At 43.4% G+C, this 144,179-nt stretch overlaps 1 protein-coding gene and 1 non-coding gene across 3 annotated transcripts; both read right to left on the reverse strand.

The window, feature by feature from the left end:
- Nucleotides 1-719: 719 nt before the first annotated feature.
- Znf608 (zinc finger protein 608) lies at nt 720-111,672 on the reverse strand. Of its 2 annotated transcripts, XM_038332001.1 has the most exons (10): nt 111,406-111,672; nt 106,860-107,955; nt 63,282-63,537; nt 12,176-12,263; nt 9,234-11,688; nt 7,305-7,722; nt 6,556-6,728; nt 4,037-4,190; nt 2,054-2,135; nt 720-1,341 (listed from the first exon to the last, which is right to left on the reverse strand). In XM_038332001.1, exons 2-10 carry the CDS (start codon nt 107,772-107,774, stop codon nt 1,335-1,337), a joined length of 4,548 nt encoding a protein of 1,515 aa, XP_038187929.1. In that variant the 5' UTR covers nt 107,775-107,955; nt 111,406-111,672; the 3' UTR covers nt 720-1,334. The 2 variants fall into 2 exon arrangements, with proteins under 2 accessions (XP_038187929.1, XP_038187930.1); XM_038332002.1 differs by lacking the exon at nt 720-1,341 and having other exon boundaries at nt 2,050-2,135.
- LOC119815918 lies at nt 93,506-93,611 on the reverse strand. The gene has a single exon (XR_005285595.1). It is a non-coding gene; the product is annotated as a U6 spliceosomal RNA (small nuclear RNA).
- Nucleotides 111,673-144,179: the final 32,507 nt, after the last annotated feature.

Here is a 144,179-nt window from a genome sequence, read left to right on the forward strand (position 1 = left end):
TGCTAGACCAAATGCCCTGTAATTATGCACATATTCACAGAATTAAACATGGTGTTCAGCTGTTATACCTGTGTATCATGTATGAAGAGTTGGTATCTGTGTATTGTTGTCTGGGTATCATGTATGAAGAGGTGGTGTCTGTGCACAGTTGCCTTATATATTCACAGTATGAAGAGCTGGTCTCTGTATGTTGTTGCCATGTATTAGGTATGAAGAGTTGGTATCTGTATATTGTTGTTTTACATATTCATAGTATGAAGAGCTTCTTCTCTGAAAGTTAAACTCCCTTCCAGCCAATGAGAAGTAACATCAGACACACAAGAAACCATTATTTTAAAAAAACAAAACAAAACCTTTTTTAATTCTGATTGCCAAATTATTTAAGGCAGGTATAAAAAAGGAAAGCATCCAATATACATTTTACATAAAATAAACTAGATTACAGCATAAAACAAGTAACCAGGCAATGGCGTTAAAGTCCTTCTTTTCTAAAACTGGATAATTGTAAACATTAAAGAAAAGGAAAACAAAAAGAGAGCAGGGCTATTCAAGTACTAGAGCGATCACAGATGTTTCTGGTATGTGTGCAGGCTACTGGGTTATCTGCCATTCAAGATTATCAAAAAATGATGCCTTGTTATTCACAGATGCTCATTATTTCCCCATCTTAATTTTTACATTATATATACAACACAGTTTTTGTGGCTCTGGCAACCCCATGCCTTCCAAAAGTATTTATTTCCACAATGAACAAGTACAAACAGTGACTACGGGAACACTTCACACTGATGCGTCCTTAACAGGAGCCACCAATTAGACATCTAAATTGTACCAAGTGTCACCATCACAGTTGGCCTTTCTGAGGGGCTTTATGGGAGAGAGATGAAGGATATGCAAGGTTCAGGCACACTGATACAGAACATTATTTATTTACAGTTTCAAAGGGAAAGAATGTAAGCAGCCTGTTGTGGCTAACACTTTCAACATGACAAATACATTTTTTAAAATTTCCTTTACTGAGTGGTTTGCAACTTGGCAGCAGACCCTGTGTGTGCGAGCCTGGTTACTGTTACAAAAAAGTAAAGAATATATATATATGTATATATATATATATATGTATATATACAGATATGTATACGTATATATATATATAAAACAGAAGTTTAATTACAGCAACATTTGTTACTCTGTGATAAAATCTGTAATTTACAAAATGAAATGACTGGTTTTTGCCTGCCATTAAGGCATTTCAAATTAACACCATGGAACTGATGTCTATATAAAGCGCTTCCCCATGTGATCCAGTCACATGACACCGGACACGGCCGATCCTGTTATTCTCTGTAAAAGAAAAGCACACCTTAGCATCGAGTTCTGGAAAAATATTGACAGGAAAAGCCTAAAGACAGCAAGACTAGAAGGCTTTCTTCACAGTTAGTTCTATTTCTTTTGCGGAATTCCCAGGGAAATAAAACACAAAGTAATGCACTACATCTTGGGAGAGTGTTAATTTTATTCTGGCAATCTTCTTTTGGATTTATTTTTCCTCCTTAGGACAGCTTGTAGGGTAACTTAAAACACCAGGGAATAAATATAACCCTCAGCATTATAGTAGCTCATTTCTCCACTTGCAAGTTTATTTTTAACTATAATAAAATGAAGGGATTTGTGTCCTGGCATTTTATCATATAACACTGAGGCTAGAGCCTAGGACCTTGGGCATGCCAGTCAACTGCTAAACCACTGAGCTACACCAGCCCCGTGAATACTGTTAATAAGTTGTAGGGATAACCTTTCCTTAACCTAAGGATGTTACTTTCATGTTAATATTAAAGAAAATTATCAATCATTTCCTTACTGATGTACATCACATTTATAGAATGGAGCCCATGGAATCTAAGTCCCATGGGAAGCATACTGCCATAACGTGTTCATTCATTACAATAATATCAAACACAAAGCATCAAGTTTTTCATCCTCAAAGCCTCTCTTTCCTTCCCTGCAACCATTAGTTTCTGCTGGAACACTAATTTCAGGTGTTGGGAATATTTACCTTCTCTGTGCAGGAAACATTCCCGATGCAGACGCCTGGGCGGCCACCTGCTGAGAGGCAACTAGGGCGGCAGAGGTCAAGCCTAGCGAGGGGGAAGGAAAGGCGGAAAGGTAAGAGGGACACAGGCCCAGTGGTGATGGGCACAAAACCAGTAGCAGTCATTTGTCCATGTGAAATGGTTCACGTGGCTAGGGCAGACTACACACCACTCAGGGCAGCCAATATCTATGCCTTTCCTGAACACGTGGTGGTTTTCTGAATAGCTATTCAGAGGATACAGCCCTTCCACCTCACCAGCTCTGTGGCTCTGCCTGGCGCTGAGTGGTTCACACAGGTACCAGCTAATGACAAGGAACAGAAGCCAGTGCAGTATAGAAACAGCACGCCATTGTGTTTAGAAAACTTTCATAATGGCTTCTATCTATCACTGGAACATTTGCCCCAGTGACTTCAACAGGATGGGTCCCAGAAAGTACGTGGGATAAATCAATTCAGAAAAGACCTGCACTTTTCTGAGTCTAAATCAACTTAAGAAAAACAGTCCTAATCTCCAAGACAAAGGAAGCAGAGACCTGAATGGCTGCACATAAAGAAGTATCTAAATCCCATAGAAAATGGTCCCACTGAAATAGGCATGGGGGTTGTGCATGCTACTAATTCCCAAGGCAGAGGTCAAGGTAGCCTCAGACCTTCCTGAACTAATGCTATACAAAAAAGAACAAGGGAAATGCTATACAAGGAAAAAAAAACATTCTGAGGAAAACACAGTAAACAAAGCAAACAGGAAAATTTTTTTTCTCTGCTTCCATGGTTTTTATCTGGATAAGTTTTCTTTATCCAGGGATAATCTGAGACATTACAGCAACATACAGAAACGACGAGATACTTATTCTGCTCACATATACCCACCTACGTCTGTGATTTCATTTTCCTTCCATGTTCTCCTTGCACTTGGTGATTTGGGAGATCTATCTACCTGTCTGTCCGTCTACCATATCATCTATCTATGTGCGTTCTTTCAACAGAAAGTAACACACGAACACAGAAACCCAATTCCTTTACACTCCCTGAATTTGGACTCGTTTTTCCAACATCGTCTTGCTAAGTATTTGCCCTGTGCTATCACTGAATTGCCCCCTATCACTGAAATGCCCCCTACCCTGCAAAGATCCCATGTTGAGGCCCAGATTCCCATTTTCATTGCATTTGGACTCAAGAGCTTATGCAGAAGTAATTAAAATGAGGTCCTAGGGGCTGCATACTGATCTGATGGGCTTAAATGGACCGGGTTCTAGAAGCCTTGCTTCCCTGCTATGCCCTGCGAAGAAGGAGTAGGAAGCCCCTCCCCCACACTACTAAGAAATGGTGGAGCACAACCAGCAATAGGCTCTCCAGCTACTACTTCCAGTATTGTGACAAAAATAGAGACAGCTACCGATGCCTTATGCGGTGACAGATGGGACAGGTAAGATGTGATCACCTCATGTGTCGTAAATGTGCTCTCTGTCTCTCTCATGTTTAGTGGAAGTGTCCCGTCAGTCAAGGGATGCCTTCAACCAGGTAAGAAGTATTGGTACTGGCCATGCTGGTTACTTGCATGGGAAAAAGATCTGGAGATATCAGAATAAATGACTTCACCAAAGTCACCTACCATGACTCTCTTCTCTCTACAATTTCCCCAAAGAAATTTTTTTTGATTTTTTTTTTTTTAATTTGGGACCCCAGATACTGGCTGGCTGCCACCCTCAGTTGGCAAGATAACACCTCCCAGTAACACTTATTAAGTGGTAGCCACTTCAAGCCTCAATAGAATACAAAACGACTTTAGGTGCGTCTCTCAGGAATACTAGGAAATAAGCGTTAGGAATAATCCCCACAGCTAGTGTTAGTCAAAAGTTCAGTATTGTCATTTTAAGTTAGTGACAAGAAGTCACAGCAACTGCTTGCCCAATCAGAAGGGCACCAATGTGATGAGCTGCTCACCTTGAAAAGGGTCATATTGACCAGGGATGAGAGGGTAGCCCATGCCAACATGGGTGTGGTGGTGGGTGTGCAGGTGCCGCTGGCCAAAGGGGGAGTGGCGATCCCGGTCCCGCTCTGTCTCCCGTTCCCGCTCGGTGGAAGCTTTCTCCACAGGCTGGAAAGAGAAATAGAGCCTCCTTTAATTCACTGACATACAAACATTAGCAGTACCAAAGCGCCTTTCCTACAGTCATGATACTTCATGTACGTCACTGAATAAATACAGACTCAAAACCCTATACCAATGGAAGACAGCTTCAAAGGACATGAACTTGTCTTAATAGAACTAGGCTCACAACAGAGAACCTACCAAAGCAAGCTAAACAGCACCAATGTTTTCTGCAAATATTTCCTAAAGATGATCTCAAGAGTCACTACTCAAAATTGCTGTTTAGACACTTGGTGTCTTTCAGAAACAATTTTTATTTATGAATTTTTTAAAAGGAGTTTTTGAGACTACTCTTAAAGGTTTTCTAATTACCCTTTTATTTATGCTTTGTGGAGGGAAATTATCAGTAAATTTTTCAAAAAAAAAGATAATTTTTTAAAAAAATTATAGGTACACTTTAGTTCCACAGCTCTGAAGGCAGAGGCAGGAGGAGCCCTGTGAGTTTGAGGGCAGCCTGATCTACAAAGTGGGTTCCAGGACAGCCAGGGCTACACAGAGAAATCCTGTCTCAAAACAAACAAACAAACAAACAAACAAAAGCATCCATTGTGTTCCTACAGAAATACACACCCAAAGTCAAATTCACACAACAATACACAGCACACATATTTTAATCCCTTCATATTTCTCCTTCCTGGCTGTACTCATGGGCTACGCGGCTCTGATGCAGCTAGCCTGCGTGAATGTTGTGAAGGAAGTTGGCATACTAAAAGTGTTAAGACTTGTTCTGTTGTCATTACTTCCTCAACAGTGCGTGTAAGAACTCTTACACAGCGTTCCTCGTAGTAGATACTTGGAGCTAATCGGGAAATAACTGAAAACACAGGGATGAATGTAGGCTTATAGTCAAAGACTATGTTTTATAAAGGGGGATGGGGTAGCCCAAGAGGTCCAGGAACTACTCCCCTGCACTTTCAGGGTGGGTGGACTCGACAGGAAACCACAGTCCTGCCCACATTCCAGATTCTTCATTTCTGAGAAATCACCCGAAATGGCAGCTCTTCCTCATTGGAGAAGATTAAGGATTGTGTCTCACACAGACTTCTCCCTTTAGACCCTCACTCCCCTTCCCTGCTCTAGGCTCCCTCTCTGGAACAAAGCCTGTGTGTACTGAGCGGAGGAATCACAAAACAAGGACCATGCATGGATCCCCCGTTTTAGCTTCTCTGTAGTGGCTGTATTCAAAATGTAAGCACGATTTTAATTTTAATTGGTCTCTTTATACACAGCATTTAGGACCGGCAGTTGTCATTTTGCTGTCTCTTTCACAAAGACATTTTTTGGATTGCTTCTGAAGAATGAGAGGAACAGGGCTATGCATCAAGGCCACCAGGCGGGCAGCAGAAGCAGCCTTATTCCCCAGCCAAGTGCTTGCATGTGAGTCCCCCGACTCAAATGAACATCTGGATAAAATCAGCTGCCATGGTGTGTCATGGACCCTCAGCACTGCTCCCGATGGGCAGAGTTCTGACTATGAATATGGACCATGGGAATACCCAGGTCAACAGAAGGATCTGAAACCTCAGGTTGACTGACCAGCACAGGGGACGGGGTGACGTCTGTCTGGTTACCTTTATCTATGTACATACTTAGACACATGAGGAGCTAGGCAGACTGTCTAGGTTGGGTTTCTTTCCCCATCAGCCACTGTCACATAATCATGGGCTACATTTGCTGCTGTCTTAACAGGAAGCAAGTCTTTTAATTTGAACAAGAAAACTTTGATTTTTGAAAGGTGCTTCTGAGGAAAACTGTTTGTTTGTTTGTTTTTAATTTGTATCTTTGCTGTTTGTTTTTCAGGCTAGAAATGTCACCCGGGGAACATGATAGGTAAGTCCTCTACCTATCCTGAACTACAACCCCCATCCTTAAGAAAACATTTTGCAAAAGCTCAATTTGTCTAATAGGCCAACATTTGGTGGCCTTTGAGCCACTTCGTCACAAGGACACTATAAAACAGTCCTCCGGCATTTCCTTTCCTAATGTTTTAACCACAAACATTTTACACGAGAAGTCACTATAAGTTTAAATTTCTGCCTTACACACCTCCTCCTGGGTAAGCAGAGAACACCACACTTTTGCAACAGAAAAGCTCCCCGCTCCCACAAAGGCTGCAATGACATTTTCCCCTCCTGTGTGACCACAACTTATATTTCAACATCCCATTCTTTATGTATCGGAATAGAACAGCATCCTGAAATCCCAGCTGGGCTCCTAAACCATTTCTCTTTCAAGACTGTTCTGTTGCTTGTACCCCCTCCCCCGTTCCCCCTAAACATGGCCTTTTAACTACCAACAAAAGAAGGCTTACAGCAGGGGACTTGCTGCGGTATTGGTTGGCGTGATGTTGGAGCAGGTCTAGGGCTTTGGCTTCACTGGCTGTTTTTGTGTTGATGCTGGGGCTGGTATTGACTTTCTCTGCCTCCTCTCTCCCAGACATCTTCCCATAAACAGGATAATGAAATCCTGGAGAGAGATAGGCCCCTGTAGAGAAACAGCAAATGACACATCATGTTACAGGCTACATCTTAAAAACAAAACAAAACAAAAAATCAGTTGGATTACGTGAATTTTGGGTCCGAATCAGACATCTTAAAATAAAGGGTCACGTTAAGAACATCATTGTTTATCTGTGTCTAGGTCCCCCGGTTTTCTTCTCTGGTTAATTCATCCTGATGAACGGAGGATATAAACAGAATTGAGCTTACAGCTACTTCATCCATTTATGTGTCCGCTTAAGTGAAAGAAACAGTAGCTATAATGGTTATGACAGTAAGTGCTTAGAATATTTCCACAGGCAATAAAGTATCTGTCAGTCTAAACGTCTCCAGTAAGCCGTCAGAAACCAGGGAAGCTAGAGCCCGAGGACTCCTGACATTTCATTACAAAATATAAAAATCTCACATTAAATCAGTTTCATCTTGGGGACTTTAAGTAGCATTAAAAAACAAGCAAAACAAATGTCATTCCCGAAAGCCTCTAATTTATCTTCAGTTGTTAATAGCTATCATCTGAACACAGCCTCTTCCCTCCAATGTAGTTAGAACCCACAACACGTACCAGGGTAACTGTGCATTAAGACAGGAGAAACAGCCCGGTATGCAGGGTGGCTGGGGTCGTACATCTGCGGGTAAGGATAAGCATGCAAGTACTGTATGTACGACTGATGCTGACTCATGGGTGAGGACACAGCCACTCTTGTCCCCCGAGAGTCCTTCCAGTTCACCGGAGTCTTTCGATCATCAGTCTTCAGCTTGCTTTCCTCCACTGACTGAGAGTCAGGGCGCTTGGCCTCCTTGGGCTCCTCTTTGATGTTCGTTAAAGACACAGGAAGACCTGGGACACCACTCTCTTTGTTAGGCGTCTTCCTTGGACTGTCCTCTTTCAATTTCTTTTCTCTGTCAAGTTCTTCTGGCTTTTGTTGATCTAGATACTTGGGCTGGTACACATAATGATGCCATGTCCTTGAATCTGGATCCTGGTTTTAAAATAAAGACCTGTCTTAAGATCTCATTGATTACAAAGCAAACCCATTCATTGACACGACAGCGCTACTTACTATTATTTCACACTGGGTTAACATGTGCTGTTCCTCCTATTCTGATTAAAGTAATCGTGCCTGAGGTAGGCTTCATCATCAAATCCTTTACCACAGGCTAACCCAAATGCTTTGAAAGTTCAGCCAGCATCAAGGGGGCACACGGCAGCTGGGCTGAAAAGCTGGAACCTTAAATAATATCCTCAGACATATTTACTTCAATCTTTGCTTTCCTTTTGCTATCTCACGCAGGTAAAGGGGATTTCAAAAACTCTACTTCAAGCTAAAAGTCGGAAACTGAAGCAATTGCTACAGCTGTTAACACCAATTAGAAGGAAAAGCAAAAAAAAAAACACTTGGTATCCTAACACATTTTCTTCACTGACTACAGCTGAGGCTTGTTACGCTGCCTTGATTCTCACTAATATGCTAATATTTTAAAACCAAAAATGTCAAGTTAATGGCACATATTATGACTTATTTATTAGAAGACAAACCCAACGACAAGGCCTCCCAGATTGTCTGCTCTACTGCAACCCTGGGAAACAAGAGCCTGGTATCGAGCTCTGAAGGGCATGGAACAACTGAAGATCCATATGGCCTTGCTGACTCTGCACATTCATGGCGTTAAACCCCCTTGAGGTTCAAGTCTTGAATGAGAATTTCAAGTTGGTCCTCCGTCCCAGCTTTGGCCGGAAAAGTACACAGCACTTAAGTACTCTTGTTCTGACTCACTAGGGGGTAAGCACAGGGAGGTAAGTTGGGGTGCTGGTCCCGGGGAATACCAGAAGTGTAAGTCGGGGAGACTGAGCTGCATATGTATGGTTTCATGGTGACTGCACTTCATGTGTTCTCGGGGTGGCTGGAGGAACGGCTGAGACCCATCACCTGCAGCTCTTGACCCCTTGCACACCCGCAGCACAAGAGTGTTCTACTTTGGGTTCTAAACAGAACACAAAACAGAAATCCTGGCATCTGAGACCCTTTGCCAGAGACATCTGGTGCCCGAGGTTCACTAAACGGTGAAGCAGGAGCTCAGTGCCCCAGGTTTAGAAATCTTAGAAGGCACGGACAGAAATATGGTAAATAAAAAGAACGAGTGCTTTAGTGGAGGGATATAAAATTTCAGAGTTCGAGAGACGTCAGAGGTCCTTTAGTGAAATGCCTTCACCTTAAGCTCATGAAGAAATTACCTCACCAGAGTTACAGACTTAGGAAACCCACACAGGGCACATGCCCAGAGTTCCTTTCCACACTAAGACAGGTAAGCAGCGGGTCCTGTACATTTTAGAATTGTACAGGAACTCCCAGGGGTATTTTTTTCAAGAGAGGAGGAACAAACTCTGATGATCGCTTCCTCCCAATGAAAAATGCCTCGCCAGATCAAGCCCAACATATGTGCACAACTCAGACTGCTCCCTGTCTGTTGGGGCCACACTCCACAATCTTACTTGTTTAAATCTCGAGGTTGGGTCTACACCTGTCTGCTTCATAGAGTCCATGACAGACTTCATTTCTACAGCCTCCTTAATAAGCTGGTGGTTTTCCATCTGCTTAGCTTTGAAGCTGTCGGCCTGAAGCTGCTGCTGGTGACTGGAGAGAAGCTGTGATTTACCTGTCTCCTCAGTTTTATTAGGCACTGATGGCCCTAGTTTAGAATGGTTTTTGTTAGGCTCCGGAGTAGAGGGAGCTTTTGAGATTGTGGCCGATGGCATGTTTTTCTGTTTACTGTCTTCCTTGCCCAGTTCTTTCAAGGGGAGCTCAGCCTTTCTTTCACAGTCTCCTCTCCCACTCTGGGCCATTTTCTGCTCGGCCAGCCTCTGGTCCTCATAGTACTTCTCATACTGCTGTCTGTAGGCAGGGCTGGTGGCCATCAGCGATTTCTGGTCCATATAGAGCCCATAGGCATACTGGCCATAATAAAGTGACTGAGCCAGGGCAGGGTGTCTTTGTGTGATGACTGACTGGTGCTGAGGCTGTAGGGATGTAGAATTATGGTCCACTTTCTTGGAATCTAACTGCTCTGCCTTGTCTTTCTTCTCGGCATCTTCCTCCGACTCCTTCTTGATCTTCATGCCCTGCGTGTTCCCACCATTCCCAGCTGTGGGGGCACCAACTTGTCCAGGGTGCATGTAACTTGGAGAATAATAAGACTCGTAGCCGTGGTAATAGGGAGAGTGGGACTCTTTCAGCTGAGACGATTGCGCTGAAGTTGAAGGATGCCCTTTCACGACACCGTCTTTATTAGAAATGATATCTGATGGGGAACTGGCCTTTGACCTCATACCCTCTGACCTGCTGTCAGAACCACCATCATCAGCAGCATCCGATATATCCGAATAGGCTGGGCTGCTGGTCTTGGCCGCTGAACTCTCAGCCCCGTTCTGTGTCAACACGTGCAGGGGGACCATGGGTGCCTGCCCGTTCACCAGGGTGCTGCATTCCATCCGGGAGGCACTCCCGATGGAAGGGCTGGGAGCGTTGTCCGTGAACGTGTAAACTTTATCGGCCTCAGCTTTGATGCTGGCCATGCGGCTCTCCTGAGACTCAGACAATCCATTCGCCAGCCCTTCACTCTTACTGAGATGGTCCTTTAAAAAATGCCCCGTCAAATCCTTGCCAGCCACCTTGGCATCCTCCAGCTTCCCCAGCTTAGCATCCATTTTGGGACCCCCAGTCTCCTTTCCTTCTTTGTCCTTTAGCTTCCGCTTCTCCTTTTTCTTTTTGTCTTTGAGTGACACCAGAGCTGGGTTCACGGTGATGGGCTCCCCCATAATTGTGGGCTTTGGTTGAATAGGCTTCAGTGGAGGGCTCTTTGGTGTAGCCTGGACCACAGTGGTCGTGAGGGAGGGCAGTCCAGGTATGGTCCCCGTGGTGGTGGATGTGAAGGCAGCGGTGGGGATAGCAATCAGCTGTGGGGGCGTAGGAGCTGGGGCAGGGGCGATGGGTCGGGCACTTTTCAGTTTAGAGAGGTTTTTGTCCACTTTGCAATTGTTTGCTTTTTTCCCCTTTTCTTTGTCCCCCAAACCTTTTTTGTCAATCAGTCCTTCAGCTTCCAGTTTGGGCATTTCAGCAGCTAAGCCGCTGTCTGCTGCTGCACAGCCATCCAAGGCGGCTGCCATGTTGGAGATGACTGGAAGGTTGCTCAGTTCACTGTTAAGGCCCTTCTTCTTGCCAGAATTCTTCCCAGTTTTCGAACCTATGACAGAACCGGGGCCATTGCTCATGAGTTCTCTCTTTCCCTTGGGGGTCCCAGGGGCGTTCCCAGTCCCGGGTGATGCAGGGGCCTTCACCTGGTCATATGATGACACACCTGTGCTTGGCTCACTGCACTCGAGGGCCACGTTACTCAAGGCTTCCTCACAGTCCGAGATCTTGTCCTCGCTGTCAGGCTCGAACTCCAGCTTGTTCTCTGGGTCCAAGTGCGCATGTGCCTGGTGGTACCTAAGGCCATTTATGTGCTTGTACTTTTTGTTGCAGTTTGGGTGGGGGCAATCGATTAACACTGGAGAGGAGCAGCCTTGGTCCAAAAATGTCGTCTCTGGTTTCCCTTGAGGGGTGGTAGGGGTGCTTCTGGAATTGGTGCGGACCCGTTTCCCGGGTTTACTGTCCTCGGAGCTGGAGTTCAGATCCAGCTCCATTGGGGGCTTGTTCTTTCTTTTGTTGGTGGAGGAAGGGCTGGCTTTGATGTCCTCTGCAGCACAGTTTGGGGGGGTCCTTCGTCCACTGGCGTTGAGGCTGCCACGCCTCCCTTTCCCATTGGCCCCCCCTCTGTTCTTGCTCTGCAGCCCTCTGGACTCCGTGAAGCTGACCTCGGAGCCGGGGGCAGCCGCGGCAGACCTTGCTCTCTTCCCTCTGCCCCGGCCCCCTCGCATCTCCAGGTCACTCGTCGGCGATTCACAAAACCTAGGGAAGCAAGGAATGGGTGTCATAATGAGCATCTCCAAAAGAGCCACGTGAGATCACAGGGACACAAGCTAACACAGAGCATCCTTCATCTCGCCATTTCGAGGGCGGGGTGCAGCCAAGGGAAGGACATTCTGTTTTTGCACAGGTCCATCGGCTCAAGACCAGGCTACCAAATGCATTATATCACCCACGGAGAAACAAAGGGGAGCAGCTCAAAGAGCTGGCTTTCAATCAGTTCCAATTCCCATCTTGAAAAAAGAGAAGAAAACAAAGGAGAGAAGTGAGGGGGAGGACTGACAAGAAACCCAATGGAAAAGAAAGCTAGCATCTGCACTTTACAGCTCAGGCCTAAAGGGCTCAGTTCTCCTTTGCCTGGTTTCAATTACAGGAAGAGTTTTATATATTATTCATTTCTTTCTATAGCTTCTTTGCAGAAACGGGAAGAGGGAAGCGGAGGAAGGAGCAAGAAAGAAAAGGCACCCACCTAGGAGGGGCCCAGTCGTGCTTGGTGCAGTCTAGTAGGGTCCCCACATACGTCTTGTTCCTCCATGTGACATTGACCACTAGGACACCTGTAGGGGAGAGGGGGTGGTTAAAGGGGGAGCACATTTAACACCTATTACTTTATTTCCACTTCATTTATTGTTATTATTTTTACCAGCAAAGTTCTATTCTCGCATGGCTTTCAGAAGCTGCGGTTTGCATCCTTCCCCTTTCTGGTTTCAGTGACCTCAAGTAAAAACCCACAGGAAATGTGTGTGTGTGTGTGTGTGTGTGTGTGTGTGTTAGTGCATGCGTGCGTGCACACGCTCACGAATGTGGTGCAAAGGGGTGAGAGTGTGTGAGGGTGTGATCAAGATATTGCTGACAGAAGGAAATGGTTTTTGCCATGTCCTGCTGTAAAGCGGTGACATTCACCTCTTAATTTTTCTATTATTACACATAATTGCTTTCGTTTGGCAGGCAGCCAACGTAAACCAAGCCGGAGTTACCAGTGCTTAAGCCAGAGGGTGACTGAGAGGAATCTGGTTTCCAATTCAACATTATAAAACAATGGCAACTTTTTTTTTTATTAAGAAAAGAAAAATCCCACTTGCAGATATGTAAAAATAGGCACGGCGGAAAAGGCAGGGCCTTGGGGCAGCTGTGACTTCTTCTTGACCCTCCCCTCGTTGACTCTGTGAAGCAGCGAGCAGCCCAAAGGGCTCCGAGGCTCTTAAAATAGCTCTCGTAAGAAAATAAGTGTGCACAACACATTCGCTCTTGGGGTTATCGGCAGTCAACTTTGGTAAGCATTTGCCACAGAGGATTAGGAGAGAACGCTCGAAACCGACACACGTGTTTCCTTCCAGTCACCCGGCTTTCCCTCCGCAGCACTGCAGACTTCACCTTGGCACTGTGTCTGGGGGGTCACTAAACCTGAGGGCGCGGGCGCAGTGTACCGGACAGCACTGAGGGACAGCGCATAACACCCTGCTTGTTCCTGCGGAGGACAAGTGCCACTTTAAGGAAACACACACACACACACACACACACACACACACACAAACATGTCCTTAAAGCGTATCTGTAGAGGCTGGATTCTGAGACAATTACAAGAGTGAGGTGAATAAATGAAACACCTAAGGGAGCCATTGTTTCTTTCAGTGCCTACCCCTTCCACCCCCAGACCCTTTCTCCAAGTCTTTACTAGGCGACTTACTCACCTATACTATCTACCATCTTGGGAACCTCACAAAGCAAGACTATTTTTTTTTTAAACTGGAGAACCCTTAAATAGAAGGTAAAATATCTGAATGGTTGGGTCTCGAGTACTGGGGAAGGGAGATTTTTCTCTCAAAAGTCTCAAAAAGAGATCTTAAAATTGTTTTCCATATGGTCGGGGCTGCTGCGAGTTACGTGGCAGCTGACTTTACTCACTAGAAATTCCACCGGCAGTAGTCTAGCCGGGGAAGAAAAGCTAAAAAGAATGGCAAGCATTGCCTCAAATCGTGCTTGATTCCTTTTTATTCCCCCATGGAGGGAGGGTGGGGGAGTTTTTAACCGTTGAGTATGAAAAATCCCATTGTGATGAGAATCAATAGCAATTAGGCATTCGGTCAAAAATTGCACAAGATGGAACAATCGGAAAGGGTTCTTTATGAGCACATCCCTTCAGGAAAGAGGGGTGGGGCGTGGAGGAGAGGGACAAACTGAGCTGGCTTTCTCATCATCTGCTCTCTGGGGCCCCGTGTGTGGTGTCAGAGACCTCTGCAGCTGCTTAAAATTCTTTAGCGTGTCAGCTATATTTAAGTGCGGGAATGTGTCTGTATTGCCAGAAGGTTACTGCATTTTAGCTTCAGAGGCAATAGGCTGAAATCACTGCGTTCCAGAGTCCCTGATGTAGCACAAATGTATAATTAAAATTGCTTGAAAGGAAACATGAAAGAAACAACAAACCTTCCATTCTTGCAGTAATAAAATTAAAAACAGGAAAAGTCTGCACAGACACTTAACATTTGTCTGCAGTGAAAGGCTTTTGTTACTGCTTCTCCCCTAAGGGTTTCGTGTTTCCAGCAAACGCGGGCCGCCCATTGGCCAGGGCCTGCTGTGAACGCTCACGTCTGATTGGCTGGCCCGATGCAGCTGGCCCGAGCACAGGATGACAAGGCAAGGAGACAGGGCAGGAGGAAGGATGCTCCCAGCCGAGGGAGAGCTGAAGCATCCATGGCCAGAAGCCCCAATAAAGCTCTGGAAGTTGGAAGCAGCCCCATCCCCCACCCCGCGATCCCCGCCACAGGGCTGCACACAGCCAACAGGCCAGCCCGCACGGTACCCTGACAGCCAAATCTGCGGCCTCCAGCCAGGCGAGGGTAACCGGGCCAAAAAGAAGGACGGGACCCAACACAAGCCATCAATCAGTGGTTATCCCGGGCCACAGGTTGAAACGGTCAGGGAGACAGAAGTGCAGTTGCAACTTCCACGCGAAAAAAACAGTTCACATCTGCTACTGCTTAGGAGCCACGTGGGCCACGTTGTTGTCTGTACTGGAAGGGGTAAAATTCTGTAAAGCAAAGTCCACTTTCAACTTCAGGGAACCTAAATAAGTCACCCTAATTTTTCAAGAAGCACTCTGAATTTAAAATGCTCAAAAGAAATGCTCTTCTCCCAGGGAGGTTTTTTTGTTTTGTTTTTCGTTTTAGTTCATTTTTAACAGCCCCCTCAAGCAGTGCTAATTAGATTCGTGGGCCTGTGGTGGTCCATCTTGTGCAAGCCTCTCCACGGAGTCATAGCAGTTGAATCTGCTTGGAGGGAGTACAGACACTCAGCTGAGGCTCCAGGTTGGGGAAGAGGTTTGGGACTCTTCCTCCATGAACTGCAATTCACTGTTTTTTTTTTTGTAGGTGGTCCACGGCCACTGTGAAGGTCCAAGTAGGCGGCTTAGCTCTGAAACATGGAAATTGCTGGGAGTGGTGGCACTGGCCTTTATTTCCAGCAGAGGCTGGGGATTCTCTGTGAGCTGGAGGCCAGACTGGTCAACACAGCGAGTTCCAGGCCAACTAATGGCTATACAATGAGACCCTGCCTCAATCAAGAAATGAAATCTATAATTTTTATGATTTTGATGAAATTATAAATTTTAAATGTTTTATAACACAAGGCGATATGAAGCATAAGTTACAAAAGGCAGAATGAGGGATGTAAATCAGATGAAAGTTAGTGCCCAGAAAGTACAGACTTGAACTTCATAATCCCAGGTTTAAAGGTACGTTTCTCTCTAAATAAATTAGACAATACACATACTTAGTTCCCTGAAGGTTTGTCTTTTCAAGCACACTTATTCTCCTGAATCCCTTGCCTGTTGAGTTAGGAGCCGGGTTTCTCTCTTCAAGCCCTTTTTATGTTTATAAGAATAAGAATCTCATTGTTTTTTTTTTTTTTTTTTTTTTTTTTTTTTGCCTGTCCCTTTCCACCTATTTGAAAAATTCCTGAGGCATATTACTGTTAATCCTAAGCAAATGTGTGTGTGTGTGTGGGGGGGGGCTACAAGGATGGAATGGGAAGCTCAATAGAATGACTTTCTTCTTCATATTGTTGACACTTCATCCCACATACTGGAATACACACACACACACACACACACACACACACTCAAACTTTGAGGCTTCATAAAGATTCATGCTCTATTTCCTACTCAGATCCATCAAGCATTGGCTGTGTCCATTGGGTCTTTATTAAGTACTTATTTGTTGCTATTGTATCACACTTTGTGGAAAATCTGTTCAGCTTCTGTACTTACAGGGTCTACAGTCTTACAGTAGGAATAGACATGCATCACAGTCTAGAAGTCGAAGCATGGCTTTGCATATTACCTGTACTTAAAAAGAGTGTGCTCTTTACTAGACCAGAACAATCTCACACTAGATGAGAACCTGGGTGTGATGCTCTTGGTTCCTGCTCTGCCCTCATGCCCTGCTCAGAAGGATGTCTTAGACCAGCAAGCTCTCATACCAGTAATCCTAAATCTAACCTCCTATCACCAGATCAGTGATTGGAGCCTGATACAGAGGCAATCAGTCACATTCATGCCAGGAATCTCGGTTAGCAATGTAGAAACTTAGAAATGATGATACAAAGAGAAGTCTAAAGATCTCTGTGTTAACTAAGAGGACCAGGATGGGCAAGGCATGAGCACACGCACACAAGAATCCTCTTTTCCTCTCGTCTTATCACCAGCAGAAGACTATCAGCACCCACTCAAGGGCTACCTGGCTGCTATCTGACCATCTTGTTTAAAAATTATTCCCAGTTTTACACCAAAAATGCATCCATGAGTTCCTGGTTCATGTTTCTGCCGTCAGAAAGCCCAAAGGATCATTCCACTCATCCCACACCCGAAGGCTTTGTTCTGGCAGAGCAATACCAAACTGTCATTGTTTCTCCTCTGGCTCACACCCTCCTTTGTCACTTCAGCCCTAAACAAAAGTTTCTTCAACTGTTCTTCATGTCACACTTTAAAACAAACACTTATTACATTTTCCTTGTTTGCGTGTGTGCATATGTGTGTGTTCATGCATGTATATCCGTGTGCTTACATACCATGTGTGTATATCTGTGTGCTTACATACCATGACACACATTTGAGAGTCAGGGAAAAACTTTGTTTGTTTGTTTGTTTTTCGAGACAGGGTTTCTCTGTGTAACCTTGCTGCCTGTTTTGAAACTAGCTCTTGTAGACCAGGCCGGCCTCAAACTCACTGAGATCCTCCTGCCTCTGCTGAGATTAAAGGCATGTGCCACCACCACCTGGCTTCAGGGAAAAGCTTTTGAGAATCAGTTCTCTCTTCTATCACATGGGTCTGAGAGATGAAGCTCAAGAGGTCAGGTTTGGCTGCAGGCTCCTTTTCCTACTCTGCCATCTTGCTGGTCCCACCCCACTTTTAACTTCCCTGACGAAGGCCTGAGTGCCGATGTAGAAATCCCCCAGGAGGGCTGAAATTCTGAATAAATCAGGACAAACTCCTGAGACAGCAGCTGTTCATCTATAGATACACATCCCTCCAAATCTGTTCTCTCTTGGGTCACTGTCTGGACTCAAAGCAGTTTCCCCCATGATGGTGCTCACCGGCACCCATGATAGTCCCTCTTTTCTTGGATTATAGCTGGATTCTCTCCTCTTCCTTATCTATCACTGTGATTACATTCTACTGAAGGAGAACATGTAAGGGCACAGCCTGTATGAACCGCTAGGACACATTCTTCTAGTCTGTTCTCCTTTCCGTTGGCTGGAATATAAAAGAGTGAAGTGACCTTAAAGGCTACAGGCTCAAGGTGGCAAGGTCTCCCTCCTGTGGGAACTTGAGTCACCAGAAGCTTTCTGCTCACTAGGAATGCTTCCGTGAGAAACTCATACCATGTTTGAACATAAAACTTGTTATGTCCTGGTAGGATGTTCCTTTAACATTTCCCTCCATTCCTGGGCACCTTGAGCGGGTCTCTTCTAGCACTCCTTTGTATTTGGTATGGTGTCTGCACACACATCCCTGAGAAGCACTGACCCTAAAGCACAAGATCACTCAACATTTCCGAACCTCCAGGACTCTCATCAGAATCCGCACCTTTTCTCGAGGTCTCACTGCTTCTGTATTTTTTCCATAAGAGTAATCTCCCACTAGCTTACAGGGTGGCAGACTTTCTCTGTGGAGAGATTCTGGCTTCTAAGTTACTGTTTCTTGTATCTGTGAAGCTGCTGCCCCAAAAACTGGGCAAATGCTGAATGCCCAGGGGTTCTGCATCACTCTGCTTATATTACAGTTTAAAGACTGTCTGCGTCTTAAAAAAGCCTCATCCTTGGGAATGAGAGCATTACCAAGAGACATCTGGATGGACTTGGTGTGCACTCGGGCAGAAAACACAAACCTCATTCTAATAACACCAAACTGTAACCCGTTTCTGCTGTAATCCAAGCCCCGCCCCCTCGCGGGCCACACTTTCTTTTATTTTACTTTTCTAGAGAAACACCAAGGTCCTGGGTCCCAGTGAGACTACTGCACAGGGCGGGGCTTATCAGCAGTCCTTTGTGTGGAATTCCTCTCCAAACATTCCCTGGTTTTGTTCTGTTGGATGCTGTTCTGGTGCTGTTCTCAAAGCTGAAACTGCTCTAGTATCCTCATTCATGGGTCTGGCTCCAGACCGCTTTCCCTTCAACTAGATTCCCTTTCAGAACACAAAGTTTATAATTATTTGAGAAGTTTTTAAATTTGTCCATAAAATACCTACCAGCAAAAAGAGTAAAGTGGCTTTTCTGTTGACTACACCAAGGATGTATGGTGCACCAGCACAAGAAAAGTCAGTGTTGTCACATGCCATGAAACAGGTTTTTTTTTTTTTTTTTTTTTTTGGGAGCCCTACTGCTGGGCTGAATGTTTGAAGAGCCACTTTAACCACATCCTGTAATCAAACCATCTGGAACACAGTTCTGCGATTAGTCACCCTGAACATTGGGCTTTATCTGAACAAATAATGTATGGCAATGGAGCTTGTGAGATAGGGCAGGGCTGACAAAAGGAAGTATAATGAAATACTTTATGCCCTAGTATGCCGTCACCCCAGTCATAAACCCTAGAGACACACTGTTCTGGCGTTAATGCTCTACCTTGTGAAAGCAGAGAGAGCTTAATGATTCAAGGACAGAAGGGCCAGCATTTGCTGGTCTCTGGATTTCTGCTGGTGGCTGGAATATGCTGGCATCACTGTACCTTTGTTAATTATAACCTCTATATGACAGTTCGGCAATCCATTTTGGTACTATTTCCAGGGCATTAGATCTAAGCAGGGTTCATTGGTGGCAGAGTAGTTAGGGCTGTTTGCCAGCGGTTAAGGTAGATATCTAGATATTTGTTTGAGTTCTTCTAAATGCCACCATATAGAAGAGGAGGAGGAAGAGGAGGTGGAGAAGGAGGAGGAGGAGGAGGAGGAGGAGGAGGAGGAAGTGAAGAAGGAGGAGGAGGAGGAAGAGGGGAGGAGAGGAGGAGGAGGAGGAGAAGAGAAGAAAGAAGAAGAAAGAAGAAGAAGAAGAAGACGAAGAAGAAGAAGAAGAAGAGAAGAAGAAGAAGAAGAAGAAGAAAGAAGAAGAGAAGAAGACCCAATCAATACTGAAAAGCAATAACTAGATCTACTCTATCTACCTTTTGAAAAAACAAAGTGGTCCCCCCCACTTTTCTAATATTGAACATTTATATACAATCTGTGTAGTTCTTTTTTGTTTAATCTGGAAGGACTTCCCTACTACAAATACACCTAATAAGTCTTAAGAACACACGCACACACACACATGCACACACACATGCCACACACACACGCGCCACACACTCACACGTACACAGAGAAACCTTGTTTCCCCATGGGCCTTATGGTTTAATATACCTAGTTAAGTCATTTAAGTAAACACACACGCACCACACATCCATGCACACACACACACACGTACACAGAGAAAACCTTGTTTCCCGTGGGCCTTACGGTTTTAATACACACAAAGAACACAGGAGCCGCTTCCATCAACTGTCACCTCCAGCAGCCTTTGTTTCTGGGGCCTGATGAGCTGTATTGATTTGGGAAGGAAAATCATTGAGCTTCTTGGAAACTCGACTCTCACTTATTCACTTGCCATCTATTTCTTTCTCATGAAGACAGGTGGTCAATATCCAGCTGGCTGGTCAGCTAAAGGAAGCTCTGGCTGGTTTTCTTTTCCTGGGCTTCCCTAGTAACGACATCCTCTCTCGTGTCTATGAATTACAGCGGCCTGTTAAGAAGTCTACTGGTGGAGAACAGGGAGCAGAAAAGAGGCTTTCCCCAGCCATCACCAGAAACACTAAAAGGCTGCCCTACGCTGTTTGCTGCACTGGCTGCCTGTGAAGATGGGGACCAGGAATGTCCTCTGGCCAAAAATCACCCATGCAGAAGTATGCGTGAACATCACGACGGTCTTAAGATCACACCGTCTAGGAAACAGCAGGCCAAGACTGGGTGTGGTGGTACACAGCTGTGACCCCAGTACTCAGGAGAGACTAGCCCAAAATTACATCATGTGTGCAAGGCCAGCCTGCGACACAAGAGAGTGTCTGAGAACAAAATCATTTCATAACTGGTCGTTACAGATAAATTCCTGTTGATCGCAGAAAGAGATGTTTCTTTTCAGCAGCCAGGATCTATGTTGTTGTGCAAGCAAGTTTTCCTACTTACAGAATGCCATAGGTTTTATAAATAGCCTCAAATGTAATGAAAACCACCCTGAAAGAAAATGCCACGTGGAGATCTTTGGGGGAAAAAAAAAACATTTAAAGCATGATCAGAAACAAAAGCATTTGCTTTCAGGGTAAGCAGGCAGATATCCCGAAGCAGTACGAACGCTTTACAGTACATTCTTTTCTCTACACAGCAACATGCACAGCACCACAATTACCCTTATTGCTAGCAGGTTCCTCTAACAGCTTCTGCCACACTGTCCAGAGTCCCAACTGGGGACAAGCTGGAAAGCAAGTCTGAGGTGATAGTGCCAGAACAGGGAAGAGGACATCTCTTGAGGTAGTTTCTACAGGACGGCGAGCCAGAGACACTTCACTGGGCACCATGCCAATCCCCGCAGGCCACTTCCCACCAAGAGTGGTAAGGAAAGGACAAAGACACGCGGGGGGGACATGAGGGTTGAGGGAGTCTTCCGAGGAAATATTTGGAGTCATCTAAATGCAGGAACAGAACGAGCAAATGCCACGCTATTTGTACAGTGTCTCTCTCTATTTGTGTAAGAGGCTTCATTTCTGGCTTTTGAGTGAGCTTTCCAGCAAGTAAGTGCTGCCCCAAAGGCTTCAAATAATGGAGCCCAGTGGCACTCTGACTTCTGATGCCTGACTCTGCACTTGGACCTTCCCCCAGGCAACCCTTTGGTTTATGTGAAACCTGAGTTTCCGCGATAACTTCCAGGTAGCCTTGCCTTTAGAGGCTCATTAGGGAAGGAGAATGGCTTCTCGCCTTCTCATCCCTCCCCCACAGGAAGGCAGAACCCCCACCCCCACCCAGACCTTGATTAGTTCATTAAGGAGATACGTTTCTCCCTTTAAATAAAGGCCTTCAAGAGCATGGGAAGGTATTTTATAAATGTTTGTCGAATCAGGCAAACTGTACTACTACCTCCTAAGAGCCACTCCATTTGTAAAGAATGTTATTTCAGGACACGGCTAGTACAAGCAACCCTGGGTATACAGCACATGGCCCTGGTCTCCCCGATGGACAGGAGCCCCCCCTCCGTCACTGTCAGAGCCACTACAGATGGGCAACTGGAAGGAGGTAAGCCTGTCAATCACCACTCCCATAGTTATGGCAATTCATTTGGCCCTTTGGGCAGCAACAGCTACTCCTTACCCAAGCTCTCCACATCAAGGCTTCTGCTGGGAACAGGCAGAGCGAAGACTAGCCAATGATGATGGAGACAGGTACTCAAGGCCCCTCCAGGTCAGTCCCCATTAAAGGAGAGTCCTCAAGGCTCAAAAACAGGAGAGTGCCACAGTACTGTGAATATGGGGTCCCCGTGACAGGCAGCTTTCCCATGGGGGGGAGATCAGGTACTGTGGGAGGGAGAGGCTGCAAAAAAAGAACAAAGTGATTCTAAAGAATGAACCAGAGGAAGCAAGAGGTTAGAAGGAAAACGTCATCCTCATGGCCTTAGGGAGGACAGGAAGGGGGATGGGGGGAGACAAGGAAAGGGAAGAAGGAAGAGGTCCTCTAGGCACCATTCTCTCGCCTTAATCAGGACCAGATTAGGTCCTGGTAATCTGCAGACTTCCAGGTTTAAACACTATTAAATTGCTTGTCAAAATATGTGTATCACCATTCTACATTATGGGACCGGGTTTTAAAGAGAATTTTACCAGCCACGTCTGAGTTATAAGGAAACAGTGGGAACCAATTGACAATTATGCTCCACATCAAAAGGCTGCTACTGATCCGTATATCTCGCTGGGACTGAAGAGCTGGGCTTCCTATAAATTAGGATGCTTTATTTAAAGTCAGAGCGGTTATTGCTTTTGTGCCAGCTCTGGGCCCTTTTCAATCTGCAGCTCGCCAGGCCCAGGAGAGCACAGATTCCTGCAGCCTTGCTGCCCACCAGCTGTGTCCTCTGTAAATCATAAAGCCTCCGAAGGAGCCGTGCTTTACAAAGGCCAACAACATTTGCTGGAGATGATCACTCAGCTATTATTCCACTCGCCGAAATTTAAATAGCAATTTACAACAGCAGCTCAGACTGGGAACTGCTGCTCTGAACTGCAGGGTGTGTGTGTGTGTGTGGTGTGTGTGTGTGTGTGTGGGTGTGAGAGAGAGAGAGGAGAGAGAGAGAGAGACGAGAGAGAGGAGAGAGAGAGAGAGAAGAACACAAGCACAAGGCATACAAAGAGGGTAACTGTTACACAACAGAAAAATGCCACCATCTTGGCAATCTAGAATGGAATGCAAAGGACCGGATAACAGAATATGGACCTCAGCACCCCCTTGAAGGAATGCAGATTGGTGGAGGGTTTTGCCCATCCTGTTTCCAGTTGCGGAGCCATATCCCACAGGCAGCATGAGAGTGCATCTGATCACTCTGGTAATGGGGGCACACACTGTGGCTCAGATTCAGAAAGTAGTGTGGGAAGCTGAAGGTGTTGTGTTCCAAGGTGGTGGGCAGTGAATTCTGCAGACTATGTAGTGGGACAGCACACTGACCAGGAGTACCTTGCCCAACCCCCAACAAATGCAGCAGTGCAGACAGCCCCCTCCCCCTGCCTTCTCTGGTCCTTCTGGAGCTCACCTACACTTTTCCTGAGTCCCAGTTCCATACTCTATACTGTCGTGTGACCCCCGCATCTTTTAAATTCTCCCTTAACCTCAGCCGCACAGCTGAGGAATGGGAGACCATGTTAAAATAGGAAGAGTTCCCTGCTGAGAAGGCAGGTCTTCCTGCATTCCTTCCAGGTGAGCAACTCTGGAGCTAGACCTCTGTACCCATTGGCCTATGTACAGAGCAGGCCACGGCTGTGACTTATCTAGGTTTCAGAATCTTAAGGGCTGCAAATTCCAACCCTGAGAACCTTTTATTGCTTCTCTACACACACTGCTAATCTCAACCGCTAGGAACGTAGCTCTCCTCACAAACACAGTCCTTGTTTAAGCAAACGCTTCCTCGTCTGACTCTCCAACTTGAAATCCCAGAAGCCACTCCTCTGAATTTTTTTTTTTTTTAAGGTAAAGGAAGCTTCATTTCAAGGGCTCAGGAGCAGCTCCACGTTTTCGAGGTTCACAAAAAGGGCCAAATTCCCAGTTCAGTGAGGACAACTCAGGGGCCACAGGGCCTGGCTCTGAGGGCATAGTTCCTGGTTCTGAGCCAGCAGCACCTCAAAGGCCAGCTCATCCCTTCCAATTCCCGTCCCAACAAACCAGTTTTCTTGTCAGTGGTCCGAGGTCCCTGGCACCTCCCCCACCTCACATTCCAAAGTTCTTATCTTTCAGGGAGGGGAAGCTTTTTTTTTTTTTTTTTTTAAGGCCCTATGGAGTTACAAGGATTTCAATAGGCTGCTTAGAGACCAGCTCTGTTCTGTAAACAAACCTAATGAAGTGTGACTAACAGTGCTCTCCTAGCGCTGGGTGAAGGTAAAGGGGCCTTTGTTGGCACTTACTGGAGCAAACTGTCATTTTGCGGGAGAAGAACAGAGCTTAGCTGGTTATTGATTGACCAGCCCTGCTCTGTGTCATTGCCTTACTGTCAATTTCTGGGGGCTGTATGAATACGCTTTTGTGTGGACATCATGATGCATCATGCGCATGCGTGACCATGCACAACCATTGAGGCTAACTCTAGGTTCTGCCTCTCTGCAAACCAGACAAAATCGTTTCTGATTCAAGGCTCCGTCCCTGTCCTTGGTATCGCCTGACGTTTCTCAGTGTTGCCACTCCCTTGGGCCTTTAGAAGCTGTACCCAGGGTCACTCAGAGCTGTTTCAAAGTCACTCTAATTATAACTGCCATGGTCATTACATTTTAGAGGGAAGTCTGGTCTATAATATCTGAAATTGCTGACTCTTCCTCTACCCAATCCACTGATGGATTCCGAAACTCACCAAACTCATTGCCAGCTGCTAACTAAATCCTCCACAATGACTTTTAAAGGTCTCCTTTTTAATTCCCATTTGTCTACAGTGTTATCAAACACACCCAACGATGCTTTCTGTTGGCAGGAAGACTTGAAGCCCTTTCACACTTCTTCAGACGGAGAAAGGGATTCAAGTCAAAACCTGCTTTCCTTGCGAATCTGAGCACAAATTTCTGTATAAATTATTGACTGCACTTTGGCCTCATCAGAAACATTAGCCCCACAGGCTGATAAGTTCTGACCCCAGGTGGCACATCAAGCCCTCTCGGAAGAGGCAGAAACATTAGTCCTTTGCACGGAGGACTAGGACATGTGAGCCAATCAATCAAGCTCTCTGACAGGTTTTACAGCCTCTGAGCATTAGGCTTAAGTCAACCCCCAAGACTCCTAGGCTCGCATTATTCTCCTCTTCTCTGGTCTGATGACGTTAGGGTTAAGTCCAAGGCTTCAGCAAGAGAGAAAGGCTATTGTTAGTAACTCAGTCTTTATTGACTCTGACCTGCAGGGCAGCCAACTTGAAGTCTTTTCTAGAAAGTAATGCACTGTTAATTGGTGCTGATCACTGGGATGTTTTATACACCTCTTCACACAGAAAGACCTGACTAAACATTTCAAATGTCTTCCCGGCTTGTCTTTCCCTTCTGTCAAGAGTGAAAACACCCACACCCACACAGACATCCTATAGATACACAGACATGTATACACACAGAGGCATTTGCATACATACACCCAGAGAGAAAGAGAACGAGAGGAGACAAAAATCTGATTTCTATCCCAGATTGCAAACAGAGGCTGTCTGTCTAGGCAGCGCTCACACTGGACGCTGGCACAGGAAGCAATAGATGAGGTTTTTTGTTGTTTTGTTTTCATAATAGCTGTGGGGTTAGTACACAGGACAGGAAAAGGCCTGGTGGAGGGATGAGGTGCAGACCTATTATTTCCTTCTGATGTCTTTTGCTTACAATAACTAAAGATGTTTTCAGTAGAAACTGGGAGCTGTATTTATGAGCAGCTAGCAGCAGAGAGATGGCCTCAGGGGTGAGGAGAACAAGATGCCACTCCTCGGCTTTGTTTGAAGAATCCAAGCTCTCTAAGGCTGTAGCAGAATTATTGGTCCAAAAGCTTCCTGGCTTTCTTTGAAAGAAAAGGCAAGCAAGCTATTATCTCTTCTGTTCTGGGAGAGGATGGGAAAGCAAGTGGCTGATGGAAGGTAATCACCACAGGGCCCTGCCAGGCCTACTTCCTCCTGCCTGGCCCAACAGGCCTGTTAACCACTATTCTTAGGCCCTGCCAGGCCTTTTACCGCCCTACCAAACACCTTTTGTTGTTGAAAGTGGTAAATGATAGGACAGAATTTGAGGAAAGAAATCATATGCTGGCATTTTGGAAATCAATATTTTGAATGGGGGGGGTGGCTAACACTAAATGGCTAAATCAAGTTTGTTGTTGTTTTGGTTTTTTTATTTTGTTTTGTTTTGGCCACAAAGCTGTTGACATTTAGCTAAAGGATTACTCTGTTTCCGGTAGTGTATTCCAGGGTATGGATTGGTACACATGAATTCACATATATTTTTTTCAAGCAAGAAAAGATTTTCCCAGAAAGCTGCTGTTCCACTGCCATGCTAACGTCTGTTCTGGGTGCGTGCTGGTAACTCACGGACCTGCAGATTCCTAAGTTGAGCTTTAGGTAAAAAGCCTGGACAAGAACGGGTGCTGCTTTCTGGCCAGCTTTTCTGTGGGACCACTGGAGCACCACTCAGCTTGAACACCAGAGGAAATGAGGTCAGGGAAAACTCAAATTTGCAACAAATCCTAGCTCTTTAAATGGTCGTCTTGCATCCGTAGCTTCGATGTGTTTGTATAAATCCTTGTGTATACCTACTGTCATAACAGATTAAACTCACAGATGCAATGGCTCCCCAGAGGCCAAAATATATTTCGTGAAGAGCTCAAAATGAAAACGACTGTGTAGCCTGTTTTCACGTAGGAAGCTTTTCCAAAAAGTCCTTTTCCTGTTTGTTTTGTTTTTTTGTAGGCCAAAAGTAGGTTAGCAAGAGAACCAGAGAGACACCAAGTAGTTGCCTGAATAAAGTCAGAGTAGACAAGTCATCCCTTGGGATCTGGGGGACTGCTTTCAGACAGACCCCCCCTCCCGCTACAGACACTAAAAGCTTTACATACGGGGGGGGGGGCAGTAATTGCATAAAACCATGGCACATCCTCTGATAATGCCAACAACACAAAAGTTATGCAAACAGTTGTGGTATTATTTAAGTGATGTGATAGCCATTATCTTGGTTATCAAATTGACACACCTAAGAGGAGAAAACCTCCCTTGAAGAATTACCTCTATCAGACTGGCCTGTAAGCATGTCTGTGGGGGCATTTTCTTGGGTGCTGATTGACACAGTAGGCACCCATTGTGGGTAGTACCATCCCTAGGCAGGTGGGCCTGGGCTGGAAGCAAGCCAGCAAGGAGTGTGCTCTTCATTGTCTCTGTTTCAGTTACTGCCTTTACTTTTCTGTTTGTTTCCCTCTCTGCCCTGACTTCCGTTGATGATGGACTGTAGGGTAGAAACAAACAAAATAAACCTTTTGTCCCCTCACGATGCATTGGGTCATGCTGTTTATCACAGCAACAGAAGGAAATCAGAACAGAGGCTAGTGACATATATTATGTGTAGTTGGTTGGTCCTAAGGATCTGGAACTCAGGCCCGTGAGGCAAGCATTTTACCAATTGAGCCATCCATTTCCCCAGCCCCAAGGCCGGAGTCTCGATTTTAGACTTCTTCAGATACAGAACTGTGGAAAAATAATTTTCTGTGCATTATAAATTGTCCAGTTCCAGGCATTTCTGTTGTACCCGTACAAAGCATCCTAAGACAGCCCTAAACATATCACTAAAAATGGAAACCCACAGAAAAACTGAATCTTGATAGAGTCGAACCTAGGATGGGGGTGTCCACTGAAGCAGCAATAAAATGACCTGGCCTTACCTTTCAGGGGGCTAACGTTCACATCACAGTTGCCAAGAGGAAAGATGCGGAACAAATACAAGGAAGAACGATGGAGAACTTGCCTGCACGTGACACGAGGATGAGAGCTTTACACAGATCATCTCATTGTTTTCGCAGGGCTTTTGTGTCAGGTTCCCTAATTATTATATTACTAATGAGCAAATTAACTCTAAGGATGCTTAACTGATGTTCCCTGGTTAGGAAGCCAGGGACATGAAGGCATCTGACTTCTGCTGTCCTGCACCCCTGGGTATTAGGTTATAGAACACGGTGTTCTAAAGAGCAGAGGAACTGCAAGAGCATGGGTGGAGATCCCCTATGGGTGGGCACCTTTGTGACGGCCAGAAACACATGCTGCAGGTACACAGATCTCAACTCTAGGATTGGTGGCATCATCATCACCTTAGAAGCTTGAAAGTGACCACAGGGGTGACATGTGCACAGCCCTGGAAATGGCAAATGCAACAGAGCAGGGCTTTCCCTCTCCAAGTCCCTTGCCAGAGTCCCATGGCTGATGCTCACTGTGGAACTCCGGAGGTTCCCACATTCATTTCTGGCATCATAATGCTCCTTGTCATGGAAAATGAGATCTGGAAAAAAGCAGAGAATCTCAAACCCCTTCTATGTCTATGTTTAACTACTTGGGAGGTAATTTAAAACCCGAGGTGTATGATTCCAGAACTCACTGTGGACTAAGAGTTCTAACACCTTAGAATGTGGGCTGTCTTTCAAAGGAATGAAAATTCACAGTCCAGACATCTCTTTCTGCTGAAGTTCTTACATCTCATTGGTCATTAGAGTGTGTCTTCCTTTACCTCTTCGTAACTCCTGTTGCCACTTCTTTATCCACATCATGGACCACTTCCAGACTTCGATTTGGGTCCCACCATGATCTTCTACTGCCTCACACTTCAATGTGCCTTTAATCTTTCCCAGGATCCACTTCTTTCCCATTAACCCTTCGTTTCTATCTGGGGGCTGGAGAACTATGGCTCACTTTGCCTGACTGATTGTCAGGAATTCAAGTTCAGGAGCACTGAACTCCAGTGAGCTTTTCCCTCAAATCCCTCACCATTCCTGAGGTATTTCTACCTCAGACCCAGGGTGCTGACACCAGCCAGCTCATCCTGGTGTTGGCAAGAAGTGAGCACTCACCATGCAGGTAAAGGGGAGGCTAGATATTAAAAGGAATGAGGGCATAAAAGCTGGACACCCACAAAATTCCCAATTGCTGCTGCTCTGTCCCTTCTCAGAGCAAGATTCCACCCCAGGTAAAGCTTCCCCACTTGTCAATCAATCTTATAATACAGGCCAAAATCACTCGGCTTTTCCGATCTTTTCATTTTTCTTCTTCCTTTTAGCAGAACTTGTGTGGAATAAGCAACCTTGCATGTTAAAGAAGCCGGGAACCTTCCCCTGGGACTTCAAAAGGCATTCATTTTCTTTCTGAAATATTCCAAAAGCACTTGGTGAGATACATCTGTTGCTTGCCTGATGTTGAGGCTCTAAATGCAGACCATCACCCGCCCAGGCACGGAAGATCCAGACCGCTGGCTTCTCAGACTGCTTGCAATTTAATGAACAGTCATATCCAACAAATCTCATCCCGATAGAGCCCGCCAGTGGTGGTTCTCCCAGACTTGGGGCCCCAAAGAGAGATCTGTCATTACTTAAATAAATTTTACAGATGTAATAGATAAAGGCAATAAAGAAACCAGAGCTTTACCTAAAACACAGTTGACAGAGCAGAAAGCTCCGTCTTCAGAATGGGCAAGTGCATTTGTGCCTACGAGGCTGCCTGTGTGTACCAGAGAGAAAGACACAATGAAGGTTAGGAAGCATGAAATGGCAGCCTCTTTGCCTTTCAGGGAACGTAAATTTTATTTGCTGGATGTAAATATTCAAAAGCTGTGGTTTCCACCTCCGTGTGTGATCAGCGGAAATTGATTTCAGGGAGACACAAAATTATTCAGCTTGTTGCTTGGCAACGTGAAGCTCACAGATCACACGTTCACACGCATCCCTACGGAACAACTCAGGGGGGTGCTTTCCTATTGTGACAAGTGTTGGCACAGATGGCTTTGTGTGCCCTTGGTGAGTGTGCTCCTGCTAGACACAAGTGAACGCAGTCATAGCTTGTCTTCAACAAGTGCCTGTGACCTGTAGTAGGTGCTCCCTGCACAGTCTGCTTCTAGGGAATCTTAAACCTTACACCCCAAATAATTCAAACACAGTAGCTTCGTTTTAAAGGCCAGGTGGCCAACTTTTTAGGAATCATGTACCTGGCCCCAATATAGGAGAGAGACACGGGTAAGAAATAGTGTTAATATTCTTGTCCACATGATCCACAGTAAAGGAATACTGTTAGCTTTGCTTTATATGTGTGTGAGTGTACTTGCTAGTGTGAGTGTGTTTAATTTGTTTAGCAAATTGTGAACTCCAATATTTAATCAGCCAATTAATTAAATTAATCCAATTTTATGTGGATGCATATTGAAAAATAGAAACAGTACGTAGATCAAACCCTATCATCCAGGCATATGCTACAGAACAGAACAGAAAACATTAAAAACCAGTCCTTCTAAAAGAATACGGCTGTCACAACAGCCCCGTGCAGATGCTGATGTAAGTCTGGCCAATGCTGCCCTGTTCTCTTTCCAGAAGACTACAGAAATGTCAATTCCATTCACTTAATCCAATTCAAGTCCAAAATGAACTGCCCGATCCCTAGCTCTTGGTGGATTTGGGGTCAACCTTATAAAATCACCCCTCCTTGGAGATTATACCCGTGTGTTGGGAAGGGATGAGAGCAGGATACATGGGAGGAGTTTGTAATTTTTACAAAGCAATTAGCTGCCAAATGGGTCCTCAATCACGGTTTCTTGCAATTTACATTTCACCTCGATCCGGAGACTGGGGCTATGGGACCCATCAGAGGAACTGAGTCCCAGGCACAAGCACTGTTCCCTACGTGTCTGCTACTGTGTCCCCTGAACATAGCTTCTCCTTCACCACTGTTGGGTACAGACATAACATGATCACCGTTGCTAGTCATGTAACAAGACCTGCACATTTTAGGAAACCCGAGCATATGTACTATGCTGGCTGGCTAATGAAATACCCCCTTGACTGTTTCTAGAATAAACATTATGTTCAACACTGCTATGAACTTTCATTTTATTTAACAGAGTGCATAAAGTGCTGACTGTGTGTTAAGCACTTTTCAAAGATTCTCATAAATATTAATTTCCTTAATCCTACTAGCAATGTAAAAGGGAGAGTCCTCCACAAATAAATTAACAAAGACCCAAGCAGTTTTCAAAAACAAAGCATCTTGGGGAGCTTTTCTGAGAAGGCAACACCTTAAAGGCCCAGAGAGATGAAATGGTTGCTTGGATCCCAAGGCTAACGAGAACAGAGCTGAAACCAGGACCGAAACCACCATGTTCTTCTCTTCAAGCAGTCTTTTGTCTTAACATGGCTGCATGGGTGTAGACACCCATCTAAAGCCCTTGGTGATTCCTTCTGAGCATGAGATTTACCCAACGCCCAACATGTCGAGGAGGCCTGGCCCACAGCTAGAGTCCTCAGGAATTCAGGCCAAGGCACAATGACAGGACCAGGAGAATCAAGAGGAGGATTTTTGGACTGGGGCTGGATCTCAGTGGGGAGAGTGCTTGCCTAGCATACACGAGGCCCTGGACTCCATCCCCAGTGGCATGTAAGCCAGATAGAGCGATGCACACCTACAGTCTCAGCACTTGGGTGGTGGGAACAGGAGGAGCAGGAAGGAGTTCAAAGTCATCCAGAGTTATATATATAATGTTCACAGCTAGCCAGGCTATAGGAGACACTCTGTCTCCAAAAAAAAAAAAAAAAAAAAAAAAAATCTTTTCAGACAGAAAGAAAGCGAAAGACAGGTAAAAGAAATACACTGGGTAGGGCTGAAGTCCTATGGTAGGTGACACAGGAGTCTTCACTTAATTCGAAATTTCTCAGCCCAGATAGGAGGAAACTGAAACTACAGGGGGCTATGTCAAATTTATGGCACATACAATTATTAAAACGGTGAGCATGGAGATTATTCAGTGCAGTCCACACACAACAAAATGCAGTGCGTTTTCAATCATGTTTAGAACTCCAAGAAACAAACAAACTAAAACGGAGAAAGCAACTCGGGGAGTCACGACTTCATGAAGGAACGTGACCACAGACACCTCGGGACAGTACTTGAAGGCAACCCGTGACACAACTGTCCTGTCCCTCAAAATCGCATTGTGGAGCAGGCTCTATCTGACTCACACCAGGAGATTCTTGCCTACATTTGTTCTATTTTATCACAACATCCGGAAAGTAGTTCCTGATGGCTGACAGGTAGGGGTCGCATCCTCTGGGACGCACTTTGCATGTGTTCCAAACATGGGAGCAAAGGTGCTCTCAGAATGGTGATGAGTCAGTACGTCAGCCTGCGACTACCCGGAAGGCCTGGAAGGTCAGCGTGAAGCTCGGGATGACCAAGCCGGATGGGAGTGCAGGAGTGTGTGGACACGGAGGGTTTCACGGCTCTAGCTCTGTCTACGTGGTGAGAATCAAGGTTCCAGTTCTATCCCGAATGGACTACAAGGAAGGCGAATCCCGCCTCCCATATGGTAGATTTGTATTTTAGCTCTAGACATATGGCATACTTTCCCCAAACTCTCCAGGTACCAAACAGTCCCCTTGGGTGCTTGTTGAAGATACTAATTGCTAGTTCCACCCACAAGGATCTAAGGTGGCTTTTAGATTCACCAGGTTAATGGTCTTTAAAGGAAAAACGTATATCATATAAAATAAGATAACCATACCAGACCTCAACATTTCTAGAAAAGGGGGGGGGAGTCATGATTTGATGAGTTCCTTTCCCATACTCTCAGGGTGAGGGTGGGATTAGCCTCTTGCTATTCCCTTAGGGAAAGTTACTAAGGCTTTTTCTCAGAAGCTAAGGACTTTTAACTCCTGAGCCTTTTGACAGGAGTATTAGCATAGCAGCTTCACTTGAGTTAAGGAGAGAATTATTCCGCCATCCACACTAATCTCTTCTGGCAAGAGGCAGAATACCAACAATGGCTCCTCACAGAAGACAGAGCCCCAGCCATCCTTTCCTTCATAGACAGAAATTTGGAACTCTTCGAAATATTAATATAACCTCACTTATAAAAACAAAGTTGCAGAAAGTAGTATATCGCAGACACTTCTTATCCTACTCCCAAACAATTTTGAATGGCATGTATTTATCGTATACCTATTCTTCAGACCCCTTACACAGACACACGTGATCATGTCAGTGTGTGTGGTGTGCGCATGCACACCAGCTATGCACTGGTCACAGAAGGACATCAGATGTCCTGCTCTGTCACTCTCCACGCTATTCCCACAGAAAGGTTCTCTCTCTGAATGTGGAGCTAAGCTGGTAGCCAAGCAAGCCCCAGTCATGCTTCTGTCTCAGCACACACAGTGCTGGGGTTTCAGGCGAGCATGCCCCAAAGTAAACACATTGTTTTTCTTATTTATTGATGATTTGTTTATTGTGTAGGTATGTGTGTGAATAGACCCCTCCTGCTCCAACACACATGTGAAGGTCAGAGGACACCTCGTGGCAGGACTTCCTCTCCTATCATGTTGGTTCTAAGGATGGAATTCAGGTCCGCGGGTTCCATGGCAAAGACCTTTACCCACCTGAGTGATCTCCCTCACCCCAAGTTTCTTTGTAGTTGTTAAGGATTTGATCTCAGGTCTTTGTACTTGCGCAGTAAACATTCTTAGCTACTGAGCCATTTCCCAAGCCCCAACGCCTAGGATACTAACATCTTATTGTGCTGTTGCGATTGCATGCTAGTTTGGCAAAGTCAGACAACTGGGCAGGTCATGGTGCGTGATAAACGAGCCCTGAGACAAAGCAAACAGCACTGCTTGCTTTGCACACTCACACTGGGCACGGCACCTCTGCCCAATGCCTGTGTGGGAAGGTGAGCGCACCCCACAGGCACACCATGCACACACCCTCAGCTCCTGGGAATGAATCTGTGAGCCGGAACCCTTTCCAACACATTTATAAAGACCTTCCCAGAGGACAGAACCAACTTGCCTTTTTACCCTGTTCTTCCACAAAAAGCTCTGGTGAGCGCTTCAGAAATAATGACCCAGCAAAGCCGTACCATGGGAGCAGCCCTTGAGTCAGGCATCCGAATCCTTTCCAGAAAGCCGCCTTCAGTGAATGCATGCCCAATGCTGCTGTAGTTACTCTTCAATAGCAAACGCCCTGACCCTCCCCTGCTCCTCTGGAAATTTGGTAACCATAGACTGTGTATCCCGCTGAGGCTTGATATGTAGAGCTGTGTTCTACCTGCCATTAAGCTGCTGATAGCAGTGTTTCTGTTGCAATTTATGAGCAATGTCAGCTGAAGGCAGAGAGTATTGTACACACTATATTTTCCCAGCTGGAGATCTCCGTGAATGGAAAGCAAAAACATGAATACACATGCATTGTGGGCTTGAGAGAATAAAAAGGCAGGGGAAGAAAGAAGTCTGCAGGCTAAAATCAGATGGGTGGTCTTGATTATAAACCAAGTAGATAATAAAATATTCAAAGGAAGGGCCAGCTAAATGGTAAGGAAATATATACAGAAAAAGCAGGAAAAGTCCCAGAAAACCCACTCTCTATTTGTAACTTGCCAACCTAATTCCTAGTTGTGCCAAAACTCACCTTTCTGCCTGGGGTTTTAAATAGCTTACCATAGCCAAAGGTCACTTGAAACCGCAAAAACAAAAACCCACTCAACATCAAGTTTCCAAGAGCTACCTCAGCAGGCAGCAATGGCAGTGCAGCCAATCCCCACACCTCCGCCCACACTCTTCCTCAAAAGGCAAATTGTCTTTAGCCAGAAATATTTTACATGGAGTTCTTTTTGTGGTTAGGAAATGGATGCCTCATATTGTCCAGCTGTCCACGGGCTTAAAAAAAAACATGAAATACATAGAGAAACCGTCAGCTCTAAGAAATCCAATGCTACAGAAAAAGGCTCAAATCATAAGTCAAGAAACTGACAGGCAAAATCCCTAGAAAGCCATTCTTTCCCTAGAAACTCTAAGAAACACAGCAGAGAGTATTTTCAGGGATCTAGCTAAATAAGCTTCGTTAAACTTCTAGCTGAAGAAAATGGAGAATTGCTTTATCTGGGCAGCTGGTTTCCAGTTCTGCTGTGTATCACACTTATGAGGATTAGTTTTTCTAACCATCATGTTAGAGCCTGATCCCTGAACACTGTGGTTCAGTGGTTTTGAGTTCCAGGTCAGCTTTTAAAAGATACGAGTCTAATGTGTGGACCGGGGTTTCTGTGGGGATGATAGGTCTTTAAAAAACACTGCACAAGCAAATCTGAGTCCTCCATTACTGCAGTAGGCTGTGTTGACTGTAAAAACTGTCTTCCGACATGTAAATGGAACACTCAGGCATGGTAAGTAATAATTAAAAGCAAAAGGATGATTCACTTTTCTCCTGGCGGAACATCAGCCAACATCTGACCGTGTAACACTGAACCAGATCTTCAGCTGAAGTACTCATCTGTCTCGTAAACAGAACTTAGGTGGTTTTGATTCAGAAAAATTCATCTCACAGTACCAACAACATAAAATAAAAATACTGAGCCTAAGAAATGTATCAAGCTCAGAGATAAACCAGGGGAAAGTAATTACCACTCAAATATAGCAACATGAAATTCTTTGAAGAAATATCCTTTTGATGTTAGGTCTCAAATGCCAAGAGGCAAAAATCTCAAATCTTAACATTGTTCAGAGGGAGTCTGGAGAAAACAAATATGTCTCCTGAAACTGCTTTCTCTACAAAGAGGAATGAACCCATCTGTAGTCAGTACATGATCAGTAAGATTTTACTAAATAATTGCAGATTCTCTAAGAAATACCGGGAAGAAAAGGGGTACACGATGGATAGCCTACACTCAACTGGCAAGAAATACATAGTCTGAGAGACTGAGCACACACAATTACAGTTCTGGAGATTATCATCTACTAAAGGAAATTTCATTGTAATAACTACAAACTCCCAACATCCCCCAGTATCAGTAGATTGTTCATCCTTTCAGATTCGGCATAAAGCTAGGGACGCTTGTTATTAAAGGTGGATTCTTTCTTTCTTTCTTTCTTTCTTTCTTTCTTTCTTTCTTTCTTTCTTTCTTTCTTTCTTTTCCTTCTCTTCCTTCCTTTCTTTTTCTTCCTTCCTTCCTCTCTTTCTCTTTCTTTCCCTTCCTTTCTTCTTCCCTCCCTCCCTCTCTCCCTTCCTTCCTTTCATTTGTTCATTTTTGAGACAGGGTTTCTCTGTGTAGTCCTGGCTGTCCTAGAACTTGCTCTGTAGACCAGGCTGGCCTTGAACTCACAGAGATCTACCTGCCTCTGCCTCCCGAGTGCTGGGATTAAAGGTGTATGTCACCACCTCCTAAACTTGATTTCTTTCTTTTTTTAAAAAAAATATTTATTTATTTATTTATTTATTTATTTATTTATTTATTTATTATGTGTACAATATTCTGTGTGTATGCATGCAGGTCCCATTACAGATGGTTGTGAGCCACCATGTGGTTGCTGGGAATTGAACTCAGGACCTTTGGAAGAGCAGGCAATGCTCTTAACCTCTGAGCCATCTCTCCAGCCCCTAAACTTGATTTCTTAACACACACCAAGGGAACTATTTTTGCGAATGATTGGAAATATATTAGAAATGCAGGACAGTGCCATACCTGTGGATGGAGATAGAAAAATGTCCCACTTTTTCACAATTACTTAACAAATTGGTGGGTTAAAAATGGATTTTACAGCCAGACAGTGGCGGCGCACACCACTTTAATCCCAGCACTCAGGAAGCAGAGCTCCATGAATTTACGTTGTGCAAGCGCTTTTACAGTTAGCTTTCAACCACAAGACATTGCCATACTTTTAATTCTTTTCACAGTTGCTTACTCTTGGGTTTTCAGTTGCTTTTTCTTTGTTTCTCTCTCTCCTCTCTCTCTCTCTCTCTCTCTCTCTCTCTCTCTCTCTCTCTCTCTCTCTCTCTCTCTCTCTCTCTCTCTCATGCAGGTGCACACACATACATTGTATCAGATCATGGAGGCCCAAAGTTGACATCTTGTGTCTTCCTCAATCCTCTGTCTCACTCTCTACTATATTTATTGAGGCAGAGTTTCATTAAAATTGAATCTCACCAATTCTGAAGAGCATACATACATAGGTATGTCCGGAGAATACACACACACACACACACTCTATCTTTGAGTATCTCTACAAAACAAAAGTCATAAAAATGAAATCGAGAAACATACAAACCAGACAGCTCCAAATTAAAAAAAGACAACAGGAAGAGGGAACAGGGAGAAAGGAGAACCCTCAATTATAATGAGTCTTCTCATCAGCTCTGGCTTTAATTACCTGTAATGGCTGCACTCATGAAAATACAACTAAAAATTTGCCATATTCCTATGATCAAATACTTATCTCAAAATGGGCTGTTTATTTCAAGAATTTACATCACATGTAGTTTATGATCATTTAACTACAGAAAGAACGCAATCATAATTGTTTCCTAAAATGGCTTAATTGACACCTTTGCTGTTTTTCTACATATTCCCCTAAATATCAAAGTCTTTAATCTTAATTATTCAAAAGTTAGCATGTGTCTGCTAAGCAGGATTCCATGTTCAGAAGCAAAGCAGGTAAATTATGCACCAATTTGCTCATAATCACAACATAGTAAAGAAGTCTTCACATTTGCATTATAAAGCACACACACATGCATGTGCGCAGGCACACATATGGTGGGGGGTACTTGGAATCCCCAGCATTTCTCTGGATACAGACCAGTGTCCAGGAATATGCATAGTTGAATGCATTATGAATAAGCTGTACTGACAAGTGACATAGGAAAGGGGACACTATCTACATCTGGCTTTGAGGCTCTGAAAGCTGCGTCTGAGTGTTAATGATTAGGAAACTGCTGTACATTAGGGTCACCTTGGAGTCCTTTAACTATTCTGATACCCACTCAACTTCAAGTAGTATGTGGAAAGAGATTCTAAACGCTGGCATGCTGGAATCTCTGGGTGAATTGAGAAAACAAGCACATTTATGAAGTGACATCCTGGTCCAGATGAATAGTCGCAAACCCTGCTGTTCATCTGGGTCACGTGCAGGAAGTTACAGGCTGACAGCAATAACTTAGAAAAGATGAAAGAAGGGAGGGAGGGAGGGAGGGAGGGAGAGAGAGGGAGAGGGAAGGGAGAGAAAGAGAGAGAGGGAGAGGGAGAGGGAGAGGGACAAAAATATTTGGTCCAGAAGCCTGAACCAAATTTAGGAAAGCATACTTTTTTAAGTTCCTAACATGATCTGAATGTGAAATCCAGACTGAGAGAAACATGATGAATTTTAAGGTTAATAAAACAAGCTTAAATGATTTATTACATTTAGCCAAACATACTTTCTTTGCAAAACAGAAGACTGTGTCTTGCCAAATACAATACATTTAAAAAAAACAAAGAAGTTTCTCCTGTGGTGGAACCTAAGCTTATCTGGTCAGGTAAATAATATACGAAGGTCAAAGAACAAAAGACTAGTTCAAATACTCCATCAGCAAAGGCAATACTTATAGAACTCAGAGTACCTTAAGTGTTGGAAAGAAAATACAAGTGTTTCGGTCTCATGTTGGCTAAGGGCAAAGCATCCAAACATGTCCAGATTCTGCAGGAAAATGTCTGAGACTCACTTGGAGGGAAGGGATGGAAAGAGGGCATCCTCCAGAGCCTTCAAACCTAACCCTGTCCTTTTGGAAGAATGTCCTTTTCCTGCCGATGGAGTCTGCAACATGTTCCCCTTAAAAGTCTTCAGTGACCCAAAGGGCTAGTGTACCATTGTAGAGTTTACACTTCAGCTTTGCCATTTATTTTTCAAAGCTTTATTTTTAATATATTACCATTTACTACATTCCAAATCCTTAAGCCCATTTTGTCATTAAAACAAGACTGTGGGAGTTTAATGGCTTTAGTTATACATCCCTTCTCCCTACCAAGATTCATTTCCATGAGACTACAACCATCCTTTACTTAGAATTATCTTAAGTCTATGTGGTACTAGGGTACCAGTCATTTCCTAAGCCTGTTTTAATGTCTTGCTCTTTTAAAGGCTTAGGCGGCACAGTGAGGGTGGTGAACTACAGCTATGAGCAACAAGACATATTATCACGCTAAGGGAACAGCGGCATGACGGCCCTTAAGAAAATTAACCAACCAGATGGGGGGTCAGGGAAGGGATAGAAGAAAAGGCTTTTCGGGGATGACAGTCAAGGAATGTTTCATTGGAGTTAGAAGCTGAAAACTGTGAAGCTGGAAGTCATAAAATGCCAAGGTCCACAGGCAGCAGAAGAGAGGGTGCCAAATCCAAGAGATGCCATAAGATGCCTCTAGTGAGTGCCCATAGAGAGACAGGAACAGAATTCCAAAGAGACAAACAAAGGCTCTGTAGATCCTTGTAGAGGTGAAAGTACCCTCGCTTTTTTTCCTATTTGTCTTTTTCATCTTAAAATTCAACTTGATTCCCCAAGCTGTGGTCTGAGCAAACATTATAACGCAATGCGCTTTGCAGCAACAATGGCTTTTATCTGGATGGCTGCAAAGAGGAGGAAAGCCAAACTCGGGTGCCCTTCCACTGCTGTGTCAACGCACGCCTCTCTTTGAAGTATGTAATAGGCGAGTGTTTCCTAATCTGTAATACCTGAAATACTTGGTGACGTACCCTCTTAGCCAAACAAACCTTAAGGAAAAACAGAGGCGTACTGTGTAAAGGAGATTGTTTTGTTTAAACACAAGCTTGGAAACCAAAGGACAGAAATTGAAACAGCCAAGAACTGGCCACAATCCAAAAGTCCACAGGCACAAGAATGAAGAAATAAATGAGGATGTATTCAGGCAGGTCTGATAAAGTCATTGTAATGGGTTCCAGCTCGGTGCTAAGTGAAAAGTGCAAGCAGAGAAAAGACCCCACCTGTGATTCTGAGGAAGAAAAGCTAAGCAGTGTCTTGTGTGGAGTGTAGAGGTCTGTAATAAAATATGGGGACAAAGCTACAGATTTCAGAATAGAGATTACATGATTACATGGAGAAAGAAGAAGACAAAGACTGAAGAAGGCGCACCCAGAAGTTTCAGAAATTGGATAATTTCATTCTTATTCCTGGGTGGAAGATGGGTATTTGTTTTCATGTTGTTCCTTATAAGTGATGCATATTAAGTCATATTTTGCATATATTTAGAAGAGATAAAACAAGATTCAAGGTTCTTCCCTTAGCAAAAATCCAGATCTTGACACAAAGGACACTTCTGCTTATTCTATCTTAGAATCTTTATAAATGTCTTTCTTGAATTTACTCTATATTTTATTTAGCAGAGTGTCAAGAAAAGGAAAAGCACTCCCATTTTCTGGAATAAAAAGAAAATTCAGAATCAACTGGGAATGAAAAGATTCAGCCAGGAGAAACTCAAGTGTGTATATCTGTCTTTTTTTCTTGTTGTTGTTCTCTGTTTGGTTTTGGTTTTTTGAGAGTCTCTCTCTATGTAGCTCTGGCTGTCCTAGAATTCACTATGTAGACCAGGCTGCCTTTGAACTCACAGAGATCCTCCTGTCTCACCTCCTAAGTGCTGGGATTAAAAGCATGTGCCATTACATCTTTGACAAAGCAGCCTATGGTGTTCGGTGCTGAGTGACATATGACATACATGGGGCACTCTTAAGAAACACTGCAATCACTTTCATTCAGAATGGTGTGTTTACAGGAAACTGAAGATTAATTTTCTCAAGGCTCATCGGCAAGTACTTCCAAAAAATAATAAAATAATAATAGAAGCATTACAGATCCATGCAAATCAAACTTCACAGAACAATGGCAGGCAGCCAGCCCAACCATTTCAGGTCTGCTGTCCCATCTGCTTGGCCTGTTAACTGTCGGAAAATACAAGCAAATCACTTCTTCTGCAACTAATTCACAACAGGGTTCCTAAAAACCAGACTCCATGATGCAACGTTAATAAGACCAAACAGCTTATTATGATCAATAAAGCGGAGTCTTCCAGCAGTTCAGAGGCAAAAGTTGGCTCAAATGCCTCTTTGGTGGTCATGGGGCCCAAGTACCAGCGTCCTTGCCTGGTACTGGGGAAGGCCCACAGCCAGGAAACCCTCAGACAACAGGAAGCAGCTCTCCGCCTTGATTCTTCTCTCCATATGAACCCAGAGGCATTCTCTTCCTGCTAGACTTTATTAGCCCCAATACATGGTAATTAATTTACTGCAGGCTCTTAATTCATAAATGGATCAAATAAAGTTTTCCGTGGCTTTTGGCAGCCACCCCTTACTAAATTATGGTGACTAGAAGTTGGTTCAAACGCTGCTTCTAAGTCAGACCCTTCAGCCTGTAAAGTTCAATTAAGGAGTTCTTTGCTTATTGTGCGTGTTAAACCTTCAAAGAAGGAATTATCCATGTATTTTCCATCGCTACAAAAGAAAGGAAAGTTGGCAATGAAGCAATTACAAGAATGTTGATCCAGGCATTACCAAGAAGTTAAACACCTTCCTCCTCAGTACCCAAAGACCTGTACACGGTGGAGGAGAAAGCTTGGTAAAGTATAATACACTAAAATTAATAATGGAATCAAACTACCAAGGAAGGTTCTGGACAAACAAACTCAAACAAAACCACCTAGTTGAGTTTTCTCCTCTGTGTTCCCCTGCTCAATGCCCTCAACAGATAAATATAGTCTAAGTTGGACTTCGGACTTCACTGGCAACCAGGGAAGGCAGCTTGAACTGACACCACTAGAGGACTGCCGCTGTCTCGTGTATTCCAGGCTTTCCCTGATCTCATTGTGAAGCTGAGGATGACTCTGAAAGTCTACTACTCCAGCTTCCACTTCTAGAGACTAGATTACCTGCATGCACTATCATCCCAGCTCATGGGTGGATTACCAGTATGCACTACTATCCCAGTTCATGGGTGGATCACCAGTATGCACCTCTATCCCAGTTCATGGGTGGATCACCAGTATGTACTACCATCTTAGTATATGGGTGGATCACCAGTAGGCACTACCATCCCAGTTCATGGGTGGATCACCAGTATGCACTACCATCCATCCCAGTTTATGGGTGGATCACCAGTAGGCACTACCATCCCAGTATATGGGTGGATCACCAGTATGCACTACCATGCCAAGTTCATGGGTACTGGGGGTTGAACTCAGGGCTCCATGCGTGCTACTCAAGTACTTTATCAACCAGCCTCAGTTCTTATGTGTATACCTTGACTAGCTGGCCAAGCCTAGCTAAGCTCAGCTGCCAGCCAAGCCTAGCTAAGCTCAGCTGCCAACCAAGCCAAGGGGTGTACCTAACTAACTTGTTGTCTGCTTCTACCAGGTTGGTGACAGCTCTGCTCAGGGCTGGAATCCAAAATCTTTCCCTTTGATTCTTCCCTTCCCAGCAGGTTGGAGACTGGCCTCCAGTTCTCCTTTTTGTGGCCAGGCTGCAGTTGCTCCAAGATATGAAAAAATAAAAGTACATTTCTCTTCCAAAACTCCATTAATTCAGAAATGCTCTGTGTAACAAATCCCCATGTCTATCAGTAAAAGAAGCATTTGGTCCTGCCATTCTGTAAACATGCAGCCTTCCCGGAGCCCAGCAGCACCCTTAGATGAAGGAAGAGGAAAAGAATTCCATTGTACACCCGCCTGTCAGGGAGGCCAAGGCTCTAAATCTCCTTGAAGCTGAAAACAAATTAGCAGCTTTGCCTGCACTGACTTGGCCGTGTTAGAAGGGCTTCTCTCCGCTCTAGCATTCCAAGCCGGGCTCCTCCAAGATAGCACTTTTAAGGTTATAAAAGCATTTCCTTTAGCTTCCTGACTGTCACCTCATTGACTTGACTGAGAACAGCAAGAACCTCAGGGCCTCCCACCCTACTGCTCCCCAACTCAATCACCCACTCCATGACAGCACAGACTTGAACAGGGTGGAAGAGAGGTGAGGGAAGGAGGAACGGATTTGGGCACCACTGTCTAGGTTTGAGTAAAGTCTTGGGATAATGATATTCATCCAATTCAGACATCACTGGGACTGAGACCTTCCTGTGTGTTCTGCATTGGTGAAGAAGACGAACATCTCTGCCTTAGAGGCATCAATGTAATATTCAAATCATCATTCACAATCTTTAAATGCTTTGTTACTCTACGGCGGGCAGGCAGCCTAAACCAAGTAGGACCTTTCTAGACAAATAACAATACTTGAAAATGTAAGTAGCTGCATGTGCTGTGGTTAAGCGAGCAGAGTTGCTCAGAGACACTGCAAACACACCCCGCCCAAGTGTGGTTTTACTAGTGAACACAACAGTGGAACTTGGTTTCCTTCAACGCATGTTGAAAAAGGAGAAAAAGGTTTCTCCTTTTTCCGTGGAAAAAGAAAATACTCATGAAACCTGTCTCAACTAGAGCTTCATGGAACTTCAACAAAGAAGGAAGTAAGAGTTTTGCAACAAATACTGAAAAGAGTTTTGGGGAAATAAGAAAAATATCAGTTGTGTGAGCAACGCTTCTCATTAAATGAAAAAAAAAAGAAAAGAAAAAAGAAAAAGAAAAAAGAGCAGAGCTCTGGCCAAAATACTGACTGCCAAGGGTCCACTAGGAGGTGGGCAGGGTAAGGGCTGCAGAAAGCTCATTCCAAAAGTCACTAACTTACTTACTTTAGATAACTAATAACCAAAAACAACAAAGTTTGGTGACATTAGAAGTTTCATTTCCTGTTTTAAGTTCCCAAACTTATGGTCTGTACCAAAATCAAACACAACAGAAGCCACATTTCTGGGAATAACTGGGTCTAAGAATCCATAACAACAGACTGACCCATGGGGGTCTGAGACACCAGAACCCCAAGATCCAGGCCATTCTAGGTTATGTAGAAAGGCTTCAGATTCAAATAAAACAAAACAAATGAACAACAACAAAAAAAACCCCAAATAACAATAATCTTTAAAAAATTGATTGCTGAATGTAAGTGATAATTATGGTGGCATATCCCGTATCAACTAAAATTTTCTCATGGTAACTTCCAGGAATTCTCACCAAAGAAACTATAGTATAGAGATCACATTTCAGTCCAAGGGGGGGGGGGGGGCAGGAGGATAGTAAGATTAAGCTAAATTTGCCCAATGTAGAGAAAGCCTTTAGCCTTTAGTTCCCTAAAAGTGACAGCAAGAAAGATGGCAGTCAGGAATGTAGCGAGAGCTTTTCTTAAGAAATTGATAAAAGCAGACTCGAGGTGAAAGACGATCCAGGGGCATTCTGGAAACGACCCCTTTTATCCCATCATCAAGTCCCCCAAGATACGCTCCTTAGTGGTTAACACTAGACAGCCAAGAAGCCACAGACAGTTGAGGGACATCGTCACCGTGAAATAGAAAGCCCAAACTAGACGCAGTCGAAAGAGAAAGATTTTAAAATAATGCTGAGAGAAAAATAAGAAAGAGGAAAAATAGGATTTCTGGAGTAAGAAGAAGAGAGTTATTCATGAAACCAGAATGGAAGGCTTGCGGGGACAATTCTGGTTTGTTGTTCTTAAGCTTTGAGAAATGAAAGATACATGAGAACAGATTTGTCAGGGAAAAAACAATGATAAATTTGGAGGAAAGTCTGCTGAAATAAGAAAATACATAAATACCTATAAACCAGAGTTTTGAGAAAGGAGGGGGAAAGGATGTAACAGGAGGCTCTAAATAAAAGGTCTAAAAAGAGAGTAGATGTAAATCATAGCCGTCGCAGTCTGGCTACACAGTCCCTAAAAGCACTGATTCCAGGCATAGGACCAAGCTTAGCACTGCAGATTTTAAAAGATCTCATGACACAGGATGTCAATGAGATATGTCAGAATGCTCAAAAAAAAGATGAAGGCTTAGGGGACAAGACAAGGATCAGTCACAAGAGCTCAAGTTGGAGTGATATCACCCATCTCCAACACAACACAGGGGAGCTCAGAGCAATGAGGTACCACCTTCAAAGGCTTAAGGTCAAGCAACTCCCAATTATCCCCTCAGCTGACACAGCATTAACTAAGTGTGAGGATGGAAGAAACACATTTAACACATTTGTAGGCCTTCAGGATTTCATAAATTTTATCTCCCGTGAACACTACTAAAAAACAGACTCCCCCAGATTAAGGGCAAACCAAGAGAAGAGGACATGCAAAGTAACAGATGATGTTAGCTTGAGCAGGCTGTAAAATAGCAAGCCCAAATTTGTATACACACGCATCATGTTCTTGTAATCAGTCCAGTCTGGAGCAGATCAGAAGACTGGGGAAAACTAGTCCAATATGAAAACTGTGTGGGATACTCGATGCCTTTTAATGTAATGAGAGGTAATTTGGTTCTGGCAGGGTAATGCATGGTGAATTAGTGATGGGCTCAGAGAACGCTAAACAAACAAAATAAAAGTTAAATATTCACTCCAGGGAGAAAGGTAGATGAGAAAGAAAGGTAATCAATCACAGTATACTGCTACGCTGTGGGTAGTCTATTCATAGCCATAATAATGTAAACATTTCCAACAGAAAACTACTTGTGGTAGGCAGTCTCTATCATGGTCCCTAATTCCACCACTGCTTAGTATTCACGCTCTGCTTGAAGTGAGTACAGCTATCAGGTCCAACATTAAGTTACATAAAAGCATGGATTCTATTTGGAACCTTACATCTGTCTGTCTGTCTGTCTGTCTGTCTGTCTATATCAGTCACCTACCTATCTATCATCAATCTATCCATTCACCCACCCACTCACATATATGTATGTATGTATGTATGTGTATATATGTGTGTGTGTATGTGTGTGCATGCATGTGTCCGTCCATCCATCCATCCATCCATCTATCTTGATGGAGAAGCAAGCTGCCACACTGTGAGTGGTTCTATACAGAGGCCCATGTTAAGATCTTTGACCTAGTAGCTCACAACAGATTAAAGCTTGCCAATAACCACATAAATGAGCTCAAAACTGAGTCCTTCGGGTTCAGCCAAGTCTTCAGCCGACAGGAGCACTGGCTACAGCTTGACGGAAACCTCAGGAGACAGTTTGGTCAGAAGCAACCAGATAAGCTGTTTCCACATTCCACATTCCTGACCCAAGAAAACTGTGACATAATATATGTTTGTTATTCTACGGCTCAGTGTCTTAGAATAATTTGTCAAGCAGCAATAGAGAGCTCGTAACTCATAATTACATTGGGAGTATGGGTGAGGTAAAATATATTTGTGTTGGAGGAGAAAAAGAGTTTTTAGTCATTATGTTTCCAAATAAGAGGTTCTGTAAAATATCCAAATCAGAGCAAAAAAAAAAAAATTAAGAAATATTTACCAAGAAGAAAGAAAAAAAGAAAGAAAGAAAAGAAAATAGAGGAAAATGTCACCTGAGAGTTCAGAGTAGTTAGCTGCTGCTGAAAAACAGAAAATGGATGAAAAGAAAGCTGGGCTATGAAACCACTGCCCTTGGCTTGCTTGTCTCTAAGACGGGGTTTCTCTGTGTGGATTTTGGAGCCTCTCCAAAACTTGCTCTGTAGACCAGGCTGGCCTCAAACTGACAGAGATCCACCCACCTCTGCCTCCCAAGTGCTGGGATTAAAGACACATGCCACCATGGCCTGGCTAACTACAGCTTTTTTAGTTGGCCTATAGGAAACTTGTGCCCTTTTGAACTATATGTGTGTTTCTGTGCGTGTGTGTTTCTGTGCACACATGCGCTTGCGCTCAAGCATGTGTGTGTATGTGAGAGAGAGAGAAAGAGAGAGAGAGAGACAGACAGACAGACACACAGAGAGAGAGAGAGAGAGAGAGAGAGAGAGAGAGAGAGAGAGAGACGAGAGACGTGGATAAGAGTAGAGAGAGAGAGAGCCATCTTATGTTCGTGACCTGTTAGACGACTTGGATATACTTGGGTCCATTAGAAAGGCTTCAGGACCTGCCAGTGAAGCTTTGGCCCGGCCAGCTTGTCAGATGAGACCTTCAATGAGCTCTTCCTCAGAGGGAGTAGGCTACAGAATCCACCTTTCCCGCAGGAGTGCTAATGGCTTGACATGTGGTTTGAGTAAATGAAGAGCCCTAGAAATACCAGTTTATGAAGACTCAGATCGAGCCTCCCCATCCAGCAGCCCTTGGCATGAACCCAGAGGGTATTTAAGAGTAATGCCATCAGCGTGATCTGCTAAGCGTTCTGTGTAGAGCCCTTCAAGTCTGTGATTACTCTGGCATGAAGACCTAGGATCATTACACTCCTTTGCACCCAGAACTTCGTGCATCAACAGAAGACCATGCACTCCAGCCTGCTCCATTTCACACCTGGGGGAAGCCAGGCCCGGCGCCAGAGAAAACGGCTAATGATGAAAAATTGAAAGCTCAGCCTAGTGCATGCATTTTCTCTCCCTGTGTTTCGCTCCTTGCGTGTCTCTCTGTATCTATCTCTCCTCCTCTCTGTCTTTTCTGTGTACGTCAGGCTAGCCTTAAACTCGCAATCCCCCTGCCTCATCCTTTCACATGTTGGAATTACAAGCATGTGCCACCAAACCCAGCACTGGGTTCTCGACACCTAAGCCAGTGCTCTTTTTCCAAGGTCCCTTTTAGCCATTGTGCCTTATTAATCTTCCCAAGTCCCAGGGCATGGCTGACCCACACCCTGTCACCTGAGATATGTAAAAATGCATCAGCTGTCAAAGTGAACAGGTGATCATGTCTGCAAAAGCTGGGAGGCAACGGGAAAACATTCAAAGTACATTGCTAGGCTATTTACACATATAGGTATTTATGTAACAAATGGGGACAGAGAGATGGGACTAGCCCCCACCCTGGTCTTCCAACCCCACCTTTTTTCTTTCTTTCATCTTTTTGGTTTGGGTTTTGGTTTTCTTGAGGCAGGCTAGCACACTGAAGGTGCCTTAAAATATACTGTGCGCCCAGGTTGGTGTTAAACTTGTGGCAATCCTCTGGCCTCAGGCTCTCAACTGCTGAGGTTATAGGTGTGAACCCCCACACCTTGGTTGGCCTCTCTTTTAAAACCAACTTATTATCCGTACCTTAGAGCTGTGGCAATTCTGCCACCTTAGTTTTGGCTTAGTGTTGCTGTTTGTTTCTTTGTTACTTTAATTTTTTTTCCTGTTGGTTCAGTTACTCATCTTTTCTTAAAAAGTATGAGACTAGGACTTGTCACACTTACACAAGAATAAATGAGAAAGAGAGGATTAAAGAAGGAGGGAAAGGAGTCCACGCAGTGGGAGAAAGGCTCTGGCTGCCTTGGAGCCATTGCCATGTTTCCATTTTGCACTCTAATCAATGTGATTATGCTTCCAACAGACCAGGCGCGCCTTTGACCCTTTCATCATTTTTCCTTAATGACCAGAAGGAAATACAAGAGCGAGTGACATATAACACGGAACCATAACATGTTGGGCTGCCAGAAGTCATAGCTGAAGAACACAAAATCAGGCTCCCTGACAGTCTCCTCCGCAAACTGCTCCTTCTCCTTTGCAAAAGACACCCACGATCTTACCCCAGTGTGCAACGAGGCCCACCTACCTCTTGCTGGGCTATCTGCAAGCCCCACTGATCAAGTTCAATGTAAAGGGAAGTCTGCTGATGGCTGTAGCCAGGAGAGGCAACTCTAGAGGGGAACAGCAGGCAACTCCTCGTCAGCAAACCCCAACGGGAGCTCCTGGGGTCTGGGCTCAGCTGCCAGGAGTCCAGTGTGGTACAGTTCACCCTCTCCTGGAACTCTGAGGTGGGTTAGGTGAACAAGCGGGACAAGTAGACCCCACCTCTACCCCCAAGCCATCACTAAAGCCCTGAACTTTGTGCTTCTCGGATCTTGTTTTGATGGCATAACAGGTCATAAATCCCCCATACTTTCTTCAATGAGAGAAAATAAAGATGGTGACTTTAATTCAGGCTTGAAGACTTAACAATTATATCTGACACGTGATAGGCTTTGCTGAAATCCCATTCTTAGAAAACCTGCTGCTTGCAAGAAACTGCAGGCTCAGGGGGACTGGCTCAGCTCATGATATTTATTGCAAGAAGATATTTAATCCACAAGCTAGACATAAGATGAGATCTCCTGGAAGGTATACACTTTGGGAATTCTCGAGTGACTGACTGGGGGTTTGAGGCAAGCCTCTCCGCTGAAGTCACTAAAGACTGATGTCAGTCAGCATAAATTAAAGTAGCTCACAACGTTCTCTGTCTTTGAAAATGGACCCTTTATTCTCCAAGTTCCATTAGGTTTATTTGTTCCATTATCAATTCAACACTTAAAAAAAAAAAAAGAATCCAAAAAACCCTCTGTAGCAGATACATTGCCTTCCAGTCTTCCTACCAAGCAGGGTAACTACAGGGGTTCAGCCATCGCGGCTGGTGCTTTCCAGTGAAGAGAATTCTGGGTCTGCACTTGAGTCCGCAAACATTTATTGAAAACAAGATACCTCTCATGTCGCCATATTGCTGCAGCCACCTTGGTGACAGGTTCACGGTGCTCCAAGTCAAGATGGCGGATCCTGATTCTGGCTCCACCATTGAGCATCTGTTAGGACAAGAGATTGTTCTGCTCATGGATAGGAGATGTGCAGCTCAGATGTGACTCATTTCCCACACTGTCTCCAGTAAGTTTGCTTTCATATTCTGAAAAGTGGTCGTGTCTCTTCAGGAAGTGGAGGAACATGGGAGAAGGCTGCCTTTGGTGGGTCTTGTTGAACACGTTGGCCTCCACTGCCACTCCAGGAAAGTAAGACATGTTACATGTTCTCAGCTGACTTTTTTGACTTGAGTGACTTCAAAAGTTGTCTGTCAAGAAGACATCTCCATGGCAAAAACCCAGACTTCAGGTGTCCACACGAGTCTCTGAAGAGCTGGCAGGACCCAGGCCTCCCGCCAGCCCAGGAGAACATGTGGGGCTCCCTCTCGGAGGAAAGGAGAATGGGTGGCTGTTTTGATTTTTCTTGTCGTGAAGAACAGAGCTGAAAACTACATTGGGGGTATTTTGTAAAAATATTGAGTGAATATTAAATTTAAAAAAAAACATTTCTCTCTATAAGCTAAACTGAGCTCCCATGTATCAGCCAACACCTTCACAGCCAGGAAAGTGTTTACTTGCTTTTCGACAGTTTGGAAAAACTAGCTATATTCGCCCATACGCTCAGAAGCAGAGAAGACCAATTACTTTAGTTAGGAACTAAAGGTTCTGAAAAAAAGTACTGCCAATAGTAACTTTAAGAAGATGTTCTGCTATTCTACAGAAGAGCTCTGAGAACAAGGGTCTTCCCTCCAAGGCTTGGGACCATTACAGGGGCCTGGAAAAAGTTGTAAGTTGCAGAATTTGGGGAGAACTAGGGCAAAAGAGTGTCTTCTGGAAATGACAGGCTACTAGTCTCGGGAACTTCCAGCAGCTGTGATATCCTGAACCAGACCACTATCAGATCAAGCCAGCCAACAGCCCAGTGAGGAGGGGATAGGGGACATGAACATCAATCACTACCTGTCTTGAAACCTCTGCCCCTCCCCCCCCCAAAAAAAGAAAAGAATGAGCTTTGTAGGGGAGCCTTCCACTTATGGACATGAGGCTAATTAATTATGTGGAGAGCTTGGTGCATGTGTGCTAGTTTTCTCATTGCCCTAACAAAACACCCAAAGGAAGATGCATAAATGAGATGGATTCATTTTTGACTGGCGGATTCAGGGAATTTCAGTCCATCTCAGCAAGGGAGCTCTGACAGCAACAACAACAGCGACAGCCCACGGCTCCTCACAGGAAATAGGACATTAAAACAAAACAGTGGGCAGGCACAGCCTTCAAAGTCCTGTGCCTAGTGGCTAACATCAGCCACCTGTGCCCCAAAGAGTCTGTCACACAAATGGCACCACCATCCAAGAGCCAAGTGTTCCAAGTATAAGCTTGACAGGGGGCATGGCAGATTCCAACCTTAATAATAAGGATCTCCCCAGACCAAAGGGTTTAAGGGCGCAGACACAGACACAGAGACTCAGGTGCCACCTTTCCAGCCAAAGAACGAAATGCCACAAAAGCGCCTCAGTTACTTATTGAGTTGGGAGCTTTAATTATGAAAAAGCAAATATGAGCATGCATGTGACTGCTCAATTTAGTATTCGGCTATAAGAAATTACCAAATGAGCAATCAGGGTTTTGCTTACCTCGCTGCAAGTTTTATCTGCCCCTCTCTTGAGTCTCCTGAATGCATGATGTTGGGCCCTGCTAGGTACTCTGCGATTGTGCCCACGAGCCTAATTCCTGCTATTTTCTTTGCTGAGCACAGCTATCTGGAACATATATGCTATGCCTTCTCCCACATTACGGCTTATTTTCCCTTTGCCAAGGAAATACCAGCCAAGCTTCTTTCTGAACAGGAAGTCTGGAGAAGGGCACATGGGAGTGCTTTGGTCGACATTACTGTTAAAAAGTACCCTGATAGTTCCACCTGCCAAGGGAGGAGAGATTATGAGAGGGAGTTTGGGAGCCAGGCAAAGGGACAAGGCAGGAAGGGCTTGGATGTGTCAGGGAGAAATCTGTACACTGCTTGATATGCCAAGTGACAAACTGTATATTATAAACAGGTTATGTTTCTCAAGGGGTTTCCTATGAATATGTTGTCCTTACTTCTTCCTGTCTCTGAGGAAGCAAAACTGAACAGAGAGACACTGGGAAGACAAGCCTAATTGGCTGTGATTCAGAGGAACTGGTGACTGGACTAACGTTTCCCCACTATGGGTTTGAATCTCTGCTGTTTAAAGGTCTCCTTTAGCTTCCTTCACTTTTCTTGGGGGATAGGGTACTACTAATGCCCTTCCAGACCCAAGCCAAGGCTGAAGCCAAACATTTCTATGATGGAGAGCAAAGGCCTCCACTGGGGCAGAACCCAGCGAGCCTGGAGATCAGCACAAGCTAGACATGAACTTGGAGCTGAATCCCATCTGTTATTAAAATGAAGGTGGGTCCAAAGCTGGGCAGCCTGAGTAAAGCACTTACATTTTTCCATCTGGGATGTGCACACTGGCCCAGCCCATTACAGGAAGGCGTTAAACCAGGTGTCCTAGAACATTACAAACATCTGTTTGCATAGACTTAGCAATGGGTTTCTTGAAAACTAATACTAGCACTGTAATTCCAAACATACAAAACAAACAAGCAACCCCCTTTACATAAAGATATACCATCCTATGAACTTACGTTCATTCAAAACTTGAAAGCAATGTGAATAAGCACTGGCAAATTTTAATCAAGCCATTGTATACAATATTCCATAGAATATTCCATACCCTTAGATAGGTAGAAAGTGCCTTCCTTACTGAAATAGTCTTACAGGGTAGTGTAAGCTTGAACTCATGATTCTCTTGCTCCCAGCCTCTCAAATACTGCGTTGGTAAAGGCTCCCTCCACCACTCGCAGCTTTGAAAGTGCTGTAACAACAGCAGAATATCTCACACATTCAAGAGAGTATAAGAGCCAGAGGACCAAAGTCTGCTGTAAGACTGTGTCTCCTAGAAAAGACAGAATCTAGACTCAAGACACCGTAACAATATGGCCTGCCTAAACAAGACCTGGCCCTACACCTGAACAGAGAACAGGGAGAATTAATCTTTTATTCTATTTATTAACAGAGTTTCTCTGTTTATTCCTTGTCCTGGAATTCAATCTGTAGACAAGGCTGGCCTCAATCTCACAGAGATTCACCCAACTCTGCCTGAGTGCTGGGCTTTAAGATGTATGCCACCACCACCACCACCACCTGGTTGAGACATAGTCTTTTTTAGAAAAAAAGGTTGAAAATTTTTAAAAACTAGTGATAAAATTAATAATAAAAGAAAAGATACACATATGTATTTCTGTTTTTTCAAGACAGGCTTTCTCCTCTCTGTGTAGGTCTGGCTGTTCTGGAGCTCAATCTCCAGGCCAGGCTGGCCCTAAACTCAGAGATCTGCCTGCAGCCGCCTTCTGAGTGCTGGGATTAAAGGTGGGTGCCACCATGTGCCGCTGTATGTAATGGGGAGGGAGGAGTAGAGAAGGCAACATTCATCATGACTGCATAGAACTAATAAGTGACGAGGCCAAGGCACAGGACACAAAAGTCAGTCACTCTCCTGATTCTCAGTAATAAACAAGCGGAATCTAACATTTCAAACTTAACAGTTGTCAAGATGGCTCAGCAGGTAAAGATCTTGCCACCAAGTCTGATGACCTGAATTTCAGTCGAGTCCCACACTGTGGAAGAAGAAAACTGACACCCACATGTGTGCCACGGCATGTCCACAAGCTAACCAAGTGTGAGGGCATGCATGTGCTCCAAAAAAATAAACATAAGAAACATTTTAAATGCTATTTTCATTAGTATCACAAAACATAAAACAATTCTAATTAAACATGTACAATAGCTAATAAGAAAAACTATTAAAATTTGATTAAAGCGATCCAAGAATTAAGTAAATGAAGATATCCCATTTGTAGAATTATTTGAAATAGTTAAAATGTTAATTCCTTCCACTTTATGGACAGATTCCGTGCAATATTAATCCGAAACCCAGGAAGTTACTCAGTGGACCCTGATTAACTGATTCTAACATTAACAAGAAGAGGCAAAGAGTCAAAAAAAAAAAAAAAGCCAACGCAAAACTGAAGAAGATCAAAGTATATAAAGTATATACTCTGTAGCAGTGGTTCTCAACCTTCCTAACGCTTCCGCCCTTCAATCCAGGTCCTGGCGCTATGCTGACCCCAACCATAACATTATTTTTGTTGGTACTTTATAACTGAACTTTTGGTACTGTTATGAATCATAACATAAATATCTGTTTTCCAGTGGTCTTAGGTGGCTGTGAAAGGGCCATCCAACCCCCTAAAGTGGTTGTAACACGTAGGTTGAGAACCACTGCTTTACAGTACAGCTATAATAATCAAAACTGGTTTTAGCCAGGCAGTGGTGGCGCACACCTGTAATCCCTGCGCTCGGGAGGCAGAGGCAGGTGGATCTCTGTGAGTTCAAGGCCAACCTGATCTACAAGAGCTAGTTCCAGGTCAGGCACCAACGCTACAGAGAAACCCTGTCTCAAAAAACCAAAGAAAGAAAAAATGAATAAAGTTATTCCAACATAACAGCACCCAGGCAAACACACGCATGTCAATATAGTGGACTGATTTTTGACAAAGGCACAAAGGCAACAACAGATTCAGAAAAGTTCTACAACAGCTGCACACAAAACCATCTAGGCACAAACCTCATGCCCTTCGTACCACGCATTCAAATGGACTACAGACCTCGACGGAAGCGCAAAACTGAAAAACTGAAAGATGACACAGAAGAAAATCTTGACCAAGACTTGACAAGGAGGGGGAAGGAAGAGGGAGGGGAACCACTGTGAGAAGATAAAAAGAGAGCTGCTGACTGGGAGCAAGTGTTTGCTATCTAAAATAGGCAAGGAGCTCTTCAGCTTCCATAGCAAGAAAGCAAACCGTATTTTGAATGGTCCAAACATCTTAACACACACACACACACACACACACCATCACAGATGACATACAAATGGCAAAAGTCCAGGAAGCACTGCCTTAAACTCCTCAGGGAAATTCACCTAAAACAAGGCACTCATTCCAGGGGCCAAACTTCAGAATGTGAGAGCATTAAAGGCTAGCGGGTGCAGAGTCATAAGACCTTTTATTCATTGCTAGTGGGAATGCAAAAAATGGCTCAGCCACTTTGCGAAAGCAGTTTGACATCTGTTTTCATGAACATTTTATCAAATATTTGCCCAGATCCATAAAAAGTGCATCTTGTATATGAGCTCAACTATTCTTTTGAAGGCATAGGAAAATGCTAAACCTATGGGAAGCAAAAAGCAAAACAGTTTAGTGGGACTATGTAAAACCGAAAAGCTTCCTCATAGCAAAGGAAACGTTTATGGGGGGTGGGGGTGGGGGTGCAGGCTGTGTGTGTGTGTGGGGGGGGATTGCAGCTGTGAGCCTACATCGGACCAGCAAAGGAAGAACCTTCCAATCAGCCACAGAAACCTCTGCTATGTCAATTCTTCATATCTCAAAATCATCTCAGACTTGAGCAGACATTTCTCCAAAAGGCATGAACAAATGGCCAACAAGTACATGAAAAGATGCTCAATACACGAACCATCCAGAAAATGTAAATCAAACCACGATGAGATGCCATCTGATGCCTGCCTGCCTGCCTGCCTGCCTGCCTGCTTGCCTGCCTGCCTGCCTGCCTGCCAGAACGGTAACCATTATATAGAAAACAAAACACTGTATTCTCTTTTGGATACTTACCCCCAAAAATTGAAATCAGGATCTTACGATGAGTTTTGGACCCCCTTTTTGTTCCTTTTGCTGTCAAGATGTGGAAATAATGTCTCTTGATGAAAAGTGGATAAAGAAAATGTGGTGTGTGTGTGTGTGTGTGTGTGTGTGTGTGTGAGAGAGAGAGAGAGAGAGAGAGAGAGAGAGGATATTTATTACACAAGTCTGAAAGAGAAGTGAGTCCTGCCATGTGTGATAGCATGGATGACTCTGAGCATTGAGGCTAGGTGTAATAATCTTGAGAAATGATTCTATTCTAGAGACTCTTATGCTACGTTCTACCTATAGCTAACAATCTTAAAAAGCTAAGAAAGTTAACTGATACACTAAGGGTCACCTGAGTAGCGATTACAGATTATTTTGTTACATATTTTTCTTTATTCCCACATGGCCCTACATGAACCCATCCAGAATCCATACAGGGACACTTTGTAGTCGGAAAACAAAAGCCATTTTGAAGATAATAATGAATATATAAATCATTGCACTTGTTTGCTTATTTTGCAAGTGCAGTTTGTGTGTATGGGGGGATGGACGTGCCATGACTTGAATATGGAGGTCGGAGCACAACCCTGGGGAGTCAGTTCTCTTCTTTTCTCATGTGGGTCTTGGGTATAAAACTCTGGCCTTTACGATGGGAGGCAAGTGCCCCTATCCTCTGAATTATGCCATCATCCCTGAATGAATAATTCTGATTATGCTTTCTTTTTGTTCTGATTAGTTAAATACTAGCAAGGTGAGAAGTTAAATTACTTGTAAAATATGATTTTTCAATAGATTTCTTAAAATCAACAGTAAAGGGAGGGAGTGGGAATTTGGATTAGTATTTTTTAAGTAATAAAAAATGGAAAAAATCAACAATAAAGTATTTCTAGAGCTATCTTTCATTGTCTAAAGCAAACATAATTCTATAAAAATAGCATATCCGGGCTCTGAAGATCCACTACTCCCACTCACCCAGGTATTTAGCCTGTATCTCTTTGTTCCATGAATCCATCCAACAGTCAACAAATATGTACGCCTGGGCGTGTTCTATGCCAGGCATAGAGGACAATGGAAGAGCAGCTGAGTCACACTGAAGCCGCTCTCAGGATAGTGGGGCTGGAAAGGACAGTGGGCATCCACCAACCCAGCTGAAGATTGAGGACCACTGCCAAACCAGACTCACAAACTACAAAGAACTTCCTTCACACTTCAAATAAAACCTACAGTTACCACACTGCATTGGCTCCCTCTTTCCGCCCAGCCATTTGGGAAACGCATGAGAACTCTGACAGAAGGAGAGCAGAAATCCAGAAAGCAGGGTATTGTGGAGACTAAAGTCTCCAGGTCAGTTCAAATTTAGACTCCACTTGCCAGGGGAGCCACCTGGCACAGGTGACCCGAGTCCTGTGTCTCTATTAAAACAGAGGTGGAGACAGCGAGCTTGCTTTGGTTTCAGTGAAATCAGTGCCTAATAAACACTTAGACACAAAGAAAGTGCTTATCAAATCAACCCTTTGTCTTATCCCAAACCCCACATTCTTACCCATAAACCAGCAAAAAATCAGGAGCAAAAATGAAAAAATCGCTTCAGGAGGACAAATTTGGAGTGATGAAGAACCTTTTGAAATTAATTGTAATGATGACTGTCTAACTCTAGATGCAGTGAGAAATCTATGGATCGTATACTTTCAATGGACAGATTGCATGTTAAGTAAATTATAATTCAATAAAGCTATGAAAATTATTTTAAAAATCAATGAAATGCTTCAATTGATGTGTCTAGATGGGTCACTAGCTATTCTTTGCAAATAATGAGATCATTTCCGTATTGTAGTTATAAATGTTCTGTTCAAAGTCACTGTAACATCAAGACTCATGAAATTTCTTTATAAATTCCTCCATTCAGGAGAAAAAAAAGTATGTCAGTTACAGACGCATGCACACGCACACACACTCATGCATACACTTGTGCATGCTTTCATCTTTTCTCACATCTAAGTCCAAAGAAAAATTTACTTTTGAATGCTTGAAGTTCTGTGTTCAAATATAGAAGTTTATCTTTGTGATAAAGTAACAAAAAAGGTTTTTAAATGTCTTTATAAAGTGAGTTCAAGGCTTCTGCTCCATACTTAACACCTGATGTCATCACCACAGGATAAATACAGATAGCCAAAATTTAAACATTTGTCTAAAACCATGATGCTGAGTCCTACTTGAAAGGAGCATGTTACTCACGCTGATAAGAGGAAAAGAGACGGTATTGGTTTTCCAACAGAACACACAGTACCAACCCCTCATTGCACCCACAGTTTGCACATGTTACTTCATCAGAAAAGTGTGCGTGCGCATCGCTGGGTTCTGGTATTACAATTCTTTGTGTGTTTTGTTGTTGTTGTTTTTCGAGACAGGGTTTCTCTTTGTAGCCCTGGCTGTCCTGGAACTCACGCTGTAGACCAAGCTGGCCTCGAACTCACAGAGATCCACCTGCGTCTGCCTCCCAAGTGGTGGGATTAAAGGTATGAGCCACCATGCCTGGTTTCCATTTTTTTCCCCTAATTTAAAGAGGTTGCACCATCACTGTGGTTCACAGCTGAAACTCCAGCTACTTAGCAAGCTGAAGCAGGAGGATGGCTTGTTCCTAGGACAATTTAGTAAAACTCTCTCAAAAGCAAAACAAAACCACAACCCTGCTCTCAGAAGAGGGAGGTAGCTAAAGTGGTTGTGTTCGGCGAACACTAGCATTGGCTTTCGAGTTGCATTTTCCCTTCCATGTCAATGTGCGCTCTTGAGGACGCACCCTTCGCTCTGCTCTGCCACCAGTGATGGTGGCTGTGAGGGACCAATCAGCACTCTCATTGGCAGCCTCCTGGAGGGGAGGTAAAAAAGATTACTGAACAGTTCATGCCAGTGCACACAGTGGTGCCAATTATAATTTGTAGTTCTTTCAGCCCCTCAACACCTCTGTGGGGAGTTGGAGAGGACCAAGGCTAGACCCTTTTCCTTACCCACAGAGTAATTAAACAATTATTTATTTCCGGCAAACATGTGAACTGACATGCCTCAACTGAGCACTGGTCCCGAGCTCCAGCCACCATTTATCTCATTTGCTGGGGCTGCACGGTCACTAGTGATGGGAGAGGACAATGAAGCATGCGAGTCAGCAATGTCGTTCCACGCCCCTGAGGTTCACAGTCAAATTTACACCAACACAGCTCTCACAACAGTTCCTCACTCAGCGAAGCACCGCACAGAAAACGGGGCAGAAGCCTAGATTAGTGCGTAATCTCTTCTCAAATTAATCAGAAGTTTAAAAGAAATGTTCTGTTTGAAGTACTGGGGTCAGGAAGTAAATACGGCAGAATGGGAATCATACTGCTGTATTTTAGGCTAGCTTCAATGATGCAGAGCATTTGCCGTTCAGTGAGTTAGCCTGAAACTGCTTACATTGCACATTTACGACTTTGGAAATCCAAGAGAAACAGAATTTAAGAACATCTCTAGTGGTTCTTAAAAAAAGAGTCATTTATTTCTCCAATTAATTACCTTTTAAACCCATCATTTCCTAAATCTTCGTCTGTTTTCTTTTTTTTCCCCTTTTCTTCCTTTTTTTTTGTTTTTTTTTTTCACTTGGAAACCAAAGGCACAGAACACCAGGTAAAGAAGTTTCTTTATGGCGTTCCTCCCGCCAGTGTGATTCTGTCTCATTACAATCATACTCACTGTGCCACTGGCGTTCCACTGTCTCCTAGGAAATCCCCCATTGATGATCTAAGCAAGGTTTATCTGCTTGCTTATTTGTAGACAGGGTCTCCCTGGAGCCCAAGCTGGCCTCAAGCTCACATTTGTTCTGTCTCCTGAGTGCTGGAGTTACAAGTGAGATCCATTTTCTCCAGGATATATGCTACATTAACATCACTATTGGTTTCTGGCCTATTTCAAAATTAATTCAGCAGAAACGACAAAGGAATAAACCTATTGTGCCTGGCTCATTTGAAAACTCAACGGTAAGGTACCTCCCACTGTATTAGGAAGAGTGGTATCAGTCGGTTGTTCATGAAGACTGCCACTCAAATCCTTTGTGGTTCATCTGGATGGATGCTCAAGGCTCCCCCCTCCCCCCACTAGCAGCTGAACAACTATGCTCCCCTGCCATACTTCAGCATCTTGGTAGATCTTATCAACTGTCGGGTAAAGACCAATGTCCCGGTCCATTTTACTCTTGGGAACTTGAGACAATGAAATACATGGGACGTCCTTAAAGAGAAACGAGCAAGGAACATGCAGAGGACCTAGTGTCCTTTCTCCTCTTTTTCTCTCCTCTACCTGTCTTTCTTCCCTGCCCCTCCCATCACCTCTGGAATATTAAAATACCAGTGGCAGATCATCCACCAAACCAGACCAATGCACAAATCCATGCCAACTCAGTGCCTAGGGTGGTACCTGGGCACCTGATGGTTCTAAAACCCATCCCGTCTCGAGTGACTTAATAGCACAGCACTGAGAACACACGCTCTGTTTTTCTGTGGGTGTTTGAGGCCATCACTGGCAAATGCCAGTTTTCCTTTCTCTAAGTAACTTTACTCGGTTAGCAATCAGGATCCTAAAGGGGAGGAGAATGGCAGCTACAAGCATGGACAGTGGGCACACACGAATCAAGTCTTTTCTCTCCTATGCGGCCACCCACCAAAAAAAGACCCAATAAGAAACATAACTGAGGGGATGGAGAGTTGGTTCAACGGTCAAGAATGCAATTCCCACCACACCCTGTGCCCTGTAACCCCAGCTCTAGGGATCCAAACCCTCTTCTGGCTTCCCCGGCCACACCTGTGCTCATGGGCACACACCCAGAGAGGCACTCCTGTACAGAAAACTAAGAATAAATAACAATTGTTGAAACCCCCACCTCAATAAAATGCAAAAGAAAACACAGTCGAGACACCTACAGCCAAGCTCAACACATGCGTTTACACACAGCGCTGGATTCACCGATTATTTCCCCATTTTTGTTTTAAGCACATATTTTCAAACAAACTCTTTTACTTTAGATGTGTGTGTCCCAAAAGCCATGGGTAAAATGTAATGGAAATTCCCCCCACATCTGTGAGTAATCTCGTACAATTCATCATGGCTCCTAAACACTCACCTCAAAGGAGAAAGATCAGACTAGGGTAAGCAAACATCCACATGGAGTAATCGTTTCTCTCTCCTATTAAGCATATTCTGAAGCTGGCTAATTTTTTCCAGAAGCAACCAGACTATTAACACTTCATTCCTGAGCACAACTAGGTTCTCGAACAACCAGAAATTCACTACGGGTAGTGACCAGAGGTGCAAAGACGGTCTAAAGGAAGCTGACACTAAAGAGGGCTTCCTAGAACACGAGGTCACTAAGTGTGTAACCTAACGACAAGTTCCGGTCTCACTGTGGCTCCCACCCTCCACGAGGTTGCAGGAATATCCAAGGACCCCTGGAGACCAGAACTATGGATTCTTGAAACTCTAGGGTCTGAAAACACAGGCGTATACAACCTCCACACGTGTGACTGCAGCATCAAATAAAATCTGGGAAAAACACCACCCGTTAGGGCAGCACTGGAGGATCTGACTCAACTCAGTTTAAAGGCACCTGACAACTTTATAAGCGTGGGGACAAGCAGGTCTTTCTTTAGTGAACATCATAGGACAAATTATTAGAGCTTGCTTTGCCCTCCCCTTCCCTCAAAACCGTCCGCTTTTGAGCTCTGCAAAATAATTGGCTCCAAATGTCTTTGCTCTGTGTCTTTTTTTATTTTTCCTGAAAAGAAGTTAATAGTCAATTGAGTTTAATTTTTAAATTGGTGCCAAGGCCTTAAGCACACAGTACCAAGAAAAAAATTAAAAAGTAAATGCCTCTTTCTTGAAAATGGGTGTGTATTAAATCCATGTCTTAGGACCCAGGCCTTCATAAAGATGGGTTCTTTAATTCTACAGAGGTCAGAAATTCAGCTTATTCAGCAGGAACAACCCTATGAATGGCTCTGGCTCCTTAAGGCAGCACAGTGAACAGCAGCACCCACCATGTCCTGGCACACGTGGGGCGCCAAGGAGCCTGGTCGGCTACTCTGCCTTTCTTCTACAGCTATGAGTCAGTGCAGAGACACCCATAGATACTCCTGGGTGGAAACCCAGAAAACCAATTTTATCAAAATCTGGAAAGGACCAGGCATGGCGGCACATGCTCAGAACCCCAACAGTCAGAAGGCAGAGGCAGGGGGATCATGAGTTCGGTGTCAGTACAGAGAGAAACTCTGGCCCAAAAAAGACTGTTTGCTTGTTTGTTTGAAATCAAAAACCATCTTTTAAAGGCTAGGGTGGCAGTGGTAAGGCTTTATTTCTATATTATCAAAACACTATCTTTAAGCTCTTTAAACATAGGGCCAGAGTATCAGAATTCTACTTTAATTCATGTACTGCTTTGGCTTTTAATCGCAACCCCTCAACTCCCCTGCTCTAAATTATCCACTTTAATTAGAGGCCAAGGTTAAAAGTCAAAACTAAACAGACTTCTAGGCAAACTGAAAAATAACCCAAACTGTCCCGGAAAGCTATGGCTAATTTTCTAACAGCTACCACCCAGCCAGGTGACAGGGCAGGAAGGCTGCCCTACTCCACACTTACATAAATAAGATCATGACAAGCAATGAGCCCATTAGGAAACAGGAAGACAATGCCTCACTTTAAAGAGTGAATTTTCCAGGAAATCTCCATTTCGAGTTTGTGGAAGTCACCCCCTATTTTCTCCATATCTTTTTCCCCCTTGTTGCTGAAAATCTTTATGTAACTAACTAACTGTGATGTTGCTAATGTCTTGATTCACTGTCTACAAAAGAGGGGTTGACCTGAGCCCCTTCTTCACTACTCCTGCTCTATAGGAAGAACCCTAGGGGGGAAAACTGGAAACCTGGGGGATGTGGGGGTCCTGAGCAAACAGGCAGGATGAGGAGAGCTTCTATCTGCTCTCACACCATTCTCCAAGCCCCGCATTCTCGGAGGATTGGGCTAATCGGCTTTCCAGAATGGTGACAAACCCAAACTAAACCTTCAAAGATGCTTAGTTTTAGGAGAAGATTGAAAAAATAAAAAAGTCAAATAAAATTTTAGGATCATCACTTCCACTTAAACAAGAACTAAGCCAGGAGCGGCTGTTTTTAACTTCCTTTTACTGTATAACTGATTGTTTTTCTTCATTATTGGCATCAGCTGCAATCCTTGTTTTGAATAATTAAGAAACAGACCACACAAGAATGCATATAATGTTATAGAATCCAATGATTTCTCCAATGATCTGTTTTTTTTTCCCCTTGAAACAACCAGAAATAAAATATTTTTTATGCCCACCAATAAACCCCTCACAGTGGCACACCCAAGCTTCCCTGGCATGTATCCTACCCTTTGATTTTACATGAGGATGCAAAATCAAACTTCCCCCTTAACAAGTCCACCTGACGACTCAGTCTCCGCCCACCGTTGTCAATCTCAGTCTTGTACCGACTCTTCTCACAGATGCCCAGATATATGCAGCTGCCATCCACCTCCATTACGCTGAAGGGAGAGAGGCTCCCATGCTCACTGTCTACTGCGCCTCTTCAAACAACTAATGTGTTCCCTCCTTCAACACCCTCTTCTCGCTGTACACAGAGCAGACTGCTCTCGGTCTCTGGGAGGTGCTTCTCAGTATCTTCTGGCTTGTTAGTGATGCATGCCACTTGAAACACTCCACACACCATGTGCTATGAGACATGGCAAACTGATTTGGACCCACTATCTGCATGGCCAGTACTATGACTTACATTCCCAATGGCGATGATAGATGGAGCTGAGTATCCCGGGCAGTGTTTCCCTAGTGACTAAAGAGCCACACTTGCCAAACGGCTTGCTGAGTTAAGGGGCAGGAAAGGGCCTGTCTGGGGATGTAGAAGAAATGACAGGCTCAACTGGGCCTTAAACCTTTGACCTTAACTTCATTAGCTCTGAGCACCAACCAGCCTCAGCTCCATCATGACAATGGCCCTGGCTCCACAAGGAGCACCGTTACATTCATAAGGTAGGTAGATGTAGAAGACTCCACAGAAACAGACGAACTGGCTGGCGCACCACAAATAAAATGAACTTTAGCTCCGCCTCCTTGATACCTGATTGGAGAAAGCTGCTCCTGACCTTGCTTCTCACAGAACCTCCTTGTGAGCCCTCGGGAAGGAGAAGCATTTTTAGGCTCTGACATATCTTTAAGGTAAAAGCGGCCAGGAACACGACGATTAAGCATATTATTTTAAACCAAGTCAGAGCACCTACCAAATCACTACTACCTTTCTGTCCTCTCAAACCACAAGGCAAATAAATCCCCCTCACAAATGGACAGAGATACACCATGGAGAAGAGGGCAGAGGGAGATAAAATAAAAATAAATGATATTTACCTTCTTCTGTTTCATGCCACACGATCCCTTCCAAATTGACACTGGTCCCAGGTTCACAGGGCCCAAGACACTCTGGCTCTGTCACTACTCCAACTTCACACGTATTGACCCCCACGGACCGAGTCCGAACCAAAAGCTGCTCGACTGGCGCTGCAATATTGGATGAAGATGGGGAAAAGTAGGAGGGCAGAATCTGAGGTGCGAGACCGCTGGCAATCGGCGGCGGTGGTGCCGGCACTGTAAACAGGGGGTCAACCTGAAAGACAGACAGGCTTACTGCAGGGGTGATGCATTCTGGGAATTCGCTGTAATGCAATCTTCTTACATGGCTTCTAGAACAGATCATCATTCTACATTCCATTTGCAATTACCATAGGCTCTGAGTGCTTTCGTGGGTGCCAAAATATAAGCAGAACAGAATTGAGCGGTTCGTGTTTTCAAGTCCAAGAAGGTGAAGACCGGAGTGCTCGCTTCCCGAATGAGAAGCAGGCCTTCTAAATTCACCAACGGGACCATCTTTTAGTCTCCGGAGACGTGAATGAAATTGTGTTGTAAAATTAACACTATTTCCCACTCATACAGAAACCTCATTTTCAAAATGATAACATTGTCTAAGGGAGAAACTGATAAACACTAATAAACAACAATATCTGTGGTATTGGATATTTAAATAAAGGAGATGGACTACAATTGTTCTCCGAGTACTTTACAACCCATAATGAATTAAATCACTACTAAAATATATTAACTTATTCTGCCGAATGTATAAAATTTATAACTTGATTATACACACTAAAGCACGTAAACTGAATATTAGCCTGTGTTAAGAATCAATTCCTAATTAAGTGTTCGAGCGTAAAGTTTAGCAGGAATTCATAAAGAGGATAAATAAATGTGTGTGCCTGCATCCACACAACCTGAGCTTCCCCACCCACAAAGCCTTCGATGAGTCATCTTATCAAGACGACTGAGGAGCTCAATCAAGGTTTGGTAGCCCCCCCACAACACACACCCTAATCCAAAGAAATGGATACCACAGCCAAGTACAAGGCCTTGAGGTGCAAGAAAATCCCTTTTGCATCCCTAACCCCAGAAAGACAGCCAAGGTGCTCTGCCCAAGTTGAGAGGCCCGACTGTGATGAAACCAGAGCCCACAAACGTCCTAGACAGATCGCCAGCCATTCATGTGGCTCACTTAACTATTGGCTAGGACTGTTACTGAGCAGCACAGATCTGACCTTGGAAACAGGTCGTTGGCTGTGAAAAAGACTCAGAGGAACACACCTGTGTGCTAGGACTCCAGGTGCCCCATGCACCGCATGCAGACAGGGCCTCAGTTCAAGGGACAGCATCTCGGGCTCATTATCCGCCGGGTAGACAGTGAATGTTAAGAAGGATCCACAGACGGTTGACCTAGTAAAACTTGATCTCATCTGCTGTGCATACATCCCTTGCTTCATCAAGTCCCTTTGAGGCTTTTGGCTACAGATTTAATATTATAGTCTTTGTTGCTTAGAGAAGAAAAAAACCTAATAAAATAAGTATTTCAATAGGGTCAGAAGAGGAGCTGTGCTCCTTGAACTGGGGAGGCAGTCATCTGTGTGGTCTCCTGGATGAACTGACCAGGATCCTCTACAATTGCATTCCACCTAAAATGATAAACTGACATTCACTTGCCTGAGCGATTCTAGAGGCCAGAGAGCAGCCCTCCACCCATCTGCATGGTAAAGAAACTTAATTTCCTGCTCTCAAAGCTGCCATAAAACTTCTTTTGCACCATACTTTTTTATTGTTCTGACCGCAGAGTCCCAGAAAGAAAAGCCCCCCCACCCCCACGGCAGGACCAAGTCCCCAGAAGGTGATTTATGCCTTCGCAGAACATAGCAGAGCGTGAATCAAAGTTCCCACCCAACGCTCCTGTTTAAAAATGGGGGCTGACAGATAAGGGAAGAAAAGTAAGGAGGCGGTGGCAGGGAGGAGAGACAGGCTCAATCCTAACCACAGCTTTTATTGCAGCTAAAGACCTGTGTGAGGTAAGAAGAATTGCTCTCCGAAATTAAAAACCATGAGATGATGCTAGGTGATAAGAAGCTAACGGGACAAAGCGGAACCGTTTTCTGAAAATAGCGTCAGGTGGCCTGATCCACAGCCCACATTAATGCTGAGAACAAAGACAGCTTGAGTTGATGTATAAGAAAATGGACCAAAATAAAAGAAGTGAGGAGTCAAGAGAGCAGGGATGCAGCTCTGGGAGGTGAGGATTGGACAGAGAATGAATGGGACCTTTCTGGATGCAGCATGCGTTCACACTAGGCTTCTGGCTCCTGGCCTGACACAGTCCTAGTCCTTCCACCTCTCTAAGGCCCACTTTCCCCAGCTGGGAAATAGATCCTTCAGCCTCCTAATACTGCCTCCTAATACTGTTTATTTCACCTGTTTCGGCACTGAATCCCCATTTCAACCCAGTCCCACTTATAGACAGACCGATCGATAATACACCCCATATTTGTGATACTTATGTAAATTTTTTAAAAGTCAAGTTTTTGTTGTGGGGTTGCTGCTGCTGCTGCTGGGGCCAGACCTAGGGCTGGAGCAGGCTCAACTCACGCTCTATCACTGTTCATATTTGTGAAAAATTTGGGTGTCCTGAGAGCAAAGGCCTCCAAATAAGCTGGCATGGTTGTTTCCTTGAACACAGTCCAAATGTCATGATCTAAGCTGAGTCAGTGATAATGTAGAAACCTCATCCAACAGTTTTCAAATAAGAAAATGAAGAAATAAGAAAATAAGAGACTTTGACTATAAATATGAACCTACCCATAAGATAATAATAGTCTAAAGCCTTTAACACTGGGTATCTCAAATATTCAGATCTTTGATTGTCAAAGTGAAGTCTTCTCTCACTTTTCCTATAATTCTGGTTTTTCTTCTGAAACTCAAAACTCCTGTTTCCAGAAGAACTAGCCCTTACCCTACCCTGCATTCTCCTCCACTGCCCTCTGAGTCCTGCGGAGGTGGGACACAGAGACCACCCACGTGGCCTCCAGCAGCCCCTCCTCCCTAGAGGTCACCAAATGGAAGGAGGGTTTTCGGGGGCGGGAGTTACAGCCACTCGCGGAGTGTTTTACTTGGCAGATATGCTATTTTTAAAAGCATTCCTCTTATTTACCAATCCTTAAGAGCTTAGAGAAGAATCTGAATTTCCATTAGCGCGAATAATGATTGGAGAGCTTGCTTCACGAGTCCACTCTCCTCGTCAGTCACACGAAGCTCTCTGTCTGTGCCTCGAGCCTCTGCTTGAGACTGTCACAGAGCGCTCCAGCAGAAAGCCGTCTAGACCAACCCACCCAATTCTAGGGGAGCTTGTGTCCCATTTATTGTGCAAGAACAAAAAGCTAGCACCAGGGGAGAAGAGGAGAGCACACTGCAGTAGGAAATTCCCAAGAGAATCACCTATCACGGCAGGTTAAAATGGAGAGGAATATTCAGAGACCATGGCTAGTATTTCCAGCTAGGTAATGTCCCAGTGGAACCGTCTCTCTGAAAAGATTTATGTTCTCTCGTGGGCATTATGGTGTTACACACCAAGCACACCTACCACACAGAAAGCAGGGTCTTAAAAGATATTCCACAGTTAATTTCATGTTTGTTGCAGCAGGGGCTCCAAAAACAGAATAGTCTGGCTTCGATCTGAGGACTCCCCTTCTTCCATCTCCCTAGCGTTGGGATTTCAGGCCTTCACTGCCACACCAGGACTCAGTAGTGATCAAGTCCGCGATGCCCTGATTTCTCGGGTCACTGATCCACACTGAAGCCATAATTTCTTCAGTCAGTGAAGTCTGTTGATGCAGACGTTGGTAACAGTCCTGCCTGTTGGGAGGCAGCAGCTTCTGAGCAGGGCAGCTGGGGCGGGTGGGATCCAGAGTTTTGTGAGCAAGGAGACCAGGGTTCAAGTCCTGCCTCTACCAGTTCATGTTCAGGGGACTCCGAGCCAATGACGGAACATCAGAATCAGAATCTAAGAAAGGGGGGTGGTAATAACCATCGCCCCCACTGGGGTGCAGGGAAGACTGAGATGACCCATGTAAAAAGAGGTGCTCAGCTCAGTGTACAGCTCAGTCCACACTGGCTTAAGGGGCTGGCGAGTCCCCAGTCTAATATTCCAGCTCTCTAAACCGAGCACACAGCCTTACAAGGCTGCTTTCTACATGCTACTATATTTAACATAAATCTGTAATCCCCTCCAGATGCATGGCTAAGTGCAGTGAAAGTATAAGAAAAGGGGGCTTAACCCGGAGAAGCTCAGCCTGGGGAAATACGGCTGTCTCCCACCGACACCTGGCAGTAGCCTGCTGGCGCGATCCACCCCCACTTACAGTTTCATGGCAAAGAGGAGAGCACCCCAGAGGTCCTGGTGCGTTCTCAATTACTCCAGGATCTCTCTTCCTCATCTCCAGTTTCCCCTCTTTTCCTCACAGGGCCTCGCCCAAAGTACTTCTGCTCACCTCAAACCCCTCCACACTCACAATGGAACTACTTCATCTGTTAAACTCTGTGCAACCTGCTCCGAAAAAGAATGCACCCCAATACCCTGGGTCCCAAGGCTGCAAGCTGCATCAAAGGAATCAATCAGCACTAATTAAACAATCACAAATAGATCGAAACGGCAACTTCAATTGTAGAGCTGCATTCAAGGGAAGAGGGCAAACGGCTGGACTTTAATGGTCACAGGGCGGCACAGACAAAGGTCTTTAGAGCTGGAATCCTAGCTTGGCCATCCACTATGGGACTTCAGGCACTTGATCTCTGTGTGACTCTGTCTTCATCTGAAGAAAAACAGAAATAGCACCTAGCTAATGGGACGTGGAGTCATACAGGCAACCTGAGTTCAGGGCGCAGGGCAGAGTAACACTCACTAAGTAGGAGCTAGTCCAACCATTAATATCATTACCATCGTTGCAAATATATCTCAGACCTGAATGAAAGGAAATTGATGGGTGGTTTGGTCCTGTGAGGCCAAAGGTTAGGCTTGACTACGTTCAACAGCAATTCAAGTGAGACAACTCTGCATGGCTTCCTAGAGGAAGAAACATACTCCTAATCAGATGGTCCTCATTTAAAACTCACTGTATTAATAACGAGAATTAAAGATCGGAACAAAAGTACTGGCAGTTTCAGCTAGGGTTCCTTTGTCAACGCTCTTGTCTGTCATCTTGATAGGATACTGATGTAACCTAACAGAGGCCAAAATAGGAAAGCAGCCATCTTCCAGTTGGGGGAAGGGAAAGGAGAAAAAAAAAAGCCTCGTAAGTCTAACAGCTGGTGGTGGCAGCCTGTCAAACTGAGGAAAGTTAATGTCAAGAACAGACGCGCCGCAGTCTCTCACTGTTATTTTTGCATGATTATTCCCAGGTGTTGGTGCACGCTGTGCAGTAGCCTGGCTATTTATCACGCCAGAGAGCCTAAGAGCAGGGGGCGGGGGAGCTGAGAGGGCGGAGGGAGGCGGGGAACAGAAGGTTATTTACACAGATAGCGGCACTTAGTGTGTGTAATCAGAGGTGGGGGAGGGGAGGGGACGACGGCTCTGCAGAGGTCCTGGTAATATTTTCTCTCTTCACCTTATTTCAAGGGCTTCCTGAGTGCTGATGAGCCAGGAAGGCTCCGAGGCTGAAGTGCCGAGGGTGGCTGCTTTCCATCATCCAGCATTTGCCTGTTTCAGCCGGGGAGGGTCTACAGTGCCAGGAAGCCCGAAGCTAAACCAGAGGGGTCTCCCGGGCACGAATGAGGGGCACTGCCGCAGACACTCTAGACCAACAAAGACGCATCCACGTGGCTCTGCTGCAGGAGGCAGCCGGGGCTGCCAGGAGGAAAGCCCGGGGCTGCATACAGGGGAGCCTCCTCACTGCAGAGCCCACCCCCACCCGGATTGGCCTGCATCAGGGCTGAACCCTGACAGGGCGAAGTGCCCTGTGTTCCTTCCATCTGTTCTCACAAATCTCCACACGAGTCCTGTCGTTAACCCCTCAATCCTGGGATTCTCAGACTGCCAACTGCCAGAGGCAGTAGGAGTGTGGTGTTTCATTTCGCACAGAGTCAATGTTTTGATTCTCTGAGCATGCTGGGGCATGGGTACTTAAGGCTCACATTTTCTTCAGATCCTAGCATTTGGCTGTTTTATTAGATTGCCCAGTCACCTCTTAATTTTAAAAGCATTAGGTAGAAGACCGCTCTGCTGTAAGTGGAAATCCCTGCCTTTTGGAGGTGACCAATGCCTGCTGATGGCAGAAAATCTGGGCTATGCATCTGCTTGACGTCACTGTTTCCTTAACAGAGTGGGGTCGGTTTAAAAACATGTTCCTTAGACACTGATACTCTCGCCAAAATTAACTACGCTTGAGTTTCCATCCCAGGGAACAAACCAGAACAGATCCAACTTTGGTCATTATTCTTAGTTAGGCCTCTCCTAAATGTGGTAGACACTTCTGAGAGCCAGGATCAAAGCAATTTATGCTCTGGAGCTTGCAGTGCAAAAAATAAAGGAGGGGTGGAGGGGACAAACTCATGCTAATGATTTAAGGGTCCAGTTCTATTCTAACTTGGAGGCTCAACCACTTTACAGAAACAGAACAAGATCCCAAAGCAGGGGCAACTTATTCAAGGATCTAAAATTCAAGACCAAAGCCCAGCCTGCACAAGGCTTTCGACTTGTTTGTACAGAGTTCACACCCTGAGCTACTGTTTAACACACACAGTGTTTAGGGATTAGAACAGTTTTCAAACAGACATCAGAGGCAGGATTACACTGTGCACTCTTTTTTTTTTTTTTTTCATTTAATGTTCACAAAATTGTGAGGAGATGAGAGCGACCTTGAAGGGTCTCTAAGAGTGGGTGGCCAAGCCAGAATTTGAACCAACCTAGGTCAACCAAAAGTAGCCTCATCTAAATGTAAAACAGAGCGTGAGATAGAGAGAAAGCCTCCTTCGAAGGGAATTTCTGAGCCTGTTTTTCTGTACACAGGAAGCTACACACCTGAAGCTCTTTTAATGCCTACAGTTTAAAACTCTCCCAAATACTGTGACCCCCTCCAGAACCCCTCCCTCACCCCCAGGCAGAGATGACTCAGCAGTTAGGAGCACTCTGTACCTGAGTTCCAATTCCCCAAGCCCAGGAAAAGAATTTGGGCATGGTTGAGCACACACCTGTAAATCCTGTGGTAGAGAAGTGGGTGGTGGCAGAGAAAAAAGATAGCTGGGGCTTTCTGGATATTATACCAGCTCGGTTCTGTAAGAGACTGTGTGTCAATAGAGTAATGCTGAGAGCCCTCAGGGGGTATGCAGAAACACACACACACACACACACACACACACACACACACACACGTACATTACCTCTGCAGTAGAGCATGTGTGAAACCCTAGGCATTGAGAGAGAGAAACAGCCACCTGAAACCACAGCTGAGATGCTGCCAAAGTCTAGCCATGACCATGGCTCTGCTCCCCTGGGGCCAAGAAGACTGCTTCTATTTCCAGCCAAGACAAACAGAAGGCTGGACACACAGAATGCTAACAATCTAGGCTCTGCCTAATGCTGCTTCGGGGGAAGGGTGTCACTAGCCATCAGGAATAACCTCAGAGGTGGCCCTATGTGCAAGCACATGTAGAAAATATGCTTAAACAACAGCATGGCTTTCAGCTTCCTTGTCTAGCCTTGGCTGTTTTCCAAGCACCATCAAAGGTCTGAGTGTGTACAGACAGTGTAATTACACCACTCAGCCCAATGCTTTCAATTTTGTTTTGTTTTGTTTTGTTCTGAAGCTAAACTAAATCTCCTCTCAAAGATGCTCACTGTAGAATTTCATAGGGATCTGGGCCTCAAGAACCCTTCCAGCACACCCTATCAGTTGTCACGTACTTAGCCTCGCTTGTGCTCCCGGAAAGACTGCTGCCCCACCGCTGAGCCACAGGCAATCTGTTCTCAAAGTGCTGCTGACATTTTTCACTGCTCAGAGTGGGGTGTGCTTTAAATAGTGGCGGTAAATGGTAGGAGTTTTCATATCTGGTTCAAAGGGGTACTCTGATCTCCTCTGGTGGCATTTCCAAAGATGCCGAAAACAAAAACAAACCACAGGGAAAGGCGGTGGCGATCATAGGCGGTACTAGAAAAGACTTCTTCCTTTTGGGAAGAGTTCTTTTACTGTCTCCTTGGTATAAAGTCGAGTTCCGAGAAATTTCACCCAAATTGCATTTCTACAAATTAAGTTTCACTCCTTCCCTTGACAAAGACAGCTCAGAGGTGAGCTCGGAGGCTGTTCCTCAGAGGATGCCTATGGGAGCGAACGAGCCAATTTCAACTCTGCTGAACGAGGCATGTGCTTCAGGAGCTAGGTGCACACTGCCTGCAGCTCCAGGGTTCCTAAATCCCTATGAAGTCAGGCTGAAAAAGGGGGACAAACGGCCATGTCTCTCCTCACTCTGCCAGATGTGGACATACTTCTTGAAGGATGGGGAGATGGGGAAGAAAGTCTACTTGGAGAAAATCCTTTCTTTCCTGCTCTCAACTAAAATCCCTTCTCTACCCAGGTTAGGTGACTTCTTCCAACCACCCAAATGGACTCCTGTAGAAGTGTACGCATCTGAATTATCCAATATATACTGCTGGTGACAAACGACAAGTCTGAGTCGTATCAGGCCCTCAGTGTCTTACAAAGGGTCAGAACTTCTTTTACCAAAGCACCATGGGTCAACCCACAGAGGGTGACAATTTTAACTTTGTCTGTCTTGGTACCAATAGCTACCTATGTTTAAGGACACAATATAATTCCTACCATGCCTCTACTGAAAGGCAGATGTGAGTCTCTCCTCATTTGATTTGGAAATAAGTCCAAAAGAGAAGCTGCCTGCTCAGGTAAGGAAAGAAAGAAAGAAAGAAAGAAAGAAAGAAAGAAAGAAAGAAAGAAAGAAAGAGCCAAAGAAAAAGGGAACAAAGGAAGGAAGGAGAGAGAAAGAAAGAAAACAACAAACACAGCAGAAGCCATGAATTTCCCAGTAATATCTGTAAGCACCCACCTCCAAGTTCACGGTCACATAAATTCTACTATGTGTTTGGTATTAGAGATCAGACTCACCCAGGGCTTCAAGCCTTTTAGGTAAGTTCCCAGTCCCATAATACAACCTGATTCTCACAAAGTCCTACACGAGTAAATTGCAGTTCCCAAGTTCAGGATTATTTTCTCTTCTGTGAACAGAACAGATTTTAAAAAACCCAGTAGGTCTCTCTCTAGAGAGACCATTTTTCTCTGACATTTTTTCCAGTGTCCTCTAAGAAATGTGATCCATACATAACACATAGGACAGGAGGAGACACCTCAGCTAGAGTACTCAATGTTAATGGCACTTGGGTCATTTTTAAAAAAAGAAAAAAAAATCTCATTTGCTGTTGAGAATGTCTCACACTATAGCCTTAAGCTATTCTTGAACTCACAATGTAGCACAGGCTAGCTTCAAACATTCAGCTTCCAAAGGACTGGGATTATAGCTGTGAGCTAATATATTCAGTTTAATAAATAAATAAAGTTTAAAAAGATCTTTTCATAAAAATGATGCTAAGCCAAATTCTGCTTCAAATAAAAGCAAACACCCGGGTATAGTGGCACATGTCTGTCTTCCCAGGACTTGGGAGAAAGAGGGAGATGTATCAGCAGTTCAAGTTCATCCTTAGTTCCATAGAGCCTGAGCTATACATGTATCTGTCTCAGCAGAAAAAGAGAACGGAGAGGAATGGAAGAGCTAACAAAATGTAATTCTGAGGGAGAAGGTACATAGTGAAAGATTATTATTCAACTCCCCATGCAAGAGGTATTGAGCAAACAGAGTAAGTCCAAGTTGTTTAAGGGCCTAGTTTTTGTGACAGGAACACCATGTATTGACCCAGGCCCTCCCCTTTGTAAGAGTTGCTAACGAAAGTTGCCTCACTGTTAGGGAAGTCATCGTCTTATCCAGTATCTTTCTGTCAGTTGCCTCTACGTGGCAAGCATTGTTCCAGGAGAGATGAATAGTCACTGCAGAGGAGAGACTATGGTCAGGATTCAGATGGTCAGTTAAGCCCAAAGCATTATGGGAGCATCGAGGGGGTGGGGCAGGGAGTGGGCTGAGGTAGATTTATGAGATTGTGTAGGACTTGGCTTGGGAGAGGCTAGAGGAGATCTAAGCTATCCTGAATGCAGCAGTAGTTAAGGGACTGGCAGTTGAGAGCCAGGAATAGCTAGAGGGAATTCAAGAGTCCAGGTAAGGATAAGAACCTAGGGGTTTCTGTGAGGCTAAAATATAGCATGAGAAGTTTCTGAAGTAGGAGTGTGGGAGCATCGGCTAACTCACCTGGTAAAACTCACACTGGCTGAGAGGGCAAGGCTGAGCACAAAGAGAGAAAAAGAATATGAACATGTGTTATGATGCCATGGCAGAAGTCCAATAAGAGACACAGTCAAGACTCAAGAAGGTGGGAGTTGAAGAGGAGCTCAAAGATGAGTCTCAAATATCCATTTCTGTTAGGAGAGTCGGTCTCTGGGAAGGGAAACCTGGGCAGAAGTCTGTCTGTCTCTGGGGAAATGTTTGCTGGGTAGGCACAGGACCCAAGGAGAAGTGAGCTAGACTAGACCAGCACACAGAAAATAGGGAGCCAGTGGAAGGATGAGAGACTCTCAGTGAAAACCCGTGGAGTGTAAGGAAAGAGGAAGGTATCAGTAGACCCTGAGAGCTGAGGAAGAGAGCGAGAAAGCTCAGAATGGTGGGAAGTCCTAGTCATCAGGAGGTAAGGATCAGATTTAAGAGGAAGTTGGTCTCAGGAGCTGATGTTCAATGCCACCAGGAACTAGCCAAAGACCTCTTTCTGTCTCTCACCTACCAGAAGAGCAGGGATGCTAGCTTTTCAAAGCATTTTTCCTAACTTCACCCGAACAGCCACAGGTCACCTAGTGTGTGGTCCTTTCACCAGCCAGGAACCTCCTGTCTCCATCCAGGCTAAAGAGCATGACTCAGAATCAGCACCCTTTGTTCCATCAGTGACTCACGGCCTTTGAGAAACCCTTAAACGCCTCAACCTTTTGTGTAGCACTGGCAGCCAGGAGGGAAGATAATGTGATCTTCACCTCAAGAGGAGTCAAGGAACCTGTGGAGATCAAGTTATTTCAAGCTCCTGCTCCGCCCAAGATCCCTAAGGGCACTAAGCTCATAGAGTCTAATTTGTCACAAGGCTAAGCATACGACAGACAAACTTGTTCCTCTGGCTTCTGAGAACCAGACATTGTTTTTCAACAGCGATGAAAAGTGAAAAGTTTTAAAATGCCTGGAAATGAATTTATAATTAAATATTTACAGTTACTTTGAATCTGATATGTAATGAGATTTGGACAGAGGGTGATTTTTTTTTTTTTTTCCTCTTCTAAAACCCATATTCTGGGGAAAACCTTAGCTGAAGACTGAGGTCAGGGTCTGTTGATGTCATCTATAAAGCGGCACTTAGAAGGCTAGTGACAGATATGTCACAGCAGCACCTCTGAATTAAAAAAAGAAAAAAGATTCTTCTGAATCACAGATGCAAATAAAAAGGTTAGAATCTATTTTTATTTTCACACTTACTATACCTTTTGCTTATAGAGAAAGAAGATGCAGGAGAAGATGTTAACAGGATCTCATTCTCTGGACATTCATATTTCCAGAATATATTTAGATATGTTTTATTTCAGAAGAGAATATAGATTGTCACAAAGAGTTACTAAGACTCGCTGCTGACTGGATGGATAGCTCAGTGGTTAAAAGCGCTTACTGCTCTTACAGAGGACCCTGGTTCCGTTCCCAGCACCCAATGGGCAGCTCACAAATGCTTGCAACCCCAGTTCCAGGTGATAAGGTACCCTTTTCTGGCTTCTATGGATACTGCTCACACATGGTGCACATAAACTCGTGCAGAGCCGGGTGCGGTGGCGTATGCAGCGACAGGCAGATTTCTATGAATCTGAAGTCAGCCTTGTTTACATTTAGAGTTTCAGACCAGCCAGAGCGACATAAGACCCTGCCTCAAAACTAACTACAAAAACCCTGCAGGCACACACATAAATAAAAGTACATCTTAAAAGGGAAAAAAATGAAATTAGAACTGTGGCAGGGGGCTGGGAAGGCAGCTCAGTCAGTCAGTACAGGATAAGGACCGAGCGCCTGTCTCTTGTCCTACTGGGGTAAAAAGTGGAGCAGCTGAACGTGGCAGCATGTGCCTGTAATCCCATTGCTAGCCAGCCAGTCTAAGTTCCATGTTCAGTTAGAGACCTGCATGAAATGATAAGGTAGAGAATGACTGAGCAAGACACTTGAAGTTGATAGAGTGTGCTTGCGTGTACACCTGCCTCCGCCTCCCGAGTACTGGGATTAAAGGCGTGCGCCACCACCGCCCGGCGTGAGTCAGACATTTTACACACTGTGCCCTGGCAAAGATGACAGGGACTTATTCCACACACTGTTATCAAACTCCTAGCACTCTCGTGGCCACCAGGGTTGCCCTTATCTACCTTAAAACCCAGAGATCTCACTGTTCCGGTCAAGAAACACCTGCGGTTTCAGCAGTAGACTCAGCTAAATTTAAATCAATCAGTCGAGAAAAACAGCTATCTCTTAAAATTAAAGAATTCATGCTTCTTTTTGCCATAATGGCAACAGACTTCATAAAACTCATGGGTGGATTATTATTTCAAGATAGAGGGGGAAATGTCTTCAAATATTCTCATTATTTTATTTTTAATGTCATAACTCAGCCTTTCTACATACACATATTTTTATAATGAAAACTGCTCTCCACACCTTTTCACGCATTTTTTTCATATCGTACAGCTATTAGAAACTCTACATAGCTGATTCTATATCAAAATTAAATGAAGCATCTATTTAAATAGCCAAAGAACTCTCTTCTCAAAGTTAATCATGGATATTTTCCCAGCATATTAAAATCTAATAACCTTAACGCAAACAACTTACATTTAAATTGTTTTTTGTTTAAATAAAAACTGGAATTACTCTGAACCATCAATCACGGTGAGATGAGCAGCTGAGATAACTACCTTTGTTAGTCAGCATTAACACTTACCAATAAACACTCAGTCCTTGATGGCAGTGCTAACTTTAATTACAGCATTAAAATTTACTAGGAAAAAGGAATGCTCATGGCAAGCCACTGTTAGCAGATAAGGAATACATTGTCACCTAGGATTAAAATCTAAGAACTGGGCTGGAGAGATGGCTCAGCAATTAGGAGCTTCTACATTCGGGGATTTGAGCTCAATTCCCAGAACCTACGGTTCACAGCCACCTGTAATCCCAGCTTCAGGGGATCTAACACCCTCCTTTAGCAACCATGGGCACACAGGTACACGCGTAATTCTTATTAAATCTCAAAAAAGAAAGTACTGAAAACCTTAGCACTATGAGATCCGCGCGGTTTTGGTTTGGTTTGATCTGCAGTTGTATATTTTGTGGCGGTGGGGAGGGGTGGGGAGGACCGGATGGAGACAGTTGGGCTGGTGAAATTTACTTCAGCAGCCTTGATATTGAGTACATTCTCATGCTCTGAGATAATTTTTTAAACTGTCACAATGAACAAATACCTACTTTCCAATATTTGTCACGATTTTACCCTGAATAAACCTATACATTAAAAACAAAACAAAACACTATTTATGTTGGGGGGGGGCATGAGCCAGTCAAATGTGGAGCCATTTGAATGTGTACCTGTGAAGGTCAGAGGACAACTCGTGAGTCCTGGGGCTCAAGCTCAATTACTTGTGCTGGACAGCAAGCGCCCTTACTAAATAAACCCTCCCACTGGCCCAAAAGCTACACATTTTAGTAAAGCAATCAACTTCTTTTTTTGTTTGTTTGTTTGGTTGGTTGGTTGGTTGGTTGGTTGGTTGGTTGGTTGGTTTTCGGCTGGGGGAGGGAGGTGTTTGTTTTTCGAGACAGGGTTTCTCTGTGTAACAGTTCTAACTGTCCTGGAACTCACTCTGTAGACCAGGTTGGCCTGGAATTCACAGAGTCCTCTGCCTCTGCCTCCCAAGTGCAGGGATTAAAGGTGTGAGCCACCACTGCCCATCAGCAATCAACTTCTAACAAACTTTAAAAGTATGTAAATTTCTCTTTAAGGTAATATGTTCTAATTTTTTTCAGCCAGGGATAGTAACTAGCACACTCCTATATTCCCCACACTGGGGAGGCAGAGATAGGCAGTTAAAAACTCAGGGTAAAACTTGTTTTCAGGGTAAGTTCCAATTAGGAAGACACTACTGCAAAAACAAAAAACAAGTAAATATAACACCATTCCTTACACAGGCACAGTGCCTTGTGTTTGTAATCCCACCACTCAAGAAGCTGAGGCAGGAGAATTACCAGTAGTTCAAGGCCAATCTGGACTACATAGTGAGTTCCAGATCAGCCTTGGTTACAGAACAAAATCCTACCTCAAAAACACAATAACAAGAAAACCCATTCTAACACATCACAATTTTGATGTAACTATTTCTTTGAAATCTAAAAATTCGTGGTTTTAAGAATCTATGGGTTCAAGCTAGGCATGGTGGTGCAGGTGGGAGGCAGAGGCAGGATCTTGGTGAGTTCGAGGTCAGCCTGCTCTACATAGGGAGCTCCAGGGAAGCTAGGACGACATAGAGAGATACTGTATCATATATGTATGTGTCTCTATGTATATATACATACATGTATATAATGTATATTTATACCTATATATATGGATATATGTATACACACACAAATGCTTTAGCCAAAAGGATCTCAGAGGCTTTGTAACAACTCAAGAGGATTATGCAAAATTTACAGAAAGGCAACAAAATGAGCTAAAAAATTCAGTTCTTTTGTTGTACACTTTTAAATGTGGTGGAAGTAAGCTCAGAGCCACAGGAGTTTGTGGCCAAATAAACACCCACTAGATAGCGGAAGTTCCCAGTCATAGCCCACTGTGAACACGCATCCTGCAACCTAGTTTCATGTCTCCAGAGCAGAGGGGGAACTCTGGGTGTGTCTATGGCCTTAAGTGTCCCCAGTGGGTGGTGAAGGACAGCAGACAGAAGTTCTGTGGCTGTTACCTCATCATGTAAAACCTTCTGTCTTCTTCCTCTTGGCCTTCGACAGAAGGAAGTCATACCTGACACAGGGCTCGGCACACACTGTTACTGAATGGTCACTGTAACCTCACAGTTCTGGTTACCCTGCCCCGGCCACATGTCACAATCCGAGCACAGGCCCACATTCTCAGAACGTTCTCGGCCCTTTGTCTCTCACTATGCCACCTTGAAGGATGGCAACGCTCGTGAAAATTCCATCTGCCACCCCGTCTGCACATCCTTCAGGAGGGAACTGGTCATCTTTCACTGCTTTATCATCCTCCAACTGCCTCGTTAGCGAAACAAAACAAATTCTCCTTCGCTTGCATGAGGGAGTCTAATATTTTGTCAGACAGAAATGAGAAATAAACCTAATCTAAGCTGTCAGAGAATCATGAAATGCCCCTGGCAGTTCGGTACGGACTCTTTGAAGAAATGAAACTTCAGTTTATCAAGCGTGATTTTATAAGCAACACTGATTTAGCTGGTAGATAACACGGCTGTCTAATCATTAGTAGGCAGACAACAGCCATGTGAACACATCAATTATGGGCCACTGCCAAAAGCCCTTGAGATCTTGGAGATTAACAGCCAATCCTCTGTTTTACAAGCTCACATCAAAAAGAATATTAATAAGAGGAGGGGCGATGTGCAAGCTTGTCAGAGTAATTCAGCCACTAACACAAGGATTTTTTTCCCCTTTGCCTTCTCTCTGTTGAATTGAGCCCAGGAAGAAGCTGGCATCAGCTACAAAGTGCAACCCTGCCAATTTCTTGGAAGATGTTTTTCGCTACCATATGGGAGCTTGTAAGGGTCTGCAAACTGCTATCTGGTGAATAAGGACAAGCACGACTTCTTCATGTCCCCTTGCAAATGCCAGGGTGACACAAACTGAATCGTCACTGAATTCTTTTTAAATTAGCATGCACAGGAGAAATGGCCACTGGCTTACCTCCATCAGAAATTCTGTAAAGTCTCCTATGTATTCTGTTCCTAATACTTCTTCCATCCACTGAAATTTAATTAAGAGGCACCACTAGCACTAACCTACACACTAATGAGTTTCTCCAAATTAACACAGTGCTTCCCATTGTCGAAGAAATCACAATGTGTGCTAAGATGTCCATGCCTTCTCTCCAGCTCTCTCAGGAAAACGAATATAAATTCACAGATATTTCTAGGGCTAGAATTAAACCCGTTCTCACCAGCCACACAGGTATCATTTACAGAAATGAGTATCAGAGGCACAGCACTCATTTTAGGTCTATCAGTATTTAACTTGCTGCCAGTGAGAAGGGCTGTATTTTTGTCAATAATCAGGTTAAAGCAAACAGCTGGCCACGAATTGTTTAGTGGGGTTCCAGCAGGCTCCCTCATATATGAACAGAAGCCACTGCAAAATGTGTGGTCTGGGTCTCCCCACCACTTGCAGATTGGCTTGTGCTTGCATTTGTGAAAGACGGTTCATTTACAAAGTGCTTTCCTATTATTTCATCTGTTGTTATTCATTTAAAAATCATCGTGGGGTGGTGGGGAAAACATTAGAAAAAGGAAACGAAGCAAGGGGTTCCTGTTACTTTTCTGTAGTCGGGTTGTTTGGTCCCCAGTAAGTCACTTAATTCAAGGGCTTGTTGACGAGCAATTTTAAATCAAGGTGTCCGCACTTGGGTTCAAACACTTCCTAGAGTTTAAGAAGCCTGGCAGTCACAGAAGCTCCGGTTTGTACTTTTGTATAATTGTCCTTTCTCCTAATCCCTAGAGACAGGACCCAGGGATGCTCAGTTGAAAACCTAACTTGCTAACCTAGAGGCAATCAGGAGGTAGTTCAGGCAAGGGTTGTGCCACTTTTTCATGACAGCAAACTTCAGTCAAGTGTGGTGACTCCTTTAATCCCAGCACTCAGGAGGCAGAGACAGGTGGATCTCTGTGAGCTGAGGCCAGCTTGGTCTATGTGGTGAATTCCAAGACAGCCAGGACTACATAGAGAAAACAAAAGAAGGATCTCTTTGTAGACCCAGGGTTCTGACATTCATCAAAAACCAGAGTGTCTTTGCCTGCAAACCAGTGATGACAGCCTCTTAAGGTCTCTGAAAATTGTCATAAAAACCAATAAGATACTGCTTTGAAAGTCTTTAAACATAATTACAGGGGTTCCTGAAGTCAAGAAACATTCCTTGGGCAACAAAATTAAAAATTATTGTATCAAGATTAAAAAGAATGGACTACTTTTACTTATTAGAAAAGAAATAGGCTTCTAAGTAAGTAATGTGTCTGGGAAATTTAAGGGAAATATAATGGGAGCTCTCCCCAGGTTCTGAAGATGCTATCAGCAGGTTACACAAAAGATGCAGAGACTTCCCCATCACTGGGCTTCCTCTGTTTCAATATTTCATAGCAAGAATTCTCTCCTCCACCAGTATTGCTCAAACTATCTGTTGTTGTTGTTGTTGTTATTGTACCTGTAATGTTTGCTTTGTTTTTAAAAACAGGGGCTGTGTAGTTATTCCCTACAGAATATAGCATTTAAAATGTTTTAAGAACTTAAGACTTTTCTCAACAGTGAGACATGTCTGCTTCTGGCAGCACCAATTACTTCAGAGAGGTTGATGGACAATGAAGAAACTCATTATGGAATTTGCCTTCAGTGTGACAAGGCTAGTCATTTTGAGCAAGAAACTGCTCTTGTCTAGACTGCTTGATGGTATGTTATATGAACTGGACATGCAGGACCGACAGGAAAGTGACTACTGAACTTGCCAAAAACTGGGATGGTCCTTCAGTGTTCCTGCTCCACAGAAAAAACTGTCAGACATTCTATAGGATACAGAAGAAAGCAACTGATGAACTTATCCAGTACAGGTCAAAACAGATCTTCCAATTTCCTGCTTCACTGAAAAATATACCAGATTCTCTGGGTCTGTAGGCTGAAGATGGATGCCCCAGTGTTGCAAAAGAACTTTGGGTGACTGTCCAAGTAGCGAGATGTCTTTGTCAATTCTAGAGTTTTAGAAGTTGCTTTCAAAGCACTTCCTGGTTATGTAGGTAATCTAACACATCTTTAATGGAGTTGAGGACAGACAGTTATAGACATAGTTTTCCTTAGTTATGATAAAAGATAAATTAGAAATGAAACCTTAGACTCACAGAGATAAGATAGATGGTAGCGTATTTTCTTTAATTTTGCCAGATCCAAATAAACTAAGAAGTGTAACTATAATTCTTTGCTTGATACCTGTTTTGTTATATGTAACTTTATTATGTAAAGTTAAAGCCTTCCTTTCAATTAAACAGAAAAGGGGAGATGATGTGGGATGTCCTTCTGTATATGTGTTGCTTTTATTGGTTGAGGAATAAAGAAAGCTGTTTGGGCAATGGCTTAGCAGAGTAAAGGTAGGCCAGAAGTTCAAACAAAGATAAAGAGTAGGCAGAGTTACCTATAAGCCACAGCCTCATAGCAATACACAGATTAATAGAAATTATTTAATTTAAGATGTAAGAGCTAGCTAGGAATATGTCTGAGTCATTGGACAAACAGTGTTGTGACTAAAATAGTTTCTGTGTGATTATTCAGGTCTGGGCAGCCTGGACGAAAGCTCAGTCTCCATTTACATGTAAATCTTTAGCTGACTTTAACTTGCTATAAAGACCAGGCTGGCCTCAAACTCACAGAGATCTGCCTGCCTCTGACTCCTGAACGTATGCTATCATGCATACCCACCAAAACCACTGTTCTTTTCAACCACAGTTATGGCTAATGATTACATAGGTGCACAATGATGACATATGCCATACAGAACCCCTCAGATAGGGTAATGTTTCAAGTTCTTTCATGAATTTTAGCATAGAGAGAAACGGCTAAATTCATGCTTGATTTGCTAAGATCTCATCACACTCCAGACACAAAGATTAGCTATTTTTTGTGCCTGTGTGTATATGCACACATTTGGGTGTACACATGGGCAGGGCCTGAAGCTGACTTTGGGTATCTTCGTCAATCACATTCTACCTTAAATTTTGAGATAATGTTTATCACTAGACCCAGAACCCTCCATTTCTGCTAGACTGGCTGGCCAGTGCCCCCAGAAAATACTGGCTGTACCATCCCAGGCCAGATGTACAGGTGAGCACTGTTATACCTGGCTTTTTAATTGGGTGCTGACAATCTGAATTCAGGGCCTCACTCATACATAGCAAACTTTTCACCCTTAGTCATTTCCCCAGTCTCCTGCACCCCGTTTTTCCCTTTGCAAATCAGGCTGGCTTTGGTGTAAACTTTCCTATAGGCAACTCTCTCTTTCATTTGAATATTGCGGGTATTTTCTTTTCGTATTTGCAAGAGTGGCTGTCCGTTTTAGCCCTGGGGGTTTTGTGGCTAACAAAGAACCCATCAAACAAAAGTCTCCCAACATACAGGACAGTCACTGCGATCTGGTATTCTGACACAGCATACACTTTCTGAGTAAATCATCTTTATCTTTGCTCTTTACAATTCAACAGATAGGCCCTACCCGACTTGGGAAGCAGATGCAGTCCAACCAATTACATAAATAATGGCACTTGTAAAAAATTATAAGTACATGTAAATGCAAGACAGACAAAAACCCACACCATTTCTAACAGTGTCTATGCCTGTGATCTCATAGGAAAGACCCACGGGAGCCACACTGAAGACCCTCCTCTAACCCGTGACTGCCAGGGAGCACTGCTCAACAAGTACTGACAGTGATAAAAATAAGTAAGAGTGTCCTCAGGGGTCTCCCAGCTCACAAGGGGAAATTTGCATGCACAGATCCCAGAACAAAATGGAAAAGGTGCACATATCAGACTTTCATCCACAGAGCCTAAAGCAGAAATGGGGATGGAGATTAAGGCTCTTGGGGGAAATGGAGGGACATTCAGAAAATGCAGTCCCAGAAAGAAAGAAAAACAGAAAAACAGGACCCCCAAACAATGGCTTTTGCTCATTAACATGAGAGAAGTCAAAGCACTGCTGACCAGAAGAAAATGACCTGCACAGGTAGACTGTGGAGGAAATCCATGCAACTGAGCATTTGGACACTCCCTAAACATCTCCCCTTGCCATGGCCAGGTTCTGAACTGCTCAGCTGAAAGGGCCAGCAAAGCACAGCCCGGCTCAGCTCAATTTTACTACATAAGCAGGTCATTTGTGCAATGGAGTTCCTGCTGCAGGATTCAAGGAAGTAGAAGTAAGTGTGTCCTGGCCATAAATCTACCTGGGGTTAAACCTACCTGGTCACCACTCATATGGCCACATCTGCCAAACACCTTCCTGAACTGGTATTTAAAGCAGTACTAGGGAGATTTTTGTATAACGAGTTATCTTTTCTACAAGTAGATTCGAATAACCATTCTTAAAAGGGAAGAAAGGAGAGAGAGAGAGAGAGAGAGAGAGAGAGAGAGAGAGAGAGAGAGAGAGGGAGAGGCGTTTGAATCTTTATCTAAACTCGCAGAAAGGAGGGGCAGGGCAGGGCAGGGAGGAGCAGGGAAATGGGGGAGGAGGGTGTTAAGCATTCCTTGGGTAATTGAGATGTACAACTCTGATCAAAGTGTTAAGTTCAAGTCAGGCGTGGTGGAGCACGTCTCCTCTGTAATCTCAGAAGCCAGGAGGGAGAGGCAGGCAGATCCCTGTAGGTTCGAGGTCAGCCCTGTCTACAGAACAGTCAGGACTATGTAATGAGACCACGGCTCAATAAAACAAAACAAGCAAAAGGACTTCAAAGAGAGTTAGAGCACTAGACTAGCAGTAGAGAACAATTCGATAATCCTGGAATAAGCAAGGTCTCCCTAAACTGATGCAGTGCCCAGCAGCCATGAAAGGAAAATAATTATGGACTTGATACACAGTTTCAGATTTTTTGCACCGGGGTAGTAGTTGGGAGAAGGTGGGGGACTTGAATAAACACAAACCAGTCCTAAGAGATGGGAAAAAAATATTTGCAGGGGGCTGAAGAGATGGCTCAGCAGTTGAAAGCATGGCAGCTTACAACTGTCTGTAACTCCAGTTCCAGGGGGTCTGACACTCTCGCACAGACATACATGCAGGCAAAACACCATGAAATAAAAATAAATTATAAAAAAAATTGCAAACCACCCACCATAGAGGCTTGCTAGACCTCAAGGGTGCACAAGTGTGAAAGGATGGGTATGAGCAAGAAATGTGCAAAATGTAAAAAATTGATATGTTTAGTTAACATACATCTGAAATATCGGAAATATTTTAACATCAAGTAGTGTCTGGGTTACTATAAAACCAGGCAAAGATTACAAGTTCTCAATGCTTAAGAAAATACTAAGATACAATGACTTAAACTAATAAAAACTACAAATTGAAATTCGGGTAAATTGCTATCAGATTAACATTAAAGCCAGAAAATCATAACCCATGGTGGTAAACTGCAGTGAAACACACATTGTATGTTCTAGTGTTGGATGATCAACAACATACAATTGTGTGGAAGGAAAATTAAATTTTGAGATGTATAAATGAGAAGTTGTTCACCAGGACATTTTGTGTAATAATGGAAAAATACTGCCAATAGTTTGAATGCTAAATTGCGGAACCCAAGGTAAAAGAGTGACTCTCGGAACACAGCCAAGCGAAAGGCCAATGTGCAGATCAGTTTCTTTAATGCGCTCTCATTTGTGCAGGAGATGAGAAGGACAGACCTGTATGATTGGCAGAAAGGGACCACTTCAAGAAAGACAATGGAGCTTAATGAGGACTGGCTCTAGGGAGCCGGCTGGGAAGGATGAGGGATTGAGGAAAGAATGTCCCATTCCCATGATGAGATAGATAATTACAACTTCCGCTTCTCCAGACTCTTGTACTGATTTTTAAAACTTTTTAAAGTCATTTAAGAATGAGTTTAAGTCTGAGGAAGGGGAATCTCCCGTTTGAGGCCAGCCTGGACCACAGACAAGAGTCTGCATCAAGCGCAGCGGAACAGAACGGCAACTGACTAAGCGCCACTAATTTGCTCAGGCTAGTCTCAAAGTTGGAGACATGCTCTTCTGCTTCAGTGTTTGTTTGTGACAAGGCCTCACTGTGTTGCCCAGGCTAGCCTCTGAGTTGTGATCCTCCTGCCTCAGCCTTCTGAGTGCCGGGGTTAATGACCTGTGGGACATCACCCAACATGTTAAACTCCATGGGAGCGTGAAAGCAGAGGGTGTGAAAGCAGAGCCCCAAGAGATCGGTCTTCATAGCATCACCCCATCATTTTTAAAGCTGTTGTTTGTAAATGTAATAATAACCAATTTTATTGATAAAGTGACAGCATATAAAGTATGTATGTGCGAGTGTGTGCATGTGTGTTTGTGTGTGAGAGTGCGTGTGTCTATTAAGTGTGTGTGCTTGGGTGGTTATGTGTGTGCAGCTATGTGTTTATAAAGTGGACATGTGCAAGTGTGTGCATGTATGAGTGCGTGTGTTTATAAGGTGTGTGGTTATGTGTACGAATGCATGTATGTGTTTCTAAAGTATGTGTGTGTGCCTGTGCTGTTGACTGTGAGACTGTACATATTTATAAAGATGTGTGTTCACATGTGAACACCTAGAACCTAGAAAACCCTCCCTCAGGAAAAAAAAAATCCATGTTTTCTAAGGAAGGTTCTAGCTTGCCCATTCCCCATAACCCGCAGGATTGGCAGTGTTCCGTGTGGAATCAGTGGACATAATTCACACAAGATAATACCTCTATCTCCCTTCACCACTTAGAAATGAAAAATCAAAATGGTCAGAAGATTAGCTAAGACCACTGAGACCACAGCCTGCCCCCCCACCATTGCCCCTCCGTGTTCTCTGCTCTCCATCAATCAGCTCAAGCCACTCTGGAAACTGTATCTCCTCAGGCACACAAACACTTTCCACCTCGGGGATTGTACTCTGGGATCTTCATCCCATCCCCAGATCAAATGCCTCTTGACTGTACTCAAGCCCTACTCAAACACAAACACATATAAATTCTCCCACCTAGCAGTTCCATCCTCCCCTGCTGGATTTTCCCTTACAACACACACCACCATGAAACAAAAAGGGTTTCTCCATAAGAAATTAGAATATTTGCTTCACAGGGGAGAGACTTGACTTGCTCACTACTGTGCCTTAGAGACCCAGGCACAGGCATTCAAAATTTCAATGAAGAAAAGGATAAAGGCATGAATGGATAAATAAATTGAGGCATGCAGATGCACGTATAACCTGAACACAAAATAGTCAAAGATCCCTAAACCAAAGGAGGAATGAAAACGAAAATGGATACAACTGTTGTCTACAACATCTCTACTAAAGAAATTTCTAAGTTCCCAACACTGTAACAACCCACACAGATGGTGAAATAAAATTTTCCTGGCCAGGGGTGTAGCTTCCCAGCATGCTTAGCATGTGCAAACCTGTGCAGTCTCCAGCAAACTTTGCTAGATACTGCTGGCCAGTGGTGGCACACACCTTTAATGCCAGCACTTGGGAAGCAGAGGCAGGCGGATCTCTGAGAGTTCGAGGCCAGCTAACTACAGAGTTAGTTTTAGGACAAGCACCAAAGATACACATAAAAACCAGTATCAAAAAACAAAAGCAAACAAACAAAATATTTGCTAGACGTTGTTGTTGTTTTAATCCAAAGGGGCTGTTTTGTTTTTCAGCCACAAATACTGTCGACCCTCTGTGTGTGACTATACTCCATCCTTCCATAGATGACTTGTTCAACTACAAATGTTAGAGGCAGCCCCCAGGTGCCCAGTCTCCCTACCCTGACCCTCGGGCCCACAAAAGAGCATTTATTAAGCCTTCACTTTGATATAATTCTATCCCCCCACCCGGCTTCCACAGGAGCTCACAAACAGGTAATTAAAAGTTCGTTACACTTTGAAATTGATGGTTTTTTTCCTGCCTCCTTTTCAAGACAGGGTCTCACGTGTCCTAGGCTGTCCTTGAACTTGCTTCACAGCTAAGGAAGACTCTGTGGATCTATGGTGGGGCTCTGGGAAAGCTGGGAAAGTACTCGATCAGCTGAGCTCGGCCACAGCTACATCCCCTCTCTGGTAAATAACAAAGTACTTCTGTCCCTATGTCAAGCCATGTAAGAAGTATCGATATGTTCTGATTTTCCACCATTTATGAACTATGCTAAGTCTTTCAGTGATGTTTTGTGTCTCCCTGCCCTGTGTTTCAGTAAGGACAACAATTGTGGAGCTCAGCAGCTGTTGACTCTGATTCCCATCTTAACCTGAGTCCCTGGCACCATTTGGCACAGATGATCAGAGCCACGTGGATGGAATTTCTATACTTGCTTTCCAGAAACACCAGATTGCCTGGGGTTTCCTCTTCTACAGTATGTGTGCCCGGGGCTCCTCTTAATACTCCATGGCTCAGCTCTGGTCTCTGTCTTTCCTAAGGACACTCATGCTCTGGGTGACTTCTCACAGCCACCAACCTCGACATCAGTTTCTTCAGGTTTAACCTAATTTGTGCTAACCCTAAACATCTAACTGAATGAATGAACCTCACCAACATCAGTTTGCCTCAGACTGTGTCCAAATAGGGCTGGGCAGATAGCTCAGCATTTAAGAGCAACTGACTGCTCTTCCAGAGAAGATGGGTTCAATTCCCAGCACCTACATGGCAGCTCACAACTGTCTCTAATTCCAAGATCTAATACCCTCACACAGAAATATATGCAGGCAAAACATCAATGCACATAAAATAAAAATAAGTTTATATATATGTATATATATATACATATATTATACATATATATATATATTTTTTTTTAAGTGTATCATAGCTGAGTGCACTGGTGTGTGCCTGTCAAGACAACACTCGAGGGTGAGGACAGGGTGATCGGAAGTTCAAGGTCATCCTCAGCTGTTTATTGTAGCCAGTCAGGAATACATAAGGCCCAAAATAAATTAAAAGGGAGTTCATAACTCTTGATTCTACCGACCCCACCCCCATCCCATTTAGTGCCAGCCTTAACTCTCACTATTACACAACTCCAGATCAATTTCTACTCCATCTTTCCCTTTGAACAACGTGAGGACTTTCAGCCAAACTCTATAACTGACAAAGACATCTCTGTGTCTCCTGGGGCTTCATAAGCAGTCCTGTAACTAATTTCACTGGACCTCTGGCAATCAGCTCCCCATACCGAAGAACCATTGAAGGAAGTTTTTTTTAAAAAACAAAACTAAATCATGTTATTCCTGTGCTTAAAATCTGGAAGCATATTTTACTCCAACCAGGATTTGAACTCCTTAACCATGGCCTACAAGGCCCTGCATGACCAGGCTAGGCCCAGATCCCAGTCCAATCTGGACACGGTCTGTGCAAAACACATGCCTTGTGTGTTATCTGAGGGGATTTAACAGCATGTCCAGTCAGCCAAGAAAAAGGCTAGGAAGCACATCCAAAAAAATAGTGCTTGTATCCAAACCAATCAATTCAGATTCCAAGCTCAAGCCCCCTCGAGCTCAGCATCACTTGCTGGGTCTGCTGGCGCAGCTCTTTCTGCTCCAACTGCTTTTCCTCTTCCATCCCAAGCGTATATTTGACAGGGCTCTTTATAAAACAGCTTCAAACCACAGCCACCTCAGCCTCAGAGATTCAACCTCTTCCACTGGAGCAACTTCTTGTCACTGAAAGTCTTAAACATCCCCAAAAGTAGTTCACAAGCAGGGCGAATCTACATTTTTCTAGTGACCCTCTTTTCCACTGTGTGGTTTTGTATGTTGATTTTTTTACTCTTTTGGCCCTTTGAGGGGCCCACCACCCAACTCCCAAATAATCACAGGGAGGTTTATTCTTTTTTATGAATGCCCTGGCTTAGCTTGGCTTATTTCTAGCTTTTCTTAAATTATTCCATCCATCTTTTGTCTCTGGGCTTTTATCTTTCTCTATTCTCTATATATCTGCCTTTACTTCTTACTCCATGGCTTGCTGTGTAGCTGGGTGGCTGGCCCCTGGTGTCTTTCTTCTCTCTCTCATTCCTTGATTATTTCCTCCCAGATTTCCCCTCCTATTTATTCTCTCTGCCTGCCAGCCCCGCCTATCCTTTTTCCTGCCTAGCTACTGGCTATTCTGCTCTTTATTAGACCAACCAGGTGTTTTAGACAGGCAAAGCAACACAGCTTCACAGAGTTAAACAAATGTACCATAATGAAACAAATGTTGCACAGGATAAACAAATGTAACACATCTTCAACTGATATTCCACAACACTGTGTCTTAAGATAATGCAGAATTTCTAACAGAAAAGAATGCAACCCTGTGCTCTGTCAACCCTAACTTCCATTGTCCAAATCAAGGCTTGGTATAAAGTAAAATGTACCGCTGCTTGGACAAACCCCATCTTCTTCAACCCACCGTGTCCTTGTATCCTGAACTGTATAAGGCAATCCTTACCTCATCAGTAATGTATACTATTCTTATTTCCATTTCTGGAATTAATTGTAAGGTTCATGAGAAATCTCAATAATTTCTAGAAACTACAACATAACTGGGCAATATATATATTAACATATATACATATATATTCACATATATACATACATATATGAAGTTCATAACAAAGACAAAATACAGAAAGAAACAGCATGAATAGTACTCTCAAGTAGTCTCACAGTGCACTTGAATAACTGACTGCATCCATGCTCAGGATCTCCATTTGAACCATACTCTCTACATTAAGTTATAAAAGGTTTGAAAATTCGGGGGGGGGGGGAGGAATGTCACATTCTGCTTCAATCTTACCACTTACATTCGTAATGCCATATTAAAAGAAATCTCGAGAGAACGGACAGGGGATGTGACTCAGTGATAGTGCATTTCCTAGTATGAATGAGGTCCTAGGTTGGGGAGAAGGACGAGGGGAGGGAAAGAAGAAGAAAGAAAGAGAGAGGAGGTAGGAAAAGAATCGAACAAGCTGATTCTGAAATCATCAGGACACATAGGAAGAAAAGACGACCCTTCCAAGAGCTTCAGAAGACAGCAACCACACCCTCCCACGTGTCTCCCCACCAGACACTCCCTACAGTGAGCCTCATTCTCTCTGGTCTTTATCAGTCCATTTGCTGTGGACCTGTGAGCACTATCTCAAAATCACCATTGAGAGCCTTCCAAAAGATTGCTACTGGACGTCAAAGCTCTTGATAAACAGTGGAAGAAAAACCAGACTATCAACAGATAGGAGTCTATCAGAAGATAGAGAAAGGCATTTTTGTAGGAGTTTAGCCAAGGGGAGCAAGGCAAAGATCACTTTCACATCAGGGTGGAGAACCTTCGGCTAACCCTGCTCTCCAACACCACAGAGTTCAACTTCCTCCCACACAGGAAGCACTCTCTCTTATAACCTGAAAAATCACCATACCAATACTGGCCCTTTTTGATAATCTTCCTTTCATGCAAAACAATCTCAGTCTCAAACCTTGGACTGTTTTACAGATCCCATTATCAAAAAAGCAACCGGCATAAGGTAAGTATAACAGATTGATTTAGCGCTCTTAGCTCACTCCTCTATACTTTCCGATGTCTGGTGCATTTCTATTCCTGTGCAAGAAATATGTCTGTGTTGCTTCCTGACAGACCATTTTCCAGAGCCCATGCCCACTTTGCTCAAACAAAACAAACATTCTCGATAGCCACACGGCCTCCCCTTCTGTCCGACTATTTCCTGAAGTCATTGATATATCATTTCTTTCTCTCCCTATAAATCTAGGTAATACAAAAAAAAGAGTTCAGTGTAGAATCTATTAGCCGACCAACTTCAAAGAAAATTTACTGGGGAAATGAAGGGTAATTTATGAGGTCATGAATTAGGTCATCAGTATCCTGACTACAAAGCATTAGATAGTCCATGCCTGTGCTTTCGGGGCCCATCGGCGTCAGACGTGATTGGAAAGGGCAGGTCTTAAACAGTTTGACTCACTCTGGCATAGCTATCATATGCAAAATGTGTGAAGAAATGGGTGCTGAAAGCAAACTTCCTCCATCTCTGGGCTACCCAGCGGCAGTGGCAATGGAGCATGCTGGCCTAGGCTTCTAGGGCAAGTCTAAGGCAAGAGCACAGACAACTTTAGTGTTGAATGAGTTAATAGCCAATGACCTTAACCAAGAATCGCCAGTGATGAGGGAGTGGGAACTTGCCACCCTTGTGAGGAAGCCTGCTCAGAGCTCAGGGAAGGCTAAGCACGTAGGTATTAGGAACACAATCTAATGCAACCATCCCCTTCCACATTCTAACCCTTCGTCCTGCTGGAATCGGTTCTTTAATCTTCCCCCGCCTGTATGCACATGTATGTGTGTGTTTAAGTCTATAGGAGTGTGTGTTTATAAATACAAAATACACATATATGCCATATTTAGTGATTTATGGTTACTCTTAATTCTTCTTTGTTGTTTACTCGTTTCCCACACTCCCCCAAAGGGTACTTTGAAATCTTTCCAGTTTTTACAATTAAACCTAACCATCTGGACAAAAATCTTCACATTCACTAAATGAGTCACAGATTTTGTGGGTAAGCTGAGAAACTAAATGCTATGCTGTGCGCTAGGATTTAAACCACATCTACCACAGCAAAACACTCTCTCTCCAATAATCTTTCCAATTATGCACGCACATTCAGGCTCAAATAACATGGAGGCGACTATACCCCACTGCACAGAATTATTTATTCAGTTAGCTTCAGCCTTTACATCCCAAAACAAGCAACAACAAACTCCAAATGAGGGAGACTCCAGAAACCTTTTAGAATGCATGGAGATGAAAGAGAAATCATTACCTAGCTCTTTAGGACCGTTTAACTCTTGCCTTCTACTGGTGTATGGTGGCGAGGCACTCACCCGACTAAAAAGCAACTTGAGGGGCTGGGGAAACAGCAGTTAAAAACCTGTACCCCGAGGAGTTAAGTTCAAGCTCCCAGCACCCATGCGGGGCTGCTCACAACTGCTGTAACTCCAACTCCAGGGGAGAAGATCCAACACCTCTGGCCTCCACAGGCAAACACACACACACACACACACACACACACACACACACACACGTATTTTAATAAATAGAATAAATCCTTTAAAAATATCTATTTCAAGGCATCAGTATAGTCAGTGTTATATTCTAGTAAAGATGTGGACTAAATAAACAGTTCATATAAAAGTCTTCTGGTTTCCACAGTGTTTACAACAATTGTCAGAAACTCTAGGTGTTTAAGATTTAATATCCAGACAGCTGAACTCTAACAAGGCAAATGATCTCATGTTGTCAGCTGATCACTGGCACAAAAAACGGCAGCTAGTAAGAGTTCCCACCACTATAAAACCCGGCAGGATGAGCCCCCAGAAGTCACTGCAGCTATGCTAGCTCCGGGCCATGGAAAAGATTGGTGGGTACCAGGAAATAATGAATGCAATCTTGCAGCAGGCTGGTGGGTTCACGTGGTAGTCTTTCAAAGTGCACCTTAAGCCTTTAATATAAGCTAAGATAGAAAGTATTAGACTTGGTGTAAGCAGATTTATAAAAATCATTTTCAGAGCATCTTAGGCTAGCTCCCTCCCCCACACACATTTTATGCTGGTAACAAAAAGGATCCAGCCAAATAGCATATAAAACGAGATAAACGGGACCAGAAAGATCTGAGAGGAACTCATATATTAACATAGAGGGGTAGAAAACTCATCACGTGCCCTCACCATTCTGTCACTGCAATCTGAACACCTGAGTAGAACACACGTTTAGGTGATTGTGTGTGTGTGTGTGTGTGTGTGTGTGTGTGTGTAGTTTTTTGAGACACGGTTTCTCCATGTAGCTCTGGAGCCTGTCCTGGAACTCACTCTGTAGACCAGGCTGGCCTTGAACTCACAGAGATCCACTTATCTCTGCCTTCAAAGTGCTGGGATTAAAGGAGGGCCTGCGCCACCATCACCTGAACAGGTAGTGACTTCTTAAGAACCTGGCAAGTATTTCCATCACGGAGGCAGTGACAACCGACAAAAAGCTTTCTTTCCAGGGAAGGCTAAAGCTGTAGGGACATTCATCCTTCCGCTGCCTCTGTGATTTCACAAAGGTAAACAGGGAATGCTCTACGAATTTGCCAGCCATCCTTTCGCAGGAGCTATGCTAATCGTCTCTGCAATATTCCAACTTTGGTGTATGTGCTACCTACCGAGTATGGTTTTCAATTTCCCATTCCCATTTTAGTTTGCTAAGTAAACACAGACTGGCAAACATTAACATTTAAACAAAGAATGACCACCAAAGAATCAAATTTAGGTGAACATTTGAAGAGGGTCATCATTTTTGGTTATATATATAATATATATTATATATATTATATATATATATACATACATACATACATACATACATACATACATACATATATTTGGTCAGGTTCTCCCACGTAGTCCAGGCTGGCCTAGAACTCACAGAAATCCACCTGCCCCTGTCACTCAAGTGCTGGGATTAAAACTGTGAGGCACCAAGTCCAACAATTCTTTCCATTGAAAAAACACATTTTCACTTGGTCTGCTTGGTGACAATGATAGCTATGATAGAAAGGGAGATTTAAATGTTTGCAGTTTTAAAAAATTAAGTAGAATTCTCATAACAGTGAAACCGGGTCTCTTCCCTCGTTAGTATAGAATCTATTTCCAGAAAAACATCAGCTATAAATAAGAGCACATTTAAAGGTCAGAAGTAGTTTGAGAATGAAGCCATCCAGACCTGATCTGTTCGACCCTCTTTGTTCCTCACTTCCTCCATCACTGTTACATACCAGTCCCTAGAAGAGAGCTCCCAAATCAAGCTTCCGGTCTGCCATTTGGATGGGAAATAGTACCATTTCAAAGGCATAAAAAGTATGAAAATAGTAGTGCCAAAACTTGAGGGAGGAAACAACCAAGACATTAGACAGACTGGGATCTTGCAAGCTCAGTTGATGGAGAATGCATCCAGTAGGGCCACGGAGGTGTCTCAGTGGTCAAGAACTGAGCGGGCTGGACATGGTGGCGCACACCTTTAAACCCAGCACTTGGGAGGAAGAGACAGGCTGATCTCTGTGAGCTCAAGGCCAGCCTGGTCTACAGAGTGAGTTCCAAGACAGTCAGAGCTATGCAGAGAAACCCTGTCTCAAAAAAAGAAAAGAAAAAAAAAAAAAAAGAGCATCGAGCTGGAGAACCTGGTTTCCACAGCCAATACCAAGGCAGCCCTCTCACAACCATCTCTAATGCTTCTTCCAAGGCATCCGACATCCTCTTCTGGTCTCTCTGGGCACTGAGCCTTCACGTGGTGCACAGACACAATTGCAGCCCAAACAACCCTACACATAAAATATTAAAGAACTCATCAAGTGGTGAACGAACAGTTTTAATGTCCCAGTGTGGTGGCCTTGACTGCAGTCAGACAGATCAGAGGCCATAAAAAAAATATTTGAATCTGGAGTTATCAGAAAGTACAACCGCTCGTTGACAGAGCAGTGTGAAATAAAGGGTTTCGCTCACGAGGTTGGTGGGAAAATGTAAGTAGTGAATGAGGAAGTGTTTAGACTGACACCGCCAGAAACCAGTAGTTTACTGGAGACATCCCTAAATCTTTTTAATCCAGGAGATTAGAAAGCTGAACTGCAATTGCTATGGGAACAAAGGCCATTGTTTCTGGTATTCTGGAAAGTTCATCTGTCATTTTCTAAAGAGAAGTCTAGCTTCAGACTTCTGGACAACAGTTCTGTGGATCCTTGATTGCTAAGGCACTTCATTGCCTTCCTGGAGAGTTCCTTTCCATTCAGAACCATGCTACGACCCAATGAAATAGGGGACATTTCTAGCAAATGTCCCAACAACTCTGGAGAATGTGTTGAATAGGACTCGGGGCACCAATGGCCCCCAACTCTCCATCCTGTTGCCCAAACCCTTTTTCTGCTCCTCAGCTAGTACACTTCCCAGTTTGACCCTCATCACCACCACCTTAACAAAATAGAACACAAAACCTAACAAGAGTCCTCAAGTCCTTCTCTCTCAGCTACAAGAACCTTAGGGTTTTAATGTCTTGACCAGGCAAGGAAGTGATAGCCACCTGCCTTCCCACATACTACCTCATTTCTTGACAGTTTCAGACATGTTCTTGGCCAAGCAGTCTTCCTACCAAATAATGAAATGATTCTTCCTTTTGCTTCCTTTACACACAAAGAAGGCCCCTGGGAGAAACCCTTGAGTGTGATCACAAAACACAACCCTGGCATTCAATCTCTAGGTTATAGCCACATTTTGTCACCTACTGGTCCATAGGGCTTAGTGAGGAGTAAGTCTTAGTGTGTAAACAAATGGTTTGCTCTACAATTAAACCATTCATTCATCCTTTTTGTTGTTGTTGTTTAAGAGCTTGGCTGCTGCCCAACCCAGAGACTTCTAGGTCTCTCCACTATTTTGCTCTCCCAACAGTTAAAAGGGAATAAGCTCATTCAGAGTTTAGAAAGCTACGCACCATCAACAAAGGCATGTAATGCTTCCAAGATGCACAGGGGTTTCCAAACACACAAAGAGTGGCTGTGTGCAGCAGCATCCCCACCCCCAACACAAATGCCAGGCCCCAATTAAGCACCCTGGGGGCCTCGAAAGAAGTTATGCTACGTTGCAAATACAGCGAGATCCACTTGAAATCCAACTGTCCTGTGTGCTTTTCCTCCATGACAGGGAGAAAGACTGGGCTAGACTGACCTCATTAAGGGATAATTAGTGAATCCCAATACCATAGGCATACCTATTGTGAGGCTTCAGTATGGAGATGCAATGCTTTTAAAGCTAGGGGAGCTCCACAATCTAAGAGGCCCAGGTTTTCAAATTTTAAGGATTTCAGTCTGCTGTTTTTCTTTTTGCTACCAGACATTAAAAAGGGAAGCAATACAAAAGACTTGTCTATTTCTTTTATGGAGTTTGTACATAGTCTAAACAAAGGGCTTAGGTAGAAATCATTTGAGTTATTTATACTTTATAGATAATAAACATAAAGAGTTTTTGCAAAATCACCTAAGTAATTTATATGCCATATATAAATAATAAATATAAATAATGTAGAATAAGACCTGCTTAAATGCAGAGAAATAAACACTCCTCCTTCTTGATTACAGAGACTGAAAATAGCACATAAAAAGGACGGTGAAAAAAATTATTCAACGCGGGGCTGTATGATTATATGACAATGGCCTTGAGAAGACAATAGACACATCCATTTACATGTGAAAGTGTTACTTAGAAACTGGGCACCGTGATCAACATAACCACTGTTATCATCAATAAAACCCTCACACCTCTTTAAAGCCCATCACTGCTGTTGGTATCCATCTGCCAAGACGCTTGAGGACCCAACTCTCCTATAAAAGATGCCAGTAAATTCCACTGTTTATATCCTTTAACGTGAAGAGTACCACCTCTCCGACAATGCTAAGCCTCAGGTCCACGGTCCTGTGTGTGAAAACTCCAGAGCAGTATTTGAGAAAGCAGTTCCCGAAGGATGTAATGAAATAACATTCTCAACGTTTCTTTCTTGGCCAAGACTTAACACTTCCAAAAGTCACACAAATCAGGTGATCAACAACTTTATGAGCATTCATCGAAATGGAGGCAAACAGAGTAATGAACATTGTTGCATAAACATTTCTCCCACAGTAGAACCAACCTGAAACCCAGAGCCGGGCCCCTTCTCATAGTTTGTGCACTGCTGCATGGGGGTGGGGCTTAAGTCATGAGACTCCATGGATGGCAACACAAGGGCACCAACAGCCCCAAGAGGTTGTGCTCCAAGGACTCGGACACAATTTTGGGTACTTGTTAGTGTCTACAATGGCATCGTTAACGCAATCCCACTTATCACACCAAGTGATGACCCAATTCCTTTACCTGGGGTTACAGCTTTTGGCCATAAAATGAAAGAATTTTAAAATGTAACATGTAACTGTATCTGGGTCAGATATAGCTGTGCTATATTTAGAAGTAAATTTGTATTTGTGTTCTATTAAAATACTCCACAGGGGCCCCTCCTTAGCCAGATATCCTGTTTTGTTTATTTTAGAAAACCTACAAAATGTTTTTTGCAAAACTTACACATATGCAATACATTCTGGGAAATCTTGAAAGATGGCTGCGGGGCGGGGGGGGGGGGGGGGGGGGTGGGGTGGGGAGGAGGGACCCTAGCCAAAGGGCTTCTCCTGTTCTAATATAGTCCGCATAGGAGACCGGAGAACGGGGTGCTGTGATCCCTGGAAGTCGTTCCTAATAGTCGGGAACTCTTCGAGTAAATCCAAGGGTTCAATAAATAAATAAATAAATATTGAAGGGCATTAATTTGTTTCTAGATGTGTGCGTGTAAGTAAAACAGCAGTCATAATGTGGAAATTTCAGTCACATTTTACAACTAATTGGAAGCAGATTAGAATTCCGCCTCAGGGGAACGTTGTCAGACGAGAAGCTGGAGCAAATGAAGAAAGAGGTGATGGCGTCCTGAAGAGCTGACAGATTTACTGTGCTCAGGGCCATAAACGGGTCCCTGGCTGCAAGGAGGGCTCGTCCCCGCAGTCCAGGAGCGCGCAGCGCGCCCCGGGAGCCCAGGCTACGCCCCAAGGGAACCAGGCTGGTCGGTATCTGGTCCCCTAATACAAATAAAATAAATAAATAAATAATGGGATCTGCACAGTGACACACGGGTGGATGACCAAGTCCAAGGGAGAGGGCCTTTCTTGGCCAGGTGGGGGAGGGGAGGGAAAGGGGAAACAGCTTGTGAGGGCTCATAGAGCCATGAAGTAATGGAAACAGCTGCTGGCTTTCGACTTCAGTGTCTGGCATCTGCTGCGCCAGCACGGGAAAGGCTGGGGAAGGATTTGGGCAAGGAATGTAAATGGAGACAATTGCCCTAATGGAGCTGGATGCAGGGGGTGAAGGGAGACCAATTGCTCCTTTCTGACATCATGTTGCTCCCTTTGGGCGGCACCCGCACACATGAGGGACTTAACTGAGATTGCACCTTCCAGCAGTTGGCAGATCTGGGAACGCTCAGCGCTTCTCCATCAGTTACCAAGATGTCAGACAATGCAGTCTGCTTAGTTGACCGGGTGTCCACCGTCCATCAGCGTTCTGCCCAACTTCCACACAGCTTCACACCGACTTAAAATGGACGACTCTCTATTTCACTCACTTGGAATTTTTTTTTTTAAATCATCACTTGCTTTCGAACTAGGTCAAACGTCAGGTTCTTTTTGTTGTTGCCTATTTTCTCCCATGCTTCCTAGATTCGGTCCTAATTTCATTTCCATCACAAAAGAATTGGAACCTGGGAACACAGAACCAAGTGCCACTCTGCTAATCATGAGCCCATAATAAAACCCAGATTTGATAGCATTATCCATGTACTGTGGTGAGCCACATGCAAATAAACAGTCCTCCATGAAGAATGAAAACCCAAGGCTTTGGTCCTTCCAAGTCAAACATTATTGTTTTTAATATGAGCTATCCATAAAGTCAGTGAAGGAGATGACAGGAAATTCAAAAGTAAGTTGGTCTGGCTGAGAACAGTTTGGAAAAGGAAAGGAGGGGGTAAGAGGAGGGGAGGAGGAGGAACGTTCTCCAGATCCCCCTCTTATTTTAAGTGAAGAATGAACTAAACTGTCAAATCTACACAGGAACATAAACAGTGATTTTCTGCTAGCAGAATTCAAGAGTGCGGTGAGGCTGGTACCTCACCAGAGCTCAGCCCTCCAACATAGGCTGCCAAGCTCACAAGGAGCGACTTGGACCTGACCTTTGAACCTTCAGTGCCTAATGTGAAAAACACAGAGGTGTAAGGAAGGCAGCCAGCCAGAGGGACAGGCAAGCTTTCCTACCAAATGAGGGGTTTTCTTTCATCAAAACGGTGAAGGGTAACTTCCAGGACTTTATGAAAGTGTGACCAACTGGAACTTGGTCGTCGATGCTAAGTGAAGCATATAAAAGAGTCCATTTCTTAAAACATATGCAAACACTTCACACACACACACACACACACACACACACACACACACACGACAAAAACCAGAACCAAGCTCACTGGTACAAGATCAACGCAACCAAAGACCAAGCTATTATTTCAAACTGTCGGGGGAAAGCAGTAAAATTGCTACCAGGTCTCCTTAAGTTACCCTTCAATAAAAAAGAAGCCATCGGGGAAATAAGAGGAAAAGAAAACACATCAAAACCTTCAAAGTCCCTTTAAGTAAAATTATCCGTCTGTGGCAGCATGCCATCTGCTCTCTGGTTAACATAATGAACCCATTCTCAACCCTAAATACGAACTTTCTAAAATCATTATGAACAGCACAAAATACAACCAATATATTTTTATTTACTCTTAAACCATGAAGCCTACAGTCATAAGGGCATTATTTGGATATGCCTAAATGCCCCCCCCCCCCCGTACATTTTTCTTAAGGTGCTCACTGACAATGAAGAGTCTCAGGAGGAAGAAAGCTAGGAAAATGAGAGTCCCAGTGAATAAGAATCAGGACTGTGTAGGGGTGATGGGAAAGAAGAGGGAGTGGCTTTGAAAAAGTTCAAAAAAGTTCGCAGTGATGTCTGTTCGCCACTTTAAACCCACGTGTCTTAACAGACCACCCTAACGGTCTTTGTTACAGCTACATGGTAGACTTTAAATTTTCATTTAACTTCCCTAGGGGTAAATATCAGATGAGATCCTTATAGTTTTAAGGCCCCCTGACCTACCAAGCACATGTATCTGCTTTGTGATCACTTCAGTTCTTGAAGCAAAACCCAAAATCTCTTTGACTGCATTCCCAAAGGTGTTTCTAAGCAAAATTTAGCAGGCATGTAGCAGTCAGTTGTCAGAGGCAAGTGCCAGTCTCATGATCTTGAATTCCCCTGCAGCTCTCAAAATGACCTTACAAATAGCCCAGCTGCTGGTCAACCAGCTAAGGGTGGTTGACAACCTTTCATTCAGTTGCAATGGCTTTGCTCCAGCTGCTTAAAACCTTTGTCTTGAATGCCGGGCGGTGGTGGCGCACGCCTTTAATCCCAGCACTTGGGAGGCAGAGGCAGGTGGATCTCTGTGAGTTCGAGGCCAGCCTGGTCTACAAGAGCTAGCTCCAGGACAGGCTCTAAAAAAGCTGCAGAGAAACCCTGTCTCGAAAAACCAAAAAAAAAAAAAAAAGAAAAAAAAAAAAAACCTTTGTCTTGAATTAGGAAGCACTTGTAACAGGAAGCAAGTAGGCCCTAAGAGAAATTTCAGTGGAAGAGACAGAACTGGAACAGAGGGAGGGGCCTCCTTTCTCTGGAGAAGAGTGATATGTAAAATTAGTGGTACTTTTTAAAAATTACATTTTATTTATTTGTTTGTTTGCTTGCTTGCTTATGGATGCATCTGCCCTCAGGTGTGGGGGTGTGCCCCTGCCACAGGGCACATAAAGAGGGTCAGAGGAGCAATCCCAAGGAATAAATTCAGGTCATTAGGCTTTGTGGCTTTACCCTTTGAGCCTTCTCAAAACTTTTGGGTTTTTTTGTTGTTGTTTGTTTTTGGTTTGAGAATAAAGTTCATACCACCTAAAACTACCAAACCAACATCTATATATGCAATTACATCATTTAGACTCACAGATCTCTATGACAGATCCCTTACAAGGCTCTAATACGATCTTTACATTACTTATTTGGTGACCACCTAAATCATTAATTACTGAAGCGAAGGTTTCACCTGTTTCCTGGTCCTACCGTATTCAATGGCCCAAGAATCAGACTATCACTGTGATGTTGCTGCCAAGGGCAATCCAGTGTTTCCTTAGTTCTGGCTTCTACATGATGGGAGAATGCTATCCAGGTAACTTAGAAATAAACTGTTTGGTATTCAAGCAAAACCCTTGATGTTCACATCCCTGGCAAGTAGAGCGCTGGCGATCAAAACTATGTTGTGCTACAGTAATTACTATGACAAACTTCCCAATGCTTAATATTAAAGAATACAAGAGTATGATCCCTCCACCTCTTCTGCTCCTCTAGAGTGTGTTCAACGTGGCAATTATCTTCGTTCGAGCAGCAGAGTTTAAATTGCATTGAAACTCAATTATACCCATGACTTTTTTAAACATACACTTCAAAAGGCAGGTTTCATCACACTCAAATCACTGAGCAAAATCTCTTTCCCAGCTTATAAAAAAGAGATTTTATCCCCCCCCCCCCCCAGACATCTTCAAATACAAAACTGACTTCCTTAAAGCTTTGGAGCTACCTTTTCGGTTTTTTTCCACCTGTGAATGCAGAAGGAAGGCTGAGCAAGGCTGAAAGACAAAGAGGGTGCCCACCTGATTTTAAAAACCAATAGTTCAACCTGCAGTTCTCCCTAAGGTCACTCATTACCAAGAGCCAGGCTGCCGCCGCCTTCCCAGAGCAGAACAGATAGTTCTTAACAAAAACACTTTACTTTGCTACTCTTGGAAAATGCAAAGCAACTAACAGTAGTAAATTTATGATTTAAGTGCTTGTGGCTAAAATAGCTTTCCAATTATCAAGGGCCTCTTAGACTGAGCTAGAATGCATTATGTGCTAATGACCACAACCAGGGGTCCCTTCTCCACTCCTTTGTCAGAACCCAAGCAGATACTCCCCTGCAGCTTCACCATTAACATGTCTGTTTCCTGTCAGCCCACTCAGAGATAATGTCATTTATCTCAGGAAGGCACAAACTCAGTCATTAGCTTCAATAAAAGACCTCAAACAAAGGCCGATAATGTTTTACCCAGGGTTCCCACTAAGCCCAGAACCAAGAATCCTGGCGACTAAGAGTCAAGGGCTGGCAAGTTATCCTTAAGGGAGTATGATGTTGTTGCTTATCAAAGATTTTAGAGTATGGCCTATGTATAGTAAACACCAAGGGTCCCCAGCACTATCACACAAAATTAGATTAATGAAGAGTGATGACCGGGGTTAGCCCTGGGGAGCCTTTCTCCTCAGTAGCCTCCAGGAGGAAAATTGACAGAATCATTTAGATCTCTGAAGAACTGATCCCTTCATTGTGAGGGCCTGTAGAAACGGAATAAGCCATAGGCAGTGGTCAATGGCTGAACTTCTGGAAACCCTCCAAACAAAAGTGGAACTGGTTAAAAGAAATGTGGGGACACGTGTTTTCACAGTGGAGTTCATATTACTGCAATTTCAATTTTCTATGAAGTACCACCAGGTGAACTTTTTAAAATTAAAACAAAAAAAAAAAAAGCACAGACATTGTCAGAATTGGGGCAAATCTCAGCCATTCACTCAATCCCTGTGTTTCATGCTGGAAACGAAGACCAGATGGTACTTTCCATGTCGTTTGAATCTGGTTATTGAACACCTCTGTGGCTAGGGAGATTCCTGCTTAGCACTTTCAGCGTTCATTTCGTTTACTAACTACAAAACGCTGCTTAGGAAAAACTAAGTCTTTATAATACTCTAATTAAAACCATCTTGCACCCAAACAATTTCATTTGAAGAGCATATTCTTAACCCTAGGACATTTGAACATCCAGTCCCTCCACCTGCCTTCCCTCCCCCCACCCCCCCTTGCATTGCAGGCTATTTGACAAGACTTTAAAGTAGCTGAGCGGTACCCTCTTAAGCTCAGTCTGGAACGATTGTGCAGACTTTTCCTGTTTTTTTTTCCTTCAGCAAACCTAACAGATTTTAAATGCTAAACTCAGAATTCATTGATGGACCTGGTCACACAAATACTCCAAGAAACATGTGTTCTCACAGATACAGCTGAACAGCTTCCTCCAGCCACCCCCCACCCCCACCCCACCTCCATCACCCTCCTAGGATGTCTACTGGAAAAGGAGGAGAGGCAATGCTGACAGGAAGCCACCTTTAGCTAAATCCACATGTAACTTTGCAAACTGTGCACCGTCCAACTACAATGGACTCAGTGGTTTCATTAAAGCAAGTGACCTTCCTGCCCTTTCATTCCGCCTTAGATCAAATGCACTCCCTAATTCACAGGACACACTATATTATGGAGGGTGTTGGAGGGGGGGGCATATCCACAAAAGCCATTAATCAAAATATGTTCTTAAACTGCTCACACTCACTTAGAGAATGTGTCAGGATTCCCTAGTGAAGTGTAAAAAGGCTTCTACAGGAGAATAAAACAAAATGAATGATGTCCTCTTACAGACAGGTCCATTTATAGACACCGTCTTTAGGAAGACCAAGCCCACAGAAATGAAAAGAGTTTATGATAGTACAGAAATAACTCTCCTTGCAACTCGCACTGCACAGACCCCTAAGACACAACTATAAATATGACCTCTGCCTTTCATTTATTTCTGTTTAAGTATCAGCTGTTTTTAGGACTTTTTTTCCTGTGTTTCCTAATATCCTAGTGACTGAATAACCCCACTGAATTTAACTATACTCAACGTAACTGCTTAATCCAGCCCAATGGCTCCTTCTCTGGTAAGTCTAAACTGTAAAACGATGAAGGGAGAGAGGGAAACAGCTTCAATGAAGGACCATTATGCTTTGAAAGGAAGGCGGAGGCAGGTGGAGAGGCAGGTTTTAACAACCAAAAGCCAACCCATCAAATCTCCTTACTCAGACATGTCACTGATGACTTAACCACAAAATGGGTTATAGAAATATAGCTCAAACATCTTGGAATTACGGTGTGTTTTGATTTTTTTTTCACGTATTAAGGGAGTGGCGACTTTTACAACATACTTGTGGTTTCCACATAAAGGAGCCAGAACACTCATTGATTTAATTAGGTTTCATAAGGTCCAATTTATCATGTTTTACATGACTCTGTGTAGTGAAAAGACAGAATAAACAGACCAAAATTAGACATGTAGGCATGTTGTGAAAGCTACCCAGTGACAGCAAGACTTACAAATCTTGTCTAACCTTCTCACCAGGAAAAAAAAACATAATAACAACATACACATTGTCCATAGATTTTTAATGTGTTCCCCCTATACACGTTAGAGCCACATGTAAGTGCTGCAGGTTAATCATTTTTACTCAGGAGGCACTTGCTCTTCAAACAATTTGAACTAACATATAGAATTTAAAAACAAAAAAAAAAACCTTCAAATATGAATTTTTTTTCAAGTCAAGTGAGCCTACTAAGTTTTTGCTTCCTAAATAGGCATCTTTAAAAGTGTTTTCTAAAGCAAGGGCTAATTTGACATAACCAGTAGTTAATGGAATTAGGTTTGCTTCCCTGTGTGGTACTGATGCCATCTCTGGGAGCCAAGGATGGATGTGTTACTAAGTCTTTTGGGGGGTTGGGGAGGACAGGACTTAAGGAATAATGTTTGAGATCTCAAGCCAACACTTCAGCTTGACAAGAATGGCCAACACTGTGGGTTCCAGCACCCTGGAAACCATCCTAAGGGGATGCCTGGGCCACGTCTAGTGGCTGAGGTTGGTGCACAGTTTCCCATCTGAGGGCCAGTGTTCTCTCTCCTCCCTCCCCCACCTCGGCACCTACCATGACTTGTTTGCTCCTCGTTTATGGAATTCATACGATTCCATTTATACTGCTCTGCCTGAAGATGCGTTGCATGTGTGTGAATAATTTAGCCTTTCCACTTCTCACCCACTTCCTTCTGTGACTGGGAAGCGAAAAGAACACAAAAACTGGAGAACCGACACCACGCACTAATCTCAGTTGCCATGACAGCAGCCTTTGAGAGCCTGAAACGTTCCGATCGCCAGCTAAACAAAATTGTTGAATGTGAACATTTGGCTGGAAGATTAAAAGGCTAAGGGGAATGTAAAAGGGCAGAACCTCCCACATTCCCAGCAGCCAGGGGATCCAATCAAAGAGCTCTGACTCCTTAACCACAGCATTGTGAGCACTGGATTAGGGCAATTCATCCAGATAGTTAAAGCAGATTAGAGCTGCAATTTGAAGACTATTGGCAACAAAAGTAAATGCCCCACTGTACTAAGTAATAAGAGATTTCAAAACGTCTTTTGGTAGAAATTATGTGAAACCACACATTTAAACTAAGAAGCAAAACCTGAGTATATTTTTTAAGTTCTTTTAAATTCACCAATGTAAAAGGCTATCTAAGAGGATTTGGATTCAAAAAGTAAGCAGTAGCTTTTTGCATGTTTGACATTGTTGCCCACACCTTTCTCTACCTCCATCAGAGCCTAAATCAGAGCTTTAGTCCTATGTTCTAATTTAAATCTTGAGCATGAAGTCGAAAATAAAAAGGATCAGAGAACTGTGAATCATTTCATGCAGAAATAATTCCCAGGAGATTTCTCTGCATCACTTACAATTCTGATCAAGACAGAAAGGGGGAAAATTACATCATATAATAAGCATATTTAGGTATCACATTGCTACAACAAAAAATATTACATCTGCATGCTACAACTTGTGGAATGAATCTAAACACTAATTTCATAGAAACACTGCTCTCACCTCCCAGCCAATGTTCCTGGTAGTCACAAGCCCATCAGTTGCCAGACATTATCCCAAAGCAAGTGCATCCCAGACAAACAAGGTCCAGGCCTCCATGCCTAAGCAAGGTAACACTGGGGGCAGTTTTTCCAGTACAGTGTCTAACCACAGACTTTAAGACAATGAGCAAGAGAGGTGCAAGGGTCCAAGTGGCCTAAGTCAAGCACTGTTAAGTGTAGCACGCATTTCCAGTATTCCCCTTCGCTGCTGCCACCATGCCCCCTTCGGTTAGAGCGTCACATTTCAGGAACACGAGCCAAGTGTGCTTTCCAATTCTTACTTAACTGAGCTTCCGACTGCCCAGGCCAGCTAAATCCCCAAGTGAGAGCAGTCTCACAGCTTCAGCTGCAAATAGGTGAGAGAGTCAGAGTCCTCACAGCCACCAAAACCATCACACTTTGGCTGCAGAGTTACAAAATCAGTGACCAACACTGCAAGACTGGAGTACATCCTTTGGCAGAACTCTTCTGGGGAAAAGTAACAGAACAGGGAGTGCAAATAACCCTTCACACTCCTTCCCACAGAGGGAACTAGAACCCTGTTCCTAAGGACACATTGTTAACAATAACAGAGACGCCAATCTCCTGAGGGAAGAAACCAGGACGAAAGTCAAGCTAGTGCGGCAGCAGGTTTTCTATTCAAAGCACGCGGACAATTTGCTTGCTGGCCAGAAGCCCTTACAAGGCAAAAGGCACTTAGGACACTCAGGACCTCCCACCCCATGACCTTTCAAACCTGGCACCACAAGCAGCAGAAGCAGCAGCAGCAGAAGCAAGAGCCAAACACTGCACTCAGGATAACACCCATAAAGGATGACCGTCATAGAAATCACCGAGAACCCGAAAGCACTAGGAAGTGTAAGGCACCCGGTGGCACATCCCACATCCCCAAACAGATGCACACAGAGTGGGACACACAAGAAGGCGACCTTATCCTACCTTCTCGGTTTTCAGTTTCTTGATTCGCCTGTGGTTCTCCTCCTCCTCCTCTTCCTTTTTGACCAACATAGAGTTTCCCATGAGCGCCGAATCCGGAGCACTTTTGCTAACTTCCCCTGCAGCCACAACGCTGCCACTCCCAGCGCCCCCGCAGTGGAAGGGGCTCGCACCACTTCCATTGCTCTTGGCCCCGAAGCCATAGAGGTGACCACCGGAGGGGGCCTGGCCTCCGCTGCCATTCTGGTGGACCTGCAGTAGGTCGTGCTTGTCTTTCCTGGATCTCGCAGCATCCTTATCCCGTTTGGCGCCTCGGCTGCTGTGGTTTTTCCCTGGCTTCTCTTCCTTGCTTTTCCCACAGGAGCTTGCCCCCGTGGTGGCAGCCGAGGTCCCGGTGCTGGTACCGTTGTTATTTGGGTTGCCGCCGCCGCCGCCGCCGCCGCCGCTCACACTTTGACCCAGAGCTGAATTCATGCCAGTAGCCTCTCCAGGGCGCCCTTGGACTTCCTGCCTCTTGCCAGTGCTGCTGATCTCGGGAATTCCATACAAGGCAGCAGAAGGCAGAGATTTATTAGCATCCTTAGAAGTTTTAGCCCTTTTCACTTTTGATTTGCTGGTCTCTTTGTGTGAATTCCCCTGGGGAGCGGAGGGCTGAACAGAAGCAAATTTTAGGCCATCAGCTAAGGCTGAGGTAGCACCGGTCCCATTGGAGGCCGGACCTCCACAATCCTTAGTGTTGCTGTTGGTAGTGCTGTTGGTGGGATTATTCATCTCAAATTTCTGTCTGTCCTTCTCCAAATCGGCGTCCAAATCAATGATTAAATTTCCAACCCCGATTTCCCAATCATCGCCACTGTCATAAGTATCAACTGTATTTGGATCCACACCTTTTCCTGCAGTCGAAACGTTCACGGACATCCTGAAGATGAGTTCTCTAGATTAAAAATCCGATGAACTTTCCTTGGGAGATGAGGGGACATTCGTTTGGCTCCGCTGGGCTTTCTCTTAAAGAAAAAAAAAATTCTTCCAATCTTCTGTTTTTTCCTGCCCCAAGAATGTGTCCAGGGATCTCACACCCTCATTCCAGGTCCACCATCTCCTGTGGAGGGGGAAAAAGTCGAATATTTCTTGTCTGGATGTTACCGGCATAGAAAACAATTAAGACCAGGGAGTTGGTAAGGGGTATAAGGAAGAATAGAGAGTAAGGGGTTCATTATTGTCTCCACAGTCAAATACCAGGTTTAAAGGCAAATAGGCAGACTTGAACAGCACCCCTGACAATGAGCATCTTGCAGAAGCTGAAAACCCCTCTAAACAACACGGGGATAGCCAGTTCTTTAAAAGCATTAAAATATCTCCAAGGATCTGATTCAAGCCCAGAAAGATTTTTGTGGCTTTTTTTTTTTAAAGTTGAACATTTTTGCCTGGCACATGGGATATTTCAAGCCCAGGAAAAGATCGTAGACATTCAGACAAGTAAAGCACGTTGTTAAACATCCATAAACATATCTTGGCTCTTGCAGTGTAAATAACCAGGCCCTGAAAGTTCTCTGGGACCCATGTTCAAAATGATGTCACTAATTTTTTTCTTTCTAATTTTAATACTACTTAAAATTGCCTGGGTAATGTAGTTTTGTTCCCCATAAGCAATGAGGGGGGCAACAGTAGTCCCCCTCACACACACATATATACCACCCCATTCTCCCCCACCCCCAGTCAAGCAATTCTTTCTGAGAAATATACAGACCTCTCTAAGAGTATTTCTCTCAGTAAAAAGACAGTGTGAGCAGAAAGGTTAAATATCTGCCTTTTGAGAAAAAAAGGGAAATTCATCTAAACAATTTTGCCATAACCCTGGGTCACAGACCTGCTCAGTCTGTTAAATATGGTGCTGCTGACTATAGGGAAACTGATTAAGACATACATTTTAGGTGATCTGCACCACGGTGGCCTCGGTGACCACAAATGACTGTGTGTTTGACAAAGAGCAGTTAAAACAGTTTTTAAAGGGATCAGCCACCTTTTAACAGTTGTCAAGAAAATAAATAAATACACATAAACCACACACACACACACACAATGCTTACCTTTTAATCCTTTACCATTTTTTAAAATTAGGCCCGAAAATCAAAAGGTATTTCTCACGCCACTCGGCACACAAGCCTGTGCCTCATTTTACTTAAACACCAAATGATCAAAAAGGAAAAAAACAAGTAACACACCTCAGCCAAAATAATCACTCGGTAACATTATTCCACTTCCCCATCCCCCTTTTGGCAAAAAGGTCTGGAGTCCTTTTCTCCTTAAAAAAATGTGTCACTGTGCAGCTGGGAGAGGCTTCCCATTCACAACCCAAGCACCGAAGGGTGTTTTTCCTCTTAACAAGCATTCAGAATAATAGGGTGTTGAGAGAGGGGGAGGGGAGGGAAGGAAGGAAAGGAGGGAGGGAGGGAGAGAGGGAGGGAGGGAGGAGAGAGAGAGAGAGAGAGAGAGAGAGAGAGAGAGAGAGAGAGAGAGAGAGAGAGAGAGAGAGAGAGAGAGAGAGAGAGAGAGAGAGAGAGATTAGAGAAAAAACTTTTCCGAACTTCGGATTCCGCCTTCAGTTGCAGACTTCAGAGTCACCGTGATCAGTAAGTAATGATCTCATGTAGCAAACCTACAGGCGTCCTCTAGTAACGAGACAGAATGTGCTAACATCGGGATAAATTAGTGAAAGGGAAGAAAGAATAAGAAGAAAGGACTGAAAATCTGGGCTGGATTCCGCCTGTTAGTCGGGAAGTGGCATTTTTTTTCCGCTCGTCCTGACATTTGATTTCTCCAACTAACTTACGCAGGGGGTGAAAGGAAGAGGGGGGGAGGAGGAGGAAGGAGAAGGAGGAAGAAAGGGAGGCATGAGGAGCTGGCCTGGTGGAGAAAAGAAAGGTGTGGAGGAGGAGGAGGGAGAAGACGATGCAGGGAGCTGATAAACCAGTTAGAGCAGCTTTCGCCCGGGGCGGGGGGCGGTGGAGCGGGGAAAATAACGGCGTCTGAAAGGGGCTGTCTTGGAAACCCGAAGGATGTGATGTTTTCCTGTTTTATGTTGTTTTTGAGAAAAAAAGAACCCAGTTCTTAGAATAGTCCCCGAGGAGGGGTTAAAATCCTCCGCCGCACAAGCCGATCTGTCATGTGGTAATTCGATAATTAGAGTCAAAAAGATTTTTTTTTAAGGCGACCTTTTTCCAGGACAATTTTCCCTCTCTACACGCAGCAAACAGCGCGTCTCTATTTTTTCCTCCTCTCTCCACCTCTCGCCCACCCCCTCCTGTGTTTAGTCAGATGGCCTCAGAGCTTGGCTTAGTATTTTTAATTAGCTGGCGTTTGGAAGCTAAAAGCAGTAATGAATTGTTGATGGATTGGAAGCGGAGAGTCGCTTTGCTGGAAATGTCGGGGCTGGGAGAGGGGGATGGGCGCGTTAGCAACACCAACCATCTAAAAGGAGCGATTTTGTTACAGTGCAAGCCTTTCACATCACGTGAGGATCAAGGGCTCAATTGGTTGTCGTGAGAACAAAAATGGTGACAAGCGTATCAAGAAAATACTGATCTGGTCTTTAAAAAAAAAAAAAAAAACTGAAGGTCTCTCCCTTCCCCCCTGCCCCCTTCCCCCCGCACGCCCTGCAGTGGGCGAAGCTACAAGTTATGAATGTGAAACATTTCTCAGCCATCTAGGATCTCGGAAGTAAATGTAATAGCCACAAGAGCAAAGCAGATGTTTTAAAGGAACACCTTATAAACCTATCCTCAACTGATCTCCAATTTGTCTGCTTTCCCAAAGGGGTCAGGGGGCGGACGCCTGGGGGAGGGGACAGGTTACCTCGGAGTTCCTGCGATTTTTGTGCCCCCCCCCCCCCTCGCACTTCATGTATTAAACAAAGAAAAACATTTTGCTAGCTCCCAAACCCAGCCTTGGAATAAACACACCATTGTTACTATTTGTGGGTTTGTTTGGGTTGGGTGGGGCTCCCCCCTTTCTCTTAATGGTGTTTTTTCTTCCCGCTTTTTTTTTTTTTTTAAAGAAGATGGAAAACGGTAGTTACAGCCATTACATGTAATGGATGAATATTCCCTAGTTTACTATTAAATTACTGAGCAGGAGGATGTGACAGGAGAGAAATCGGCTTGTTCTACCCGGGTTCCCATTTGCCTGCTCGGTCTGGGCGGGGGTCTGCTCAGCTCCGGTAGAAAAAGGGAGGAGGGGGGAAGGTGCGCTAGAGAACTCACACGGCGGACCGGGGTGTGTAACTGAATCACTCTTAGTTTCCTTTGGGTTAGAGCCCAAAAAGGTAATTTACTCTAAGTTAGCCCAAGTGCCCAGTCAAGCTCAATTTGTCTAAAGAAGTTACAAATGCTTCACCCTCCACTGAATAAAATTCACCCTTCTTGGGTTGTTATAAATGCAAAGCCAAACCCTGTAACTAGTTCCTCATTTCAATGCATAAAACTCGCACATTCCCCTGCATGAACACCCCACTAAAGTGCTATATAGCGACACACCACGCAACCGTACTTACGGTCTGTATGGGAGCGAGTTGACCTTTTCCTTCTAACTGCATTGAGTGTGTTTGGTGGCAGCCGCTTTATTTTGGAAATTATAATTTCTTCAATTTTTTTATTATTAAAGATGAACCAGCAAATGTCACAGACCGTCCCGTGTATTTTTTATAAAAAATAAAAAAAAATAAAAACAACAAAATAAAGCAAAATCCAGAACACAGAAATCCCCCCGGTGCACACACACACACCAAGCTTGTTCTGGAAGAGTGGAATCAGAACTGAAACACAACACACGCACAGGGGGAGTGGAGCCAAAGGAGCTCTCAGCCTGTATACCTGAAAGGGACTTTTCTTTGTTCCCAATGCCCTTTCGCATCGGGCCAATCAGAGAGCAGCTTTTATGAAACTGGGCTTTCCCATTGGCTAGCTGCTTTCTCTTGGCTACTGTAGGGGGTTGAGATATACACACGTATAAAACACACACTGAGCGCGGGTGGGGGTGCGATGGGGGGTGGCGGTGGAGACAAAGCGTTTTATTTTCCAAGCAGATTGGGGTTGCGGAACCTCCCGCAGGACGAAGGGAGGGGGAAAATAGGGCGCCTGTTTCAATTACTACATCATTCACATAAAACACTTATTTATTAAAACACATCTCAAGCAGGCTACGAAGAGAGGATGTCGGTAAATGCAAGTTTGATTGTGTTATCTTGGGGGAAATAATGTATGTGATCGCTCGGTGGCAGAGGGAAGCCAGCTGAGCCACAGGCGCAGAGCGGGGACGCCGCTCCGTGGAAACCCATGCGAGCGGTTTGCTGTTGTCCCTTCCGTGTCCCAAGGACTCGGTAACCCATCTCTGCAGCTTTTGCCTCCCAGCCCTCCCCCACCACCTTACCCTTCCTGCAAGAAATCTCTCTCTCTCTCTCTCTCTCTCTCTCTCTCTCTCTCTCTCTCTCTCTCTCTCTCTCTCTCTCTCTCTCTCTCTCTCTCTCTCTTTCTCTCTCTCACCGATGGAAGGCGTTCGGTGATGGATGAACAAGTAACCCTTTTGTTTCCAGGCTTCGCATCTAGAAGCACTAACGTGTGGACCCCGACGACCATTAAGACAACCGAATGAATGGCTCTCTTAAATTAGCAACAAATCTCTTCACCTGATCTTCTGCGACTCGAATAAATAAATATAAATCAAGGCCTCAGACAAGCCTTCTTAAAAAATAAATCGATTGGTAGAAGATAAAATACACTAGGCGTATTAACCCCTTAAACAGTCCCTGTCCTTAATTTTTAACCGTCTGGATGATCTGTCAGAATTCTTTTCTCAAATCTTTAACTCTGGAGTGGACAGAGATTCTAAATTCTCTGAACGCTGTGTCCACAACCCACAAACATACAAAATATTCTCACTTTTATGGTAAGACAAACGCAGCCACCTTAATGGGACTCATTTTCCAGGACAAGAGGCTAATGTGAAACAGCAACTCGTTAATATATTTAAGCTAATGTAGTCTTACATAGTAAGCCTTTAGAACACGGTTTATTCTTAACTTTGTGTTGCCATTTTCAATTATTTTAGAAGCTAGAAGGTGGAGATTTTAAAATCATGTAGCCTGTGGATTTTAATTAATGCTATTATAGCCCCAAGTTTGAGGGAGTGGGTATCACTGGAGCTTGTCACTAGACAGTTGGAGTCTGAGATGGGCCTTCGCTTAGGCAAATGGGCACACAGGAAATTACCCTTGGCAGAAGACAGCTATGATGTAAATGTTTGGTGGCGACTTTGTGGATCAATAAAAACATTTATGCCACATGTTATAAATAATGGCTATTGACTAATGTTTGTGTTTTTAATATATTTAGTCAATTAAAAAATGCCAATTTGTTGTTTCACTGCCCTAGATGAACTAAACTAGATGTAGCAAACATTAACAAACAGTGATTTCTGACCTTTATCAGAGTAAGGCAGAGAATGTGATCTATAATCATACTTGACTCGCCCGAAGTCCTTTTCACTCAAATTGAAGCTGTACATTAACAAATAATCTGGGGCAGACTGGAAGCCTAATGTCCACTCATCTGCCATTTTAGCACTCATGTCTGGATAGTATTTCTGACTATGCAAGTTTTGCATTTGTGTATTAGTAACAGGATAAAACATATGGAGAGTCTTAACTTCTCTAAGAAGTGTGGTTCCTCAAAGACCATCTCAGGCTTGTGCACTTCCTGTGTCCTGGGTGTGTGTGTGTGTATGTGTGTGTCTCCACTTCGGGTTATGGTAACCCCATACATTGTTATTAGTTTAGAAACAATCAATCCTTAGCTCTTAAAACAAAATTACTTCACAGGGTATCTAAATATCATCTAGCGACACTTTCAAAACATCCCTTTCCTAAAGAAAGAAATCACAGAGTTTAGTATAACCAGATCCAAAATTTAACCATCGAGATGTGTATTTGAATCTAGTCCTGATTTCAACACCAAAACCTAAAAATTAAACACCACTGGCCAAAGATGAAGGTTTATGCCCAACTTGATAACAGATTTAATTCAAGTTATTTTGACAAATTAAAGCCTTTTTCTTTCCATTTTAACATTCCCTCAGTCCTTTTTTCTCCACCCCCATCTCTCCCACTTCCCAGATTCTTCCAGGCAACTTCTGAACAGACTACTATTGTCACACTGGCTTTGCACGTGTTTGGCTTTTGCTTTGTTTGACAAGGGGTGGGGGACAATCAAGAGGCATCAGAGGCACACAGTTAATAGAAAACTGAAATAAAGATAATTAGCTACCAGCTACTCTCCACCCTCACGAAACTGAAAAGTTTGGTTCTGTTTACAGAGCTGAAATGTTTCGTCCTGATTATTTTTAATTTAATGCTTTTGAGAACTTCACACATGAGTATTGTTATATTTACATAATATCCACCCTTACGTTCCGCCCCTCCAACTCCTCCTCTAGTCCCTTTCAGATTCCTGACCTCTTCTTTATCATTACCTATATTTCTTATCAAGGTAACGTATGGAGAGTGTCCCTGTCTTCCTAACAGTGTCTACTGCTTTTCTGTGATGAGACCAGTGGACTCTTTCAGCGCACACTTTGTAATTTTACGTTTCATTGGGTGTCTACCCAGAGACGCAAGAGACGGAGCAGATGTCTGGGGAAAAAGGGCAGAATTGAGGGGTGGGGGAAACATGAGGTTAGCGTAAAGAAGGTAATTAAAGCGTGTCATCCTACCTGCAATAGTAACCACCACCACCCCTCCATGGGCGCCCAAATCAGCTCAGCACTATAATTAGCAAGGAGGTGGAAAGATCCTGGCAGGAGACTTGGTTTTTTATTTTGTACCTGCAAAGAGCTTAAGAGGAGGCACCGCAGAAAATCAAGGTGGTTTTTATTTGTGACTCTTCTGATTTGGGGGTGTATTATTAAGGGCCAGCAATCGGTTTTACCTCCTTTCCTTTTTTTTTTTAATGATCATTTCACTAGGTAGCCCAGGCTCTGCCTTCCGAATGGTGTGATGATAATGTGCCATCATGTCCCTCAGACAGACTTTCTTGAGTTTTAACTTATTTTGGGACAAGTCAAAGCTTTTCTAAATCTACACATACCACGTGCTTGGGCGTCCTTGGGAATCCTCGAGACCAAGAGAAGAAATAGGAAGGGAATCTTAAAATATGAATTCTATGTAGAAATTAGCTTAATTTATGGGGAAGGGAACTTAATTTAGATGTAATGAGAAATGTATTAGCTACCAAACAAAACAATAGGGAAAGATTTGTATCTGCCTGGAGCCCTTAAGCAGTGGTCTTCCCGAAGGCAGTGGGCAGGGGACCCACTCCCTTCTAGAGAATGCGGCTTGATTGATGAAGCACCCACACAAACATTAGGAGATCTTCACTCCTTCCACCTACAGATAAGTGTTCCTAGTTGTTAAAGGGACACGAAGGGAAAAAAAGCAAACAAACAAAATAACAACAAGAAAAAGCCCAAAACAAAAAAACTGCTGCCATTTTCCCCTCCCCCCCCCATACGAATCCTTAGAGTCCTTTTAGCAGTGTCTGTCTAGCGCGGGATGAACTGTCATCAAAAGAGCCGCGGAGTCTTCTTTTGGTCAAACATTTGATGTTTTACATTATTCTGAGGTAATCTTGAACCCAAATAAAGTGTCAAGGGGAAAAAAAGATTTTGTATACAGATTCTGTATACATTTCAAGTCCTTGGTAGAGAGAGAGGTGAGGGGTAGACAGAGGTGAGGGAGGAAAAACCTGATGATAGTCCCCACAGGATAAACACATTTCTGGTAGACATTCCACAAATATAGATACTCTTCCACGTCTTCTAACATTGCTACATTAGCATTTCAGGTGGGGTTTCTCACCTCTTCACCCATTTTAGCCTAAGGTCTCAAGAATCAAGTCACAAAGATAGAATCAAGCCTTCCTGATAGCTTAACTTAAACAACTGGGGATGATAGAGGGCAAATGTATCAATTGATTTAACATTGTAATGCATTTTAATAGTCAAGAAATAAAAAGCTAGGGGTACAGTTCCATGGCGGGGTGCTTGCCTAGCCTGCTTGAGGGCATGGGTTCAGTACCAAGACAGAAAGAGAAAGATGGGTAGCTTCTCCCTGTATGCGTGAATAACTCCTGTTTTCTCATGCAGTTCCAATGCCTTAGCAGAGAAGAAGAGGCAGAAGCCTGAGCCTGCTGTGTTTCTCTTTGAGAGAACCTAGCAAAACAGCACTTTAAAAAAAAAAAAAAGGGCAAACACTCTTATGCTGAGAGAAAAGCAATGTAGGTCAACACGAGGTGGCTGAAATCATACCTCAGCTTGGCCCTAGGCACTGTCAGGGCGGTGTGGGCTGTGGTGCCCTAGCAGGGTCTGGGATCATCTAGCAAAGTTAGACACTTTACATCGCATGCAATGAAACCATTTCTAGGAAAGGATTCACTTTTATTCCTGTGAAGACCGGGTGCATAAAGAAGATCAAAACACAAGCTGCGTTTTTCAGAACTGTTCATTGGAGACTGCTGTTGCCGGTTTTATCACAATATGTATTTTACAGATTTAGGTAATAGCCCTGATTTTTCAAATCGACCTCTGTTTAGACACGTTTCACTTTGGGCTGTTTCTTGTCTGCAAAATTACAGTCATTTGCACGTTATTACAGCGAGTAGGAGACAGATTGTATTTAGCGCTGGGTGGGGGAAGGGTTATTATGGGAAGTGATCTGCTCCGGTCAGCACATAATTTCAGCCTGAAGAAAATTGCTTCTGAATGGCTGGTCTGTTAGCCAGCCAAGGAATGGTCACTGGGAAAGTCTGCAAAATACTTCTGCTTAATGTGCACTGCGGCGCTAGTTCCACTGGCGGAAAGAGAGTCTATGGGGGAAAATGTTTGCAAAACGGAATTTAAAAAACTTGTAGGTGCAATGTTCTCACTGCTCTGTGCGAATCAGAGTAGAATGCCGCCAAGCTGGGGGAGGACAAAAGGCTGCTGGATGCAGCCATGACATCCCTTGTCCCCTTCCCTTCTTTGTGTCCTTCTGTTGGGAGAATCTCTCCATGATTTACTGAGAGCAGATACTTACAGGCACGAAGATTCATGAGAGCATTATCAAACACACTGATAAATACATGACTGTCGTACATATATGACTACGGGAGGAAAAAAAAGAAACAAGACAGCTTTGTTTCTGGGGGTGGTGGAACACCCTTAACTACAAAAGTGTTCGGTCTATTGAAAAGGATTCTCACACTTTGTGAAAGCTACTCTGTTCAGATGTCATGAAGCTGGCACACTTGGAATAAAGCAGCGGTGCTCATCAACACCAGCCAAGCTTAATTATTGATGCATGATCCTTGTCGTATGCTTCTCCTAGACAGTCTTCACATATTTGGTTAGAAGAAATCTGGAACCTAACGCTTCTTTTAAAGAGGAGTTCCATCCTGCTCAGCTTCTTGGCCCTTGAATACCTCTGGTCGCTGAGAAAAGGGCGCCTCTTCGGTTTTGTAAATGAGCCTTCCCAAAAAATGAATCACTACAATCATTTGGAGAATATGCATAAACAACAGAGAGTTGTTCTGTTGTCTTCTCAGGAGAGCTTTTCTTTCCATCCTCTTGCAGCTCAGCCAGCCTCCAGACTACTAGCCAATAGTCAGTATGGAAATGTGGCTCTCAGCCTCCTGATTGGCTGGTTCCTGGGTTGTGCAGCTTTCTATAGCTCAACAGGCTCTGGCAAGCTAGCCTGTTGGATGGGTCCTGTTCTTCCTCATCCTTCACTCTCTACCCACATTTGCGCGCGCGCACACACACACACACACACACACACACACACACACCTGTAAGGCATAAAACACGACAGTCTTATTGGGAAGCTGTTAAACATAGAAAGTTAAGATTCAGCCTTACTTATGCGCATATTCCTGTGTGAATGTATGTCACATGTGTGCAGGGACCAGAAAGGACTTCAGATTTTTTGGAACTGATGTCACAGGCAGTTGGGAGCTGCACTACTACACGGGTCAAGGAGGGAATTAGACTTGGGTCCTCCAGAAGAGCATCAGATACTCTTAACCACTAAGACACTCCTCTGACCCCTAAGAAGAGATTTTAATGTACCCTTTATCTAATGCTTTCTGTTTGTTTAGGTTCTCATTGTGTGGCCCTGCTTCTTAGAGGACTCCCACAAGGATTAATAGAACAAATGAACATTTACTTTAATTTTAAATATTATTTACTCTGTTCTGAAATGTTTTAACCCAAAAATATTGTATTTAGCCAGGCGATGGTGGCGCATTCCTTTAATTCCAGCCATCAAGAGACAGAGGCAGGTTGGTCTCTGAGTTTGAGGCCAGCCTGGTCTTCAGAGTGAGTTCCAGCACAGCCAGAGGTACACAAAGAAACCCTGTCTTGAAAACAACAACAACAAAATCCAGTAACAACAAACAAATAAACAAACAAAAACGGATGGTAACTCAAGAAAACAACAACTGGAAACATGTCTGACTTACATGCTCCAAAATTTCTCCTTTATTCTTCATGCACATTAATGTATTTAATCTTTACAGCAGACCAGCAAGCTAAATACAATTCTCATTAAACAAAGAAATTCGAGATTTTCCCCAGGAGCGCTGTGTGCTTCACTGCTGTTTTGGCCTGCCACAAAAGTGTGCACTGGCATCATAACCCTTTTAGGTCACCCACAGGAGCATTAAAGGGGTGAGTTCTGTTCCTGGAGGAAGAAATTTAAACATTTTCATATCAAAGAAAAATAAAGTGGTAAAGCTTCCACTAAAGATCTACACTATGTCAGGTGGAAAGCATGACACTGATCAGTGACAGGTTTTTTGTGACAAAATATATTTTCTCCAGAGCTAAGACTCAGAAACTCCGTGTGTGTGGTGTGTGTGTGGCATGGAGAGATGGCTCAGTGGGTAAAAGATGAGACTGAAGACCCAAGTTTGGTCTTCAGGTCCCACGTACAAAGCCAGCTCTGACGGCACACATCTGTCATCGCAGCACTGGTTCGAAGGAAAGAAACGCCATTAGGATTTGGCAGAAAAGCACCATTCAAAACTAAAATTTGACCCTTGGCACAGCAACCTTTTTCACATGAGGGTGAAACCATCTCAAATGACAGTATAACTTGTGCGAGCAAGCAACATATTGTATCTGAACCCTAATCCTATACTGATGCAGCTTGGGGTGTGTGTGTGTGTGTGTGTGTGTGTGTGTGTGTGTGTGTGTGTGTGTGTGTAGTTAGTCAAGTGTACATTTAAGCCCATAAATGCTGAAACTCTCTAATGTGCCATATGAAGTTCCAGCATGCATCTCTGAGAGTAGGTTGAACACTTTACATCTTCCCCCCATGAAATACATTTCAATCAAGAAGTGAAACTATCAGTCCCGTAGGGGAAATAGAGTCAGCAGAAATTAAGAAATAGAGATTCAGTATTTCATTACAGATATATTATACTTCAAGATAAAAAGAAAATGGTAATTTAGATTTCCTCAGTGTGTACCTTCTTATTCCCTCAAAACATAGAAGTAGAAACGAGACCTGCGCAGTTCAAATGAAGAATTAAATTCTTCAAATAAAATAGCAACATGCAGTGAAAGACACTTATATATGCAACATTGAACAGAATTTGACTAAAGGAAGAGAAGAAAAATGTTTAATCTTTTCACAAAGAGGGCTAAGACGTCGATACTGAAAAGAGCATTGAAGATAAAATCATGGTAACAGTTACTGTTCTTAACAAATAGGATATAATTTTGTGAAATAATGAGATTATAATACAAGGAGTCGCTGATAAAACTGTTACAGCAGAAAATGGATAAATCATTAAATATAATGAGATTTAACTATCACTGTGAGAGAAATGATATGTAATTAGAAAAAGGAACGGAATATAAAAAGAAAGCTGTGTTTCCTTCTATGGTTCCACATTCGGAGGAGTGTGGTAATAAAGAGGAAATTATCTGAGTCTGTTAATAAATTATAGACACCATTTTCAGTAATTACAATAACAATAGTCCTTCTAAATCCAAGCTTATGTCCTATCAACCTTTCGCTTTAGTTAACAAACACCTGTGTAACAGTCTGTGCACAGAATCACACTAAACATTCAATAAATATTAACTCATTTTCCATGATTAAGTTTGAGGCATTCATAGCGTAATTCAGCAAAGCTCTCCGGCAATTTATGAGGTTCACAGGAGACGTGGAAAGACAGAGGACATTGTCTCTGCCTTGCAATGATTCAAGCTTCCTATGTGAGATAAGGTGCTTGCCAAACGGAAAAGGAACTGATTTATGGTAATAAGTACAGAAAGAATGACTTGGGGGAAGAAGAAAGGCTAGCTTTATCTAAGGAATCAGCCTAGGCTCTGGGGAAGAAGCAGGTTAAACTGATTGCCATACTCAAGCAGAGACGCAGGAAAGGTCTGCCGAGCAGACGGACACTATACAGGGGCGGGAAGAACTGAGCTTCAGGGTCAGCCCAGGTTGGCTTGAAGTCTTGAAGGAGAACAACAGGGTACAGAGTGAAGTCGTGTGGCAGATATGTCTATTAGGAACTGATACCAAAGTTCCCTTTGGGAACAATGGCAGCTGGCAGCTGGCTACCCTGTGCTTGCTAGTGAGCCCTTGGCTGTGCTGTGTCAAGCAAAGACATGGCCGCCTCATGTCACAAGTCCTGCAAAGAGGAGTTTGAGTTAGTCACAGGGTGGTGGCTTACCCTTAATAGTAACTATGGGAAACACCTCAATATCTTCTAATTTACAGGCTTTTATTGACATATATAAAAAGTATTCTGAAAAGGTCTAAGAGTTAGTAAACGCATCATATAATGCATGTCTGGACAAGTCTTTTTAGAAATCAAGCTATTAAAAGTGTTTGGTATTAATTTATAGAATTTTCAAAAGTGTAGGGACAAGAAATGAATAGCAAGCAATCAGAACGCACTGAGATACTTTTTAAGCTAATGAGTACATTCAATAGGCAGAAGATAATCAGACTGGGGAGGGACCTTGGTGGGGAGAGGACTTGTCTAGCGTGCTGGGTTTGGTCCCCAGCCCTGAATAAACTCAGTGAGTTAGCACGTGTCAATGATTCCAGCACTTAGGAGGTGGAGGCAGGAGGATCAGAATCTTAAGGTCATCCTCAGCGAGGCAGCAACTTTGAGGCCAACTTGACCTATACCATCCCTGTCTGAAGACAAACGGAAAGCCAGCTAACTCTTCTTTTGGACTAAGGACATCCTGAATTTAGAAACTCTCAAAGCAGAAGATGCAAAATCTGTAAGACTATTCTCCAGCCCAACTAAACTAGCCAGAGTGAGAAAGGGTCTTGCTGAATGAAAACCAAGCAGGGGCTCCCTGTAAATGAAAAACATGCCTACTAAAGTCAAAACTGAAGCCATTAAACAGAGCATGAGATCAGAACTGGGCCATCAGAGAATACCAACATATAAGTATGGGCTAGAAAATACAAATCTTTAAGAAACCCAGTATAGTGGTGTATACCAATAACCACAGTACTCAGGAGGCAGAGGCAGGAGCATCACTAAGGTTTCAAGGCCAACCTCGTCTATGTAGTATCTGCTCAGAGTTCCAGTGTACCCAGGGTTACATATGAGATCTGTCTCAAAGAAAAAAAGAGAAAAAGAAAAAGAAAAAAAGGAAGGAAATCAAGGACTTGAACAAGTAAAAAAAAGAAAAAAAAAAGGTCAATTTAATCAAAACAAAAAACAAGGAAGGAATTGGGAGTATGACGAAGGAGCAAAGGAGCAAACAATCGAGTGTTACACACAATTCAGAATAATCAAGTGGTCTACAGCCTGCAAAGCCTCCATTGGTTTTATTTCAGGGAAGTGTAAAATTAAATGAATCTTAACATTCAGCTTTGCAACCATCACCACAATGTAATTTTAGAACAGTATGATTACCCCAAAAAGAAACTGCATGTCTATTTATAGTGGCATATGGGTTTCAAATAGCAAAATGAGAAACCACATTTACACGGTATTACATAGTAGTCACATAGCAGCTATGATTAGTAAATAATGGGGCTGGCAAGACTGCTGAGCAAGTCTGATGACCAGGGTCAACCTCCAGACCCCACGGAAAGGTGGAAGAAGAGAAGCAACTCCACAGAGTTGTCCTTTGACCTCCACGTGTGAGCTATGGCATGCACATACTCACATAACGCAATATTAATAATTCTTTTTAAAGAAGAGAATAAATTTGGTCATAACATATGACCATCACTACCAAAATGTTCACCTCTGGAAAACATCTAAGTAATCCTTCATAGAAGTTGAAATAAGAAGTTCAAGCTTTCTATCCTAAGGGGAAATCCTGGCCCACAGCAGACAGTAATCCCAGTTTTCTTTTCTTGGCCTCTCTGAACTCAGTCGACCTATTCAATCGGCTAGAGGTGGGTCAGAGTCCTTAAGATGCTTTTCCTTGCTGGCAGCCACAATGTTAAGCATTATAAGCTGAAGGTGTTGAAGAATTGCAGACGGAAAGGGCTGTGTGTTTTGGTTCCTGAAGCACAGGAGGTCTCTCCAGAACCAGGTCTCGCCACTGAAAGTTCCTGAAGTGGACCGGAAGCAACGACATTCAGTTGCTTACTCTCATACACGAGTGTCTACCTCAGGCCTGGTGGCTCTGTGAAGCCAAAGCTTCTGATGAATATAGCCTAACATAAAATCACAAACTTAAAATATTTTAAAATATTATGAGGTGGGGTGTGTGTGTGTGTGTGTGTGTGTGTGTGTGTGTGTGGTTGCTTGGTTTGTATTAACTTTGCAGATAACAGTACTATATTACAATGTTGAAAGGTTGGCACTAGTTGGGCCTTCCAGTTTCTAGGCTGTACTGTAGCTAAATACCTCTTCAGATATACACAGGAGAGGATTTTCCAGAGGAGACATTCCTTGCACGTTCTTCTTGTGTGGCTCCAGTGGGCAAGAACATTCCCTTCTTTAAAGGTATTATTCTGACTGAGAGACAGTGTTCAGTTTGGACTCCAAGAACCTAGGCAAAAATTTAGTGATAAAGACCTGTAACCCCAGCTCTGGGGCTAGAGGGGAGGAGATGAAGGTATCCCTGAAGTTTACTGGCCAACCTGCTTAGTCAAATGGATAGTCTTCACACAGTGAGGGACCTTGTCTCAAGGAGGTGAAGGTGGAGAGTGATTGAGGAAGATGCCAGACACTGAGCTCTGGCCTCCACATGAATGGGCGCACATGTACGCATGCACCCACATTGACAGTCCAGATGCCATTTCTCAGCCCTGGCTGTCCTGGAGCTCACTCTACTGAACTGACCAGCCTTGAACTCACGGAGATCCTCCTGCCTCTGTCTTTAGAGTGTTGGAATTAAAGGTTATGTACCACCATGCCTGGCTACCCTTGAAGATGTCCATCACAACTTTGAGTGAGTGTGTCAAGGAACGAGTAAGGTAAGAGCATTACTCTTGGGCTTCATCCCAATACTACATTATATTTTATAATTTCGGATGTTACATACTCTTCTTGCTATCCCTATGTTCTTGGTTTCTTAACTGATACATGAAATACTGCAAATTTTGAACATTAACCAAGCATTGTGTTCTACACATACACATGTGATATGATGTTTTAATTGGGTAAATGTATCTGTCACTTTTAAGATTCATATCTTTATGATAAAAACTTTCAAAATCTTTTCTTCTAGCTTTTGAAATGTATAGTAGAGCTCCCATGTTCTCTAATGCTTTTTTTGTTTGTTTGTTGTGTTTGTGGTGGTGCTGGGGATCAATCTCACATATGCTAGCCAAGTGCGTTCCAGACAATTTGGATCATTCTTTACTTTTTCTTTTCTCTAACCATGAATTTAGCAATGGGAAACAAAAGCAGAGGTTTCAAGAACTCTCTCTGAAGGATGAAATGCATGCAGGAAATTCATTGTGCACATAGGTGGAACATAGATAATTGTACTGATAGAAAAAATTTCCTGATTTACTTATTATCCTAGTTTGATTTATATGACTGTGATAAAGACCACGAACAAAAGCAACTTGGGGAAGAAAGGGTTTGTTTGACTCACATATCCTCATCACGGTCTGTCTCTGAAGGAAGTCAACGCAGGAACTCAAACAGGTCAGGAACCTGGAGACAGGAACTGAAGTAGAGGCAATTGAGGAAGACTGTTTACTGACTAGCTCCCCATTTCTTGATTATATTCTTTCTTCCTCTTATCTTTGTTTTACCTACCTACCGTTTTAAAAAATGTATGTGTATTGGTGTTTTGCCTGAATGTATATCTGTATTAAGGTATCGGGTACCCTGGAACAGGAGTTACAGACAGTTGTTATCTGCTATGTGGGGGCTGGGAATTGAACACCGGTTCTCGGGAAGAACAGCTAATGCTCATAAGCACTGAGCCATCTCTCCAGCTCTAGCCTGCTTCCTGGAAATCTTATTGAATTTCTGGGTTTTCTTTTTTTATAATTAAGGTGTGCTGTCTGTGTTTCTTAACCATTTTCTCATACTTGCCATATTTTGTTGTTGTTTGTTTCTTTGTTTGTATTTGTCTGTATTATTTTGTTAATAATAACTGTCAAAATGCCACAGACTGGGTAGGTTAGACAATAGAAACTGTCTCCTGAAGCTAGGAGTGCCAGTCAGGCTGGGGTGTCTGGGTGCCTCTCTCCTTTCTCTCATATATGTTTCACTATGAGCACCCGTATCTGGTATGTCTTTTCATGTGTTCAGATTTCGTCCCGTTTCAAGAATGTCAGAGAGACTGAACAAGGCTCACTCAGAGAACCTCATTAGCCACAGTTATCTCTTCTATGACTCCGTTCTGTACATTCACATTTTGAGGTAAGAGGGTTTAGGGCTTTCACATCTGAATTCAGGCTATACAGAGTCAGGGCAGTACACTGGCCTTTTCCCTACACTCTGCAATCAATTTTTTCTCATTCATTTGACCATACGCCTAACCATGATGTTGAGTTTTCTATTCACAGAGAACTTCTATTTCAATAATCTTTAATATTTGTTTTTAAAGGTTCTTGCTTGTAGCCAAAAGATAGTGGCACACGCCTTTAATCCCATCACTCAGGAGGCAGAATTAGGCAGATCTCTGTGAGTTCGAGGCCAGCCTGGTCTGAAGAATGAGTTCCAGGACAGGCTCCAAAGCTACAGAGAAACCCTGTCACGACAAAAACCAAAAACCAAAACAAAAAGGTCCTTGCTTGTTTCCACACCTATGCAACAGTTCCTAAAATCTTTTGGAGTATTAATTTCTCTTTGTTTAACTGCACCCTTTCTCTTCCAGGAGTTAATTCTGATTCCTGAATTCTGACTCTGTCTTCCAAGGTCTGTAAGTCTTCAAATTATTGGTCACACCTTAATCTGGGTTTGAAGCTCAGGAAGCGTGTGTCCCAGATTTATCCTCTGACCAAGGGGTTATTCCTTGTAGTATTTTTAAATTCTTGGATAAGCCGTGCAGTGGCCACCATATAAAATCTCTTACTTCAGAGATAGCAATGCAAAGGTTTACCCTGGGTTATCTCCAAAATGTTTTAATGATTTGACTCAATACCTCAAAGCATAAGGCAGTGTATTAATAATCAAGGAAACCAACTAATACACTATATTGCAAATAGAAACTATTATTAGACTGCTACTGTGTAAAATGGAGAATATTCCAGGAAAACCTATTTAATTGTCTCCCTTGTGCTTAAAATTAACATTATTAGGTAAGAAAACAAAACAAAACAAAACTATGTAACATGGCCATGGCTGAGCTTGAGAGCAAACGCTGTATCAAATATTTGCTTTCCAAAGGTCATGTGAAGTTCTGTCATCTCCGAACACATAGCCTTGAGCTGCTGAAAAGCTACACAGTGGTTCTCAACTTTCCTAATGCTGCACCCCTTTAATACAGTTCCTCACACTGTGGTGACCCCGGCCATCAGATTATTTCATTGCTATTTCAAAACTGTAATTCTGCTGCTGTTAGGAATCACAATATAAATATCTCATATGCAGGATATATGATATTCAACCCCTGAAGGGGTCAGGACTCACAGGTTAAGAACTGATTTAAAAGGAGCTGTCTGCTCTTGGCCTTATTTTTTACTGGTTGATATCAGTTTACCATGTGAGGGTATTTCTTCTGATATTTACTGAAAAACTTTCTCCGTGTTAGGTACAAACCTCACCCTTTTGTTTTCCACCATCTCAGAAAAGTATTGTCCTTATTTATTTAAGTTGTTAGGTCTTCACATTGTAGCTCTGTGTTGGCTTTGGTGGTAGTGTCAGCCATGGTGTTATTGGCAAGGACTGTAGTATTTCTGACCCTCTATTTCTTAGGGACTGTATACTAGTATTTACTCACTTAAACAAATTTATTCAATTTTTTTGTTGTTGTTTTTGTTTTTTGAGACAGGGTTCCTCTATGTGTAACCCTGGCTGTCCTGGAACTTGCTCTGCAAACCAGGCTGGCAATGCTACTTGCCGGGGAGCTAGTAAAAGCCTGAATGTGACATTCCTGGCTCTAAAGACCACTCAGATGATGACAGCTATTATGGGCTAGAGATAGCGAGCTTGAATATGAGCCCCATCTCCTTTGTTAAATTCACACGAATGTGTTATCTTTCTAAAATCAAGGCCGGAGACTGTATTTTGGCTGGGTCATTCCCTTCAATAGCTTCTGCAATCCAAGTCATTATAGTGTGAGTTGTTCATAGGCTGCCATTGTTTTATTTTCTAGAAGTGCTGTATTACTACTCTTGGGCTGCTGAGACACACTAAAATAAGTTGTTGTTGTTGTTACTATTATTGTTATTTTGTAGTTATGAAGATTTAAACTCCCAGGTCAAGGTCTCTGGCTCATTTCTTCTGGCTTTTTTTTTTTTTGAAAGACTTTTAAATTTTTATTAAGAACACGATGCCTACATATAAGAACACGATGTGGATGCCTGGCTCATGTGGAGCTCAGAAGACAGTGTCAGATCACCTAGAACTGGATATCTAGATGAATTGTAAGACATCACGTGGGTACTGGGAACCAAACCCAGGCTTTCTGCAAGAAGAGTCAGTGCTCTTAACCTTGGAGCCACCTTCCCTGTCCACATGGCTCATTTCTAATGAGGTCTTTTTCCTGAGTCTGCAAATGCAGAAGGGAAAGAGAAGAGCAGGGCAAGAAAGTCTCTGGCTTCTCTTCATGTTGGGTACTGCTTTTATAGGATCAATTTCCAGCCTCCTGAACTTATTTAACCTGTCTTTCCTCCCACAGGGCCCCCTCTCCAGACAGAGCTAACCTGGGGATTCAATATGGGAATTTGGAGCTATCAACATTTGAGACCCAAGTGTATTTTTGTGGGTACTTGTTTATTTGATTTCGTTTGTTTGTTGCTGATCCTGAATCTGCAATCCTCCTGTGGCAGTCTGAATGCTAGCATTGCAGGTGTGCATCTCTACACCTGGACAGCAGGTTCTGCTTCAGACGTATGTGTCGTTCGGAACTTCAAGTGCACAAATGTTGCCTTCTGTATCATTTACGCTTCTTTCAGAAGGATTAAGCTATAGCTAGATGTATCAAAGATTGCTTGAGCAATATATAAATAAAATTTGATTTTACTATATAGTATGCGTTTACTTACTGTTTATTGGCCTGGCGCTCCAACTTTCTTAGGTAAGCGCTCAATCACCGAGCTGCAGACGCAGTCTAGGTTTTACAGATTTACAACTCAAAAGACATGGGAGGAAAACTGCTCTAGCACATGAGAATGAGAGAGCAATGATACAAGACGGAAGAGGTGATGGAACATTTCAGACTCTAGGCTTCTGTTGAAAGAGACTAACAGCAACTGCCCACGTTCTAACAGTAATAAAACCAGGAAGGTAGGCTTTAGTCAGTAAGAGTGAACGTCTGACCTCATGGTTCAGTCAAGCTCACAACTAGAACGCCACAGTTCAAATGGTGACCATTTGTCACCGTTTCCCATGACCAACAACAGTACCTGCCTCTTCACTAAATCCTGGTGCTTGGCATTGCTTAAAGCTGATTTTTACATCATTTCCAACATTAGAGGACAGATCGGAGGAGGCAGGCATACACAAAAGCAGAGCATAGCCAGGGTGTTAATCTCTAGTAGGATGTGACATCAACAGCTGTAAGCCACATCTGTGTTCCTCCCCTAGCTCTTCATCTGTGTGGGAGCATATGGATGGATATTTTTCTACGTACTAATTCAAAGACCAGTTCTGTATCCAGGAAGTCATGTAGCCAGTGGATGGGAGCCATCTCTTAACACTGTGGAGGTTTATTGATGGGCATTTGTTAGGGCGAGTCAGATGCTAAGAATGGGGGCCGGTAACATGGAAATAACCCTCGACTGAGAGTTAGCGTCCTGGGTTCCTGTCCTACTTGCTACTAATCAACTGTAGTGCCTAGGGCAAGCCACTTCAGTGTTCTGCTGTGCCCTAGTTTTTCTTGTATAAATTGGGACAATAAGCTCACTCTAATTATCTCGTTTGTTGTGAGGGCCACAGGAGTCAGTGTGTCTAAGTGTACTTTAGGTCGGAATGCTTAGGGGTGGGAAGGACCAATGCTTCTCCCACCCCCTCGGGAAAGTGACAGCCGACAATTCCATAGCCACGTACAAGCTAACAAGAAAACTGCACCAGATCTTGTCACTCATGACTCCATGCAATGCAGAAGCCTTTAGGAGGACGACTTGGGGAAAATGTCTATGGCATGCTTAGGTTTTGTGAAGCAGGGTCAGTTGGGCAGAAATGTGACTGGATAAATAGGTAGCAGGTTGAGTGGGCCAACTAAAAAGATCTGTCCAAATTTTTTTTTTTTTTTTTTTGGACTCCTTGTGGAATTTCTTCCTCCTTGGTGCGGAGCAATCTCTTTTCTGGAATGGGGTCTTATCACTTACCGTCAAACAAGGGTGATCAAAGAATTTCTTTATGGCCACCACTTACAGAAAGTTGGAGGCCAGAGTCGGGGTTTTAGGTTTTATGGCTGCTTTGAGGAGAAAGTTCTAGTTTCTGTGAGGTGCTTCGGGGAAAGAACAGGGCTTAAAAACCTGCAGACAGGAGGGGCTGACTCACAGACACTGCTGCTGGGACCTTCACTTGAGGATATATTTGTGAGTCCTAACAAACCTACCCACAGAGGCAATATGTTCTTTTGGGTTTTTTGTTGTGTTTCTTGTTTATTTTCTTTATATATTGTCTAGTGGAGCGATCAAACCTATAATCTGGTGGCACTCCATCTTGACTGTTGTGGACTAACACTAAAATAAAACTGAAATTGTACTTCTGGTATGAATCAATAAAGGAGTCAAATTGTTATGGATATGTGTGTACACACATGCCGAATGGTTAGAAATCAACAGCTATAAGAGATGCTGAGGTACAGAACAACACATACAGAAGATTGATCAGACTGTCTAACGTTGGCGAACACAGGGAGATGTGAGCCCTCGCTACAGCAGACATTCTTTGACTTTTACTTTTACTTGCATTTACTTGCATTACTAGAGTCAAACATTTTTAGTTGGAAACTACTTAAAAGAACACTCTTTGATTTATTCACTATTCCTCCCTGTCCATTTCCTCTGCCGGCTCTTCTTCCATGCTGAGAGGTGAACATAGGGCATGCAAGGAAAACCCTTCAACACTAAACTCCCAACACTTGGAGATTCTAACCCAACCCTTCTCATTATAAAGATAAACACATGGAAACGGGGTAAGCATGTGATTTATCCACAGCTACACAACAAAGACAGTGATAAGATTATTCTGAAGTTTAAGCAACTCGTAATTTTCATTGGAATCAGTTTTCAATTAATTAATTGATTCTTTTATTTATTTTCATTTTATGTGCATTGGTGCTTTGCCTTCATGTATGTTTGTGTGAGGGTGTAAGATCTTGGAGTTACAGACAGTTGTGAGCTGCCATGTGGGTGCTGGAAATTGAGCCCAGGGCCTCTGGAAGAGAAGTCAGTGTCCTCAAACTCTGAGCCATCTGTCCAGCCCCTGATTCTTTCAATAAATATTTACTGAGTGTCCACAGTATACCAGGCTCCATTCTAGATGCCAGAGATACCAAAATCTCTACTGGGACTTAGATTCTAATAAAGCTACAATATAATAACTAAATAGCTAACAAAATATGGTGATTTCAGACGGCAACAAAAGTTATGAAAAAAATAAGAAAGGCTGGCACATCGGAGGTAGGGCAGAAGGAACTGATCTCTATCTGCTTCCTTTTCTTTAGAATATGTGTGAGGGTCTTTTTTTTTTATAATATAGACTATTCTTCGGAATTGGGTTTACTATTTTTTTTAATTTAAAAAACTTTATTATAGCCCTTCGGTGGTGGTGCACGCCTTTGATCCCAGCATTCAGAAGGCAGAGGCAGACAGGTCTCTGAGTTCAAGGCCAGCCTGGTCTACAGAGCTAGTTCCTGGACAGCCAGGACTACACAAAGAAACCCTACTTCAAAAAACAAAACAACAACAAAACTTTATTATAAAAAAATACCTTGCAAATAAATCAAAACACCACTCACTAACATCAACCAGACCCCAACTCAATGACCATCTCCACAGTTAGAGTGGGCACTTGACACCGAAGCTGCGGATCTTCATCCTGATCTCGTCACTTTCAGTGTAAGACACATTTCCTACAGCTACCCATTACCAATGTCAAAAGCTCCAATGACAAAGTTAGAACTTAGAAAAACAGTGAGCTTCCTTTTCTCTTTCATTCTGGTGTCTATTACCTACATGCAGTCCTTCCCCATCCCCTGATATGGTGCTTTTCTTGTTTTCTTTTGTTTATTTTTTGTCATGTAATACTGTACTAAGTATGCATGTATTACATCTATACAGATATTATTGCCTAGAATTTTCCACATGAGAGAAAGCAGGCATGAAAGTGAAGATGCTTGGATCTTTCTCTTGACACTGTGTAACCACGCTTAGTATTATCTATCCTAAGCCCGCCCATCTTCTTGCAAATATTTGAACTTCATTTTTCTCTAGAGTCGAGTATATGTGTGTAAAGATACTAAATAACCAAGAAGAATTGGGTTTAATGCCTGGAGGAGGTGGTGCATGCCTCTGATCCCAGCACTCAGGAGGCAAGATGCAGGGGGATATCTAAGTTTGATTGAGGCCAGGTCTACAAAGCAAGTTCCAGGACAGCCAGAGCCATTACACAGAGAAATCCTGTCTCGAAAAACCAAAACCAAAACAAAGAATTGGGTTTAAAGCAGACTTCAAAATTATGCTTTAATTAAAGGGAATGAATATTAACCAAGAATTGCCTGCTTCATTTGGGCCAACCCCAGAGAAAGCAGGCCTGGGCTCTGCGTGCCTGAGGGATTCACGGAGTAAGGTTCCCTGCGAGGTTTCCACTCCACCGTTGGCATTTTGCAGCATCTTCTTTCTGGGAAACTCAAAGCCTGGATCCCAATCAGCTGTTAAACATTGATGAAGTAGCTGACTGCTGTAGTCTGCTGAGTTTACAGAGTAAAAGCACAGGACACATCCGGTCATAAAATGAGGCCAAGTTCCTCATACTGTATCTCCTCACCCAGCCTAAAGACAAGCGGCGGTGCTTATTCTTAAAGTCACTTGATAAGCCAAGATTTGCTGACACCCATGGAAGGCTGTCCATCTCTGAACAAAACAGAGGAGTGGATTAAGGGAGTGGAGGGGGGGCAGGGAAGGAATGGGAAGCAGGTGGCAGGGGAAACTGCAGTCAGGATGTAAACTAAACAAACAAACAAACAAACAAATATATAGCTATTTTTTAAAAAAAGAAAAAAATTAGGCCAAGTTGGAAATCCAGACTGGTGTCCTGAAGTTATTACTAGGAAACTCCCAGTCTTGGCTGTATCATTTCCATGTGTCCATTTCGTATTCGTCGGCAATCAATAATAGTGATAAATATGGTATAATATTATACAATAAATAAACAGATACCAGAGATACCAGAGTCTCTGCTTTTTATAGGATTGATATTCTAATGAAGTCTCAATATAATGTTGGGGGAATGTTGACATACAGCAGCATATAAACACAAGCCTTTGGTGAAGTTCACACATGCATTTCTTTGAAGTACACAAACTTCCAAGAAATATATGTGGTTAATACAGAGTTTGATTCAGGATGCTGGTGTTGCCATTCACTACATAGGGTGCAAGCCTGCAACCCCAGCACCCAGGAAGCTGACACAGGCAGGCACTGAGTCTGAGGCTAGCCTGAGATGTGTAACAAGACCCTGCCTCAAAGAAAATAATGAACAAAAAGCTTAAAAGATACTGTTTTATTAAAAATGCTAAAAAAAAAAAAAAAACCCACACAGTTTGGGGGTAAACAATAGAAGGGATAGAACGTGAGGGGAAATGGAGAGAAAAGGGGCTGCCTATCTCTACAGGAAAGTGAAGGGATTACCCCGCTGGGGGTCTTGACTGCGGATCCTTCTTACTTCTGACAAGGAAGTCCTGCCATCAGATTCACAGAGAGATCTGAGTGGCTGTCACACCCTTTGTGGAAGCCATTCTGTGAACAAAACCAGTGTCAGGGAAGACGGCAGACATTGAAAATCACACTTGGCCTGGACCAAAACCCATCGTTCCATTAGAGAGCCATCCCCAGTGTTCGTCCTCGGAGCCGGGGCAAGCAATGCATTTTCTTCCAGTTGATCCAGAATCCCTGTGGGACACTGACTCCATCAAATGCAGATTGACATCTATTTGCAGTGCAAGTAGAAATGGCAGTCTCACTCTGAATTATTTAACATGGCAACATTTTGCACATATAAATCATGTCCAGCTTTATTAGATTAGGCCAATTGAGGAAATATATACACCTGCCTGTCATGTAAACCCCTTCATCTTGGGGAGCAGACTCCCCAGGGGGACATCCCAGGAAGTAAATTGAATACTGAGTGGTTTACCCAGTGATAGGCCCGAGTTGAAAATTGAAATTCTTGTATGGACATTGAAATTCACATCAAAAATGAAAACCTAGGTATCTCTCCTGGTTGCCAGGGTGCTGATCACCAGGGAAGTTTAGATTGCCATGACTATGGCAGTTGGCTCTGTGCCTTTCTGTTGGAGCTGGGCCCTGTTAATGTGATAGTGTACCTCAGGTCGTCTCAGGTCTTCAGAAGAAAGACCGTCTACAAACAGCAGCCTATCACTTGCATAAATCAACTAAGCTGCTTGATATGATTCCCCTGCTTTGGGGGGGGGGGCTTGTCAGAAAGGGGTAGGAGATGATAAGTGTTTAACAGCGAACTAAAGCGCAAAGATTAGCAGGCAATGACTTTTTAATCAGACAAGCCGAAGTAGTGATGCTCAGCTGATAGGCTTAATTTCTATTATAAGAGGCGAGGGTGGGGTGGGGGCGGGGTTACATCCAGACCTGTGCTCATTGTACTCATGAAATCACAGCAGAGAATCTCTCATAAAAAAACAAACTGCATCGCAAATTACGGTCCGTGTTAAAGCTCTTCCCAATTTAAGATCGGGGGCGGGAGAGGGTGGGTGGTGGGGAGTCAGTTAGTGCCACATATGGGGATAGCATTGAAAAATGGCATTGTATCTCCAGTCTCCTCACTCCACCCCGCCCCCACTTCCCCGCCCTAGTTAAAGGGAGAGACTATTCCACTGAAGAGAAAAGGCACTGTGAGGGGACCCAGCGCCATTACGCTGAGAGCCGAGAGGCACAGAAAGAAAAGGCCACTGGTCTCAGTTTACTGCCACAATGGCCTTTTATGAGAGGGATTAGACACGCCAGGGGCTGGCACAGCATTCAGCGGTGCCCCTGACGACAATCTGGAAAAAAGATGATAAAATCAGTTTGTCGGAAGGTTAGATCACCAAAGACTTCCTAGATTGGCTTTCTGGAATCCCACCCCCCTTTGGAAAGAAGAAGAAAAGAAAGAAAGAAAGAAAGAAAGGAAGGAAGGAAGGAAGGAAGGAAGGAAGGAAGGAAGGAAGGAAGGAAGGAAAAGATGGGCTAAAAGCTGATTTTTTTTCTACTTTCCCTTCCTTCCCCCAACTCTCTGTGTGCAAGATGTAGCATTCAGAAAACACGTTGAGCGGGTTGAGGCATTAAAAAGATCAGTCTTTGGCTGCTCAATGAAAGGGTGCTGTGCGTGTGACTCACATACTAAACGGAACCTGCCTTCAAAGCCCATTTTACTGCCTAATTATATATACACAAAATGTAGCTGTCTGTTTCAATCAAATCACAGGAAAAGGAATAAAACTCCTCTAAAGATGCAATTTTCATGGTTTGTCATAACCTTAGAAACACTGCTAACGCCAAAGGAGGAAGTGCAGCTGCATGGTCCAGATAAGGTGCCAGTAATTGTTTTTCTTTTAATTATTACTTTATAAAGACATTATACCTCCTCCTCCGAAAGAAAGTCAGTGTCCTCTGCTGTCTCCTCTCTCGCCCCCTCCCTTCCCATTTTCACAGGGAGCTTGTTGATATGCATTTCAGCTGGGGCTGGAAGCCAGCGTAGCTATGGAAATAATATTTAAGTAACCACATAACTACAGGCTTTCCAACAGTTCCAGGGAGGAAACCATTTTGAAATTTATGTTCTAAATTGAGTGGCGCTTTCCAGAACACAGATAGAGCAAGAGAATGCAGATAAAGTGTTCAGACCTAAACAAGGTCAGCAATCAGGCTGCACCGGAGTCCTCTCCACTCGTAATAACTAATATGCTTATTTTTTTAATTATTAATCACATGAACATTTTCATTCTTGTCAGCCTCACTGAAGATCGATGTAATAAAACACATAAAAGGCTCCCCCTCCCAGACATTTTCTATGTGAAGATCTTTAACAATAACCCCAAACTGTAAAGTTTAATAAGCCATTCCTAATTTACATATTTTCATAGATTCAAATCATTAAAATGCAATGATATTTTAATGGCTTAAATATGTCTAATTGCAGATTAGAAGTCTCTAACTAACACTGGAGATGGTATTGACCACACCATAGAGGGCCACCAAGTGTTTAATTCAGAGCGCAGTGGCTCCTCCTAACATTTCTTGGAGAATCAGGGGTCACAATTGGATGAGTAAACTGATTATCTTATAACAGGCATATTTTTCAAAAGTCATAATCTTAGCTACCATTCCCCTTCCTCTCTTTTTAATTTCTCTCCCCCCACCCCAGTTCTAGCTCCAGCCCTGGTAGGTTTAAGATCTGAGGTACAAATCCACAGAGTAAATAACATAATTTGTTGTGTTGATTAGGCGGACACTTTGGCTAAAGCTACCCTCAACCACTCTGAGCTCTGGAGCTGAAGAGACACATGAGAAAATCAGAAAGAGGAAGAATTAAAGGGACTTACGGCTTGGGAGGCATTGCTTGAATCCCAGATTCCAAAGTGGAGCTTGTGAAACTATTAGAAAGAAGTGTGCGTGATGCTCCAGCACCATTATTCTCAACAGCTGAAAGTGGAGCCAGTCCAAATGTCCATCAAATGAACGATTAAACAAATTGCAGTATGCACATATAATGAAATAGTATTCAGCTGTAATAAGGAGCAAAGTACTCATAGACGCTATAATGTAGATGAACCTTGACACTATTATACTAAATGGAAGCAGACAGACATAAAGGGTCACATGCTAAATGACTTCATTTATATGAAGTATGCAGAATAGTTAAAACCAGAGATACTGAAAGTGGAAAGACAATTGTTAGTGACTGGGGGAAGGAGGGAATTGGGTGTAACTGCTTAGCAGGTGTAGGGTTTTACACGCAAATGATGAAATGTTTTAAAATCTGGCATTGTAGTTGCAAAACACTAAACACAAAAGAACTGTTTTTCTTTTAAAACTGTTTTGTTATGAGCATTTGCGTCAATGAAACAGAGTCTTAGTACTCACTCAAACATTTACTCACTCCTTCACTCACGCATATTTTTAATTTATTTTTATTTCATGCACATTGCGTATATGTCCGTGTGAGGGTTTCAGATCACCTGAAACTGGAGTTACAGGCAGTTATGAGCTTGCCATCTGGGTGCTGGAAATTGAACCCAGGTCCTCTGGAAGAGCAGCAAGTGTTCTTAACCACTAAGCCATTTATGAGCAAACATGGGATATATGTATGTGTGCGCACACATACACACACACACACACACACACATACAAATACATATATATCACTAGGTTGTTGGATCTAAAAATGTGGCCCCAAGACCAGCAACTTTAGCATTAGCTGGGAACTTAATTGGAATGGAAAACCTTGGCTTCAATGCCATTCTTGTTGAAAACTCTGGGAGTGAAATGGAGCAATCGAGATGGAAAAGAGGCCTTTGGGTAATTCTGAAGGTACACCTAATTTGAGGGCCAGTGGTGCATTAGGATGACCCTGACCTAATACAGAAAAGAGACTGATGCTACAGAATTGATGAAGTGACCAAGTCTTCAGGAAGATTCACAGAGGTAGTAGAGGAAGTCCTCAGGAAGAATGAAGTGTTGACTGAATTACAGACATTTCACCCTGGTAAAGAGATCAGTCAAAAACAAACAAACAACAACAACAAAAACCCAAAAGGAACAAAAAAAGGTGGAAACCAATTACAACCGGGTGGTGGTGGAGCACGCTTCTAATCCCAGCACTCAGGAGGCAGAGGCAAGCTGATCTCTGCAAGTTCAAGGTCAACCTGGTCTACAGATTGAGGACAGCCAGAGCTATGTACCACGCATACACTTCCCCAGGGAGCTATTTCCCTTGCCTCTGTTTTCATTATTAAAAATAGGACTAGTTAAGTTGAAAGAAATATTGGTGCTGTAAAAATGTGATATGTTAACTACAGAAGGGTCAAAGATAAATTCTGATGACATGCTAAGGAAGAGCAAGTGATGCAAGCTGAACAATCAGTGATCTGAGCTGAGGTGTGACTGGTTAGAGATTTCTAGAGGTCTCTGAGTGGCAGGCATCAGTATCGAATCTTTCTGGCCAATATTTTGCCATCTACTTTGCAGAAGTCAGGGAGAAGGAAAGTGATTATTAAATCTGACACACCACTAGGAGGGCAAGAAGAATTCTTTGTTGATAGAAGGTGGATTGAGACAAACTAGGATGAGACTAATAGTAATGAGAAATGTGGACAAGGATAAAGATTATATATGGTATCTAATGAGAATTTACGGAGGGGACAGAATTAAGATTTGTATTGGGACCAGTTTAGCGGAGAAAGTCCTAAGAGATTTGACTTTCTGAAAGTTTCGTATTAATTGTAAATCTGCTCTTAGACCACACCAAGGAAAAGGAAGCAACTGGGAAATACTTCTGTCCTCTGTCATCATCAAATCCAGGAGGAGGATTATGTTAAGCACTGAAGGAATTTGAGGACAAGATGGCATTATGCACCAAGCTACAGATGCCCAGAGAGAATAATCCTGAACCCCCCCTTCCCCTCCCCCGCCCCACAATGGGGAATTTTGAAATGACTTGAACTGCAATTGATCAGGAGCTCATTGGGCAATCTATAGTACTAGATGCTAGAGACAAAGGGGAAAACCAAAATTGATACTCTGTCTTGTGATACTTAAAATGGAGTGGATGAAAATTGATAATATGAGAAAAACAGTGAAACATAATTGTACAGAGTGATAGTAACAAGAAAAATAAAATAATAGAAGACCAGAGAAGGTTGGTTCAGGCAGCATTTGACAGAGGTCAGATAACACCTTTCTAAGTAAGTATGGAGCATGGAAACTCCATTTTAGAGCAGGGGCGGCTAGAAGACAACATTTGAAATGGAGGGTCAAGCTCTCTGTGCAGAGGGAGCAGTCTAAGCAAAGGCCACAAGGCAGGCATGGGCTTGGTGTCCTGAGGCAGAGAAGGAGGAGAAACAAGGGAAATGGGGGGAGGGTAGGGAGCTAGGCTGTTAGAGCTGTGGATAGGAATGAGGTCAGTCCGGCTCTTCCATCCATGTGTAGGAGTCTAGATTTCATTCTAAGTGAAAAGGGAAACCACTGGAAAGAACTCAGAGGGAAACGATAGGATCTGACTTGCATTCTTAAAACACTGGCTGGGCTCTTATCTGGAGAATGGATTATGGGCCAGACAGAAGGGAAGATGGCATGAGGAAATGAGATGGGAGACAAGGTAGGACCAGTCACAACCCAAGGGTGGGTAAGTGGTAACATAGGTGCTGGTAAAGCCTTGTTCCAGGCTGTGTGCTGGGCAGTACAGCCACTCACAAACAGAAGCTGAAAATCACATACACTGCAATTGTAGCAAAAGCCATCAGATAAAAAGGGAAAAAATGAAGACCAAAATCATGGGGAAAAAAAAAATCACAGAGGTGGGCAGATGTGATAAACAGTTATCGTGGTAACAAAAATCCTTAAATTTACACCGAAAACGATCCATTCACACATGTTAAAAGTAAACCCTGAGGACACGTGCCAGGCCCCCAGTCAAGGAGCTCTTGAGTTCAAGGTCAACCCTGCCTACACAGCAAGAACTTGTTCAAGCTATTCTTAACTCCAGTAAACACAGAAACAAAATCAGAATCTGTTCTCATAAGGATCCGAATGATAAAACATTATTGCTCTGGTGGGATGTCCCTCTCATGCACGATGTGAGTCTTGACATTTGCTCCCGCTGTCTACACCCCTTTCGATGGCAGCACTTTGGTCACTACCTTCGTCACTGTTCTACTGCTATAAAGACACCGAGGAACTCTTCTACAAGAAACCATTTAAGATGGGCATTGGTGGTGCCCACCTTTAATCCCAGAATTTTGGAAGCACAGGCAGGTGGAGCGCTAAGTTTGCAGCCAGTCTGGTGTACAGTGTGAATTACAGGACAGTCAAAAGTTATACAGAGAAACCCTGACTCAAAAACCAAAACAAACAACCAAAAAAAAAAAAAAAAACCAAAACAACAACAATCAAAAAAGAAAGCATTTAATTAGGGGTGGAGCTTGGGGCTTGTTTGCAGTTTTACAGTTTCAGAGGTTAAGTGCATTATCATCATAGTGGGGAGCATGTCATTTGTCCTTTATTTGGAAAAAAGCCCTTGGAACCCCTCCTTTTTGTTTTTTGAGACAAGATTTCTCTGCATAACAATTCTGGATATTCTGGAACTTGCTTTGTAGACCAGGCTGGCCTCGAACTCACAGAAATATACCTGTCTCTGCCTCCCAAGTGTTGGGATTAAAGGCGTGCACCATCACTGTTGGCAAACCCACTTTTATATGTCTCTAGAAATCAAAACAATTCCAGGACAGACTCCAAAGCTACAGAGAAACCCTGTCTTGAAAAAAAAAAATCAAAACATATCCGTCAATAATCCCTTTTTTTTTTTATTTAAAAAGTGTTTTAAAAACTTTTGAAGGTTCCAAGCAACTACATCACCTCTAATCTGAGAGGTGTCCCAGTCTTTCGCTACTGGAGCTAGTGGACAGATTTCCTTATGGAGCTAGAGTGGTCCTATGCCAGAATGATGGGAAGGTCAATTGGCTGAAGTCGGGGTTAGATAATCTGTATTGAATGGCTTCTCCAGGAGTTGTACAGAGCATAGCTTACACAACAAATCACGAAATAAATCTGACAGCGGAGTCAGGAGATGAAGGATGCCTGTTGCCAAATCAGAATCCAATGTCCAAGGCCCACATAATAGGAGAGAACTGATTTGTACAGCTTGTCCTCCCTTCTACACGCATGTTCTGTGATTCATGCAGGCACACACACACACACACACACACACACACACACACACACACACATCTTAAAAGTGTGTACTGAGTCTGGGACATCACAGTTCAGCGAGTGCCTGAATAAATGAATTACCATATGAATGAGTGAATTACAACATGAGACCACAAAGCAGTCACTGGGAAGCATATGCTCCCTGTCTGGGTTTTAACACACACTTCAGCAGTGGTTCTTTCCACTCTTGATACTAATGAAGATGAGGCCACTGCAGCCTTCTCCTTATTCTTCCTAGGCCTGAAGGAAATCCAGCCATTGCAAAGCTCCACCAGCACAAACAAGCCGCTTCTCCTGAGACTCAGCAAGAGACACAGCCTCCCAACGCTGAAGAATTGTAGTTAAACTGTAAACACTAACTTTGTATATAGTTTTACGACTCAATTTCCCCTTTTTTATGAGAGCATAAAACGCATTTTAAAAAATAAATAAATCTTTAATGGAAGTGTATGATAGTTGACATGGGAAGTGTCTGAATCTGTCATATATAATGCAAGTACATATTTAAATATGCATATTATGAACATTTAAAACAGCCATGGCTCAAGATAATGTTAAGCCTCTTATCTGAAGCATTACTCTCTAAATACGAACCCACTTGCATCTTAAATATAGATTGCATTACATGTATAGGCAAACTGTAAAATATTTTAATCTAATGTTTATTCTAGAATTTTCTCTGTCTTTCAGAAAATATTATCCTACATGCTCAGTTTACTAAGATAAAAACATAAAAATCCTCATCTGTACTTTTTGTCTTTATGTAAAAATCTATCACATAAATAGGAAACAGTTTCTCTCCCATAATTCCTTTCCCGGGCTCTCCTTATTTCTATTTTATGGCATTAACATTCTTATCTTCTCTTATGAGTTAAGCAAATGTAAGTCAATGTATCTAGACCCAGTGTCACTGGTGCCCTAATACCCAGCTCAACATCCTGAGAGAAATCACCTCTTAAACATTCTTCTGGCCCAGTGCTTTGTACATTTAACCCCCCAGACTAGTTTGCCGTCACCTTAACTTGGTTTCCCTTCATGCTTCCTATTCTGGCTCTACCCAGGAACCCAATGGTCCCTTCCCATAAGGTTCCCCTATTCTCTCTCCATCCTGTGGTCCCAGTGAAGCTGTTATGATGAATTCTCAGCATGATTGTCTCCTCCTCTTTAGAGACAGTGATTCTAGCTCCTCACTACCTGATCTGCCATTAGTCTACCCAGACCTCAAACTACAATCAGTGTCAAATACAACCAGGCTATCCAATTTTTTCCACATAAAATTCTTCACAGACTTCACACTGCTCTTCAAGTATGGTACATGTTTCCAAACCTTTATGAACTGGCTCCAACCTCCTCTATAATCCTATCTTAGGCTACTTCTTCCACTTCTTAAACAGGGGCTTTGTGCCCTACCTGTTCTATGACAAAAAGAGAGCAAACAGCATCAGGCGCCCCACTAGCGCTCCCTAGGTTTTCTTCAATTCCCTTTGCTTGATTGTTTTTTCCTTCTTCAGCTTCCAGGAAAGTGTTTTCTGACTTCCCATCACATTAAATAATCCTCTTCTGTTTCCCCACTGAACCCCATTCCCACTGTAAATGCCTGGTGTCAGTCCACCTGTGTAGACCATACAGTTCCCAGAGGGGAGGGGAGGAAGAGGTTCGTGTCTCCATTTTTGCACAGACAATAGCTAGACGGTGCCTGCTATTGTGTATGTACTGATAAAAATGTTTGATGAGTGGAAGTTCATTTCAAATCTTCGGAAAGACCTACAATTGGCCTATGCACTTCCAGAAACAGGAAAATGGGGGCCCACAGGTTCATATAACCTTTTATGACCACATACAGTAAAAGCAGGTCAGCTGTGTCCAAGACAAACTGCAATAAGTTAAACCCCTTTTGCCTGTCTCTCCTCTGTTTTAACAAATGTCTAATTTTAGATCCCTCTCACCTGTTCCACTTCCAAGGTTTAAAGTTCATGATTAATCTGTGTTTACCTTAATGCCACTGAGAATGTGCCAATGACCTCAACTGAACTGGCAAATATGAACTGAATAAGGAATTAAAAACAAAAAACAAAAACAAAAAACCCTCTAGATCCTAAAGAAATACATTCATGCAAGATTCTGTTGTAGACCTTTGCTCACTGGAAAATGTACCCTGATTCCAAACAGCAATGGTGGGCTGCAGTAAACAACATTAAAGGGCAAACAGTCCTTGTTAAAGAAAATGCTGTTTCAGGCTAAAGTCCCAGAGATCATAAAAGATACATGATGTGATAAACAAAACCAACCAGACAGGCCTGTTCGGTGACTAACCACTGATTGAATTTTCCAACGCGCCTGGACTGTCTGAGAGATAAAGCATTCACAAAAGGTCCATGTTAAATATTAGGCTGTCAGTTTTTTCTGTTCTTTTTTTATGTTTCTACTGAGGTCCAGGAACAGTTGAACATTTTCCTTCCTCTTTCAATTTTCTTCCATTTCTGACTCTCATTGGTTGTTTGCGTTTTTGAATTTTTTATGATGTGTGAAGACTGGCAAACAGTTGCTATGATTGTCAAATGCCTTAAATCAAGAAGAGAAAAATGCAATAAAACAGTTTCCATGGTAACCCACTGCAACTTAGTACCTCTGGATTATGAGCCAGCTCACATCCATGATCATTACTTGTTGACAGGCATAAATGGAGCCTAAAAGCATTAATTTTAGAGATAGAGCTGAGATATAGGGCTACGTTATAATAACGTTTCAATATTTCCAAGGCAGCAGCAGCAAACGGACACGAATTGTGTCACAGTTTAGATGATGTTAATAAACTAAGCAGAAAATTTTGGAGAAATTTCTTCTCTAGGTGGCATAAAAAATGTGAGCTCCCCTCTTGAGGCTGCAAGTAGTAGCAGACACGTGTTTGATGGAGTTAAAAGAAACCCAATGCCAGAAGTCATATGGAATGATAGCTGGGCATGTTAATGAAGGAAGAGCTCCAATATTGAATGATTCTTTAAAATGTGGGTAGTAGAAACTCTCTTAGAACATAAATAGGTATATTTTAGTAGGCACAATCTTTTCCTCCTTTTCTTTGAGTGATTTTTAAAGTGTGTGTAGAAAGAGGACAGGAGAAGGTGTTGGCTCCCTTAGAGCTTACATGTAGTTGTGAGCTACCCAACATGAATTCTAACAACCAAACTCCCATTCTCTGTAAGAGCCTTAACTGCTGAGCCATTTTTTCAGCCCCATCTTCTTTTTTAAAAGATTAGATTGAATTAAAATGTAAACAACTATGTGATTTTCTACATATTTACACCAACATTCCCACCAATAGCCCTCGCACTACCATCAGATATTTTAATGCTTTTTTTTTTTTTTAAAAAAAAAAAAAAAGATACACTGAATATAGCTGCTTCCAGCTGGCTTCTGCAGTTCCCACTCATCAATGTAATCAACAATTGAAAGACAACGCTTTTCATAGCTGTGATATTTCCAAATGTATCTTTATGACAGCCCATAAAATCTGTAAGGATTTAATATAATAAAATTGGTCCATTTTCTTAACATTTAGATTTTAGCTAAGAGATAATTTCATTTTTCTGAATACTTCCGCATTCCCTTTCCCTCCAAACATTTTTAATAAAAGATGGGATTTGGGGGCCAGTAAGACAGCTCAGCAAGCAGAGGTGCTTGCCACCAAGACTTATGACCTGGGGTCTATCTCTGGCATCTCCATGGTGGAGGGAGAGAACTCCCACAAGCTATCCTCTGATGTCCACATCCATGTCATTGCCTGTGCGCACACACATATACTAAATAAAATGGAATGAACAGGAAAAAGAGAGACAAGCTGTGACTGCTGGACACAGCGGCTCATGCACTTAGAAGATGGAGGCAGGGTGATCAAGGGTTCAAGACTAGCTTCGACTATCAACTTTGTAGCCTGGGGTTCATGAGACCCTGTCTTAAAACAGACTGTGTCAGACAGCTAAGTCGTGCCTTTAATTGGGAGGCAGAGACAGGATGATCTCTGGGAGGTCAAGGCCAGCCTGGTCTACAGAGTGAGTTCCAGGATAGCCAGGGATACACAGAAGAACCCTGTCTCAGAAAAAGAAAAATCAATAGCAACAACAAAAAACCGGACTGTGTCAGCTGCAGGAAAGGGGAGAAAGAGGAGGCACAGTGGAACAGATTGTTTTTCTTTAAAGTTTGGTTTTCATTATCTCCTGTCTCCTATTCAGAGGGAGGAATCAGTAAACCTCAGTTTCCACTTCTGTCCTCTTGGGTTGAAAGTTTCAAAGAAGGCTACTACAATCACTTACTGAGATGGAGGTATGTCAGGGGGGATACTGAACAACACTTGATGCAAATTAAATCCTTTGAGTAATGTTAGCTGCTGTTACTACCACCAACACCACCAACCACTACCACCACCACCACCATCACTAATACCACCACCACCACCACCATCACCGCCACCATCACCACCACTGTCACCACCACCACCACCACCACTG

The sequence above is a fragment of the Arvicola amphibius genome, chromosome 5, assembly GCF_903992535.2.
Source record: "Arvicola amphibius chromosome 5, mArvAmp1.2, whole genome shotgun sequence".
Classification (NCBI taxonomy): domain Eukaryota; kingdom Metazoa; phylum Chordata; class Mammalia; order Rodentia; family Cricetidae; genus Arvicola; species Arvicola amphibius.

Bases quoted from the DNA above. Each gene is read 5' to 3' on its own strand.
- Znf608 (XM_038332001.1), bottom strand. From the start codon at position 107,774: ATGTCCGTGAACGTTTCGACTGCAGGAAAAGGTGTGGATCCAAATACA. The intron at 12,264-63,281 runs GTAAATATCATT...TCTCCCCTACAG, and splicing joins GTGGCATGAAACAGAAGAAG to GTGTCCTAGTGGTCAATGTC. The intron at 2,136-4,036 runs GTGAGCAGCTCA...CCCCCTCGCTAG, and splicing joins TCAATATGACCCTTTTCAAG to GCTTGACCTCTGCCGCCCTA.